The sequence below is a fragment of the Dromiciops gliroides genome, chromosome 1 (genome assembly GCF_019393635.1).
Source record: "Dromiciops gliroides isolate mDroGli1 chromosome 1, mDroGli1.pri, whole genome shotgun sequence".
Lineage (NCBI taxonomy): Eukaryota > Metazoa > Chordata > Mammalia > Microbiotheria > Microbiotheriidae > Dromiciops > Dromiciops gliroides.
The window spans coordinates 361921334-362065512 of NC_057861.1; the positions used below are offsets into that span (position 1 = coordinate 361921334).

The window sequence follows — 144179 nt, forward strand, 5'->3', positions numbered from 1 at the left end:
GGAGTTGTATTTTGAGTATATCTTGGTAGGCCATCTCCCAGACATTTAATTCATTTTGTAGTTATTTGGAATGGAATTCATTCCTTCCCTTCCTTCTTTCCCACTGAAGGCAAATAGGACAAGAAAGAGACTTGGACCCAGGGCAGGGAGTGGGTGGGCAAACTTGCACCTCATCCACTCTTACTTTCTGAGTCCAATTGCCCTAGGCTGGCTTTCAGTTTAAGCCACGTGTATGGAGGAGGGAACTTTAGCTTTCTCCAGGACTGTTTGCCCCAAAAGGTGTATTTTGTTCCAGCCCCGCCCCCCCCCCAAAAAAAAGAGCCTGTCCTCTCTTCTAGTGATAAAATTAGCTCCCTCTTCCTCAAATTCTTTTGCCCCTGGTGAAACAATACTGTTACATATGAAATGCTATTATAAAAACCTTACCAAGTTAGTGTTCATTCCCAAATGTGTACCTTATTCCTGATTGTGTCATGTCTTTAAGTACTCTAGCTTTGCAGACTCAGAAGTCTTGATTTCAAATATTCTTCATGTATCTCGATACAAACTCAACCACCCCATGCTCCCTAGTGGTCCTCTCTGGTTCTAACACCACCCCCTCTCCTCCCTCCCTCCCCCCACCAACATTTAGCTGGCTGATAATTGCTTTCAGAAAGCTCTCAGGGAATCAGGCAAATCTGTTTTCTTAAAAGTTGCAGTGACATTAGCAGGCACTCTGACAGTTTTGTAAGCACAAGACTTTTAATAACACTGAAAAAGAGGGGGTTTTGAAGAGAAAGAAAATCGCTATTTGCCACATTTTGGGGAAAACCTCTCATGCCTTTGTCTTTTCCCAGGAATTGCTAGGATTTTTTCTTCTAGGAAATGGAGAATGCATTCATCCTAGCTTCAGGAGGCAAATCACAACTGATTGTTTGGTAGCATGTGAATTTTGAAGCAAAAAGCGTATTACTCTTTAGTTTTAATTTTAATTAAAAAAAATTTTTTTTTGGTGAGGCAATTGGGGTTAAGTGACTTGCCCAGGGTCACACAGTTAGTGTCAAGTGTCTGAGGTCAGATTTGAACTCAGGTCCTCCTGAATCCAGGGCCATCTAGCTGACCCAAAAAGCTTATTACTCTTGATAGTGTTTGTAGCCTAAAGAATTAGAATTACAGGGGGCAGCTAGGTGTTGCAGTGGTGGATAAAAGCACCAGCCCTGGATTCAGGAAGGAGGACCTGAGTTCAAATGTGACCTCAGACACTTGACACTTACTAGCTGTGTGACCCTGGGCAAGTCACTTAGCCCTCATTGCCCCACAAAAAACAAAACAAAACCAAAAAAATCAATTCAAATTAGGCAGAGTAACTAGATACAATATTACTTTTAAAAAATTCAAGTAACTGTTAGAATTACTGTTGTAATCATAAAGTAGATAGAGTGGCATTTAAAAAGTCAATAAGTCTGTCCAATGAATTGTATGACATCATCAATACATTATACTCCAAACTTGGAGAAACATCTTTGTGTAGCTAAAGGCTTCAGAGTCAGGAGGACCTGGTTTCTCGGCCTCATACCTCTGGCATATTACATAGCTTTGTGACCCTGGGTTAAGGCCACAGCTGCTTCTCAGATGTGCCCCACCCCCCACCCCCAATTCTCTGAGACTCTATGTACCCATGGAGTGGTGGCTCATTTGTAGATTGAGGTTTCTTCAACAGGCATTTATACAAATCAAATCACAGATCGAGTCCCAAATAAAACCACAACAACACCAATTCCACCCTGATAGGAAAACCATTAAAATGTGACTCTAGCCTGAGACTGGCATAGGATTAGCTCTAGAGTACCTGGTTGTAGTCTTTGTTCTTTGCTCTTACTACCCCTACCCACAAGGTCTTAGCCTTCTAGTTACCACAAACAGCTACCAAAACAAACACCCTACGCTGCTCCTTCCCACAGCCAACTAAGCCCAAAAACTAAGGAGAGTCACTATGATGGGGTGGTTTAAAAATTTCAAAGAGATTGAGAAAGTGGGAGGGATATTTGGCCTCAGAACATGGGCCCCAGATCTAATCAATAGCCTCTCACTCACTACCACAGGTTGTATGGACCAAGCCTTAAGACTTTTGCTTTTGTTGGTGTGTCTGAGGAATGGATTTTTCTCTTCTGGCTGAGGAAATTGCTAGAAAAGGTGTTCGTTAGTGTTGTTTTTAAAGAGAAACAACACCCAGGCTTCATTACATCTATACTTAGATTTAAAACTAGAGACTACCAGATTCCTGCAGAGGAAACAATTAGCTTTTCTTTCCATTCCCCACTCCAGGATGTTAGTGAATTATTTAGCTCCCCATTCAGTCTCTGAAAACATCACTAGCCCCCAGGGAAGTCCCATTCATGCCTGTCTTTTGTCCAGCAGCCAGCCAACACCTCCCAACCCCACCCTCTGGCCAATTTTTTATGTGCTGTCTAGTTGTTGGTCTTTCTATTCCATCCTTACAAACTCCATAACAGGGGCAGCTAGGTGGTGCAGTGGGATAAAGCACCGGCCCTGTATTCAGGAGGACCTCAGTTCAAATATGGCCTCAGACTCTGTGACCCTGGGCAAGTCGCTTAACCCCCCATTGCCCCGCCAAAAAAAAACAACCAAAAGAAACGAACAGGCTTCCCGCCCACCCCAGCAATAAGGTTATCAACATAGGTCAAGAATACAGCTTTTTATTATTTTTATTTAAAAAAACAACTAACTTCACTCCCTCCTCCCCCAAGGATTTCACTAAAAGTCATATTTTTGAGGAATAATAGTTAATAGAGTTATTTCTGTATGATCATTCTAGGCTCACATGGTAGAAATATCATTAGGTGATTACATTAAAAAAACCAATTGGCAACCTCACATCTGAGACTTTTGCTTCTGTGTGTTTAGTTTTTCTGGGTTTTCAGGATTTTTTTGTGTGTGTGTGAGGCAATTGGGGTTAAGTGACTTGCCCAGAGTCACACAGTTAGTAAGTGTCAAGGGACTGGGGCTGGATTTGAACTCAGTTCCTCCTGAATCCAGGGCCAGAGCTCCATCCACTGTGCCACCTAGCTGCCCCTAAAGGTTTTTTTTTAATTTGTTTGTTTTTTTGTTTTGTTTTGTTTTGTTTTGTTTTGTTTTGTTTTGTTTTGTTTTGTGGGGCAATGGGGGTTAAGTGACTTGCCCAAGGTCACAAAGCTAGTAAGTGTCAAGTGTTTGAGGGTGGTTTTGAACTCAGGCCCTCCTGAATCTGATGTAGGCTGGAATTTGGGGTCAAATTGATTATGAGTCGTCCCAAAAGAATTACAAGACTCAGTGACTCAGTTTACCAAGTTTTATTGCAATGCTGTGAGTCCAGGGAGAGTACCAGAAAAGTGGAAAGGTATCTCTCAAATAAGGAAAGCAAAGACAATTATATTTATAGTATGGATAAACTGATTATCAGTCTCATTATAATCATCTCCACCTTGGGGAGGTACAGGGGAGGAACTGTCTTCTCATTATAATATTCTCCACCTAGGGGTGTTACAAGGGAGGACTTATCCTAATTTGGAGTTCCTGGGGTCCTAAGCCAACCCCCGAGGCGGGTACCTTTTTCAGTGGAGGTGTGTTTTGGGCGTTTACACATTGTAAGGTGAATCTGGGGATAAATTTGGCCTTTTCTGCGCATGTCTCTTTCTGATTCCCATGGCTAGTTTCAAAATAGAATCAGTTTTCATTAGAATTTCTATAGGTTGTCTTTTTCCTTTTTTGTTATTTTGACCTGACCTGTTCTGGTCCGTTATGGATGTTGATCACTATAGGTATGAGAACCTAACATAAGTTATCCATTAACTGAGGTCTGACTCCCTTTTAGAGCTAATATCTGAATTAAAGCTTGGGTCTTAGGTTTTTCTATTAACCCCTTTTTGCCTCCTACATCAAATCCAGGGCCCATGCTTTATCCACTGCACCCAGGATTTTCTATCAAGGAAAAAAGTTGAGGCCTTTCCACCTGCACAGTTATGAAAAGATCTCTTTGGGCCAGTATGCAGTCCATGGTCATAAGCACTTAATCAGGGTCAAGAATATTCAGAGAGTCTTTCAAAAGCAGCAATCAAAAGTCAGCGTTAGGCTATGAAGATTAGGTTGGAAGCAAAGAATGTGAAGGATCTGAGGCAAAACATATTCAGTAAATGGAATTGAGGTCAAGAATAGCTGCTAAACTTATCGGTGTTTAGGAAAGTGAAATAATGTTACTATAATAAAATTTTGAACACTAGGGGTCAGTGTATGGTGGGATAGGAAAATGGAGCCATGCACCATCACTAACGGGCTCAGAATTGAGTAAGAAGTGGGCAAGCACCTGAAAGGAAAGCTGGAGAACAGTAAAGAGCTAATCACATCTCCTTGTTCATCTTAATTCAGTTCACAAACTAACTCTTACCCAATTAACTTGCTACTCAATCCATAAACTAATTGTTTCAAATTGGGAAAAGATCCGAGGTGGGAGAATAGTACTTAAATAAGAATAGACTGGGTACAGAACTGAAGTTCTACTGAGATGTCCTTCCTTCAGCCTCTTCCCCATGGACCTCACCATTGCCCCACCATCTCCACCCCACCAGAAATTAGAACTTCACTACTACCCTACCTCATTCAGATAGTCAGGAACCATGCCTCCATGCCATTTTCTGCATTCTCCCTGTCTTACCCCACCTTCCTTTCTCTCTTTCCTCCTCCATTTTGGTCTTCCTTTATACGCTGTCTTGTTCCATTAGAATGTAAACTCCTGGGGCAGCTAGGTGGTGTAGTGGATAGAGCACCGGCCCTGGATTCAGGAGGACCTGAGTTCAAATCTGACCTCAGACACTTAACACTTACTAGCTGTGTGACCCTGGGCAAGTCACTTAACCCCAATTGCCTCACTAAAAAAAAAAAAAAAAGACCGTAAACTCCCTGAGAACAGGGACATGGTTGCACATCTGGGTCCTCAGTGCACAAGAGTGCTTGGTACATAATAAGTGTTTAATAAATAATGTATCCATTCATCTACTGGCTATCTCCTTTATCTCTCTCTATCTATCTAGTCTCTGTCCATCTCTAGCATCTGTTTGTTTGACTGTCTGTCTCTGTCCTGCTATCTGTTTTTCTATCTATCTACCTATCATTGATTTATCATCTTCTCTGTCTATTCATCTGTACATCTGTCTATCTATAGAGCTGTCTGTCTTAAACAGACTTGAGAACTGAATGAAAACAAAGAAGAAATTAAGGCTGGAGTTAGAATTCCAGGATATATGTCTGTGAAAATTGGAGTGACAGAGGGGGCAGCTAGGTGGCGCAGTGGGATAGACTACCAGCCCTGGATTCAGGAGGACCTGAGTTCAAATCCACCTCAGGACATTTGACACTCACTAGCTGTGTGACCCTAGGCAAGTCACTTAAAACCCTCATTGACCCGCAAAAAAAAAAAAAAAGAAAAAAAGAAAATTGGGAGTGACTTCCCCTGCTGGAGAGATACTGAGGAAAGCTCTGCCAGGAGGAAAAGGAGTCTGAGGCCAAGCCATGTGGCTTGGAAGGTCAGTTCCTTAGTGTCAGGAAGGTGGAGTTTGCTCTTGGTACTGTAGATCAAAGGCTACAGCAATTAGCTTGGAGCTGTGTGTGCCTGTGGATGGGATATTTCCGGGTTTTCACAGGAGGCTTGTGGGATGAAAAAGGGTCTCTCTCCCTCTCTCTCTCTCGTTCGAAGGGGACCTCACGGGGAGTGGAGCTGGAGATGCTGGCTCCCTGAGATAGACATGAATCTAGGCCTCATTCTCTCTCTTCACCAAATTCTTATGCTCCTTAATAAATGCTTAAAAGTCTAAACTCTTGCTAAAGCTTCTAATTTATTGGCAACCACTCATTAGATTTTTAGATAGCCTAGCTAGAATCTTAGCCACCTCACAGACAGAAACTATTCAGACTCATACTGAGATAATGTTTAAGCATAGGTGATGTGGATATGTGGGAATAAACATGCTATAGTGGAAAGAATGCTCAATCTACAGTCAAAAGAGATGGGTTTAAATTCTAGCAATTCTATTTACTAACTGCACAACCTTGAGCCAATAATTTTCCTTTTCTGATATTCATTTTCTATAAAAAAAAGGAGTTGGACTAGAAAATCTTGAAGGTCCTTTCTATATCTACAGTAATTCTCTAATACTATAGGTTCTATAGTTCAAGCAATGATAATTATTTATAGAATATAATGGAATTAATTTTGCAGTAAGACCATCATTTTAGCATTTTGTGACTAAGGACAGTGGTGATGAATAAAGCCCTAGCTATTTTAAATTATAGGTGTAAATGTGTATATGCATGCATATGTGTGTTTACTATAAACAAGAGCTATTTTATAAATGCTATCTTATACATACCTATTCAGATATTTGTAAACATTAATTTGTGATGAGTCAGAGATAAACAGAGGAAACAGGATAGGAGAAAAATGTAGTGGCTCATGAATAGTAAGTAAGCAGGCATTTATTCAGCACCTTACAAATACTATCATGGGGTAGCTAGGTGGCACAGTTGATAGAGCACTGGCCCTGGATTCAGGAGGACCTGAGTTCAAATCTGGCCTCAGACACTTAACACTAGCTGTGTGACCCTGGGCAAGTCACTTAACCCCAATTGCCTCACCAAAACAAAAACAAACAAATACTATCTCATTTGAAATTCGCAACCATTTTGGGAGGTAAATGCTATTATTATCCTTATTTTACAATTGAAAAAACTGAGTCAGACAGAGGTTAAGTGATTTGTTCAGGGTCAAAAAGCTTGCAAGCATCTGATGCCAAATCTGAACTCAGGCCTTCCTCATCCTAGACCCAGGGTTTGGAATACTTGTGCTACTTAGCTGTATATAGAAAATAAGGAGATAGGAATATGAACAGAAGAAATTGACTAGGGGAAAAAAAGCATAAGAAGATAAATAAAGGAGAGGGCTAAGTTAATCAACACAAAATCTGGAAGACAGCAGAGTAAAAATTATAACTAGGTGAGATTTCTTGGGAAAAGGTCTAAGATCAGGAGGAAATGTAGAGAGCATGATGTTTTAGTAAATCCATAAGTTTTCTTTATGTTGAAACTGAAAAGAGAGGTGAAGAGAGAAGGTCACAATGTTGGAAAGGCTGAAAACACCATGGTAGTACATATGAAAAGAGGAGGAGGGGATTATTGGTAATGGTAGATTAAAAAAAAAGGAAAAAATGACTACCATTGAATATTTTCCTTTCACCAAGTATAAATGTTCCTTTGGTAACACAAAGTCGAGATGCATTTTTCATTTAGTTTCTACGACCTATGTTTGCTCAGGCTTTCTTAGATACTCTTTCCCAGCACATAGGCTTTAGGAACTAGGATTAATCAATTTCCAAAAGTCACATACAGGGTGAAAAAGAGGGATTTGAATTTAGATAGCGCACAATTTTGTGGGCCGTGGCTTTGTCTTCTCAGAAAATACCTAGATATTTAGAGCACATGGTCAAGTTTCAGATACTTGGTCATGTATTAAAAGAACCATGACAGAATGCCAGATCTGTTTTTGGACAACCAAGTCATGAATGGGGAAGAAAAAGTCCCTGGATTTTTGTCCTTGTCCTTTGCTACGGCAAATAGTTGTGTAATGGAGCCACTTAACATTTGGGTGAGGGGATGCCTTTTTTGACTTGGACACCTCAAAATGCATGTAAAAAAAGTTATTTGACTTCATTATGTGAACAGTACACTTTTAATAGTAGTGAGTCCAATTTGAAATGAAACAAATACACCAAGGATAACATTCTATTTGACTTTTTGCAATTCATAAACATCTTGAAGAAAGCATGAAATATGTATGTTTACATGTTATACCAATAATGTATCCTTGAACTATAGAACATATGGCTTATAGTCTAAGTTTTGCTGAATAAACATTTTCATCCAGGCAGTAGTTCCAACTTTATCCTGCCTGTAGCAGGTGGGATGCTCTCCTCCAACTCTCTTAATGGTTCTGCATATATAATTCTTGAGGACAGACTGTTTGGGATCATGCTGTGTCCTAGAAAGAAAGACAGAGACTTTTCAAGAATTCAGGAAAAGTAGCTGGAAGTAGGAGTAATTAAAGGAAAACTATAAAGGTAAATTTGAGCTACTTTGCTATTCCTCTTGTAGGTCTTGACTCTTTTATTTCTAATTCCTTTTCCTCCCTTTTTCAACTTGTGGTGTGTGTGTGTGTGTGTGTGTGTGTGTGTGCGTGTCTGTAGGAATGTTTCAAATGCCTTTCTTTCATTGACAATCCCTGTATTATTCACCACTGAGAGTTAGAGTTAGGTTCACATTGGGTTGCATCTTGAGTTCTTTTTGCTTTCCATAACACATTATTATTCCATTCTCTTCTATGGTTTCTAATGGGTACAGAATAGTCTTGTGTTGTTATTTGAATTTTCACTCCTTTATATTTGAAGATCTTGCTCTCTTGGGCACTTGCAACATTTGTTTCTCATTGGAATTATCACATTTAACCACTACGTGTGTCTTGGAATTTGAAGTAGAGAGGGTTTTAAAAATTTTTATTTTCTGGAGGACATTTATAGATTGTTTCAATTGGCACTTTATTTTTTTGAATTCTGAAGTTCCCAGCCACCTAGCTGCACCTGTTATTGGGTTTTTAACCACTCAGGTTCTTCTGGAAGGCCCATGATTCTTAAGCTATTTTTAAATATCTTGTTTTCTAGACCAATGTATTTTATTTGTATAAACATGTGCTCTTCAACATTATTGCCCTTTGCTTTTCTTCATTTAGATTGTCCTTTACTTTAATGTATTTGTTATCCCCATCAATTGTTCTCTTTTGCATCCTTGGAAACACTTGCCACTGTCAGTCAGTCATTAGGTCAATTAATAAACGTTTATTATGTCCTTATTAAGGCACTGTGCTAAGTGTTGGGAATACAAAGGAAGCCAGGGAAACCAGGAGGCAGAGGTAAGGAGGAAGAGCATTTCAGGTACGGGAGAAAGCCAGTGAAAACATCCAGAATCAGGAGATAGAGTATCTTCTTTTGAGAAACAGCAAAGAGGCCAGCATCATCATTAGATAGAAGAGTAAACAGCAGCAGTAGGGAGTGTGTGTGTGTGTGTGTGTGTGTGTGTGTGTGTGTGTGTGTGTGTGTGTAAGCAGAACAGAAAGGTGAAGCAACTGGAGGAGCAGACTGGGTTATGAAGGGTTTTGAACACCATACAGAGGATTTTAAATTTCATCCCAGAGGTGATAGGAAGCCATTGGAGTTTATTGAGTAGGAGTGTGACATGGACTTCATGAAACTAGACTTCAGGAAAATCACTTTAATAGTTGAGTGGAGGATAGACTGTATTGAGGAAAAACTTGTGGCAGGCAGACCAACCAGCACACTATTTCAATAGTCTGTGTGAGATGAAGGCCTGAACCACAGTGATGCCAGTATCAGAGGAGAGAAGGGGGCATATTCAAAAGATGTTACAAAGGTAAATTGACTGATTTGAATATGGCGGGGGTGATGAAATATAGTGAGGTGTCAAGAACTATTCTTAGATTGGGAGCCTGGGGGACTAGGAGGATAGTGGTACTCTCAACAGTAATAGTGTAGTTTGGAAGGAGGAAGAGTTTAGGGAAAAGATCATGACTTCAGTTTGGGGCATGTTGATTTCAAGAGATCTCAAGGCTATACAGTTTGAGATGGCTAATAGTCAGTTCAAGATATGTTACTGAAGGTAAACAGAGAGGTTAGAACTGGATAAACAAATTTGAGAATCATCAACATAGAAATGATAACTGAATCTATAAGAGCAGATGAGATCATAAAGTTGGTTGGTTGGTTGTCCTTTTTTTTTTTTTCCCCCCAAGAGAATGAGGGTTAAGTGACTTGCCCAGGGTCACATAGCTAGTAAGTGTCAAGTGTCTGAGGCCAGATTTGAACTCAGGTCCTCCTGAATCCAAGGCCGGTGCTTTATCCACTGTGCCATCTAGCTGCCCTGTCCTTTGTTCTTAAAGGAGACCAAAGTGACATCACTGTGTTGGGGTCAAGGTACAGTATGGCTGATCAGACCAACGTGAGCTCAGAATGCTCTACTATAGTTTGGGTACAAATAGACCATGTGAACATTTGGGGTTGATTTCCTAAATTTGCTCATCTCATGTTTCTTTTGAGCTACTTAAATTCTGCTTTGCTCATAGGAGACAGCAACTTCTCTAACAAGGGTGTGCTGTACTGGATGGTCCTGTACCAGTGTCTCCCATGTCATGCAATCAATTCCAAAGATCACAAAGAGAAGAGGCCCCAGAACAGACCCTATAGTACACCGAACATTAGTGGGCATGATCTATATAAAGATTTAGCAAAGGAGACTGTAAAAGAGTGCTGGGGGGGGCAGCTAGGTGGCGCAGTGGATAAAGCACTGGCCTTGGATTCAGGAGTACCCGAGTTCAAATCCAGCCTCAGACACTTGACACTTAACTAGCTGTGTAACCCTAGGCAAGTCACTTAACCCTCATTGCCCTGCAAAAATTAAAAAAAAAAAAAAAAGAAAAAAGAATGGTGAGGGCAGCTAGGTGACACAGTGGATAAAGCACCTGCCCTGGATTCAGGAGGACCTGAGTTCAAATTTGTCCTCAGACACTTAACTAGCTGTCTCACCCTGGGCAAGTCACTTAGCCCCCATTGCCCTGCAAAAAAAAGAAAGAAAGAAAGAAAGAAAGAAAGAAAGAAAGAAAGAAAGAAAGAAAGAAAGAAAGAAAGAAAGAAAGAGAATGGTGAGATAGGTTTAGGAGAACCATGAAAGAGTGGTATTTCAAAATCCTAGAGAGAATAGAATATCAAGAAGACGGCAATAGAGAGGTCAAGGAAAATGGAAACTGAGAAAAGGTCACTAGATTTGGCAATTAAGAGATCACTGGTAACTTTAGAGGGAACAGAGCCAATTGAATGAGGAGGTTGGAAGTGAGATTGGTAGAGAGTGAGAGAAAGTTTTTCAATTTTGCTAATTATTTCTGCTCTGCAGTCCATAAATTCTACCATTTGTTTCTTTATAGCTTTTGCTTTCAAGTTTCTTCTTTTTCTTTTGTCATTTGGGAACATACTTGTGTAGTTCCATGCTCTCTTTTTTTTTTTGGTTTTTAGTGAGGCAATTGGGGTTAAGTGACTTGCCCAGGGTCACACAGCTAGTAAGTGTTAAGTGTCTGAGGCCGGATTTGAACTCAGGTACTCCTGACTCCAGGGCCAGTGCTCTATCCACTGCACCACCTAGTCGTCCCGACTAGTTCCATGCTCTCTTGAGACTTCATATGGTTGTCTGTGTCATCAGGCATTGGTTCAATTTTCTTTATTCTGCAATATTTACATAGAGACCTTTGTTTATGTTTTAGTATCCATTTGCTTTAATCTTTTCCTTTTTGATCACTTGTGGTCTAAGTTTTTAATTGAAGTTTCCTGAAATCTTTGGTGGTTTTGGTACTTCCCCCTCCCCCCCCATTTTATTTCCCTATTACTTACTCTTTGAATTCTTCTCCTATGATGGTGGATTCCCCCAGGGGCTAGGTCTCAAAACTATCTTACCTTCCTTCCATGCCAGGGAATTTACTTTTCACTTAACTCAGTCCCTTCCCCAAGTGACTTCTGGGGGTGGGTGGAGAGAACTGGCTTTAGCTGAACATTAATCCTCTTTACCTTCAGGTATGGTGCAGCCTATCACATACATGCTTGTGTCCTGTCCCACTTCCCTTTGTTTTTTAGTTCTCTGCCTGAGTGCTGATGAAGGGCAGAGCTTGTTCTGCCTTCCTGTATTACTGTAAAAGTTGGTGGGTAGATTTGAGGTCTATTGCTTTTTGTCATAGAAAGGTAGGGTGAGGTTAGGGGCAAAATATGTTGGCAAAGACTGCAGCAGTAAGGAATTTGCTGTGCAATAAGCTAGTGAGCAATAAACTAGTGAGTTGGGTTCTATGCTTTCTCAAAGTGTGGGACTGGTGGGTGGAGGGCTGGTGAGTGAGAGTATTCTCTGCTGTTACTTCACAACGATGTTACTTTGGTAGGATCTTTGGGTCTTGGGTTGTGAAGACTTCATTTGCTTTAACTCTAGTGTATAATTCCTATTTTGGGTAGTTTCTAAGAGTTTGTGAGGACTGGGGGAAAAATGTCTAGGCCTCCATCTGGCTCTTTCTGGACAGTTGTTTTGCCACTAACTCCCACTGCCCTGCAAAATTCTCTCCTCCTTTGCAATTTATTCCATCCAAGTAACTGTTGGAGTGATTTACCAGTCTTTAGGATACCATTCTATCTTCCTCATGTACTTCAACCCATTTTGCAGTGTTCTTTATCAAGAGAAACTATCCTACTTCAAAGGTTCTACCTCAAAGGATTCTGAAACCACTCTTTGAACAGTCTACTTTCCTCCAACCTCTTCCATGGAACTGATTTTTTCACCTTCAGCATGACTTCTGGTCCCTCAATTCCTTTCTGTTCTTCCCTTCTCTGGTTTCACTTCCAATGCATTGTTGAATTGGATCTAGGTGGATGTTAGGATTTTGTATTGGGAATGAGTGTGTCACATGTTTACATCCATACTAATACTGTGAAGTAATTAAGTTGCTAAATAATCCAACAATACTTCAAGGGCTACTACTATGTGCCAAGCAGTGTAAAAATAGGTGTTTAAAAAATAAGTGGGGGGCGGCTAGGTGGTGCAGTGGATAGAGCACCAGCCCTGGATTCAGGAGTGCCTGAGTTCAAATCCGGCCTCAGACAATTAACACTTACTAGCTGTGTGACCCTGGGCAAGTCACCCCAACTGCCTCACTTAAAAAAAAAATGTAATTTCATTTCTTCCCTCAAAGTAGATTTTATTAAATATCTAGCTCAATGGATCTAATTAATGTGGTTATTCCATCCAAAGATGTAGATCCATTCAAGCTTATCAATACTGTTTTTACTCTCCTTTACATCATTCTGGAAAGTTGCCAGTGGAAGTCTGCCCAGTATGCTGGGGGCCTTCTTTGATTTTTCTTGCTATCAAGAGGCTAACAAAAAAAAAGAAAAAGAAAAAGAAGAAAAAGAGGGGGCAGCTAGGTGTTGCACTGGATAAAGCACCGGCCCTGGATTCAGGAGGACCTGAGTTCAAATCCGGCCTCAGACATTTAACACTTGCTTGCTTCATAACCCTGGGAAAGTCACTTAACCCTTATTGCTCCCCCCGCCCCCCCCCTGCCAAAAGAGGCTACCAATGGAGCCTGTTATGGGCCCAGGGCACCCCAGAAGTTCTCTGGGGGCACATCAAAGAACCTTCTCCTTGAGAAACTAAACCAGTGGACAGACATGCCTAGAGACTTAAGTGGAACCAGATCAAAATGAGCTAGCGCCAGGACCCCCACCTTTCGTTCTAGTCTCCAACTCTGGGAAGATAAGTTTGGGTGTGCCTGCTTCCTTTATGTCCTGAGGAGATGGCTTGAAATCTGCAGCCACCCCTCACCCAATTCCTCTAGCCACCACTAGTGGGGGATGGTCCTCCATCACTTAAGGAACTTTCCAGTCAGATGGTCACCCTCATCAGTCCTCTATAAAAGTACCTGCCAGTCTCCTGCTCAAGGAGATTGGTATCTCAGAGTCACGCTCTATGCCATGCCTTCTCCCCATGAGAAGTTCAAGGACTTCTTTCATGGTTTCCCTTCCTTTGCCCCTAAATAAACTACCATCTTACTCTAACTGCTTTTGTGTGCAAGATGGTGTAATTCTTTAAAGAAGAATTCCTAAGGACCCCAAACCCCTACCCCTTACCCCATTTCCCCCATGACAGAGCCCATAGACCTTTGGTCATCCCTTACTTTTACCATGTAACCAGCCAAAAGCTGCAACTTCCTTCTGTATTCTAGTTTTCTTTATTACAAGTATGTCAAAAATGGTATCATTCAAATTTTTTAGTTCTATATCTAATTGGTAATAGCTAACTTATGAAAACCACATAATTTAGTACCTCCTGACATACAGAGCAGAGTGTCATTTCATATATTTTTGTTTATTTCATGGGTTGCCTTGGTCAAAGAATTCATCACCTATTGGGCAGCCTACAGATGACAATCTCAATAAATATGAAGAGGTGATATAATTATTATTTTTTTTTTTTGTGGGGCAATGTGAGTTAAGTAACTTGCCCAGGGTCACACAGCTAGTGTCTAGTGTCTGAGGTCGAATTTGAACTCAGGTCCTCCTGAATCCCAGGCGGGCAAGGTGCTTTATCCACTGCAACACCTAGCTGCCCAGAGAGTTGATATAATTGTAAAAATTGATTGTTAGAATGATTTGCCCTCTCCCCACCATGAGTAAATTTAAAAAATACTCTGGAAAAGCTTTCGATTAAAAAAAAAACCTTGTCATGGAACCTTTAGTATAATTTTTTGGTCATAAATGTATATTTTATGTATATTGGTTATACTTAAAGCAAGGAATACCAATATTTTCAGGGGACAGATTTCAGTGTAGAGGAGTCCAAAGTCCTAGGCTGAGTCATACCTTTTGCCTCTTCCTAACATTGTTATTCTGGGCAAGTCAATTCACTTCAATGAATCTCCCATTTTCTCTATTAGCAAAATGAGGATAATGATACTACAGCTAACACATAGGGTGGTATTGTTTGGCTCAAATGAAACAATGAGAGTAAAGTACTTTATAAAACTAAAAAATTATTGTCATTTTAAATGATAAAGGACTTCCCTTTGAGCCCTACTTTGTCTAGGTTTGGTCAAAGAAAATATTTGAACCATTTGCAAGATAAGAAAAGTTCTCAAGAAGGTAAGTTTGCAAACAAGGTTTGGCTTAAATACTGGCAAAATATTTTCTTAAGTAATCTATTGTACAATTTGTTGTTTGATTTGTAGCAATCAGAGAACCCCGATAAAACATTATTAGCCTTTAGACTTTTCGGGGGTACACATAGGAAATATTCTTGACTATGCAAATTTGCAACTGGGGTGCTGTTTTTCTTGTTTCCTCAGGATGTGTGTGGCAGGAAAGAGAAGGCAGATCTTCATGAAAAATAAAACAAACTTTAATTTTAAAAGAAAAGAAACCAACAATCTTCCTAAATACAGGAGCTTCAAATTCATTCCTAGGGATTCTCTACATCAAACCGTTTCCGCTTTTCCAAGGTTAAATATACACACAAATTTTTAAAGATAACAGGATTCATGTGATTGGAAACTGTACTAAATGAGGATTGTAAAACTATGAAGTTGTTGAATTCAGACAGCTTTTTGTATGGGATTTTATTTTTAGACTACAAATTCATAGAAAAGCTTCCACTTGGGATTAGTTGTTCTGTTAGATCATTACTCCATAAAAATAGAGCCCCCTTTTTAAGCTTCCCTGGAGAAGAGCTGAACAGGGAGATGAATTTCAGTGGACTTGCCATTCTCATTGTTGGTTTAAGGATCGCCCCCCCCTTCAGTTTCTATGGCAACAGAGGATCTGTATTCCAATCACATTGCCGGAAGGGGTTGTTTTCCCCATCAAGAAAAATGAGCCTCTACAAAAGATAGTATTTAATGAGAATTTCGCTATGTTAGACAATTTACATATCTGAAGATTAGGAATAAATCCTAAATGTGAAATCTAACATAATGGGTTGCTTTTGTAGTTATTTTGCCATCCTTTAGTAAATAAAAAACCTCGCACTAACTCAGGCACAGAATTGAAAATATGTGGTGCCCCAAACAAACAAAAATAACTTACCTGCTAATATTAGAAATCAAGAAACCAAGGATTGATGTGGCTAATAAGACTGACACACGTTAAGAAAACGGAAAGCTTTGCAGGGAGATGTTATACACCGCATACAATTTACTTTCCTACACTCCAATAACATTGATTTTTTTCTGTAGTTTCATTTGCAGGAAAATGAAAATTTTATTCCCTTTGCGTACTGGCAGTGGGGATAGTCTGATTTAACTGTAATAAAGTAATCATTGACACAGTAAATAAATGTTAACGCTAAAAGCATCTAATGTATCACACGCAATTGTAAACACTATTTACATAATCACGTATTGACGTAAATTAACTTATTTTGTTTTTAGCTCATTCATAAGTAAAAGAAACAATTCCTTATCTTTTAAATGAAGGAACCCTTTTTACCCCTTCTAATTATTTACCCCTTCTTAGAAACTGTTTTCCATGTCAATGAAAGGACTTACCTTTTCCCAACCTGAATTCGGGTACATTTATAAGCTTCATGTCTACCTAATTTTAATTACATTTATTTGCATGGTGATGGCTACTTCTGATATAAATTTCTGTCTAAAACCCTGCTCCAATTTTGCAATTAATCAATAATCCGGCTCTTCCTAGAATTTGAGGGAAATAAGCTTTCGGTAGTGCAGGAAGAGGGCGCCAAAATGCTGCAAATGGAAGTTCAAGTCCTGGACACTGAAGCCTTTTACCCCAAAGTAAATTTCACTTTAATCAAATTTAACAGCTGTTAATTGAAAGTTTTCCTCCCTTGCCTTTATTTCCTTCTTTCCACAACGGAAGCCAGGTGTGCAGTACTTCCCAACATGCAGTATTTGGGGGATTAATTGGCGTGTCGGTTTTACAATACTCGTGGCAGCTTTTTGCCAACACTAACTTGCCACAATTTGTCGGAGGTTGGAAACGTGCGCTTCTTAGCTGGACAGCTGCTACATGCCTCGAAATAATCCCTTCATTTGAGGCGTGGCTTCCCCGCTCTTTTTCTTTTTATCAGGACAGACCCGCTTCCTTGGCTTTTTTCTTCTTTCCCTTCTGTTTTTCCTAATCCCCTTCGCCTCTAGTCTTTAGGGGCGCGGGGGGCCAGCAGAACCACTCCCTTTCCAAGTCAGAGTCCAGGCACTTGCGCGCATTTAGCCAACGGGTTCCTCGACCTGTCGGTATCTCCCCTGAAGTTGGGAGAGCCACGCTGCCGAGTCTTTAGCCGTCTGGGGTGGTTTGGAGCCGAGATCGTCTCGTCTACCGAAGAGAAGAAAAGGAATGTTTGCGTAGTGTTCACATCGCATGGGCTTCAATCCTTCGGGCTGAGGGAACAATAACCTTCCAGTCGCCCCCCCCCACGCCCCCCAACACCATGTCTTCCCACGCCGAGGATTTCTGGTAATAGCGAGGGGGAAGAAGCCTTATCCCCCGTTAACTGGTAGCACTATTTGAAAAGAAGTTAGGCTGTTGCAAGCAAGGTAACTTATGGGCCCCGCGCCCCAGAGCTCTTAGCACCTCTCCTTAAAACGTTGGGTCTCGACGCCCCCTTTAGACTGGGTGTGAGCTCCTTCCAATAAATAAAGCAATCAGGGCGGGGGGGGGGGTCCCGCAAACACACTACACCCAGAGCTGGCGTGGCTTTAGAACTGCCCACAGACTGTTACCAAGAGGCGAAGGGGGAGGGGAGGCAGGCGGGGAAGAGGGAGGGAGCGAGGGAGGGGGGAGGGAAGGAGGGAGGCAGGCGAGGGGAGGAGGGGAGGGAGAGAGAATGAGAAATGCAGAGGCAGCAGCGGCGGCGGCGGCAGTAGCAGCGGCGGCATTGCTCCAATAGGCTCCCCTCTCTCCAGTCTCCGCTCTCGAGTCCGGGAGAGACATCGCACCACCCAGCCCCAGCCCAGCGGACCCTAGGCTCCCCGAGGCTCTGTTGGTGACACCAGGGCGCACCGCACACACACCGAGGGGGCGGAAAAGAGAAAAAACCCAGGTAAGGAGGAGCATCTCCTTTCTACCATTTACACTTAGCATACATGGGGAAGCATTGCTTGGGAGCCCCTTTGCCTCCTGCCTTCTTTCCTCCTCCCCCTCCCTCCCCGAGCCCCTTCTTTCTTCCTCCCCGAGTGGGAAAGTGGGGTGCTGAATTTGAAGGAGTGGAATGGGGGAAACGCCTCCACATTCAAACAGAGGAGCCGCCTGGCTGGGCGCAGGGCGAGCCTCTGGCTTCTGTTAGGAGAGAGCTATGAATTAATGTGAGGCTTCCAATCGGATCGAAATAATTGCTCAAAGTTTGCCCTATTTGTAAAGATAGGGAGGTAATGATTGGAATGGGAGTGATGGGGGGTCGGCGTAGTGGGTTGGAGAGCATAGCCCAGGAGGGAAGCTATTTAATATTAAAAATACACACACATACAGAGCCTTAACTTGGGTGGAAAGCAGTTTTTTGAAGGTTTAAAAGAAACATGTGTTAGTGGGAGCGAATTACACTACGAAGAAAATGCTTCATGCTAGGGGTATGGCAGAGAGAAAAGATGGAGGGGCTCGAGTGGGGGTGGGGATGGGGATGGGGTGGGGAGGAGGAAGGGAGAAAAAATGGGGGATTCTTTGGTACCTCAACCAGAAGGGAGACGGGAATAGGTGTGCTGCTTTTAGAAATTGGCTATATTTACCTGTGGCAATTTTAAGATCTTTGACTTTGGGGAGCCAGTATATCAAGATGGATTGGCATGAATCTAAAAAACAAATGCTTAGCCACTCATAGCTCTAGCCTTCAACACTAGCCTTCAACATGACAATATTGTCTTTCCACTAACCTATGGTGGTTGTTGGACAATTAATATATCCTCCCTAGTGTTCAGTAAAGGCGCTCCGTGTTTTTAATTCAGTGACTCTGGCCACTGGTGTATATGCTTGAATTGACAGCATGCTAGCTGCACGGAAACGGGGTTTTAATCCCACTGTGGTCAACGCTTTATGCAAATGTTTGAGGTTTAGCGGCTTGTGCCTAAACCCGAGCTAACGCTGCTGCAACCAGACTCCCGGTTCCCGCCCTCCTCTCTTCCTCCCTCCATTCTCCCCCCCCCCCCCCAAACCTCACCAAACCAAATTGGCAGAGCCCGTTGACTCTATAGCATTTCTTAATTGCAAGCAAACTGCTTGGCTCGGAAGCGCAGTTTTTCCATGAATATTCATCGAATGCTTTGCTGGGGTCCTTATCCCTGTGCTACCATAAAGATTTCAGCCTTGAAACTACATGGACTCCGCCGGTCCATGTAATTTTTTTTCTGCACTGAAGCAAACAGCATCTTACACATATTTTGAATAATCTGTATGATTACTATGACCCTATTTCCACTGAATCTTTTCCCCAGATGTTTAGTTTGTTGAGTGAACACTCAAACATCAATGTCTTTCCTGTTTGCCGGGTTGAATCCACCCCAAGATACTCCTGCTCTTGCTAATAGACCAGTACTGCGGTGAAAATGAATGAAACTGGACTGTAATTACCTATTCCTTTGTCTTTGCCTCACGCATGCGCCAGAGAGCAGGGTGTGGAAAGGGACACAGGCAGCTTGATCTCTCCATCACTAACCAACCTCATATCAGAAGCGGTGGAACAAAGGCCTAGATGTTGCATTAGACCCGAGGATGCAATGGCAGGTCTTGGGGGAAGGAGTGGGAATGTTCTTTCCTACAGAATGTCTTCTCTTGCTTTCTTAATGATGAATATGACTAATAATTTTTTAAAATCCAACTATATCTCTAATATATTAAAGGTCAGATTTACTGTGTATCTTTTTTACACTTAATAAATGACAGTTTCCCTATCCCAATACTTTATTACAAGTAATGCTACTAGTTATTAGTATCTCTTCATCCTTTGTCCCCCACACATGATTTTCTATTGGATCGTTTGATTAAATCAAATCTGCTGACCGTGAAGTGATCTGGGTGTTGCCTCTGGCAAGTTTACTACTGGAAATCACGCTAACAAGATGGCCTTCAAAATCTAGTGAAGAGAAAATGGTTTCCTTATGGAACATGTAGCTTAAACCTTTCTGTTATATTTTAATTTCCACATTATTGATGGGCAGTATGCTAAAGACTGGCAAAATGGAGACATTTTTGAGTGAGGGTAATTGTTCCTCTAAGGTTCCATGGTGTCAACAAGCAGTATGGCCCAAATCACATTGGTTGTTGGGCACACACCTTTCACCAGAGTCTTATAATTTATTCTAGTTTTAGGCTTCTAGGTCTTTGTTTTGTAAATAGATGCATCTTGGTGTGCTTGCAAATGAAAGATTAAATTGTCTCAATGTTGGTATCTTGATTATGAAGTTTTTATACATGTAAACCCTAGTAATCTTGCACAGATACAAAATGAGCTTCATGGATTAACAGAGTACTTGCTTATGGTGGTTGATTATATTGTTTCTCTGACCCACAATTTCAGTATTCACCAGAAGTTTCATATATAAGGTCAGGTTGCATGTCATTTAAGTTTTTTGAAGGAGAAAAAAGAAGCCCAATTGCTTCACCACTTTACAGTTAAATATTTGGGAGGGCCATCGAAGATTGGAAGGGTGGGGGTGAGTGTTGTTTTTTCTTGTTACAAAGTCCTAAATTCAGTGAATCTTGGATTTAAAAAAAACCCTTTTTGTTCATTTTAATTGATCAAGTACTTTATTTTTCCCTTTCAATGTCTTTATTGCTTCTCTAAATTTTTATTACTCTGGAAGGAAATAGGTGAGGAAAGGGAGTTGAAATGGAGACTATTGTCAGTATATACTGATAATCAATTATTAATATTTTGCTTATGATATAAGATTGAAAAATATATTCTTGTGCTTTTGCTATGGCGTTTGAAGCAGACAATGATTTTCTAAATACATCTGAATTTCTTTTTTTTTTTTTTGGTGAGGCAATTGGAGTTAAGTGACTTGTCCAGGGACACACAGCTAGTAAGTGTCAAGTGTCTGAGGTCGAATTTGAACTCAGGTCCTCCTGAATCCAGGCCCAGTGCTCTATCCACTGTGCCACCTAGCTGCCCCTACATCTGAATTTGAAAAGTTCAATTTAAGGAAATTGGAACCCTAATGGTTTACTTAGGCAACTTGTGTTCAAATCCAGCCTCTGACACATACTGGCTCTGTGACCCTGGGAAAATCATATAACATCTCAGTGCCCCCTAGCAAGCTCTTTTAAGACCATAAATTCAGAGAAGGTGCTGACTTGCATTGGTGGATAGAGATTCTTTAATCAGCCCTATAACAAATGGTTTTTATGATTGCCCTCAAAGTTGAGGTTTGAGGCTCTGTATCAAAGGCACTTCTTTAATTTGAAAGGTTTGGGGGTGGTGGTGATTATTTTACAGAACAATGTCTAAAAATGATGTCTCTCTAGTTTTTATTTCAGATAAGCCACAATTCATGGTCAAGATAAAGTGTGCAAATACTGGGGACAAGTATGGTTTTTGGGAGGAGGGAATTACCTATCTCTAAACACAATAGATGTTTTTTGTAATGTGTAGTATTTGTGTTTGTATGTAGCTGCATGATCCAATTTGTATCAACTTGAACTTATGATTTAGTAATTACATTTTGTGAAAATAAAATTTATTTTATGACATAAAACCCATCCACCCTAGGATGTTGTGTTGCAGTATTTTCATGCTGCTTTTAGAAATTTATTGTGTTTAAAAATTTTTTTTTCCTTATAGGTTAAAAAAAGGGGGTTTACCCTGTTTGCTAGTATGCCATAACCCTTAAAGAAATGGGACCCATTGAAAATATGAGCCTATTTCCCATTTAAAAAACAAAATGTTACTTTTAGAAACTTAACTGCTATTTAACTAGGTGAATCAATGGGATAAATGTTTGTAAAAGAAAGGATTTTTAAATTGGCCTGTTCTATACTTACACTTTAACGTAGTATGTAGATATAATGTGTTGTAGAAAACCTGTTATACATATTATATACACAAGTTTATATCACATATAAGCTAAAATAAATTGCTTAGGTATATAATGACCAGTAATGTCCCAGACTAACCCTATATCAGAAGGACAACATTGATCTAAGTTCTTTCTGGGACCCTATAATTTGTGGTACAAACTTGAATAATTTACTTCCCTGTCTGACAAGATTACCATTTTCTTGATTGTAGCCTCACCTAGTGAAACTAGAATGCAAATATAAATAATCTTAAACATGTGGATGATCTTGTACTGCCTTTAGGCATGCATAATCTGTCTTTGATCTTGGATGAGAATGGTTGGTAAACCTTTGACTTTAGCAACTATTCTTAAGTGTTGGTAGGTTTTTTTGCGTGTGTCTGTGTCTCCATTAATTTAGGCAAGTTAATATACATTCTCCTTTGGCCCAGTTTTGGCAAACTTCTGGAAAAGTGTGGCTGGGGAGTGGTCTTTTCTCATTCTAATTCTATTTGTTGGAGACTTCCTTGGGTAAGTTTTTTGATACATTTGTTCTGTTACGGTATCAATCTTGAAATTCTATTAGTCTCATCCTTCCAAGCTATGTGTGTATACTTAGGAAGTATTCTATTTTGTGTTCAATTCTCCATACTTGAAGGAAGAAAAAAATTATCTTAAATGGTTTCTCCCTCCCCTTCCCCCAATTATTTATTTTTATTTTTCAATATTTTTTTTCTTTTTTTGTTTTGTTTTGTTTTTTTGCAGGGCAGTGAGGGTTAAGTGACTTGCCCAAGGTCATGCAGCTAGTGTCAAGTGTTTGAGTCCTGATTTGAACTCAGGTCCTCCCAGATCCAGAGCTGGTACTTTATCCACTGTGCCACCTAGCTGCCCCATCAACATTTGTTTTTATAAGATTTCAGTTCCAAACTTTTCTCCCTCCCTTCCCTCCCCAAGAGAGAGAGCAATCAGATATAGATTATAAATGTACAATTACATTAAGCATATTTCTTAAATAGTTTCTCCAAACAACTTGGAGTGCTGGGATGGTGCTTTGATCTATTTTCTAGCATGGTTCTGTGCACACAACAAGATATTTAATAAATAAATGTTCGTCAAGGAATGTGCTGATGTTAGAGAATAAGGGTAGGTAGAATGTTTCAAAGGGGCACAATTCACTCATACATGCAACATTCACTTACATGGAGTATGGCATCTATCTTACTGATTTTTCCTCTCTGGAAGTTTCTTTCTTTAGTGCCTTAAAGATCTGAGTAACTCAACAGTCAGTCTATAGTCTAAAGGTACTACTTTCTTGAACACAGGCTACAGAAACAGAGGAAACTGATTCTGACAAGGCAAAGCAATCAGTGGCAGAGGGATTGGAAGGAAGAGAGAAATCTAGGAATAAATTCCTCAAAGCATTGGAGATTTAGAAATGGAAACCATCTGCAATACAGCAGGGGCTCAGTGAATAAGGAAACACTTTTCAAGATAATATCAGAAAATGGTGTTTAGTGGTGAATGCAAAGCATTTAGGGAGCATATCTCCCATATCATTTTAGAATTTAATAGATTTGCTTTTTGATTGATTTTTGGTCTTTGTGCTAGTAAGGCACTAAAATTAACTGAACTTACTGGATTTCAATGGTTTTATGAGAGTCTACTCTTTTTTTTTTTTTTTTGGCAGGGCAATTGGAGTTAAGTGACTTGTCCAGGGACACACAGCTAGTAAGTGTCAAGTGTCTGAGGTTGGATTTGAGTTCAGGTCCTCCTGAATCCAGGGCTGGTGCTTTATCCACTGTAACACCTAGCTGCCTTCTGAATGTCTGTCTACTCTTTAGAAAATAATGCTGCAGTTTTTTGGATAAAATGATATTGGGATGGAAAGGGGTAAAAGGTCTGTGATTTATGAATGTGGACATCCTCTAACTGAATTCTATTTTTCTAATGTCACATTTTCACTAATCTTGCAAGAGTTGTGCATATTTATTTACCTATAAATAGATAACATAACTCATTTTCCTTTTGGGTATATATAGGCTCACACATCTCTGTGAATGCAATTCTTGCACCTTTGGGGAAATAGAAGTAGATCATTATAAAGAGTGGCAGTATGGTCTGATTGATAGAATACGCTTTTATAAGTCCTTACCTTGCTGTGAAAGTGACTTTGAAAAAGATAGGTGTCTTATCAATAGTTACTTTATCTTTAAATTAGGAGAACCTAATGTAGCTCACAAGATGGGATGGCATGTGGATTTGGGGAAAAGGCTTAGTTGTCTACTTTGCCCAGAACTTAAGAGTATGTGGAGAATTTGTGTGAAATTAGCCTGGAAAACTAGAGTAGAGCTAGATTATTGAGGGATTTCAATGCCAGGTTGAGGGTCTTTTATTTTAGGGAGCCATTGAAGGTTTTGGAGGAGGGGACAAGGTGAACATTGGAATGGAGCAGGAGGACACCAGAGAGGCAAGGAAATTAGGAGGCACTTAGGATAGACATAAACCATCCTACTGTTCTGGATGAAGGGAAACCTATATTAGATTAATAACTTATTTGACTATTTAATTAACTTAGGCTCATGGAATTAATTGGTCAACTTCATTGCTTAGGGAAGTCAGAAGTGCTCTAAGTGAGAAGCACTCTAATAGCAATAAGAGTTGATAAACCAATCTGGATTAAAAACTTCTACTTATATGGACCACATCACTTCTGGCCTTATACATGATTATGAATAATCTTGTGGATGATTTTTTTCCCTAGGGTGTTTTCCTCACCCTCCTCTGAATTTATGCTCCTACTTACATAGATTTTATTCTCTATCACCGTTTGAATTTTTTCTGCTTAGCAGTGGCACAAGAACATCGTGACTGTCACTTTTCAATGCTTTCTAAGTAACAAGAGGGCAGTTCTTTTTCAGTGTCCAGAGGAAAGAGCCTTTGGGTCTTGATATATAAAATGAACTGATTCTTTGTGTATAGTCCTTAAAATAAAGACTCATGTTATTCCTTTGCTTCATACATTTTAATTTGGGTAAGATATTTGAAGGTGGATTGGTGCAGGAGCAGTTCAAGGCTGGTACCCTATAGCAATGATGCCACTTTTGGGCACCTAAGGCTATTGTTACTAGTATTCCAGCATAGTATCCTAACTTACAGTTACTTACAGTAACAATCTCTCATGAGTAATTCTTTTATTTTTAGCTCTTTGTAGGTGCTTAAATATGTTTATTGAGTGACTAACCCTCTCTGGGTGGGGGCACGGCACTCTGGGTAAAACATAAAAATCATATTAAACATATTTCTGCATTAGTCATATTGTGAAAGAAGAATCAGAATACACGGGAAAAACCTTAAAAAAGAAAAAAGCCAAAAAGTATAAACTGTGGTTCCATCTGCATTCAGAGTCCACAGCTCTTTTTTCTGGATGTGGAGAACATTTTCTATCATGAGTACTTTGAAATTGTTTTGGATCATTGCACTGCCGAGAAGAGCCAGTCTACCAAGGTAACTTCTTTTCTTTTCTTTTCTTTTTTTTTAGTGAGGCAATTGGGGTTAAGTGACTTGCCCAGGGTCACACAGCTAGTAAGTGTTAAGTGTCTGAGGCCGGATTTGAACTCAGGTCCTCCTGACTCCAGGGCCGGTGCTCTATCCACTGCGCCACCTAGCTGCCCGGTAACTCTTATTTAGACCAAAACCTATCCAGTCCTGTAAAGCTTTGAGCTTTGGCTCTTCATTGAGTAGATCTTTGTCTACAATTTCTTAGTAACAATTATCACCTCCCCTGCTTTGTAGTTATAAAGGGGAAAAGTTGAGCTTGGGTTTGGGTTTTTTTTTTTTTTTTTGGTATTTCAGGTATTTTGGGTGTGTCTGTTTTTGCAATCAGTCTTCACATTTTTGGCATTTTAGGGCAGGTGATACTTGATTTAGGAGGTTTTTGCCTCCTACATCAATGCTGAGTGTAGGCTGACCCAATAATTCCCCAGTTACTCATTTATCTGATGTGGAACAAAAAGATTTGTCACCCACATGTCTTAGGAATTTAAGTGAATAAGAAAAGGTTTAGATGTTGAAGACTGACTTGTTAAATATTACTAATTTTTACAAACTAGTTTACTTTCCCGTAGAGGATCATTAGCCACATAAAAAGTCTTGAAGGATAGTTGGAGATTTTGGAAGTCTGAAACTCAGTTTTTTACATTTGAAAGGAAAATGGAGTTTTTAGGAGAGGAGCTGTTTAAAGAGTGTAAAGCGAGGCAGCTAGGTGGCGCAGTGGCTAGAGTACTGGCCCTGGAGTCAGGAGTACCTGAGTTCAAATCCAGCCTCAGACACTTAACACTTACTAGCTGTGTGACCCTGGGCACGTCATTAACCCCAATTGCCTCACTAAAAAACAAAAAAACCCACCAAAGAGTGTAAAGTACAACTGCTTTGTCTTATTATATGTGACCTCCAAGTGAGACTACTGATTTTTAGTTACACCGATTTGTAACCTATATCCCTTTACCCATATGATCTCATCTAAGTGAATATTGTTCATCATCAAATTGAAACAGTATTAAATCTCCATATATAAAATCCTGTCTCAAGACAATTAGAGCTACTATTAGTAGCTCTGTGACTCATGGCCAGTTACTTAACTTCTCAGACTCAGTTTCCTCATCTAATAGCACCTACCTCATAGGGTTGTAAAAATCAAATGAGTTGACTTGTAAAGTGACTTGCAGATCTTAAAGCACCATAAAATGTACCTCTAATTATATGTGTGTATATGCATGTATATGTATGTATGTACGTATGTATGTGCATATATAATAGTGTGGATGTTGTATAAATTGGGTAGAAAAAGTTAAATGCATTAATGGGCAACCCCTTAATTTCCAAATTCTCTGCCACCGAAAAGAGAGCAAATAGCAGTTTTGTCCCATTGTCATCCTTTGCACATCTTCCATTTTTCTCCCAGCACAGGAGGTGGAGCTGAATCTGCTTTAAATGCTTGAATTCTTTTTTTCTCCTTAAACTCCTAGTTTACAGTAAGTGCTCTCATGTGCTGGGAATTCTCCAAATAAGCACATGGTAGTAACCCTCAAAAGAATGTCCTGTATGTAATGCTGACTGTTTTTGTGGAATGTCATAAAGACCAGCAGGGGCACTTCTTGCTTTAATGTCAGATATTAGAAGGTCCAGGTATTAAATTACTTGAGGAAATATTGACTTTTTGACTAATCAGCAGGCATTTCTAGAAAAGTAGTATATTTCTCAAGTAATTTAATACATCTTAGCTAAAAACTGAACCCCTTTTGCAGATGAAGTAATTGCAGTCCAAAGAATTTAGGTGACCCACAGCTAGGTTTGGGTGGAGAACCTAGAGTACACTGAATTCCACCTTTTGATACCTTCCTACATAAAATGAAAAGACTAGGAAATCTTAAGTCTGCCCTACTCCTTGTCCCCCATAGACCGTATAGTTTCTGACCATCTATGTTACTGACTTTGTCATTTCACCTTCCCCCTTCTCAGTAACCTTCTTTTCAGTTATTGAAAATCTACAGAACTCAAGATTTAAATCCTGGAATCAACTTCAGCTAATATTTTTTTTATTTTGTAATTTAAAAAAATTTTTTTTAACGGGGCAATGGGGTTAAGTGATTTGCCCAGGGTCACACAGCTAGTAAGTGTCAAGTGTCTGAGGCCGGATTTGAACTCAGGAACTCCTGAATCCAGGGCCGGTGCTTTATCTACTGCTCCACCTAGCTGCCCCAATTTCAGCTAATATTAAGTGTCTGCCACTATGGGCTAGTTTACTGTGAGCTAAGCTAGTATGTATTCTATCTTTCAAATTCCTTTACATTCTTCTGAGTGGTAATAAGCCTCAGGTCTGGAAATTTTATTCTCATATACATAAGGGAGGAAGGGTTAATGGAGTCTAGGCTACCACTAGCACTACAAATGTTATCTCTTTTGTTATTCCCCCAAAACCCTTGGAGGTAGATGTTATTATGATTTCCCTTTTACTGTTAAAAACTGAGGCAGAGATGAAATGACCTGCCCAAGGTCACACAGCTGCTTGTTTGTGCTGTGGGAATATTTGAGGAGGTAGAAAAGATCTTCTGGAAGGCTTTACTAATGAGATACATGTACTGATCCTTAAAGTATGGAGGATTCCGAGAAGCCAAAATGAGGAAGGAGTAGGTGTGGCTCATGCTTTACAGAAACATAGAAGGTGGCATTGAGTTCTGGGAATAGCCTGAGTAGGCAAGGTAAGTGATATGAATTAAGATGGCAAAATTAGGGTGCAGCCAGAATGGAAGGTCTTTAATTCCAATTTATGGAGTTTATTTTAGGAGCCACTGAAGGTTTTTGAACAGGGCAGTGACATTCTGAGACCTTTGCCATAAGATGATATTAACAACTTTTAAAATATTATATTGGAAAAGGGGAAAATTCAAGTGGAGACCAGTTAGGCTATGGAGGCCTTAAGATTTAGGACAAAAACGGATCCTTGAGAATACGGAATCTAATCCCTAAATTTTAAAGATTAGAATATTGAAGGCCTAAGAGATGAAATTAAGCAATTTAAGGATGGTAGAGTTAACTTTTCTAAGGTTCCACATAATTGGATCATACATTTTAGAATTCATCCAAAGTGACCTTTTTTATAAATGTGTAAACTGAGTCTCACAGGTTGTGTCTTAACCTATGGTCACACATACATATTGTCTTTATCACTGGGGCAGCTAGGTTGTACAGTGGATAGAGCACTGTCCCTGAAGTTGGGAGGATGTGAGTTCAAATCTAGCCTTAGACACTTGAGACTAGTGACCATGGGCAAGTCACTTAACCCCAGTTGCCTCAAACATCCAGGGCCATCTCCAGTCATCCTGATATAGATCTTGCCACTGGACCCAGATGGCTCTGGAAGAGAGAGTGAGGCTTGGGACTTTGAACAGTACTTCCTCACCTAAATCCAATTTGTTGAAAGTCATGATGTCTGTGGTGATCGTCTTTGGGAACAGACAAACAACATCTTTATCACTAGTTTGGCATATATCCCTTAATGTCCTGTATTGAAATTATTTTTTTCCCACATCAATGTCCTTAACTAAATGCTTAATATCTAAGTGTGTAATCCTTTATAGTACATATCAACTGTACAGGAGTTGGGGGGAAGGAGGATGCGTGTGTGTGTTTGTATGTTTAAAGTTCTGTCTTTTCCTTTCCTTTCAAAAATAATACAGCAAAGATGAAGAGATTGAGGAATGGAGAAGATGATGGAGTTGGAGCAAGGGGTGTGAACAGTTTCCAAGAATATAGGAGTCACTCATCCTTGTTTGAAAACTTTAGACTGCATTTTCCTTGTGTCTGGTGGAGGAGTGAAACTCCTAGGCTCATGGATTGTTAGGATTGAAAGAACACCTGAGTTCCAGCCTTCTCCAGCATTATGAGACCACCTCTGGTATAGCTTGGGGAAAGATATTGGGTTAACATTGTTGTGGAAATATTTGGTTTAGATGCCCTTTTTCTGCCTAGTGCCTTTTGTTATCAGGGCTTGTTTATATATTCATTTTGACATTCTTAAACCTTATTCCTCTGAGCTTGGAATTGTGACCTATAAAAACCCTTCATTTTAACTTGGATCATGGAATTTAGAGTTAGAGGAAATGTTAAAAGGTCAGCTAACCCAATTCCCTCATTTCCAGATAATGTAACTGAAGTTCAGAGAGGGGAAGTCATATAGGTAATAAATCAGCAGAGTCAGGATTTGAACCCAGATCTCTATATCTTTTTGTAACACTGCTGCAGATGTAGAATCACAGATTTAGATTTGCAAGAGATCGATGGAGGCCATCTCTCATTTTACAGATCACTTGAGACCCACGGACATTAATTAACTTTTCCAAATCCACAGTGGCTCTACCTAGCGCCAGAGAAAAGGCTGAAAGATAAGTCATCTGATTCATTCATTATACTGGGTATAATAGTTTTAAGTTAATTGTAAGGATACTGAAATAATCTTCTGAATGGATCCCTGGATTTTAGACAAATTTTAAAAACCCTTGCGGTATTAAATTTTGAAATACCTTAAAATTTAATAATGATATCTTAACTCCGAATAACCTTTTTAAAAGTTAGGCATTTTTATCTTCATAGTTTGAAGCACATATTTCCTTATTTAACTTTCATGGTAGTAACCATACAACCTCCACACTGGTGCCTCATGGCCTGAAAATGACCTTAGGTTTTCGAAGGCTGTGCTACATGCTGTGCTGCATACTTGCAAACTGGAAACACTTTCAGTTAGCCATCCAACTGAGGGGCTAGTAGGTTGGCAGCTAAGTAGGGAATAATTTGGACCCGGGAGCCCACGATATCTTATGAGCCAAAGGTTTGTTCAAGACAATTGTTTCTAGATAAAGATTCTAGTAAATACCTAAACTTATGTATAGCCATAACAAATTGTTAATTTTATTCTGAAGTTCTGAGATCAGGAGTTGAACAAGATCTTATCCACAGGAATAAGAAAAATGTAGGGGCAGATAATATGAAACAATGTTCTAGAAAATCAAACTTATGCACATACATACAGTAATCTTATTTGGATCATAACTAGGTGGTCATTTTGCTTGGAAAATCAGTACAGGGGGTAGCTAGGTAGTGTAGTGGATAGAGCACCAACCTCCTGGAGTCAGGAGGACCTGACTTCAAATCTGGCCTCAGACACTTGATACTTACTAGCTGTGTGACCCTGGGCAAGTCACTTAACCCTAATTGCCTCACAAAAAAAGAAAGAAAGAAAATCAGTACAGTTCATTGAACAGACTGAGAATCAGCCTTTTTAAGGAACTGAGGGAAAAACAAATCAGCTGTTCATTGGATTAAGAAAACGAATTCTCAAATTTCCGGCAATGCTTCAAGAAAAAAAAGGAAGGTGGGAGGGATGTAACTTGCACTCTGGGGACAGTCTACTGAAATTCCATTCCATTAAACAAGTATAATGCTCTACACAAATTCTAAGAGCCATTTTAGGGGGAAAGTCAGTGAAAAATCAAAAAACTAACCTGTGAAATCTTCCATTAGACAAGGGAACACATTAAATCTAGGGATTTCTTGCCTTTTAATAAAGGCAATTTGTGTGTAGACAACTCTCATTGTATTGTATTTGAACTTTCCTGCCATTAAATTGATCTTGTTTGCATAACTTGGGGTGGGTGGGTGGTGTTTTCATACACATTCACAGACTCTTCAGACAAATGTAAAGAAAATGTCAAGTCCCCAGTTTGCCAACACACCTGATACAAAATGTTTAAAATTTAAATCTACAGCTTCTAAAATGTCTCAAGTGGTTAAAAAGATCAGCCCATGTATGAATCCATCTTTATTCTCAGAAAATATTGCTTTAGCACAGTTTCTTAACTTGGTGCTTGTGAATTTGTTTATTATATGCACTTAAACATTATTATAACATTATTATAAGGGCTTTAGCAGACTTGCCAAAACGCAAGAACCATTGCTTTAGAATATTCTTACTGAAGAACTGGAGTAAGGGAAGTAAGTGAACCAAAGGTTAGGAGATCTTTGACCTTCCTGACTCGGAAGGGTGGGTGACCTTCCTGCTGTTTTACAAGTCCTCAAAACCTGCCTTGATAAGACTTTCTTGAATCTTCCCAGAATGACTCATTTTCTATGGGTCAACAACAACAAAAAATCTTCTTAACAATTAGAGGTAACAATAGGTCCTGGGCTCCTCTTAGTTACCAAACCTCAGTGAATAATGCCCTATTGATGGAGGTTTATTATGGCTCTGCCTTTTCCTCAGTAGCCCTGGAGATCTTTTGTTCAAATCTCTTCCTTTGATATGTTTGTGCTCCTACCACTTGGCTTCAAAAACAAATTTACTTGAGTCAAGAGTACTCATTGCTTGTCTTAAAGAAACATGGTAACTTGTATTTTATACTACTGTAATCTCTTTTGATAAAAGATTAACATGTGAACAGGTGTTTCTTTTTTCAGTGTGACTTAAACCTTAAGGGGAAATTGTTTACTGAAAATAGGCTACCTCACTCAACTGAAATCCCATTGAAATATTTTTTATTTAGTGGGATGATTGGGAAGACACTTGGATGAGGTATTTCTTTAAACTAAGGTAATGGTGTCTTTTGCAATTTTGCCCATTCAGAACTAAAGACAGTGGTCATACAAACAAAAACCCTTTGGACAGACCTTCAAGTTCTGGCAAGGGAGCCATTTGATAGCTGGACTACAGCCACCTCAAGTGAAAATAGAGAAAGGGACTTTATTAAGCATGTTCTGGGGGCAGCTAGGTGGAGCAGTGGATACCAGCCCTGGATTCAGGAGGACCTGAGTTCAAATTTGGCCTCAGACACTTGACTGACACTTACTAGCTGTGTGACCCTGGGCAAGTCACTTAACCCTCATTGCCCCAAACAAACAAACAAACAAAACAAAAGAAAACACACACAAAAAAGACAAGTACTATTAAGCATGTTCTGATAGTGAACCAAAATCTTACCCCTTTGTAGTGCAAAGAAATGTAAATCTCATCAATGTATTGAATAATGAATGGGATCTTAGATTTAGGGTTGGATCATCTAGTCTTTCATTTTGCATAAGAGGAAATTTAACATTTCTAAATCACTACTTTGCCTCCTCTAAAACCAGCTAAAATGTGTTAATTTAACAATGATCTAAATGGGAAAGCCCTTCTTTGCACATAATTTAGTTTTCATCTTTCTAAACAATCAGTTTAGAGCTGGAAGGGGCCTCAGATCATCTAGTTCAATAAATCTCATTTTGCATTCAAGGAATGCGAGGACCAGAAGTGACTCCTGAGGTCACATGATAATAACAGCAATAATAATAGCTAATACAGCACTCTATAATATAGCATTTAATGTGCCAGACACTGTGTTTTATAGTTTTCAATTGGTCTTCACAAAAACCTTGAGGTAGATGTTATTGCCATTTTAAAGATGAGGAAAACGAAGTAAAAAGAGTGACTTGCCCCCAGGGTCAACACACACAGTGTCTTGAAATCAGATTTGAGCTCAGGTTTGTTTTTGGTTTTGTTTTTGTTTATTTCATGTGGTAAGAATAAACACTTGCTTTTATTTGCATATTAATGTCACACTTACTCCTATGCCATAAGCTTTTTTTCACTTTTTTTTTTTTTGGTGAGGCAATTGAGGTTAAGTGACTTGCCCAGGGTGACACAGCTAGTAATTGTTAAGTGTCTGAGATTGGATTTGAACTCAGGACCTCCTGAATCCAGGGCCAGTGCTCTATCCACTGCACCACCTAGTTGCCCCAATACTTTATTCTCCCTTACCCAACACATCTTTTTTTGGTGAGGCAGTTGGGGTTAAGTGACTTGCCCAGGGTCACAAGCTAGTAAGTGTCAAGTGTCTGAGGCTGGATTTGAACTCAGGTCCTCCTGAATCCAGGGCCCATGCTCTATCCACTGCGCCACCTAGCTGCCCCGCCATGATCTTTTGTTTGTTCAGTTTCTTTTGGGATATCTTTTGAGCAACCTCCTCTTCTGGTTTAGGAACAATTTGTTCCTTTTCAGTCAGTATCATCTCAATATGGCAAGGGGAACTCAGGTATGGGTTGATTTGACCATGAACCCTGTAAGTACGCCATTGAATTTTGGGAGCCTTGTTAACTTGGATATGCTCAATGACAAGAGAATCCACATCCAAATCCTTCAGTTCAGTGTAACTTTCTGCATTTTTAAGCACATGCAGCAAGAACTCAGAACTCTTTTTGGGCCAATGACCTTGTGTCCAACCCCACTGCTTAGCCTGGGCACACCTGCCGACTCAACCATTGTATCGACAAAAGGGAACACATTGTTTCTGAATTGTGACATCTTTCAAATACTTGGTAGTTTTTCGGATATGAATGCCCTTGATAGCTTGCGCTTTTTCATGGGTATTCTTGAAGTGGACCGGGAGATTTTAACCCCTTGACTTGCAAGATTTTGTGGGGTTCTCTGGATCAAGAGTACCTCATTTTAAATGATTACCTAGGATGGCTCAAGGGAAGAATGAGCTCAGGTCTTACTGATTTCAGATCTAGCACTGTATCTGCTGTACCACCTAGTGTCAGGAGCAGTTAAATAATAATAGTGAATAGAATATGGGATTTAGGAGTCAGAAAAAATTAAGTTAATTCAGTTGTGTTGTGAACTTATTTGGGGTTTTCTTGGAAAAGATACTGGAGTGGTTTGCCAATTCCTCCTCCAGCTCTACAAGTGAGGAACTTAGGCAATCAGGTTTAAGTGACTTTCCCAGGGTCACATTGCTAGTAAGTGTATGAGGACAGATTTGACCCCCAAGGCTGGCACACTATCCACTCTGCCACCTAGCTGCCCAAGAATTAGGAAAATCTGAGTCTATATTCTGCCTCACTTAGCCATGTGACCCCTGGGTTAAGTCAGTTAACCTTTTTCTGTTTTCCTTATCTATAAAATAGGAATAGTGATAGCATCTACTTCACTTCATTGTTGTGAGGTTCAAATGAGATAACATGCAAATAACTTATTCTTAAAGCATCTCAAAAATGCTAGCTGTTATTAAATTCACTGACTTTACTGTTGTACTATGCTTAATACAACAAAAGGAACAGGTAAATTGACTGCTAATTTTTAAAAAGATTGTGATGTGCATGAAATTAAAAAAAATAACAATAATGTTGGTCTTGGATTACTAATCAAACTTCATTATTGCAAAATATGTTGGTTTCTTTTATAAGAATGACCTAAGGGGTTCAGGATTGGAGTGAAATTACAATTGGTCACTGGTTTCATTTGTTCTCTAGGAGAGCTCCTATAATTTTCTTATTTAGAATTTTCCCCAAGTTACATGTATAAAGAAATTTTCACATCAGTTTTTAAATCTTTGTGTTCCAAAATCTCTTCCACCCTCCCTCCCCACCCCCCCTTAAGAACTCAAGCAATTCAATATAAGTTACACATGTGCAGTTATGCAAAACATTTCCACAAGAGCTGCTATAATTTTGAACTGCTATCTCTGCTCCCCCCACCCCCCAGAAGGTTAGAATACAAGTGAGTATTGACACTGGCTATACAAATGAAGTACCTTCTCACCCATCCTGGGCTGGCCCAAATAAGTTTAAGATAATTTTACAGCAAAATTTTTCCAGAATTGCTGAGAGAAAACAAAGTTAAGGCAGTTTATTGTGTTTAGTGATGAAAGACTGTCACAACTTAAGGGGAGAGGTACATTTTTTCCCCCTCCAATAGGTTGACAGCAAATTACATAGTGATAAACAAGTTGCATGCCCAGACAAGTTAGCCATCTATTTTGCATAGTGTACCTGGTGGAGAAATAACTGGCAAATAGCAAAAATGTTTTGGAATACTTAATCAACTTGGTGATGCTGGCATGTGACTTAATTAGTTGGGGGGAGAGTGAAATTTAAATCTGATTCTGGTATCCTTTAACTGTCTTCCTAGTCAATTAACTTCCTGGAAGGAGGTCTTGGAGTCAAATGACCTGGTTTTGAGTCCCTGATCTAAGATTTTAGTAGCAGTGCAACCTTAGCAAGTCTCTTGTCATTTAACTGTTGGCAGGAACTGAGTTTCCTCTACAAATTCTGTTTCTTTCTGTAAAATGGGGATATTTTTGTTGTGTCCTGTGTGACCCTTTGTTACCTCATTTGGGAATTTCTTGGAAAGGATGCTGGAGTACTTTAGAGATTTCCTTTTCCAGTTCATTTTACAGATGAGGAAACTGAGGCAAACAGGGTTAAGTAAGTGACTTACCCAGGGTCACACGGCTAGTGAGGGGGGTCCAGGGTTGGAATTGAATTTAGGTCCTCCTGACTCCAGGCCCAGCACTCTATCCACTGTGCCACCTATATGCCCTTACAGTGGGGACAATATTTATACTATCTATGTCACAAAGTTGTGAGAAAAGCATTTTTTCCTTGAAACACAATATACATGTGAATACTGTTGGAAAATTCTACTCAGAGGTCCTGAGATCCTTAGGTTAGGGTAATTACTCCCACCTTGGTACTCTTACCTTGGTCCATTTGGCTGGAGATCTGTAAGTCTAGAGGATGGGCAATAAAAAGTTTAATTAGCATTGACTAATTGTTAGTTGCCCCTTGGCTAGCAATCCACTGAACAAAGGGAGACTTATATTGGACTGCCTTAGGGTAGGCAGCTGGAGGAATCTTCCTGCTGAGGCTGCTCTGCCACTTGCTGTATTTGTGTGGTTGAGTAATAGGGACCGAATGTCAGGTGATTGGGGTGGGGGATGCCTCTAGTGTCTAGAGTGGTCAAAAATCCAGTTTATTCTGGTGGGGTTGTTCCTCCAGTAGTTAATCCCATCAGAATATTCAGGTGGGTGTGGATCTCCCTAGGAGGAGACCTCCATCTAGATAAAAGGGGTAGGACTTGTTGAATAAAATTCTTTTCTATTCATTTTCTCTGGCCTCCAAGGTTACTGATAATAGTTCTAGGTCATGTGTACAGGTTTCGTTCTTGGTGGTGGTCTAGCTTCTTAAACTGTGGGCCCCATATGGGGTTGAGTAATTGGATGTTGTGGTCCAGAAAATTTGGCAACAGTAAAAGGTTTTGTATATCTATTTTATAGGAGAATAACCTATATAACCAAGGTCGAGTAAAAGTTTCTTGGGTGAAAAGGGGTTGCTAGTGGGAAAAGGTTAAGTCCTGGGCTATAGAACCACCCACCAGCAAGGCATTTTCAGGGCTAGAGCTGGGGGGGGGGGTGTGAAAAAAGGTAAAAGTGGAGAAGAAAAAGAAAGTGAGGAAGCAGAAGAGTTGAATGGAGTAAAGGTAAGAGGGAAAATGATTGAAGGGTACCATGGCTTCACAATCCTAGGTGAAATGTTAACATATATTAAATTTTTTGGTGGGCTGGGTAGCACTTAAATTTGTTTTTTAAAATAAAAAGATTGTGCTTTTCTTCTTGGACTGTAAAAACAATTCTGATAGTATAGTGGCACTCAAGGGATTCTAGAGCGAGAGACATTTCAATTAGGGAAATTGAAATTATCAGTGACCGGATGTATCTTATTTATTTATTTAGCAACAAACATTTATTTTATGTTTTCCATTTACTGTATCTAATGTAAAATACTTAATTTGGGAGGTTGCTTTTTTTTTTTAAAACTTTTTACAAATTTGTGCCTGTAGTCTCTTTACAAAAAAGATGACATAATAGTATTTTATTTCCAATTCCATGTAAAGATAGTTTTCAACATTTATTTTAAGATTTTGAGTTTCCATTTTTTTTCTCCCCATCTCCTTCCAGAAGATAGCGAGCAATCTGATGTAGGTTAAAATGTACAACCATGTTAAATGTATTTCCACATTAGTTATGTTGTGAAAGAAGAATTAGAACAAGAGAAAACCAAGAAAGAAAAAATAAAAAGACAAGGGAAAAGTATGCCTCAATAAGCCTTCAGATTCCATACTTCTTTCTCTGGATGTGGAGAGCATTTTCCCTCACAAGTCTTTTAAGAGCTAAGTGTATTCTTTTGGGGGGAGGCAGCAATGAGGGTTTAATGACTTGCCCAGAGTCACAGCTAGGCTGGGTTTGAACTCAGGTCCTCCTGAATCCAGGACCAGTGCTTTATCCACTGCACCACCTAGTTGCCCCAACAGTGAGTTTCCTAATAGGAAGTGTCTCTAGAAAGACCTTTATCTCTGAAAGGCTCAAAAGAGGTAAGATCTCTAAACATTTTGTAAATTTTATAGCCATGAAAGAATTCATATGATCATCATATTCTACAGATGCTATGCTCATTTTCCACTTGGAACTGTATTCATTGAGATTCTCCAGGGCTGGTGCTTTATCCACTGCTCCACTTAGCTGCCCCCCTCATGTATTATTATTTTTTTTTTTTAGTGAGGGAATTGGGGTTAAGTGAGTTGCCCAGGGTTACACAGCTAGTAAGTGTTAGGTGTCTGAGGCAGGATTTGAACTCAGGTACTCCTGACTCCAGGGCCAGTGCTCTATCCACTGCGCCACCTAGTTCCCTCCCCCCCCCATGTATTCTTTTTTGTTTTTGTTTTTGTTTTTTGTTTTTTAGTGAGGCAATTGGGGTTAAGTGACTTGCCTAGGGTCACACAGCTAGTAAGTATTAAGTGTCTGAGGCCGGATTTGAACTCAGGTACTCCTGACTCCAGGGCCGGTGCTCTATCCACTGCGCCATCTAGCTGCCCCTATTCTTAAATAATAAAGTAACTCACCTTTATCTCCAGATTTCAGATAGATTAATATTTTACTGATTCCTGTTTACAGTAAGACATCAATCAACCAATGAACACTTATTATGCTTTTGCTATGTGCCAGGCAATGTGCTAAGGGCTGGTGATCTAAAAAGGAGGCAAAAGATAGTCCCTGGCATCAAGTAGCTTAGTCTTAAGTAATGGAAACAACATGCACACAAATACAGGATAAACAGGAAGTAATAGATTGAATACAGTACAAATAAGAGGGAAAGGCTTCCTGCAAAAGACTGCAAAAAGATTTTAAGTGGGACTTTAATGTAACCTGAGGAAGTCAGTGGATAGAATTGAGGAAGGCAGCCATTTGAGGCATGGGGGATAGATAGCCAGGGAAAATGCTGAGAGATGGAGTGTCTTGCTCATGGAAGAGTAAGGGGAGCGGTGTCATTGGATTGAAGAGAGTGGGGAGTAAGATGTTCTTACAGAGCGGCAGGAGTAACTTATAAAGGGCTCTGAGTGCCAGAGCATCTTGTGTCTGGTCTTGGAGGCAAGAGGGAACCATTGGAGTTTATAAAGTTGTGGGGTGACAAGATCAGATTTGAGCTTTAGGAGAATCACTTTGGTGGTCAAATGGTAGATGGATTGGAGTGGGGAGAGACTTGAGGCAGGCCGACTCACCAGTAGGCTAATAGTAATTACACCAGTAATAGTCCAGTGTAAGGTGAAGGCTGAGTGGTGGCACTGTCAGAAGGCATATTTGAGAGATGTTTGCAAGTGTGAAATCATGAGACTTTGGTAACAGATTAGACTTGGGCATGAGAGAGAGATGGACATGTCTAGGAAAACAAGGCTTTGGGTCTATGGGGTAGGAGCATGGTGTTGCCCTGCACAGTAATAATAATGACTTTCCCTTTGGACATACTGAGTTTCAGGGGTCTCTTGGACATCCGATTCCAGATGCCTGAAAGACTGGGAGATTGGAGGTCAGCAGAGAAGTTGCCAGGATAGGTAGATGAGAACTATCAGCATAGAGATGGTAATGAATTAAAGGGGACTGATGAGATTACCAAACAAAGTATTGTAGAGGGTGAAGAGAAGAAGGGCCTAGGACAGAACCCTCATGGACACTGAGAGGAGTGATATGAATGAGGATCCAGCAAAGGAGTTACATTGTGCAGTGGTTAGAGTGCTGGAGTCTGGAATCAGGAACTCATCTTCCTGAATTCAAATCTGGCCTCAGATACTTACTTTAGCTGTGTGACTCTGGGAACTCACTTAATCCTGTTTGACTCAGTTTCCTCATCTGTCAAATGAGCTGGAGAAGGAAATGGCAAACCACTCCAGTATCTTTGCCTAGAAAATCCTAAACGGGGTTAAGGTTAGACATGACTGAAGTGACTGAACAGCAAAGGAGACAGAGTGGGTCAAATAGAAGAAGAATTAGGAAAGGGTGGTGTCCCAAAAACCCAGAAAGAAGAGAGAATGTCAAGGAGGAGAAGGTGATCAACAATGCCAAAGGCTGCAGGGAGGTCAAAGAGAAAAGGGAGGCTGAGAAAAAGGTATTGGATCTGGCAATTAAGAGATCATGGGGTGGGGGGCAGCTAGGTGGCATAGTGGATAGAGCACTGGCCCTGGATTTAGGAGGATCTGACTTCACTTGACACTTACTAGCTGTGTGACCCTGGGTAAATCACTTAACCTTTATTGCCCCGCCAAAAAAAAAAAAAGATCATGAGCAGTTTTGGTGGGATAAGGTCAGAGGCCAGATTTGTAAGATCTTAAGAGAGTAAAAGGGAGAAAGTGGATACACCCATTACAGTCTGCCTTTTCAAAGCAGTTTAGCTAAAGATAGGCTAAGATGCAAGATGATATCAAGGATGGAAGGATCAAGTAAGGGTTTTATAATTTTTTTTTTTCAGCATTGGGGAAGCATAGACATGTTTGTAGGCAGTAGGGAATGAGCCAGTAGACAGGGAGAGATTGAAAATAAGCAATAGAGTAGGGATGAAAGGGCAATTTGTTGGGGAAGACTGGATGGACTTGGATCACTGGAACAGGTAGAGGGGTTAACCTTGGTAAGGAGTAAGGCCATTTCATCATATGAGATGGGGGTGAAGCAGGAGATAGTGGGAGATAGGAGATGAGAAAGAGGAATCTTATGTCATTTGGATTCACTTTTTTTTTCCTTGTAAAATAAGAGGCAAAGTTCTCAGCTGGGGGGGTTTGAGGGACAGGGGAGCCATGAGATACTTGAGGAAGGAGGGGAAGGAAAAGTTTAGAAGAACCTCTTTAGAGAGTGGGGTGGCAAGTTGCTAAGTGAGGTATGGTAGGATTGCCTTGCAACAGATTCAGAATTCATCACAAATGAATTTTGCATATCTTAATTCATATTAAGATAATCACGCAGTTATTCAAAATGAATTTCATTAATTAATAAATTTATGACCTCAACTAAACTACTTTTGTTCTCAGTGAATTTAACCTGTGTTGTAACTGTCTTTAAGATGATTTAAGTTAAAGGGACAACTTGTCACTACTGGAGTAAATATTTAGTGCTATTGGGTACAGAAAGAAAGGAAGGAAGTGATTTGTTGATTCATTGCCACTTGATGACATTGAGACCAAGAGTGCTACATACTCACTCCCTGGGCCTCACTTTCTTCATCTGTAAAATAAAAGCGTTGGATTAGATGATATCTTAAGGTTCTCTTTAGTTCCAAATCTATGATTCTATGATAATGAAAGACACCACTACCCTACCAGCCCCACTCCATCCATCATCGCTACCCTGAAAGGACTGCAAAATTGGCTGCTTTGGAAAGTTTAGTTAGGTATGAAGTAATGTGATAACTAATTGAACTACTAAAAACTTGAGAACGGTTGATTGTAGAAACAAATGTGATTTTAACATCATCTCCTAACATTGATATACACATTCGAGCTCCAGCAAGCACACACAAGGACTAAGCAACATTTTGAATGAAAAGCCTATCATGGATTTCAGTCATCTTGGCTTTTTTTCTTTTCAAATTATTTCTACTTAAGATTTGTCTTGGCAGAATTTCACTTTATTTATTGAAACCTTTATTAAAAGTTTACTGGGGTGGGGCAGCTAGGTGGTACAGTGGATAAAGCACTGGCCCTGGATTCAGGAGGACCTGAGTTCAAATCCAGCCTCAGATGCTTGACACTTAATAGCTGTGTGACCTTGGGCAAGTCACTTAACCCTCATTGCCTTGCCCCCCCCCCAAAGTTATTTACTGGGGTGCTCCATAATGGTTTGACAACATGAGGTCACAAATATGTTTCAAATGTTTGGCTTCCTGTGCTTTAACATTCAGACCCTAACTCAGCATGAGCCTCTGCCCATCTCACAGGAATTTAGAAATGACAAATTAATATTTAGGGAATATAGCTGTGTGACCCTGGGCCAGTTATGTAACCCTCATTGCTCCACCAAAAGAAATAGTACTTTCTCTTTAGGGTCACAGCATGGTTTCTCACTTTATTCATCTTTGGGGGGGGATGTTTTATTTTTTTTTTTTATTCCCATTAAATGAGAGGTCTCAAAAAAATAAAGTTTTCATAATACCTATGTTACCACAGTGACATCATCTGAGAGTACTTGTAACAATATTCCATGAATATCCCATGTCTTCTTGAAATTATCTACCTGCTCATTCTGCATAGCATGTGAGTATTCCTTTGCATTCATGAGCTACAACTTTTTTAGGCATTCCTCATTGATAGGCATCTTCCAAGTTTCTATTTTTTTTGTTTGTTTTTTTTTGCCCCCACAAAAAAAGCTGCTATATTTTTATATATAAAGAACCTTTTTCTTTTGATGTCCTAGTACAGTTGTAAGGCATTACTTTTTTTTTTTTTTGGTGGGGCAATGAGGGTTAAGTGACTTGCCCAGGGTCACACAGCTAGTAAGTGTCAAGTGTCCAAGGCTGGATTTGAACTCAGGTACTCCTGAATCCAGGACCACTGCTTTATCCACTGCACCACCTAGCTGCCCCATAGGCATTACATTTTAAAACTACATAAAGACTTTTGGAACTTGTTGTATATTTTGGAAAGACCTTCCATGATCCTTTCTGTTCTTTGTTTGATCATAAACTTCTCTTATTCAGATCTGACAGCTTAACTTTTTTCTTGTTTCTCTCACTTGTTTATGATTATAACCATTTGCATGTGTCACCTACAGATTTGAAGCATATCTTTGTTTAAAGTATGAGGTGTTGATCTAAATGTAATTTCTATACTGCTATCTAATTTTCCCAGCTGCATTTGTCAAATAATTTATTATTCCAGTAGCTGGGGTCTTTGCTTTTATTACATCTTTTAAAAATTTAAATTATTAAATTTTCAATTATTAAAATTAAACTTGCATTCATTAAATTTTCAACCATCTTGTAGTGAGACTTTATCACACCCATGGGGAAGGCAGGACATGTTTAACTGTTTTCAGTAAAAATAGCCTTAGACAAGATGTCTTTCCGTATATGTCCAAGATTTCCCTCTATTCCAGGGTGCTTACTGGATAGATGAGTATCTGATGAACTTCAATTAGCATAATCTTTCTGTTTCCAGGCAGTAACTCTACTAGTAATTGCTCTCCAGTCCTGAGACATTAACAAGCAATTAGTACTAATGACTCCCATACAGTTCTTCCTTCCCAAGGTTGTAGCACCACAGAAAAATTAAATCCTGTGTTCTGTTGGGAACCAGAACATAGTACATTGTAGACCTCAGTTTCTGCAGTACAATGCTTTGAGTGAGGAGACAGGAATGAATTGTGGGAAAGTTTCTTTCATCTAAAGTCTTCAGATGTAACAAAATTAGAATTGTTTAAAACAAATAAATACTTAAAAAATGCTCACTCTTGTATAACATAGACTTTGTATAGTTAGGCATAATATATTATCATCACTTAAAATGCTCTTCAGTTGACCATATTAGCAAAATGAAAAATCATTTAGTCCCTTCTCTGTGTAGTGATAACATGGTTTGTACTACCTAAACTAGAAAAAAATTCTTAATTTTAAATTAATTCTTAATTTAAAATGGGAACAGTTCTTCCTCATGGATGTGGTGAAATTTTGGCCAAATTCTTATGGATTTGATTTGGCAAAGTAAACTTCTGCAGTGTTGACTGATCGGAAGGGTTGACCTTTCAGCTATTCCCTTGTTTGAAGATTATAGTGGAGAAATATATATATTTTTTTTTGTCGGGGCAATGGGGGTTAAGTGACTTGCCCAGGGTCACACAGCTAGTAATTGTCAAATGTCTGAGGCCAGATTTGAACTCAGGTACTCCTGAATCCAGGGCCGGTGCTTATCCACTGTGCCACCTAGCCGCCCCTGGAGAAATATTTTAATGCAAATACTGAAATTTTCATCAGACCCAAACTTGGTTTTTTTAGGCATTTCTGATGAATTGTACTTTAAAAAAGGTATGTAGTTCTTTAGGAGACCATGATTTTTTTGGGAAAATCCCTATGGGCAAGCTTAATTTGGTCAGTTTAAAAATCTTTTTAAACTGCGATCATTAGGCAGCTTGGGAAAGAGGACTGGGTTTGAAGTCAGAGGACCTCCACAGGATTGAGTGTGAGTGTGTGTGTGTGTATGTGTTTATATGTATAAAATACATTTTGGTGAGGCAATTGGGGTTAAGTGACTTGCCCAAGGTCACACAGCTAGTAATTCTTAAGTATCCGAGGTCAGATTTGAACTCAGGTCCTCCTGAATCCAGGGCCAGTGCTCTATCCACTAAGACACCTAGCTGCCCCTTGAGTATGCAAATATTTGAATATGACTTTTTTTCTTTTTTTTTTTTGCGGGGCATTGGGGGTTAAGTGACTTGCCCAGGGTCACACAGCTAGTAAGTGTCAAGTGTCTGAGGCTGGATTTGAACTCAGGTCCTCCTGAATCCAAGACCAGTGCATTATCCACTTCGCCACCTAGCTGCCCCTGAATATAACTGTTTAAAGATTAATTTTTATGTTTAATAAGTAAAGCTTCATAATGATCTCAGGGGATAGTGCCATGACATTTTCATGCTCTGATTAGTGTTCTTAAATATGTTTTAGCATGGCCATTGCTATACCATAAAGTTAGTTACTGATGAGGAAACTGAAGTCTAGAGAGATGTGGTGATTTGTGTCACAATGGTGGAACTAGGATTAGAACCCAAAGTCATAGGATTAAAATCTGGAAGAATCCTGTGGAGGTCCTCTGACTTCAAACCCAGTCCTCTTTCCCAAGCTGCCTAATGATCGCAGTTTAAAAGATTAAGAACTAAATCCTCTCCTTTTGTGAGTACAGCTTTCTAACTAATGTATGTAGACTTTCTTCACATTTCTACCAACAGGATGATTTTATTAGGTTGGATAATCAGGTGAGTATGTGTATGTATTTTTCCCCCCACTTTTGAAACTTGAATGGAAGAAAGCATGTTATAGGTCAAAAGACAGGGTGTTTGTTTTTGTAGATGAAAAGAATGGATGCATTGTTTTGTTGGTCATAGGAGCACTCAACCATCTTTTGCATGGGCAGCTAGGATAAGGATAGGGCACTGTGCTGCTGGGAGTTTCCCTTGAAAATGCTTTAATTAAGAGTGACAGTGTTGGAAGCAGCCCACCAGTCCTCAAGGGAACCCTGGGTGGTGGAACCTTACTGGTAAAACCCTGATAGCAGGTACTTATGTTAGCTTCACTTCATCTTCACAAAATAGAGGTAGGTGTTTGTGATAGCCTGAAACAGAACGTTGAATAATTCTGGTTAGAGATTTGTTACTAGAAATGTCAGGGAAGTCTCAACATTGCTGAAAGCAGTTAAAGTCTATTTCAAGAAAAGTTACTTCCTATGTGTCATCTCTGTTTTGTTTAAAAAGAACAGCTAATCTTTTGGGAGAAAGGCACAGTTGTGCATAAATAAGTAGCAGTAGATAAGTAGCATTAATATTGACTGCTCTTGGGGCTGCTAGGTGGTGCAGTGGATAGAGCACCAGCCCTGGAGTCAGGAGGACCTGAGTTCTAGCTGTGTGACCCTGGGGCAAGTCACTTAACCACAATTGCCTCACTTAAAAAAAAGTTATATATATATATATGTATGTGTGTGTATATGTATGTATGTATGTATATATTGAGCTCTTCCAAAATTATTATAACATAAGATGAGCAAACTTGACTCAGTTTGCTGGCAAATCATGTTAGGCATGTTCTTGTCCATGTGTGATATTACATTTGTAGGTGAGATATTTTACCTTAATGCAAGATATATTTTTTATTCCATAAATTAAAAAGCATTTTAGGAAAGTGGCAGTTTGAATGTTCTCAGACCCAATGAAATAATGAAATGGATCCTCTTTTAAAACTTTCATTGACTGGGGGGGCAGCTAGGTGGCAGTGGATAGAACACCGGCCCTGGAGTCAGGAGGAACTGAGTTCAAATCTGGCCTCAGACACTTGACACTTACTAGCTGTGTGACCCTGGGCAAGTCCCTTAACACCAATTGCCTCACCAAAAAATGAAACAAAACAAAAAACCTTTCATTGACTATTGAAGAAGACAGCAAGGTTTAGTGGACTAGAAGTTTGGTTCCGGGTTCAGTAGGTTTGGATTCAAGTCCCAGGACTATTCTTGTTAGTATTATAAACTAGGCAAATCACTCAGTCTTTCTTCCCTTAGTTGCCGTTTCTTGTCTTCAAAATACTAATGAGTTTGTACTACTCAGGTTCTTAAAAGGATTGACCAGTAGCTTATGGTAACATCATTGTAACTAAAACACTTTGAAAGGAAACTGCCTACAGCATGGAATCTGTTTTTACTCTGGATGCCTGTGTAAAGGACAATTGATTATGCCCATTACCAGCAAAACTATTATCTTATTCTTTTCAGTTACATAAAATCCTTAATACTTCCTTGGCCAACAGTCTAAACTTTGAGCTTTATTGTGCTTGGTGATACTACTTGCCAAAGTGAAAAACTGCTCCATTATACGTATGAAATCCTGACGCTGTGCCTTTCTTCATGTCATAGTCACATGAGCTTTCCTTTCTGCTATAGGATCATAGGCTTCAAGCGGGAAGGGCTCTTGGAGGTCATTTAATCGAATCCCCTTGTTTTACAGATGAGGAAACTTGAGGCCCCATAAGGTGAGAGAAGAGAGGGTAGGGATTGGAGATTTGGCTATCATTAATAGAGGCAATGAGTAAATTTTAGGTAGGATATGGAAAAGATAGAAAGAGGAGCCGTTGTAAGTTGAATCTAGTTGAAACAGCAAGTTGGAAGAGTTTTTAGACTGGGGACAAGTCATTCTATCTCTTGGTGTCCTAGATACGAGAATAGAGGATATTATTTTTGCACAATGGGGTCTTACTTATCCTCTATAGGTTGGGTTATGAGGGCAAGAGGAATCCGCAGACGCATTCTGACTATGATTATGTTATTGATTGAGGATGGGTAGAGAAAAAAAGGATCCTGGGTTTGAGAGATTTTAGATACTGTTATTGTCCAACTTCCTCATTATAGATGAAGAAACAGGCTTTGAGGTTTTATGGTGTTTAAGACTCATTGTTGGGGCAGCTAGGTGGCGCAGTGGATAGAGCACCGGCCCTGGAGTCAGGAGTACCTGAGTTCAAATCCGGCCTCAGACACTTAACACTTTACTAGCTGTGTGACCCTGGGCAAGTCACTTAACCCCAATTGCCTCACTAAAAAAACAAAAAAAAACAAAAAACAAAACAAGACTCATTGTTAAAGTTATGGTATCAAAATATAGGAAATTAGGCTTGTTAAAGATTCATGACCTATATTTTAGCTAATGGAAAGAAACCTTGATAAACAGTCTAAATGTGGATAAATTTCAAATCCTGCTTAAATAAAGCTGCTAACGCAATTAGGGTTTTTTTTTTTTAAATGAATGATGGAACTTCTTTAGTGACCCTTGAAAACTTGCCAGTGGAATCTTCCAATCCATGCCTCAGTAAATAGCCAGTTTTTTGTGGAGGTATTCTAATGAAGATTGATGTGCCCACCCAATTAGGGATATAAAGAGTTGTCCTTTCAGACTCTTCTATTCATTTAGACTGTTTTCAGTGTTGGGTGTTGTTGTTTTTAGCACCAAAGTATGGCCTCATGTATAATGGAGCAGTTTTTTACTCTGGCAAGTAGTATCACCAAGCACAAATATGTTATTAAAGTCAACAATGTAGATTTTTCATTATTTGTGCATACAGCCCTCCCTAAATACACATGACTACAGTATACTCTTTTGATAAAATATCATGTGTTCCTAGTTATGCTAAATCAGTTAAATGATTTGTTTATAAAACCCATACACTATTGGTATCCATTGACTTTTCAATCAATTGGAGTAGTAAGTACCTGGAATTCTCACGTCACTGTACAACTATTGTTCAAATGTTTACCTGCCTGACCAAGTAATGGAGAGGCAAACTAGTGAAGCCAATCTAGGAAACAGGAGACCTGCTTTCTAGTCCCTGCTGTGTCACTAAGGAACTTAATGATGGAATGATCAAATAAAGAATACATATACATAGCCCTTTCTCTTTGAGGGATATAAGCATGTATAAAGTTATATTCTGAGAATCTGAAACTTAATTCTTTTAGGTGGGATGTAACACATAGATACATAAATACAAGGAAATGTGAGGTAGGAAAGAGCACTAACAAATGGCCTCCTAGAACAGACTTGAGGAAGGTGTATCTTCTAAGAGGTGGGGATGTGGAAGGCTTGCGTTCTGGGATGCTTATATGAACCCCAGTATAGATGAAGGGTATCAATGTGGAATAGAATTTGGAAAGGCAGGTTTCAATCAGATTTTGGAATATGTATTTTATATGCTGGTTGAAGGCATTTGTAATTTTATCCCAGAGGCAATTAGGTGCTATTGGTAGATTTCCAATACAGAAATGATATCAGATCCATTCCCTTATGATTATTTTAGATTCTCTATAGACGGCAGCTGGGTGGCACAGGGGCTAGGGTGCCAGGCCTGAATGAAGTCTGGAAGACCTGAGTTCAAATGAACAACTGTGGAGGACATATTGGAGGGTGGGAGATGGCATATAGGGATATCAGTTGAGAGGCTATTTCAGTTATTTAGGTAAGAGATGTTGAGGACTTGAATCAGGGTAGTGACTATGTAAATTGAGAGACTAGGTGAGATTAAGTGAATGTTCTGGAAACAGAATAAAGAAAATCTGTCAATCAGTTGGGTATGGGAGAGGTTGAGTAAGAAAGTAAGGCAGAGAGTCATGAATTATTTCAAGGTTACAAATGGGGGTGACTCGGAAAGTGGTTATACCTGGAATAGCATTAAGGAAGCTTGAAGGAGAGTTGGGTTTAAGGGATAAAAGGAGTTCTATCTTGGATGTGCTAAATTTCAGACACCCAGGAGAAGATAGATCCAGACAGTTGGGTTTCCTGACTACAATTCTGTTTTTTTGTTTTGTTTTGTTTTGTTTTTGGTGGGGCAATGAGGGTTAAGTGCTCAGGGTCACACAGCTAGTAAGTGTCAATTGTCTGAGGCCAGATTTGAACTCAGGTCCTCCTGAATCCAGGGCCAGTGCTTTATCCACTTCACCACCTAGCTTCCCCTGTGACTACAATTGTGAAAAGAGATGAGGTTGAAACCATTTGAACAGATGAGGGAGAGAAGAGGGTGCCGAACACAGAACCCTGCTTGGTGGACTTAGAAGATGGGTAGTGGTTCAGGCAAAGGGGATGGAGGAAAAGCAGTCAGATGAGGTATGGAGAGAAATGGAAAAGAGTTTGAAGCAAGTAAAACAACAAAAGAAAGTTCAATGAAAGAAAAGCAAGTTCAGGAAAAGCTAACACATCAGCTATGTCCCACAGCATATGCAGTATTTCATACCTGCCTCTTGTGAAGAAGAGAGTGAGATGTGGATTTTCTCAAAGAGGGTCAAGTTTGTCATTATAATTACAAAGCCTTCAGTTATATGATTTTAAAAAACCCTTTACTTTGTTGCCATTATGTATATCATTTCCTGGTTCTGTGTACTTTTACTTTGTATCAGTGATTAAAAATCTTCCCTCATCTCTGAATTAATTAATCATTTGTTGGTTCTTGTTGTGCAGTAATAATTCCTTTGTACCCATGTACTACAATGTTTAACCATTCTGTAATTCATGGGTTCTTGCTTTAATTCCAGAATTTTACTACCATTTTAACTTTTTAGTACCCTAGATAACCCTTTAAAATTCTTAAATTGTAGGGAAGTTGTCCCTCTGCATTGGCAGAGGGACTTTCCTTCTTGGGGAGATCACTGGTACTGTCCCTGTTATACTCTCTGTCTCTCTCTATGCTTATCCCCTACAACCAGTATTAACAGTATTTGTTTTCTTTTTCCTTTTTTTGGCAGGGCAATGAGGGTTATGTGACTTGCCCAGGGTCACACAGCTAGTGAGTGTCAAGTGTCTGAGGCTGGATTTGAACCCGGTTCTTTCTGAATCCAGGGCTGGTGCTTCATCCACTGTGACACCCAGCTGCCCCCAACAAAGAATTTTTAAAGTGGGTGTGGGAGGTTTGCAAGTATAATGTCATCCTCATTTTGCAGATGAGATGAGGAACCCCAAGGCCACATAACTAGTAAGTGTGTAGATAAGGACACATACGAATTGTCCACATCAGATTTTCTTATTAGAGCAAATATTCTTCACACAGTGAATTCAATAAATTCCAGTCAGTCAAGGACATTTATTGATGGCTTACTATATAGTATATGCTGGACTCAAGACTGTTGTACTGATAATTTTTACCTTCTATAAATTTATAATGAAAGATTTCAGTTTTAATCTGGTTTACTTTATAAGAAATGTGAATGGAGATTTCCATGTGGAGATTTTTATGTTTCTGTATGTCTGTCCATAGATTGTTATAACAAAGTACTTTGTAAACTGTATAGATTCTAGCTGAAGGTTCCAAGCCTTAATTTAGTAGGATCTGAGCCTAAAGGGACCTCAGAAGCCTTCAGGTCTCTAGATTAGTAAGGTTACTGTCTTGCCCAAGATCACCCAGGTAGGTAGTGTCAGAGATAATATATGAGCTAACTCTGGAGTTGGCTCTTTCTCTTATTTCATCTTATTTCATCCTCACAACAACCCTGGGAGAGAGTTGCAGTTAATCCCCCTATTTTATAGTTGTCAATGGTTAGATTTGAACCTTGGATCTTCCTGACTATAGGCCCAGTGCTTTATATCCACTGTGTCACCTAGCTGCCTTAACATATATTTTATTTCCTTCAACTTTTTTTCTTTTATGTAAGAAATAGAGCATTCCATTTTTTATGGTGTTGATAAACAGAAATCCTCCTTAAAAATAAACAAAAAACCACCCACATGGAGCCACTAAAACTTGTTTAATTTCATTGTTCATATTTAATTCAACAAGTATTTATTAAACATTTTTTTTCTTTATGACGAGATTCCAAAAGTACATATGATAGCTTCTACCATTTATTCTGGCAAATTTGTGGCAGATTGAATCAGAGGATGGCAAACATAGACTGGTTGAAGTGTGGAGGCTGTATTCCCATCACTGATTGCACAGATGCATTAGATTAAAGAAATGGGTGGCAAAGTTGATCACTGAATTTTCAAGGTAGGAGACTGTTGGACCTTAAGTTAAGAACCCTTGAACCAGATGGTGGAAGATTAGAGCTTGAAGAGGCCTTAAAAGATCACCAGAGGCAGCTTGGTATAATGGGGGTGGGGGAATGCTTAATTTGGAAGCAGTGAGTATGAGTTCCTGTTGTTGTTTTTGGTAAGGCACTTGGGGTCAAGTGACTTGCCCAGGGTCACACAACTAGTAAGTGTCAAGTGTCAAGAGGTCAGATTTGAACTCAGGTCCTGAATCCAGGGCCCTTGCTTTATCCACTTCTGCTACCTAGCTGCTCCTTTGTTGTTTTTAAAATGACTATAGATGGCCCTGGATCATTAAGGCAATTGGGGTTAAGTGAATTGCCCAGGGTTACACAGCTAGTAAGTGTCTGAGGTGAGGTTTGAACTCAGGTCCTCATGACTCCAGGGCCAGTGCTTTATCCACTGTGCCATCTAGCTGACCCAAGTGCTTAGGGTCACATAGCTAGGGAGTGTCTGAAGTTAGGCTCAGGCCTCTCTTATCTACCTAGCTGTCCTAATATGTTTAACTCAGTTTCCTTGAAGGTACTGAAGTGGATTATTTCTAAGGTCATCTAGTCCATTCTGCACATGAGGAAATGAAGTTTTAGGTGAAATGTTTCCAGAGTCATAGGGAAAGTTGTTGAGACGTTTTCAGTCATGTCCTGCTCTTTATGATCCCATTTCGAATTTTCTTGGCAAAGAGACTGGAGTAGTTTGTCATTTCCTTATCCAGCTATTTTCACAGATGAGGAAACCGAGGCAAACAGGGTTAAGTGACTGGCCTAGAGTCACACAGCTAGTGAGTTTCTGAGTCCAGATTTGAACCCAGGTTTTCCTGACTCTAGGCCCAGCACTCTATCCACTGTGCCATCTAGTTTCACATAGGGAAACTAGTTAGTGACAAAAATCTATAATATACACAGTGCCTTCTAAGGACTTTCCCAACTACAAAATTCTATTCTAAATTAAATCTCCAAAACCTGATGAGTCTAGAGACAGCATTATTGTTTTTCCCAGGAACTATAGTCACACATTAAAAATTGCGGCTTTTTCATTATGTTAAAATTCTGAATTAAAGTTGGGAATTATTTTCCATTTCTAGTAGAGACATGCTTCTAATTTTGCCTGGATTAAATGTGACAATGACCTTCCTTCATGTTGAAGGAATGTTAGACTAGGAGGCCATGTTGTACAATGAAAAGGACATAAGACCTGGGATTCTGCTTCTGGGAGCCTCAGAATAATTGGAACCCTTGCCCATCAAGGTAGTGGTAAGGACCAAATGAGAAAGCATAGGCAAAGCACCTTGTAAATCTTAAATCTCTCTCCAAATGTCTGTTCTGAAGACTTGGCCTCCTGTCCCCCTCTGTGCCACTGATTAGCTATATGTCTTTGGCAAGTCACTTACCTAGGCTTTGGATTTTCTTCATCTATTAACTGTTGCATTTGGAATAGATGATCTTTTAGGTTGCCTTTGGTCTAACATGCTATGATTTCTAATCTCAGACCCTCTACTCTGACTTGGTATATTTTAATCTTGTACATTGGCCGTCAGGTCAGTCACCTAATAAACACTGTGCCAAGGTCTCCAATACTATAGCTAAATAACTAAAGGCATCCAAGCAAAGACCCTGGGGCCCTGAGGGCCTGGAACCAGGCTCCCATGTCACTCTAGAGCTATTTCCAAACCAAAACTCTAGATACCTTCTCCTCTTTGTATCCTGCCCCCCACTAGGAGCTTCCTTTATGTGTTGTCTTCCGCTTAGAATGTAAGCTCCCTGTGGGTCAGGACTGTCATGCTTACTTCTGTTTCTTCCTCCTGTGCTTTTGCAGTGCCTGTCACATAGTAAGCCCATAATAAAAACTATATCTATGATTCATTCATTCATCCATGGGCTGGCTTTTTTTTTTTAAAGAGGGTTAGATTGATTTCTTTCCAACTGTCTAATCCATCCCTTCTCCTTGGTCTAATAAACTCTTGTTCTTTGCTAATCTTATAGTAGATAAGTACAGGAAAACAAGGCTGAAGTATAGAAATTTATAATCCAGGAAACTTCCCTTTCCCCAGGTGTTCATGGCTGGACAGTGACAACACATAGAAGCTTTTAAGGCGGAAGAAGAAGAGAACAGAAGTTAAAACATATATCTAAAATGCTTTTGGCTTTCCTATGCTTGGCACATGGGGGGAAAATTGGCCAAAATAGTTTGCATTTATATCTTTGCTATTCATTATGAACAGCCTGGAATTCAGAGGAGATCCAAATTCCACTGCCTTGTGCCTGGTGAGTGATAATCTTAGGGCTAGATGAGTATTTCCCTTGAGGGTAAATTTCCTGGCACTTAGTCTTCAGGCTAGTTATAAAGCAGTACAAAGTAGAGAAAACTAAAGGGGAGGGAAGAATTTTCTTACAATTACTATTAGTTGGGTCCTTACCAAAAAAGTATAGTATGATAAAACTTTGGGGCAGAATTTTATAGACTCTGAACTAAAACAGTCCAAACTTCCTCATTTTGTAGATGAAGCAAGGTCGGGAGGAAGCAGTCAAGTACCTGATGTGTATCCGGCTGTGTGCAAAGGACCAGGGTACAAAGGAAGGCCCAAAATAATCCCTACCCTCAAGGAGTTTACATTCTAAAGGGGATAAGAAAAGTAACTAGGAATAGGCTTGCTATGTTATCAGAGTTAGTGTTAACACTAGCAGTTGAGATGGGTTTGGGAAGGATGATGAGAAAAGGGAGAAGGTGGGATTTGAGTTGAGTCTTGGAGGAAGCTAGGAAAACTAAAAGACACAGGTGATCAAGGAGAGCATTCTAAGCACTAGAGATAGCCAGTGGGAAAATGGGGAGATCAGAGGTGGAGCCTCCTTGTGAGATGAGGAAGTTGGCCATTCTAGCCAGATTGGTAGACGGATTAGAAGGGGGTAAAGTGGAAGGACCAGACAGTTAGGAAAGGGTCAGATAGCACAGAACTTTATTAATTCATTTATCTATCTATCTATCTATCTATCTATCTATCTATCTATCTATCTATCTATCTATCTATCTATCTATCTATCTATCTATCATCTATCTCTATGGTATAGAACTTTAAATGGCAAACAAAAGACTTATTTTAACAGTGAGGTCTTCAAGCTGCTTATTGACAGGGAGGGGATAAAAAGGTGAAAGGTCAAGAAGGATCTTGTCCAAAGCCACATAGCAATTTATTTGCCTGAGCTAAAAGTGCAAAACCCACTCTTTCTGTCTCACAGTTCAGTGCTTGTTTCTCCCCCCCCCCCCTTATGCCACACTCTAGAAATAGTTTGTAATTAGTTTTGAGGCAAATATTGTGAAATGCCCAGACTAGTGATTTCTGACTGTAAGATTATGAAAAGAACCCATAGTGCCATTTCAAGAGCTTGAATTTTGCATAAATAAAAGCGTCCTTATTTCTTCCTCACATTTGTTCTGTTTTTACCCCGACCCTGTAAGCTCATGAATTGCATGGCTTTTGACTGCTTGCCTGGACTTTTTGACCCTCTGCCTTGCTCTGCCTTCTATGAGTGTCTTCCTTTTGGTTTCTGACTCTTCACCTGGTTTCTGATTCATTCTTACTTGTTCTGTCACATACTATTCATGTATATTCTGGTTCTAACTTGCCTGCTTCATTTAAAGTCTGCCCCCTTAAGTCTTTCTCAGTATCCTTGGTTCATAAATGAGCCATCTGAAGCTAAGCATGCCTCAGGATAACTACAAAGCATATTATATGTGCTTCCTTATCTGGGGATATGGGGCATGAGCTAGGAGTCCAGGGACAGAATATATTCCAGATACTCAGTCTAATTCAGATTTCTTCAGTTGTCCTCTCTCATTGATCAGCCCTCAGCCCATGCTCATACATTAGAAGTCTTTTAGTCTGGTCCAGGTTAATTCATTTGTTCTATGTGCTTCTAAGGTTATAGTCATTGTAGGGGCCAAAATTTAATATATGGAGCGTTAATTGGTTGACTTGCTGAAATATTGGGGTCTTGGAAATGATGAGGGACCTCTAGGTACAAAGCTCCCTCCCCTCCAAACTGCTCCCTTTTAGATATTTCTCCCAGGCCAATAAGAAAGGAGCCTTACAGCTTCTTTTCCACAAAAGATCAGATTTTATTACTTGGGAATTAAACAACAAAAGTGAAATTAACAAAAATCAAAGATAGGAATCCCCAGATCGTTTCCAGTTAAGCTAATTTAAAGGAATGCAGGGTTTTAAAAACTCACCACACCTGGGATATCTCCAGCATCACTGAGAAGACCATCACCAAGAAGACCAAGGAGCCAGCAGGCCAGCGCTAGAGCGATCTGGAAGTGGCTCTCCTCCCCTCAGAGAGCCCCTCTGCTAAAAGGGGAGGTCCTTCAAAACTGCCTATGGAGAGTTCTTCTGACCTCAGTAGTATATGTAACTTCAGGGTGGGCCAGGTGTGGCTCCTCCCAAATGAGTTAGCGAAAACTCCAATAATTTTTACCATGTCATTCTAAATTCATTGCTAATTTGTGTGCCTCCCATATACCTAGCCCTCTTTTAGGCATTATAGAGATAGAAATAGTCTTGTTAGTCCCTCAAGAAACTTACATTCCTGCTGGAGAGGGAAAAAAAAATTCAAGATACATGCTTCAGGAAAGCACTTTGCCGTCAAACTGCTCTTTCTAGAAAGATGTTTTCTAGAGGATAATATAATTAGATATGTTCAGAACTGGTTAAATGAGTTAGTCCATAGTTTTATTTCAGCTTGAAAGGTAGGACACCCCAAGGATCTGTTTTTATCACCTGGGTTGATATAATACACGTGCAATTTTTTAAAAGGCAATTTATAAAGAAAAAGGCATTTATCAAATTTCTAAATGACCTATAACTGGAAGGGGGTGGGGTAGCTAACACATTGCAATGGCAGTCATAGTTCAAAAAAGTCTCAATCAAACAGAACTTTGAGGTTGAATTGAAGAAGGTGAAATTGAACAGACAACAAATCTTATACTTGGGTTTAAAGGATCAATTTCTCAGGTATAGGATGGGAAGACCTGTTTAGACAGTAGTTCATCTGAAAAAGATCTGCAGGTTTTGTGAACTCCTAGATTGATATGAAAACCTAGATTAATATAAGAAAATAGTGTGTGGCAAAAACCTTGACTACATCAAGAGAGGCACAGACAGCTTCTAGAATTAAGGAAGTGAGTCTTGCTGCCGTAGTTAGACTACATTTAAAGTATCATGTTCAATTCTGGATGCCACATTTTAGGGAGAATATTGATAAGTTGAAGGGCAACCAGGATGGTAAAGGTACTTGAGTTTCACTCCAGATTAGGTCATATGAAAGAATTGTACAGTAATTTAACCTGCTGAAGGGAAGACTTGGAGGGCCTGGCATTGGTGTGGAGATTATAGCTGTCCTTCAAGTATTTTAGGGATGGTCTCTTAGAAGTAGATTTGACTCATTCTTCTTGGCTTCTCAGGTCAGAACCAGAACAATGTACAGAATTAATTTGCAGAGGTAGGATTCAGATTTGACCTAAAGGGAAAAATTTCTTAATAATTAGAACTATCCAAAAATGGAATGAGTTGCCTCTGGAGGTATCTATTATCTATCTCTCACCAGAAAACCTTTAAGCAAAGGCTTAAAAAGCTACTTGATGTGATGGCAGGGACAACTTGCCTTCTTTCCTGTTTGTATTCCAGGACCCAGGACAATGTTTGGTATATAGTCAATGCTCAATAAATAACTTTTCATTTGTTATGTTTTCCTGCTGCTGCTGAAGACTGCAACTTCTCTATACCTTAATAAATGATATTCATTACTGCTGCTGCTGCTACTACTACTACTACTACTACTATTACTACTGCTACTACTACTACTACTACTACTACTACTACTACTATTATTGCTGATACTGCTGCTTCTTCTGTTCCTACCACCACCCCGATGCTACTGCTACTACTACTGTGCTGTTAGCTAATTAGCTAGCTAGCACTTAAATAGAACTTTAAGGTTTGCTAAGCATTTTACAATATTTTGTTTTATTCTCACAGCAATTCTGGGAGGTAGATGCTATTATTAATCCATTTTAAAGATGAGGAAACAGACAAATACAGGTTAAGTCACTCTGCTAGTGTCTGGTCAATAATAAGATTCACCAGGTAATTTAACAAGACTACTTTTCAGATGACAGACATGGTGGTCAGTTCCAAAATCCGAGTCTTTCCAGTACGTTAGGATCTACTGAGGCTCTTGTTCAATCTCCTCCATGCAACTCTGAACCATTAAAGTAGGATTTCAGTAGATCATTCTTATTAGTAGTCCAGCATCTTAATTAATCTTAATTTTGATCTCTGCTATGAATGCAAGAACTGCTTTGGCACATGCTTAATTTGGCCCATTGCTTTGTCAATAAAGCAATCTCCAGTAATATTCCTTTATACTCATCTATTTCTTGCTTCCTGTGTTTTTCAATCTTCCTCTCCTCCCCCCTCCCCCTTTTGGGGAAAATTACCCATAAGCATGTGGTTTTTTGTGATTATGTAGTAAGTTTTATCTACTTCCTTTGATATGAAAGTACTTTTTTTTCTCTTCAGTTTTTAAAAAAAATTTTTTTTAATTAATGAAGTATTTTATTTTTTTTCCGTTACATGTAAAGATAGTTCTCAACCTTTGTTTATACAAGCTTTACAATTTCAGATTTTTCTCCCTCCCTCCCCTCCCTCCCCCCTCCCCTAGACAGCAGGTAATCTGATATAGGTTATATTTTTATATATATATATGTATGTATGTATGTATGTATGTATGTATGTATGTGTGTGTGTGTATATATATACACACACATAATAACATTAATCCTATTTCTGATGAAAGTAATTTTAATACTTTAAAGGTGTCTCCATCGGGTGCTATAGCTATGGATATAGCTATGGATTAGTACTGTGGGATTTAGAGAGCTAGTAGGGGATGGATTTTAGTTAACCTAATTCAACTCCTTCATTTTATGGATGAGGGAACTGAGGCCCAAAGAGCTTGCCTAAGGCTGAGTAATAGCAGAGATTGGGATTCAAACTCAAGTCTTCTCATTCGAAATCCAGGGGTCTTTCCTCCTCCTCCCCATTTATTGTATGCCTCATGAGCTTTATTGTTAATATGCTAAAGATACTTTATAGAGGACTCATTTCAGGGAACCTAAAGTTTCTTTTCTTTTTCCTTTTGTCTTAGTGGTTCAAGAACCATAAAGGAATTAAACATTTTTTTAAAGAATTTATTATGTACAAAACACTGTTAAGTGTTAGATATAAAGAGATTCAGAGATACAAATACAAAATCATTGTCATAAGTAGTTAGCTTTGATATTCATTGTTGGAATCTCTTATTGTATAACCTTTTCCATACTCATACATTATGGAAAGAATTTCATTCCGGAGCTACTGTGCTCTCTTCTCCACAGTGGAATGGAAGACAATGTGTGTTATTATTTGGTTATAATACATTTAGTGATTACCAGGCCTAGATTTGCTATCTAGCCATTGCAAAGAAGTAGTATCCTGTTGGGAAGTATGCTAACAACTCTCTAAATGTATTTGGGGTGGCAGCAGGGCAATGGGGGTTAAGTGACTTGCCCAGGGTCACACAGCTAGTAAGTGTCAGGTACTCCTGAATACAGGGCCCGTGTTTTATCTACTGTGCCACCTAGCTGCCCCTCTCAATGTGTTTAAAGGAAATCGCATTAGAGGGAAAAGCTGTAGACTCTAGGATGGCAAAATATAATTTCCTGAAAATAGTTTGTCTTAATTTTTGTGGTACTTTACAACTTTCAGAGTCCCTTTTGAGTTTGCCTTACTACTTTCTTGTCTTCTTGATTTGATTTCCTTTTATCTACTCTAACTACCCTGAAATTTCTCAAGTCTTCTCCAGTTGTTTTTGTTGGATCCAGTACCATGTTGTTTTCCTGCTCTTTTTGCTAATCCATGTTGCTTAGGAAAATTTCCAAGTGATACTACTCTATACTCTGTTCTCAGGACAAAATGTAGGCTACCAATAGGAAGCTACCTGTGTTATTAGTTACCATATGAATTTAGGTTCCAGTTATTAAGAGACAAAACTATCATTTAAGTCATTTAACTAGATATTTTCAGGTAAATCCAGTTATAACTTCCCTTTAATATCATTTCATAAAACTCATATACTTAATATTAAGATCATTCTTGTAGCATCTTACCACCTTGACTCTCCCTTAACCCTTGCCATTTAAAGTGCTTTGCCAACCCTAGCTTCCATTTCTGAATTTTTCCTTTTCATATCATACCATAATGTATCCTGCTTACATCCTTGTTTCATTTCCCATTCCTTAATTCACTAATTATTTTCTCTGATTTATCTTCCTTAGCTTCCTACCTAATTAATGTTTTCTAAGATACCCATTTATCCTTAAAGGAAATGCTGGAGAGCATTCTAGCTAATGCTTTAGTAGTGTCTTCTTCATTTAAATTTAAATAACTAGCTGCAGCTGGATTCAGGAGGACCTGAGTTCAGATCCAGAATCAGATTAAGTGTCTGATTCACACTTACTATCTGTGTGACCCTGGGTAAGTCACAACCCCAATTGCTCTGCCAAAAAAAACCCAACAACTTACAGTTTAGTCTAATTTAAGCTTGTGTTATTAGAAAGTTGATTGTTTTATTAGTTCCTATTATCTATTTACATGCATATACTTTTGTTGCTGGAAATATGCACGGGTAAAATCATTAGCCGACCTGGCATAGTATTGTATAAAGAGAATTCACTGGACTGGTAGTATTTTTCCCACTTCTGTGGGAATTAGTATTTTGATTTTATTTTCGTCTTCATTTGAAAAGGCTAGACGAGTGCTTTAACTATCCCCTCAATTTCAATTAGAGCAGTGGATAGTAACCTACTTTTGTTTCTGTGAAATATTTTGTAAGTTAAAAATACCAGAAGAAAAATGATCACTATGATAGTTGATATAGATAGTCTCTTTTAGGATAAGGGAATGAAGTGGTTAATTACTCTTTGTTACATGCTTCCTCCATTTCCTGCACTGTGCAAAAGCAAACAATAAAGGCAAAAAAATTTTCTTACCTTCAAGAAGCTTACTTTCTATTATTTATTCATTCATTTGTTTGCTCATCAACTAACTAATTAATTAATTGATTAATTTGTTCATTCAGGAGTTTACTTTCTTTTTTTGTTTGTTTGTTGTTTTTTTTTAGTGAGGCAATTGGGGTTAAGTGACTTGCCCAGGGTCACACAGCTAGTAAGTGTTAAGTGTCTGAGGTCGGATTTGAACTCAGGTACTCCTGACTCTAGGGCCAGTGCTCTATCCACTGTGCCATCTAGCTGCCTCAGGAGTTTACTTTCTAAAAGGAGGTATTTGAACCAGGTCTCCCTTGATTCCTAGTTCTTTTCTTTCCACTATATCATGGTATAAATTTGATATGAACATGGAGTAATGAAACAAAGCTTTTCTGGAAAGCAGTAACCATAATACTTTATAGTCACTCCTTGTTATAGTTTGCTATTCTTTTTGAATTTAGCCCCTTTTCAGGAATTGTAGAACCAGGGGATTCCAAGCCCAATGATAGATGATGGTAAAGTTCTTGCTCAGCAGGACCTCACATAATACATAATATATAATAATATGCTATAATGTGTTCAGACCAGATTTTTCTGAACTATAAAATAAATATGTAATCATAATTATACTTTATTTATAGTCTTTGGTGAGCTCAAAGTGATTCACATGTTGCCTCATTTTTATTACCAGTAAGTCAAGTAGGGAGAAAATTACAAGTTACAAAACTAAAATATATTTATTCTTAATTGCTTTTGTTTCTTGTATCAGCTAGCCAGATCTGTTCCCCCATGAAGAAGATGGAATGTTCTAGATCAACAGTTCTTAAAGTGTGGTCCAAAGACTGAGGGGGGTGGGAAGGTGGGTGTGTTCCTCAAGACCCTTTTAAGCTGTCTTCAAAGTTAAAACAATTTTTATAATGAGACATTATTTGTATATTAAAATATTCTTCCTTTTTCCAGCTACATATCTGTGTGAGGCTGGATTTTCTTTATGTACTTCAATCAAAACAACATGTTGCAACAGATTGAAACAGATATTAGAATCCAGCTGTCCTCTATTAAACCAGACATTAGGAGTATAAAGTGGGCCTAAGACTACAAAGCTTGAGAACTGCTGGTCTAGATGTTATTGTTTAAACTCAAAATGTTCTGTTATGGTAAGGGTACAAGATGGTATAACATTTCAGAGTTTTATAGCATCTCTGATTATGGTGATAGGAAGTGTGGTGAGGGAGTAGGACACAAGATTTTTCTGGTTATTTTATTTTATTTTTTGTATTTTTGTTTTTTTAGTAAGGCATTTGGGGTTAAGTGACTTGCCCAGGGTCACACAGCTAGTAAGTGTCAAGTGTCTGAGGCCGGATTTGAACTCAGGTACTCCTGAATCCAGGGCCGGTGCTTTATCCACTGCGCCACCTAGCCGCCCCCTTTTCTGGTTATTTTAAAAAGCAAACCCTTAGATAACTGAAAACATATTAGGCTTTCCTTTACATACACAGCAGCTTTTTAAAAAAATGACATTAAGAAATAAGAAAACAATAAATGTAATGGTCTAGAATTCTAAAGGGAAGAAAATGGAAGTGGTAAAAAGTAGTGGACAAAGTGCTGTTTCTGGTTTCCTTTGTTTTCCTGCTTGTAGTTAATAGGCGTGCCCACAGGGGCAGAGTATCTGCTTGTCTGGAAGGTCCCTGAGAAAGTAGTATTGGGAAAGGTTAGAATTGCATCATAGATACTGACCAGAAATAGTCTACATCATCTTGCCCTAGGAACTTCTGGTAAACTTGGTCAAAATGATATGGTTCTAGTTTTCTTTGAACCTCTAACGTGACACACTTTTTCATTATACTATTTTAATTGGTGAATTTCTTATCTACATCTAGATTGTAGGTTTCCTCACTGAATGTTACTCATATTTGTATTCCCCATAGGACACTGTGCCTCAGTCCTGCTTTTGACAGTCATTGTCCCTAGGTAACTCCCTAAATATTGTTTCTTTGCATCTGTAGGTATTTTTTAAAAATGCAGAGAATTCCTTATCACCCCTACCCCTGTACTTACTAAATTACAGATTCAGACTTCTCCTTCCTGCCTCCCCTCGCCCTCTCTCCCCCCCAAAAAAGTCAGAGAAAAGAACTAAGTCCTGAAAATCCATGAAAGGAGATTTCTGTACATATGTCATATACTTGGGCAAATTCTTCTTTTCCCCTCCAAAAAGGCTTGTTTCATAATCTTTAAACATTCTTACATGTATTTCTGTTTAGTAGCCATGCTATAAACCAGAAAGTGACCCTGACTAATCCTTGTAGCATCCTTTTGTCATGAATAATGTTCTTGTTTTTGATGGTTTGAACTGAGTCACTGGTTAAGAAAGCTTGTGTATGGCCATAGAACAAAGCTGGAATTAAATTAAAGGGTTTCTAGCTTCCACTATTATCTTGTGACCATGTAAAAAAGAGAAACTGACTGTGTAGTATCTTTATTTAACAAAAGGGTGATACATGCTTGATTTTTCCCTTTCTTTTTCTTTTAATCATTTAGAATATATGTGCATAGAAGCCATAATACTTTTATAATGTCATTTGACACATAAATGGATCGTTCCATTATGTTAATTGTGAAAGAAACAGTAATTGTGATTGCTAATTTGGCATCTGATATTTTTATGCCCCTCCCCCTTCCCCCAGCCTTGGCTAGTCCTTTACTTGGCTAAGTTATTGCCGTATTTGTAACTGACTCAGAAACAAAATCTCTGCTTTTAACTGGGTAAATATTTAATAAGTGAATCTTTATTGATTAAAATTACTGAGTGAATATTAACAAGAACTGTGGCTAAAGTATTTACATTTAAAACCCCCTGACCAGATGATCAAAGCACTAAGCAGTGTAGAAAAGCAGAAAAAAACGTGAAACAAGAAATTGGGACTTTGTTCTACAATCTTTTATTTTTCCTTCTTTTTTTTTTGGCTGGGCACTGAGGGCTAAGTGAATTGCCCTGGGTCACACAGCTAGTAAGTGTCAAGTGTTTGAGGTCAAATTTGAACGCAGGCCCTCCTGAATCCAGGGACACTGTTTTATCTGCTGAGCTACCTAGCTGCTCCTGTTCTGCCACAATCTAAACTGTGACTTTGAGTTTAACTTGTCTAGATTTCAGTTTCCTCACTTTAATCTAAACCTTTAGTCCCTTTCAGGCCTAAAATTCTATAAATACTACAGCTGTCTGTAATAGCTAATATTAATATAGTTTTGTCTAATTGCTCCACAGCCCTCCCCTTCCCCCTTTGTAAAAAGCCCCAAGGCCCTGTTCTAGCCTGGATACCTTTTCTTTTTTAACCTCTCTTACTTGGTCACCTCATTAGCTTCCATAGGTTTAATTATCATCTCTATGCAGCTATCTTTTGTATGTATCCAGCCTTAGTCTTTCTCCTGAACACCAGTCTTCTACCGTTGGATGTCTATTGGACAGGGGGCAGCTAGGTGGCAGTGGATAGGGCACCGGCCCTGGATTCAGGAGGACCTGAGTTCCAATCCGGCCTCAGACACTTAACACTTACTAGCTGTGTGACCCTGGGCAAGTCACTTAACCCCCTTTGCCCCATAAAATAAAATAAAATAAACCAAAAAACAAACGGATGTTTATTGGACAAATGCTTCTGAAACAGAATGAATTATCTTTCCTTCCAAAAATCATCCCTTTGCTGCTGTTGAAGATACCACTATTATTCCAGTCAACCAAGTTTACATTCTGAATGTTTGCCATTTAATGCTATTCACAAATTGGCTTCAGCCTATCAACCAGGGAATACATATTACTCCCCTCCTTGAATACTGTGTTTTGGTCAAACATTTTCTTCTATTCCTTATACGTGGTTCTCATTACCTCTGCCTTTGCACTGGCTGCCCATGTCTGGAATACACTCTTTTCACCTGCCTCTTGAAATCCCTGTTTCTTTTATGATTTAGGTAAAACCTCCATTCTACAGGAGGCATATCCTTATCCCTCTAGCTTCTGGTGCCCTCGTATTTATATTTTAAATACTTCTATATTCTCCCCCTGGTTAGATGTAAGGTCCTGTGGGTCAAGGGCCATTTCACTTTAATTTTTGCATCCCAAAGTGCCTAACACACAATAGGCACTTAATAAATATTTGTTCCATCTTATTAAAACCATCAGTTATTTGGGTTTTTGAATCTTTAAGTAATAACCAGTGAGAGATATTATTGATGAGAAATAGTAGACTGTGTATATCCATAATTTAATTTTTTTTTTTTAGTGTGGCAATAGGGGTTAAGTGACTTGCCCAGGGTCACACAGCTAGTAAGTGTTAAGTGTCTGAGGTTGGATTTGAACTCAGGTACTCCTGACTCCAGGGCCAGTACTCTATCCACTGTGCCATCTAGCTGCCCCATAATTTGATTTTAGGTAAAGACATTTTAAGGCTCAGCAATATAGAAACCTCCCCACCCCCCACAACCAGACACTTTTGCATTTTTTTATTTCAGTATTAAGTAATCAGTGAAAATAAATTTGTTTCTGCTAAAGATTGTAACTCTTATCTGGGTTTAGATGATTTAAGCAGTATAATATTGTGGGGAGAGTATGGAAGATTGTGTGCTATATTAACTTTTCAGTGCATAGAATCTGGTTTAGCTTACTCTAGAACAATCCAGTTCTATTTCTGCCCATAGTCATCATGTTTTAGTAGGAAGAGCACTACAATATGGAGACCTAAATAAACTAGTTCATACAAGCTGTTAGCAGATGTGATTTATGGGAACATCACTTAAACTTTTAAGCCCCTTCAGTAAAATATTTGCACTATTTGTGCTGTTCATCTCATAGGGCTGTGAAGAACATGCTTCATAAAACATAAATCTGTATTCTATTTTACCATTCTCTTGTGATGCTTTTAATAAAACATTTGCCATTTTAACAGGTAATTTTCAAAGAACTCTCACAGTCCACATCTCCACTGTGAATGTTTGCTTTCAAGGTCCAAAAATTAAATAAGGCCCTAGGGTTATGAAGACATGCAGACATAGAGCCCAAACCCTGATGGATCTTGGCCTCAATCCTTAACATTTAAGGGCTGGAATCTGCTGAGCATCTGAGAGCAAGTATCTCTGGTTTCAGGCCCTTGAAAATTTGAACTTTTGGAGCTTCTGTATTAGGTAGCAGAGTTATTATCTTTACTGCCATTTTTTGAGTACATTATATACTATTCACTATAGAATTAGACACATAATATCTTTAGGATTTTGGGGTAGAATTTGTGGGAGAATTTGGACTAACCAAAATTCTTTCCATGATTATAGTGAAAAGCACACTGCATATTTAACCAAGAACTAAAGCAATTTGACACCTATTGAGCCATGATTATGTTCGTGGTCCAAATACTCCTCCTCAAAACCCTTCTCTTTCCTTTCCCCTCCCCCACAATCCTGTGTGAATTGAGAATAATCTTGGGCTGGCTTAGTTCAGAGAGATGAAAACGTAGCTGAGTTTTGGCATGTTCAGGTTTGTAATGAAAGGATAGTGATATCATGGGATGTATTGGGGGGAGGGGGAAATATAATCTTTGCCAGATGTATGAGCTTAAACTCAGGGCAGTAATTCTTGAGGAGGGGTGACATGGAAGAATAAAGAGAAACTTGTGAGTTTCTACCAACTGGGTAGGGGGGAAAAGTTATTTAGAGTTGGAAGTGATCAGAACATCCATTTTAAATGCCCTCATCTCATGGGGTAGGAAAGTGCACATAGTGATGGCAAAGCAAGTTGTTTTCTTATTCTCTGTCTCAGTGTTCTCTTTACTATATAACACAAAAAATGTATAGAGTGAACAATTTACAAGTGTCTAACATAGTTTCACAAAACCTACTCCTATCTTAAGGCATCATGGCCAGGAATGGCTACCTCTGAGTATGGGGGAGGTATGCCAAGCATCCCAGGTTGAAATTTGGAGTGTTTAAAAAATGTTTATATTGATATTTTCTTCCTTCCCTCTCCTCCATCTCCTCTCCCCTCCCCTCCTGTTTCCTTCCCTCCACTTCTCATCACCATAGTTATCCCATGTATTCCTCTCCTTCCCACAGGGCCATTCCATGACAAGTATTGGAATATTGTCAAGGAAAGACTTCTGGGCAAATCACTCTCGGGGCCTTGATTTTTCTTTTTTCTTTTTCTTTTCTTTTTTTTTTTAGTGAGGCAATTGGGGTTAAGTGACTTGCCCAGGGTCACAGAGCTAGTAAGTGTTAAGTGTCTGAGGCCGGATTTGAACTCAGGTACTCCTGACTCCAGGGCTGGTTGCTCTATCTACTGTGCCAACTAGCTGCCCTGGCCTTGATTTTTCTTACCCCCAAAATGGGAGGATGGTATAATATGCATAGTTCTCAGATGAAATAAGGTAAGTAAAATACTTTGCAAAACTTAAAGTGCTATATAAATGTTACTTCAGAAGTAATCATCTTGATGAATGACTATTTTGTTCTAAGTTGAAACTTAGTATTCCCTGCAATTCCGTGGTTACTTAAGGTGAAGTGTTGTCAAGGAGAGGTATCTATCCTGCTTATGTGAAAGTTTGGATAGTAGCACAACGGTGCTACTGAATATAATTGAATATTTATTTGATAAATTAGAAGCCTTTTTTGGCGGGGGGATTTGGATCTTGCATCAGTCATTATTTGGAACATCAATACTGAGTACAGTAGCTTGTGATAATGTTGGTTGTTGACATGTCAGAAATAACACCTTCCATTGGGTTTTGTTATCATTCATTTGAAGCCTTTCACAACTTGGATCCTTCCTACAATCTTCTCCATCGACACCTGCCCTCACATTGGACATTTCATCTCCCAACTCTTCTTTCTCAGGCTCTCCCTTCTCACCCTTAGTCCTCAAATCTCACCTTCTGCCAAAAGCTCTCTCTTTGTCTTGAATAATTGCCATTGTTTGCATGTTATCAGGTTTTCTCTCTTATTACAGTGTGAGCTTCTTGAAGGCAGAGACCATATTTTTGAAAACCCAATAATTTTGGCAGCTGAGTGGGAAAAGACTTTAGGAAAAGAGAAGGCTACCAGTCTAGGTGTGAGATGATGAGAGCCTGCAACAGGGTGACTATGAGTGGAGAGAAGGGAACTCATGAGAACTTTGGGTAAGGTAGAAATGATTAAGATTTGGCAACAGATTAGATTCGTGGAGTGAGTTTGAGAGACAAATTGAGGATGACACTGAAGTTTTGAGTCTGAGTGAGAGGATAGTAGTAGTTTTGATAGTAAAGTTGAAAGAGGGGAGGGCTTTAGGGAAAATATAATGAGAACATAAAGATTTGAGATGTTCAATAGACAGTTGCAAAGGTGAAGATCAGACTTCAGAAGAAAGGTTAGCACAAAAATAAATAAATTAAAGTTTTTCTCTCCCTCAAAAAAAAAAAGAAAGTTTAGGTTTGGCTATATACATATATGTAGGTTAAGCATTATTATTGGGCAGTTTCTTTTATTCTCTGATCATTTTAGGTCTCTTCACTGACTTCTTCCAGTTTCTTTCTTTTTTTTCCCTTCCAGTTTCTAAAGTAATAATTATCTATTTTCCTTTTAACCAAAAAGTTTCCTTTTTTATTCTTTGGAGGACCACTCTCACCTGAGGTATGGAGAACACATATTAGTAGTTAACAAAGTATCTTAAAACACAGTGATTCAAGCAAAGAATACTTGTTATCCTATTTGACTCTCCCTATGAGACCTATTAATTTCAGTCAGTCATCTAGACTCTGATCATTCTCTATCCTTTCCAGGGCTACTATCCACTTATCACAGCACATTGTCCCTGTCATAAATTCAGCTTGAATTCCCATATCTTATTTACTTTGCATTAGAATTATTGTCAAATCTTCATTTGATGAGCCAAATCCCTCTGACATGTTTTTGTTATTGGGGGATTATTGCTAAAATGGCATTCTTGTAGCATTCTTCCATAGATTTCTGACCAGGTTAATTTGATATGGTACCAGTATTTTTTTAGGTTTAGAAACTGAATTATCATATAGGGCTAAAAAAAAAAATTAAGGTCATGACATGCAATTTTCCCTACAGTTGTAGTCATTTACTAAACCATCTAAACCTGGCCTGCCATTTTCAAATTGCATGTCATGAGTAACTATGGAATTCTGGGTAGGAGACTGTATGAACCCATACAAATTAATCCCTACTGGATCAATCACTTTACTTTTTTTTTTTGGTCAGGGCAATGAGGGTTAAGTGACTTGCCCAGGGTCACACAGGCAGTAAGTGTTAAGTGTCTGAGGCTGGATTTGAACTCAGGTCCTCCTGAATCCAGGGCCAGTGCTTTATCCACTGCGCCACCTAGCTGCCCCAATCACTTTACTTCTGATAGATCAAGAGGGTATAAATTTTGTTGTTGTTAATTGTTATTTTTGGAGATAACATTAGTGATGGGTCGTGGCTGGAAACTAAAAATTATAGTGAAGTTCCAGATAATATTGATAATATCTCAATGAACTAGGTTCTTCAGACTGAAAATTTTGTTTCTCAATTTTTTAGTTTATACAATCTTCAGACTTCTTGAGAAATGAGACTTCTCTTGCACTGAAGATTAAAGAATAAATAGAACAGCATAGTCAGATAAACTAACACATTGCCTTTGATAGCATTTACAATATTCTATGTTATAGTCTGCCATCTTTGCAATGAAGGAAGGATGGTACATTTTTCTTCTTGTTCTCAGGGTATAGGGTTGGTCATTAAAATCTGGTAGCAGGGCAGCTAGGTGGTGCAGTGAATAAAGCACCAGCCTTAGATTCAGGAGGACCTGAGTTCAAATCCGGCCCCAGTCACTTGACACTTACTAGCTGTGTGACCCTGGGCAAGTCACTTAACCCTCATTGCTCCCCCACTCCCTCAAAAAACCTGTTAGTGGGGCAGCTAGGTGGCGCAGTGGATAGAGCACTGGCCCTGGATTCAGGAGGACCTGAGTTCAAATCCAGCCTCAGACACTTAACACTTACTAGCTGTGTGACCCTGGGCAAGTCACTTAACCCCAATTGCCTCACCAAAAAAAAAAAAACTGTTAGCATTTGGTTTCATGTCATTGTTCTTTTTTTTTTTTTACATTGTAGTAATGATTTTGATAGTTTTCATATTTCTGCTTGCTTTGCTCTTCATCAAGTGCTATTTAGTTTTCTCACATTTCTATGAATTTCTAATTCATCATTTCTACATTAATTCTTGAGTACATTCACATATCATAATTTGTTTATAGTCATTCCCTAATCGATGGACATCTACTTTGTCTCCAGTTCTTTGCTCAGAAAAAATTGCTGTGGTTAGTATTTTGGTATGTTGTGATCATGGTCAAGTCACTTAACAGAATAAAACAAAATGGAGAGTTGGAAGGAAGGAACCTCAGCATCCATTTGGTCCAATCCATACATGTAAGAGAACCATACTATAATATACGTGACAAGTAATCATCCACTCTGCCTGAAGACTGCCTTATTAAATAACTTCACCCATTTACCTTTTTATGCTCGGCAAAATAGTATTCTATTACATTTATATACTACAATTCATTCAGCCATTCCCCAATTGATGGGCATCCCCTTGATTTCCAATTCTTTGCTGCCACAAAGAGAGCTTCTATAAATACTTTTGTACATGTGAGTCCTTTTTTCTTTTTTTATGATTTCTTTGAGATACAGACTTAGTAGTGGTATTACTGGATCAAAGGGTACGCACAGTCTCAAAAACCTTTGGGTATAGTTTCAAATTGCTGTCCAGAATGGTTGGATCAGTTCACAACTCCACTACCAGTGAATTTGTGTTCCAATTTTTCCACAGATACCCCAACATGTATTTTTTTTTTTTGTCATTATTAGCCAATCTGTGCTTGAAGACTTCCAATAAGGTGGAATCTAGCATCCCTTGGGGCGAGTATTCTACTTTTGTATGACTGTAATCATTAGGAAGTTTCCCCAAGCATCAATTGAAATCTTTTTAGTAGAGGTTGCTTTTTCTGGAGGGAGTTCCAAGGCATCCAGTTTGACAGTGATCTTTCTATATTCACCCTATTCTTTACATACTAGATTAGGAAAGTAAGTTTATATATTTATAGTGAATGCTGAAATAGAGTAAAATTTCATTAATTTAGGCTCATCAGGAGATGACAATAATTGGGTTGTATTCAAGTGATAGCTGAATTCAAATCATGTCTGTGATACATACCAGATCAAAGACATTGGGCAAGTTACTTTAACATTCTCACCCTCAGTTTTCTCATCTCTGAAATGAAGATAAGACAGTGTTGTAAGGCTCAAATTATATAATTTATTCAAGCACTATATAAATAAATGGCAGTTTTCTTTTTCAACCAACAGAGGCAATCTGAAACACTGAAAAGTCTGAATTGTAGATAATTTCTTAATTCTTGTTTTTTTTTTTTAATTAGTGAGGCGATCGGGGTTAAATGACTTGCCCAGGGTCACAGAGCTAGTAAGTGTTAAGTGTCTGAGGCCAGATTTGAACTCAGGTACTCCTGACTCCAGGGCCAGTGCTCTATCCACTGCGCCACCTAGCTGCCCCTTAATTCTTGTTAATAGAGTTGAAGTGAATTCCCCAGGGTCACACAGCTAGCAAATATCAGAGGCTGGGTTTGAACTCAGGTCTTCCTGACTCCACCTCCAATCAGTGCTCCATCCACTAAAGTGCTTGAGGATACTTAAATGCCTTTACTTCCCTTATGCATACATAAATATATATACACATACCTACACACATGGCAAATATAATATATAATAGAAATATAAGTAGGGCTACCAGCAGTTAGAGGGGATTAGGAAAGGCTTCATGTAGGAGGAGGCAAATCCTGAGTTGAACTTTGAAGGAAATTCCTGGATTGTAAGAGATGATCATGAGGAGGGAGGGCATCTCAGGGAAATAGCCTTGGTAAAGGCACAGGAATGAGAGGTAGCGGGCTCCATCTGAAGAAAAGTGGGCAATACTCTGTCAATAAGCATTTATTACCGATATATGATAATAAACAGATTACATAAGAGATGAATAATTTGGCTGCACTAGAGTATGTATATGAGGAGTTAATAAAAGAATGTCCCCAGGGGCAGCTAGGTGGCAGAGGATAGAGCACTGGCCCTGGAGTCAGGAGGACCTGAGTTCAAATCCAGCCTCAGACACTTAACACTTACTAGCTCTGTGACCCTCGGCAAGCCACTTAACTCCAATTGCCTCACTAAAAAAAAAAAAAAAAAGAATGTCCCAGAAGCCTTAGAACCTTTTAAAGTTATACTTTAATAGCTTAAAAATGCAGTAAAACTTTTGGGATAACAAATAATAAGTCTGGAAAGGTAGATAAGAGTTAGATTGTTAAATGCTTTAAATATTAGGCAGAGAGGTTTTTATTTTGTCCTTGAGGCAATAGAAAATCATTGGAAATTTTGGTCAGAGGAATGACATTCATACTTGTTCTTTGGAGACAACACTTTGGCAGCTTTGGGGATATGGAGAGGAAAAGTAAAACAATTAAGCATAACTAATAATAGGGAATAATGGGGTGACTGTCTGAAAGTGCATTCAGCATTCCACATATTTAGCACCCCATCTCTGTTTTTTAAACAATTCTATTTTCACTCCCCATCATACCCTATTCAAGACAGACAGACAGATGTGCGTGTGCGCACGGGCACATGCACACACACACAGGGGAGAGGGAGAGGGAGAGAGAAATTTCTTGCAGTTGAGAAACATTCTTTAAAGATGAGTCTTTAGTTATTTAACGAAAGACTGTCAGAGGCAGGATTTGGATTCTGGTTTCCAATGACTGCAAGTCTAGCAATCTATCTACTCGACAGCATTGACTCTTTAGTGATTATGATGTTTAACACATACTGAAAATATTAGTTCAAAATTGACTGCAGTTCAGGTCAAGTGTTTTCTCAGTAAAATACATATGCAGAATGAATTTCTGCTGGATTATTTTTTTGTAGTTAAGGTAGAATGCACACTGTTTCTGTAACCCAATGCCACCAACAGTTCTGGGATTCCATTTAGAGCCTTTGCTTCTCTTGGCAAAACACCTTCCAGTGTCCAGGTGTGTCGTCAAATCATGTTTAATATGCTTGAGAGCTGGAATAAAGTTGTATTAAAAAAGTGAGCCAGAATTTCCCTTTTAACTACATATAAAAGTGACCGCTGTGGCAAAAGGAGACACAAGAAGGGAGAAAAATACAGCTTGCTCATTAGCTTCTTTACTGTAATTAATTTTGCTAGACATTGACCGTAAGAACTTTCTGGGTTTTTTTTTTTTTTTCAATTAAACCACCTGAGAACATTGGATGTGTGCTGCCTGAATAAGCTAATTACCAGATACTTAGTTTACTTTCACTAAAGTCCTATTCAGTCTCTTGTCTTGTCATGAAGGTGGTCCCTGGGTTTCTGAAGGTTTTGTACCAACAGTAAATCTGGTAGTTCTTACTATGAAAGAAAGGCTTTGGGCTTGTGCTCACAGATGGCTTGTTTCTCTATCACCTTGACCAGCCTAGCTGAGCTTAGAAATTTGTCCACTAAGTGATTTCTGGGAGGCTGGAGCACCTCATAAACTGTCTACTAGATACAGAATGAGCTGTATCTTTAGTGGAGTACAAATTATAGCTCCTTGTATTGAAATAAGTTATTTTCATTAATTTAGATTCTGCCCATTTTATAATGAAATAAATCTTTCATTAATTTAGTTTCTGTTTTATTTGATGATAACTCAAGAGAACGAACTACTTTGATGGATCTGGGATTTCTTGGCATTTCCCCCCTTTATGTAGGTTATTTCTTCTAGGAAGGCAAATCACTAACCTGCCTACATCTTATTATTCTCTGTGACACTTATTCATATCTTCTCATAAATTCTTCACATGGGGTCCAGGCAATGGGGCGTAGGGTGCTGTTTTGAGGACATTCTCTTAGCTCTCTAATCCTTACTGAATGAAAGTGAGAAATAAGCAGCAGGACTTTGGATTACTGTGCTATATTATCATATAATGAAAGCCTTCTATAAACTGTCATTTTCTAAGTAATCTCATTTATTACTATCACTTAATGGCTTAGTGTCCAATAGGCTAAATATTGAATAAGGATTCACAAAGGTTTGCAAAGTGGTTTCTTCACAACACTAAGACATAAGTGATGCAGGTGCTTTCTTAAGTCTTCTAAAATTTGGATTTTTAATAAGACAGAGGCAGAAATTCTATTTCCTTGGAAACATCCAGATCCTTCCCAATTACTACACAAATGTGTGAGTTTTACCAGACCACTCTCAGCATTTCTTCGTCCTCATGAGGAGTCTTGCATAATTGGAGAAATTTTACTCATCTAAGTTGCAGTTGGAGGAGATTTTTGAGTCCAGAAGGTTCAAGATCCTGCCTCTGACTTAGTAGCTTTGTAACCATTGGCAAGCTACTTAACTTACCTCTCGGTCTTAGTTTCTAAATCTATAGAATGGAAATAATAATAGCTACTTCCCAGGGTTGGCATAAAGGTCAAATGAGGTAGCAGGAAGAGCTTTTTGCAAAAACCTTAAGACTATACAAGTAGTAGCTGTTATGATTACTCCATATGGTTTACACCCCCAGGAAAGCTTTCTTTTGAAGTTACATAAATGGGCATGTGAATGTGGCTAGGATGCAGCCAGGTGGCACAGTAGATAAGAATTTTGGGCCTGGAGTCAGGAAGACCTGAACTGAGTTCAAATCCAGCCTCAGACACATTAGCTGTGTGACCCTAGGCAATTTACTTACCCTTATTTGCCTCAGTTTTCTCAAGTGTAAAATGAGCTGGAGAAGGAAATGACAGACCACTCCAGTATCTTTATAATGGGGTCACAAAGAATCAGACATGACTGAAATGACTGAAAACCAAAGATGGGTAGAAAAACTAAAATAGCTTACCCTCATAGTTGTATATAGATCTCTTTCAGGAAAGGGTCTCAGTGAATGCTTGCTTTCACTGCCTTTTTTTAAAATTTCTTACCCATTTATAGTCTATTGTTCTGGGCTTTGACAGAATATTGCTGTGAGTCTTTTCTCCAGTAAAGTTCTATTCTGCAAATATAGAATTACTAGTCACATGAAAGTCAATAAAACATTTTATTTGCACATATTCTACTTAGAAAGAAATTATTTTTGTTATAGAATTCTTTATTTTTATTTATTTGTGAGGGTAAAGTGACTTGCCCAAGGTCACATAGCTAGTTGGTGTTAAGTGTCTGAGGCTGGGTTTGAACTCCTGTCCTCCTGAAACCAGGGCCAGTACTTTGTCCACTGATCCACCTAGCTGCCCCATATAGAATTCTTTATTGCAAGATTAATTTTCAGCATGATAGATTTTTTGTTTCAACAGATAAGGGAAGTTGTGCCCTGTCCAAGGCCAAACATTGATTACTGTTAATCCTTAGGACCAATGTTCTGGCACCCCAACTCAAAGTCTAGTATGTTTTTAAAGCTTATTTGTCTTACTCTTACAGTCATAGATTTAGAACTGGGAAGGACTTGGGCTGGCCATCTAGTGCAAACTGTTCACAGATATAGGAACAAACTCCACAGAGCTTGTGATTTGTCTAAGATCATAACATAGTGGTGGAGGTAGAATTTGAATCCAGGTCCTCTGACTCCAGAGACAGTATAATTTCCTGTGTAGCACAGTTTCACATAAAAAGCCTTGGATAATTCGTTTAGCCTCTTAGCTTTAACTGCCCTATGATTCTAAGCTTAGTTTAATTGATAATGGAATAAGGAAATGATGACTGTTTTTTCCCTCCTCATGGTTCAGTTTAGTAGTTATTTTTTTGTCTGGTCCTAATGCTAATCATGGTTTAGAAGGATCCCATCCATTTCTAAGTTTAAGCCCTTTCCCCCTCCTGTGAAAGAATTTAACAAGAGATAGCCTTTCAGGCTTTTACTATGGGCTATATTTTAACATCAAAAACTTCTTGTAAGGAAACTTCTCTTTCCTCCTACATAAATACCAATTTGAAGGTGCTGGCATTACGAAATCTCTTGCCACACATTGAATGTCTAGCATTATCCGGAAGTGTTGTAACACATGCACACACGTATGCCCTCTGTTTTTTGACACTATTGCCAGGCAGGAAGGTGGGAGTGAGTGACTGGATGGCTATAAATAGTGGATTGCTTTTATCACAGGAAGTAGCTTCATCAGTGGATAACTTTTGCCAACATGCCAGGTAAAAGTTCTCCTATTAAGCAAATCTCATCTTTATGATTCTTTCTACATTTTCTTAATTGAAGACGTTTTCTTGGGACTCATGAAAACATGACTTCCAACATATTTAGAACACAACAGCAAGCTTGATTTATATAGTCCCTGCTCTTATTTTCACAAAAGCCAATATAAAGTTTTGTTTGATGACATACAACCAACTGGGGTACTCAGCAATGTCCAGAGTAGCCCACTCTACTTTCAGACAAGGGCACTGAATGATGTACAGAGATAACCCACTCTCCTTTTTGGACAGTGGAACTTAGTAATATCCAGAGATAGCCCACATTCCTTTTGGACATTTCTAAATGTTAGGAGGTTTCTTTCCCTTTTCATCAAGGCTCTTTGCTGGTTTCACTCACTGCTCCTAGTTCTGCCCAGTGGGACCAACCAGAATAGACCCAATTTCTCTTCCATATGGCAGCCCCCATGAAGACAATTATCATGTCCCCTTGAAGTCTTCTCTTAAGGTTAAACAACTCCAGTTTCTTCAGCCTCTTTATATAGTAGGACCATGAGGGCTTTTACTTTCTTCTAGATGTTTTTGAGTTTATCAGTGTCTTTCCTAAAATGTAGTTGCAAAGACTAAACCCAATCCTCCCAGCAGTTGTATGGCCAGAGCAATAAAACTTTTGCCTCCCTATCCCTGGACATTTTGCTTTTCCTAATGGGAGCTAAACTTGGATTATTAGATTTTTTTTTTTTTTTTTTTTTTTTTGCTGTTTATCGCACACTATTGACTAAAAGGGCTTTTTGGTGACTAAAATTTCGAGAAATTAGGTGGCATCTTGCCATCTTTTACTTCTAAAGTTGTATAAGATTTTAAATTTAGAGATAAATATGGTTTTATTAGTCAGAAATATTCAAAGTGTAATTGGGGGGGAGGGCAGGGCAATGAGGGTTAAGTGACTTGCCCAGGGTCACACAACTATTAAGTGTCAAGTGTCTGAGGCCAGATTTGAACTCAGGTACTCCTGAATCCAGGGCCAGTGCTCTATCCACCGTGCCACCTAGCTGCCCCCAAAGTGTAATTTTAAAAAACAGTCTGAACCTATCAGATTATATGCTTTGTGCCATCTGCTGATAAGTTAATTTTTACCTAGCAATTCCTTTGTCATCTAGAGTATGCTCATAGATGTGCAGTTCAAGAAACTAACAGGAATTATTTTGCATTATGAATTCACTGAAATAAAACGTCTTGGATTTTGAAAATAGTTTAATATATATGGTACAATGCAATCAGTGAACAGGAAGAATTCTGGGAATCATGGGAAGACTTAATATGACCTAAAGCATAACCAGATTCTTCAATAAAATAAATGGAAAGAACATTGCCAATCACAAACCCTGAAACTGAACATTGTTTGATTTTAGTAACTGAGCTTGTCCCTGTGGAAGAGGTGAAAAATGTATTTCCCTCCCTTAATTTGAGAGGAATGGATGTGGAACATTGCCTATGCTGTCTGATTCAGCAAATGAATTGATTAATTTTGCTAAATTACTTTACAAAAATTTTGTTGTTATAATAGATTGCTGTCTAAGAAGTGAAGATGGGAGGGATATATTTGTAAATATAAATTTGTATAAATCAGAATGTATGCGTAGGAAGGAAAATATTTTTATATTTTATTTTGCTCTGTTCCTTGATTCTGCTTTTTTGTTTTATACCAGTATGTCCCCTGGTTGACCTAGTAAAAACAAGCATAATGGTAGGACTTCATGAGCTATGGTTTTGAGTACAGACTTCCCCAAATATCCTGACCCTGGGGTAACTTTCTGGGGAACTACAAGTGTGGATGGCCCATGGCAATAAATATTGTTCCATAACTTCCTTGAGTTATCTTTGTTATGATGAAAGGGTATAAATATACCACTGAGCTACTTATGATTTATATGTATGTATATATGCACATATATTAATCATGCAACTCATACTGAATAGACGCTAGTGGCACATAGAAACATCAAGCCATCATGTGATGGAGTAGTGATTATCATGTGGTTGCCTGAGGCTTTAATTTTTTTTTTTTTTTAGTGAGGCAATTGGGGTTAAGTGACTTGCCATGGGTCACACAGCTAGTAAGTGTTAAGTGTCTGAGGCCGAATTTGAACTCAGGTACTCTTGACTCCAGGGCCAGTGTTCTATCCACTCTGCCACCTAGCTGCCCCCTTGCCTGAGGCTTTAAAGGTTTTATCGAGTTCCTTGCCCAGAGATCACACAGATCATCTGAATCAGAGGTTTCATTTGAACCCCAGGTCTTCCTGGTTCCAATTTCAGCATTCTATCCATTCCACCAGGATGGCTCTATAACATACATGTAGGTATCCATCCAAGTTCAGGGTGAATTTGGGAGAATAGTGGTATACTTTTTTGGGGGGTGAGGCAATCGGGGTTAAGTGACTTGCCGAGGGTCACACAGCTAGTAAGTGTCTGAGGCCAGCTTTGAACTCAGGTCCTCCTGACTCCAGGGCCAGTGCTCTATCCACTGTGCCACCTAGCTGCCCCAGCGGTATACTTTTGAGGACCCCTTTGTAGCTGAATGTCCTTACCTGACCTTTTGCTGAACATTTTGTTAATTTCACCTCTAGAGAATAGTTCAACTCTGGACCAGATCTGAGTTGTATGTGTTATTAGGTTTTAAGAGGAGGAAGGAGGCTGTGAGAATTTTTTTTTAAACTGATGAGTTTAATTGCTGCCTAAAAGCAGGCATGAAATCTTTGAGCTGGCATTCCAATGCCTTACTTATTAGAGGTTCTCTGCGGCTGGGTTATGTCTCTTAATGCTGGTTTAAAATTATATATTAATTGTCTAGAGCTGCATTGGAAACAACAACTATTTTCTAGAGGCTGGGGAACAAGTCCACATATACACACACACACACAAGCCCATACACACACACACACACACACACACACACACACGTTTTCTCACAATTATTACCTGAAAAGTTCATATACATGCTTGCATACATACACATGTATGTATATATGGAACTTAGCAGACAGATACTATGTTATAGAATTCTTCATTATGAGGGAGCTAAAATATTATTTGATTCAAGTTAATATTCTTACAGAAATTATAGTTGTGTATTAGCTCCTTATTCTAAAGATATATACATGTATAAACATGTTTTGTGTGTGTGTGTGTGTGTGTGTGTGTTAGCTAGTAGATGAATGATAGGACCAGACCAGAAGAGTGTCCATAGATAAGCACTGGATTAGGTATTTCTGGTGCCAAGTTGTAAGTTTCATGTACAAAGATGTTAAAAACTTTCAGATTAGGAGATTTCCAATAGTTTAGTGAAGTCCTATTAGTGACTTGAAGGAGAAATATAAATTCATCTGTGGGGATAGTCTCTTTACCAATGCATGATGCCATTCCTAAGACTTAAAAGGCCTATTAGGTAATTGCTATGGCCAACATTCTGGTATTGAGTATCTCTGCTTTTATGTAGTCCCAATCTTTGTTAGAAAACTAAGACAAACACTAGGAAAAAGAGGAAAACCCTTATCCCCACTATACGTATTCACATGTGAATAAGTCTTTTGATTATTATTTTTCATTTTACAGAGCTTCTTTGCTTTAGAACATATTGCAATAACATTCACTTTCTGAGTCATCTTTGTGTTCTGCATCCTTGGCACTTACCCTTTCCAATTTGATGCTTCTGTTCATATTTTTATGAATTTTTTAACAAGACAGATTTTACCCCCTTGGGAACACCTGCTTCCTTTAAAAGGCAACTTATGCCACATGGATGACTTTCTAATGGGTTGTGCCACACTAGTAACACTAATTTCTGGCAACCTGAGCCCCTTCAAACACAGTTTAGATTGTGGTGGTGAAGGCTCTGAACACTGGACCCCTAGCAATAGCTATTACAAAACCCCTTCACACACAGATATTCATTGACTTTTCACTTGGTATAAATAAGCTTACTCAGAATTTATCTACAAAGATCTGGAAACAAGGTAGGTACCCATTTGTTAGTGAATGGCTAAAAGTATAGTATATGAATGTAAGAGGATTTTTTTTGGAGTAATAGATAACTATGAGGAATTTAGAGTTATGGAAAGAGTTATGAACTGATTCAGAGTGACATGACAATCAGAAGAACCATATGCTTAGTAACTACAGTAATATAAAGTACACTAAAATTTGTATTAATCTGAGCTCTAGTAAACATAATTAAAGAAACATCTCATTGGCAGAAATGAAGGAGTACTGCTGGGACAGAATTAGATATATTGACAGATATGGTCACTGTATTGGTTATTTATGCATAACTCTTACAAAGGAGGATTCAGTTTCTTGGGGGCAAGTGAACATATTATATTCTGAAGGAACTATGATGTAAAAGCCAAAGACTTTGAAATCCATGGTTATCATTAGAAAAAAAAACCATCCAAGCTTGAAGTCACTACATTAAAAAGCAAAAACCAAAAATTCATAAGGTTTCTCACTGATTCACAGATGCTTAGGAAAACAGCATACTTAAAGGATAGAAAATTGAGTTCTGGTACAAGAGTAGGAAAAGTGACAATCCAACATTGGGGGGGGGGCAGAATATTTAAAAGGAAATGTAGAAACTGTATTACAACACAGTATAATGATGACCCTAAAACATTATCAAAAGGTTAAATCATGTTTGGTGTCTTCTGTTTAAAATGGCAGAAAGTGTATATAATGCATCATAGTCATGGGGATTTCAAAAATGGTTAACATTTTTAAAGAGTTGGTGGTTAAAAAGATAAGTTAAATGAGAGGGAGCAGTTCATTCCTTATGAAGGTCTAGTTGTTTTGTTTCTTTGATGAGGCAATTGGGGTTAAGTGACTTGCCTAGGGTCACATAGCTAGTGTGTTAAGTGTCTGAGGCTGGATTTGAACTCAGGTCCTCCTGACTCCAGGGCCAGTATTCTATCCACTGCACCACCTAGCTGCCCCCATTCCTTATGAATGTCAAAGGAATGAGAATGTATTAATTCGAATAGTTATAAACAATCTTGCCTTTATATGGAGGTAAGACTTGTGAAGAATTTTTACCTCTCTTAGTTACCAAGTATGATCTTAGAAGGTTTGAGCATCTGTTTCTTTCCTGTTTCCCCTATTTGAATCAAATAACTGTTTATTATAGGTGTGGGCTGCTTTCTTTAGTTGCCCTTCTTCCTCTCCCCTCCCTTCAAAAAATTTTAGTTGCTATTCTCTTTGCCAAGTTCTCATGGCTATTCACTTTGCTTGAATTTCCTAATCAGATAGCAGCCTTATCATTTCTTATTTGTGAGTTGCTACAGAAAAGAAAAGAAAAAAAAAAAGCAAAACCCCTGGTCCTTCCAGTAATGAATTCTCCAAAGTTAACTAGGCTTGACTTCATATGCATACACTGAGCTGTAGTGGAAAGGTTTCCAGCTTGGGAGACTAGGCAGGACTACTCTCTTCTATTAGCATAGCTTTTGAAAACCTAGAGTCACTTCTATGTCACAATGAAAAATTAGATTAGGACTTTATTGGGGTGGGAATTGACATATATATGCACACATACACACATAACAGCAATGAGATTTATTTTAAAATTTTAATCACTTTAGAGATTTTTAGTTGTTTGAGAATGATAGGTTGTGCTATGAGGTCTGTTGGAGGAAAGATGAGGAGAAAAGTCCTTAGACAGTTTCCCTTTCCTGAGCACTAGGTGTGGTTCAATTATAGTGATTGACTAAAATGGCAGGTGGAACACCCTTCCTCTTCTCTCCCACCTATTCACCTATTCAGGGCTGAATGAAAAGTGCAGAACTATGACTCTAAAAGAACATCAAGGTATTGATAATGAATAATGCCTGTGTTCTGATAGGATGATTTTTTTTTTTTTAGTGAGGCAATTGGGGTTAAGTGATTTGCCCAGGGTCACACAGCTAGTAAGTGTTAAGTGTCTGAGTCCGGATTTGAACTCAGGTACTCCTGACTCCAGGGCTGGTGCTCTATCCACTGCGCCATCTAGCTGCCCCCTAGGATGATTTTTGAAAAATAAAAAGAGCCCTACCAAATGCCTACCATACAAATAACCTTTAATATAGAGAAACACACTTAAGTATTTTATCCTAACCTATGAAGTTTATTCATAACTCTGTGTTGAAAAGAAATCTGTTTAAATTCAGAAATAACACCTTACATAACTTTTCTATACTAGGAATAAGTGATTTCTTAAAGCCAAATTTGTATCAAGATTGCTGTGATTTTCTTATTCTTGATTAAATATGTAGGATCAAAATGGTGGAGGGAGAGGTTTTTTTAAAAAATCTATAGGTATGCCAAAGGCTTGGCATTCTCAGGAAATGAAAGATGATTGAGTTATTTGACCCATTTTATTTTAGCTCCAATGTTAAGTGGAAAACCTTAATGCATGAGTTTTATATTTAAATTTTTTCAAAATAGCTTTCACAAAAGCCAGTTCAGTCTTCAAAGCATGTTTGAGCTAGAAGGCCGCATTGTTTCAATACTATTTGTGGGTATATTGACTAACTCTGTACTGGGGATTAAAACCCATGCTGTTCTTTCCTTGAAGCATTTTGGGTAAACTGAGGCCTTCAAGAGGATAAGTGACTTGTCCTAGGTCATATAGTCAGGGAGTTACACAGCTGGATCTCATTTGTTGCAGCCCATTAGAAGTTGGAAGACAAATTGTAGAGTCTGTGTTCTGGTTATCCATCATTCACCCTGAAAAGATATAAAGAGGTTTGTGAACAATATGGAAAACAGTGAAACAGTACATAGATAGGTGCTCAGGTGAGAGAGAGGCTTCTCTATAGAGAAGAGGAGTGGCCAAATTCTTTAGTAAATGGAGAACATCAACAAGGAAACTACTAATATTGTCCAGAATAGAAAGGAAGTGAGACTTTTCTTTCCAAATGTTTTTTTTTTCTCTTTCAAAAGGAAATTATCCAAATCTGGACCATAAATGTATAACTTGAAAGGACCTTAGGGGTCAGCAAGTCCAACCTTCGTATTTTATAGATGAAGAAGAAGAGACACGAGAGCTTAAGTGATTTACCCAGCATCACAGGGGTAGTAAGTATCTGAGTCAGGATTGAATTTAGATCTTCCAGACTACAAATCTACTTTCTCTACTTTGCCATATAGCTACCTCCATAAGGTCTGGGACATTTTTCCTTGGATATAAAGATGCCTAGAATAGAAATAATTTAGAAGTATATTTATATAAATATTAAAATATATATTATAAACATAAATAAAATATGAAGAATCTTAGTGGAGCAGAGCCAGATGACTTCACTTTTATTCTGAAGCATCATTAAGAAATACTCTACAACAAAATTACTTTGTGTTTGCTTACTTGTGTGTATAACCCCTGCCCTCTCCCGAAGTGGAATATAAACATATAAAGGACTATTTACTTTTTTTGGTCTATTATATTTACAGTGCCTTGCACCTAGTAAGGACTTCCTAAGTGTTTGTCAGATTATATAGAATGGTGGTTCTCCCCCCCCCAAAAAAAACAAACAAAATAAAAGCCTTTCTTAAAATTATTAGCACTTTGAATAAATTAAGAAATGTTTTCAAGTGCATACTTTGTACTGGGTACTTTACTAAGTTCTGCCTATGCAAATTATCTCTGTCTCTCAAAATTTGTAATCCCTACCTGAAGGGGTTTACATTCTTCTAGAAAAGAACACAGGAGTGGTAGTCTGGGAAGGAATTTTCGGTGTGGGAAGTAAAGTCACCAGGATGATAAGTTAATACATAGAACCCAGTAGAGCAACTCACCATGTCTCTGGCACCTGCTGGCTGGGACCCCCAAGACAAGGCACCTAACCTCTCACTGCTCTAAGACTACATGTGGGTGTCTATGTCTATCTATCTCTCTTCTCTATATTGCTCCCTACTCCAATTTAAATAATACATTTTCCTGTCTGTTTTACCTTTTTGCAGTAAGCTCTTTTACAAGAGGTCATATCCAGGTTTAGAATTCTAGTATCTTTTTTTTTTGTTTTAGTGAGGCAATTGGGGTTAAGTGACTTGCCTAGGGTCACATAGCTAGTAAGCGTGTGTTAAGTGTCTGAGGCTGGCTTTGAACTCGGGTACTCCTGACTCCAGGGCCGGTGCTCTATCCACTGTGCCACCTAGCTGCCCCTAGAATTCTAGTATCTTTTTTTTTTTTTTGGGGTGAGGCAATTGGGGTTAAGTGACTTGCCCCAGGTCACACAGCTAGTAAGTGTTAAGTGTCTGAGGCCAGATTTGAACTCAGGTCCTCCTGACTCCATGGTCGGTGCTCTGTCCACTGCGTCACCTAGCTGCCCTGAATTCTAGTATCTTAACCTCAAAAATGGGTAAAAAAATCAATCCCTTGCTCTCGGAACAACAGCTCCCTCCCCTTTTCACTCATTAAAAAAAGGGAAAGAATTGTGATGTGTATAGTTAAACTGAGGCGTATAGCAAGTTAAACAGTCGGTTTAGCAAGACCTAAGCCTATGTTAGGAGAGCTAAAGCTAACTTCCGATTTCTGTGCAGTAGGATAAATCAGATTGGCCTGGTTTCATGTAAGAAGAGTGAGGACAGGACCCAAAGTAGGAAGGTATATTGAGAAAAAGAGTAAACATGATGGTTGAGCCTTTTCAGGGGTGTGGGATAATGTACTGGTGTAGTACCTATAGTGAACCAACACCACAATGATTTATTTTTCTGAACTTAAATGGGTTTTTCTGTTATGTGTCAACAAGATTGGGATGTGTAAGCCTTTAGAGTAGATAAAGATGAGAACATATGAGCCAAACATTCAAAGCCAAACTTAGATGACCTGTTTTTGAGGAAAATCTAGATGATGTAGTCTTTTATCATAAAAGTATTTTATTATTTTCCAGTTACATGTAAAGATAGTTTTCAACATTTGTTTTCATAGGATTTTTAGTTCCAAATTTTTCTCCCCGCTTCCCTTCTCTTCCCCCTCCCCAAGACAGAAAGCAATCTGATATATGTTATATATGTACAATCACATTAAACATTTTTGCAGATACAGTCCTTCTGGGGAAATCACTAGTTAGGTCTACATGGACTCTCATGGGAGTGATGAGTCCTGGAGCTGCCCCAGCCAACCTAGAGAGCAGCCAGTTTATCTAGCCATTTGTCTTAGGGGAAGCCATTGATTTTTATCTTTAGAACAGCCCCTTTGCCAATCTAAAGTGTCAAGGAAGCCATGGGGCAGGATGCATTGAAGAAGCATCATGGGGGAATTTTCCTGGCTCTTTTCTCTCTGCCCAGTTCTTGAGCTCTGCTGGGACACCTTTCTCCTTCCTTAGGACCAAAGCTAAACTGCTTTGAGGTTTATAGCTAGAAATAAGAATATCTCACAACAACCCTGGGAGGTATTGCTGTTACCATCATCATCATCATCATTTAGGGAATGGTAATAGGGAAACTGGAGGCAATAGGGATCACATGATTTTTTAAGTGTCTGAGTCTGGATTAGAATTTAGAACTTTCTGACTTTAATTCTAGAGCTCTTTGCAATGAGCCACCTTACAGGCCCGTTTATGTGATGTTTTAGGATTTGCAAAGCATCTTCCTCATAACAAGCATGTGACATAGGTAGGTTAAGCATTATTATCTTCATTTATCAAATGAGGAAACTGCTGCTTAGGTTAAATGACTATACATGGTTATACAGTCATTGTCAGAACCAAGTCCAGTGCCCTTTTTTGGTTATGCCATGTTGTCTCTTGGTGCCAGCAGGGATTAGTGGATAGTCCTAGAACTTGTAGATACAAAACAAATACAAGTGTATTCAGCTGTTCATTAAAAATGTTTAGTCATCTAAATAATGCCATCTAAAATAATGCTTGGTCATTAAAAATGCTTGGCCATCTAGAACAATCAGCCCAATAATTTTCTCTCAAATACAAATGAGATGTAATTGAATTACAACTACTCACAAATGGCTGTTGTCCTAGATGTGTCATCACTGAAAAGCCAGAATGTTCATCTAAAATATTTAATCATTTGTTTTAGAAATTGATGTCTGTTTTTCCTTCCTCGGGACTCCCTCACCCCTGCCCCCAGATGTTGGCAATACTTCTGAATTGTTAAATAAAAGCTTTGACTGAGTCAGTCTCTGAGAACAAAAACTCTACCAACGGAAGTTCTCACAATGCACTGATGAAATTTGACAGCTAAGCGTAGAAAACATTGTGTCAGAGCATGAAGGGGAGGGGATATTACAAAACCATCAAAACGCATACTGCAGGCTTTTCCCTTATACCTTTATTTCCCTTTCCCTTAAGGGGGGGAGGTGGAATCTTTTTAGATAGTTGGACTTTTGGAGTAGAGTTTGACTATAGTAAGTCCATCGAAAAAAATCTCTCTGTCTCTGTCTCTGTCTTTCTTTCTCACCACCACCCCCCCTCCCCGCTATCTTTGCTAGAGTTAACTGAGTTTCTTCACCCTCAGGAACTCAGTTAGACTTGCTCTTTCTTCATTCTTTAAAATAAGTGATGTTATTTCCCTTCCAAAGCCTTATTATTTCCATATGGGACTAAAACTTTTGATGTCTTTCTGAGTAAATAATAAACTGGTGTTGGCTTTCTTTGGGTAGTTTCTGTAAGAAATATTTAGTTCAACTAATGAATTTTGATTTTACTTGGAAACTGAACAATAGATTGTCTTGGTAAAGGTGAATTATGTGTTTTTGGTAGTAGTGAACTGTTTATATTTAGTCCTGTAAAATAAAAAGGCTTATTTGTAGATTTGGAATCATTTTGTGTTTACAATTGTATAAGCAAGAGTTGATTGGGGGGTTGTTCTACTAGTTGTCATAGCAATAATAGCTGCTATATAGATTTCCAAAATTTGTAAAGTGCTTTGATAAAATAATCTCATTTTAGCTGGACAACAATCTTAGCATATGGATACTGCTGGTACTATTGTTCCTATTTTATAGATAAAGAAACTAAGGTTCAGAGATTAGCTGCTTGACCTCATTTATTTGAAGGAGGATTTGAACAGAGGTTTTTATTAGTTAACTCAAATTTGTCACTCTACCTCCTAATTAAACAGCTTCTATATAAAGTGGGTGCCATTTTAATTGACTGTTGACTAATTTCCCTTATCAGTGACATAAGACATTAGCTTAACTAGTTAGTTATTAGGAATCCATTTTACTTGACCTGAGATAACTAATGGATTTTGATTGGTACAGGTATTATGCTATATTGTTTTCCAATTATTCCTCATGGTTTAACAATAGGAATTAAATCTTAAGACTTTCAAGTTATCTAGTCCAGCCCCAAAACTTTTGTATCTCCTTGTGTCTAGCACCACACTGGGCATACATTAAGTATTCAGTAAATCCTGGTTGGTTTGGAGTGGAAATGGGATTGGGTTGAGACTTGGAAATTAGAGGCCTGGGGTAATTGGGAAGGTTCTTGGTTAGTCAGGGAAATAGAGGTATAGGTTGGGACCTAAATGAGCATAACTAACACAGAGCAAAACATTAGGTAGGTATTTCTTTGGGGAAGACCTTGGTTAGGGTGGGGCCGGAGAAGAAGCAACAAAAAGGTAATGGGGAACTCCTTATCATAAGCTGCAAAAATCTTTCATCTCTGACTGGCCTCTTAGGATCATTGTTGAACCTGGCATGACTGTGTTTTTCTAGTCAGATTTCTAATTAGGTACATTGGAGTCTGCTAAAAACAAGGTTTTGATATACTCTTCCCACCTGCCTCCCTCAGACACATGCTCTTCTCCATCTAGGTACAGCCCTTACTACTCCTATCAAAGCTGATCCACATGGCTCTATCTGTATTTAAATTTTGGGGGGAGTGGGGCAATGAGGGTAAAGTGACTTGCCCAGGGTCACACAGCTAGTGTCAAGTGTCTGCGGTCGGATTTGAACTCAGGTCCTCCTGAATCCAGGGACAGTACTTTATCCACTGCACCACCTAGCTGCCTCCTGTATTTAAATTCTTTAAACAAATTTCCTCCAGTAGCCAGAGTCTCTTTTAAAATGGTAATGTTTTACTTATAAAGGTCACCAGGCTTGCATACTTCCTGATTTCTACTTTTTTAATTTCCTTGGTGTGAGTTCTCTGCACTGACACTAATCACTGTCCCTCTGTAACTTCAGAGATGGTCTTTGAGAATGGCTATTGTGGAAAATTTCATCTGTCCAATAGCCAACCCATTGGTGAGCTGCTTTGAGTTGAGTTAGACTGATCCTTAGCCAATAAGTGAACACTTCATCAACCTAGTGCCATATGTAGAACATCTCTAGCATAATAGAACCTTCCAGAGCTTCTGTTCCACTGTCATAAAATAATACAAACATCAGTTTAGTGTTCTTGTCATTGGAATTACTGTTACCCAGAAAATCTAAGCTCTTGATGCAGTAAGGACATTTGTGCAAAAAGCACAGGAATTCCCATTGATGATTTTGTAGACAGAAATAGAGCTTTGATCAGATTAAAGTAGTATTCTTAAATTGAGAAGAAAATTAGAATTAGGACTGAACATTATTAGATTTCTCAGGGACAAGAGTTAAGATCTAGTCAAGATTTTAAAGAAAAGAGGTAGCCTGTAATACCATAGAAAGGAAATAGATGAGCTTTTCTTTGTTATGCTTCCTTAAATTTAATAACAATAATAATAGCTAACATTTATATAACTTACTATGTGCCAGCTACTGTGATAAGTGCTTTGCAATTAGAGACTAGATTTGAACTCAGGTTTTCCTGACTTATATCTACTGTTCCACCTAGCTGTTTATCATTAATTGGATCACTAGCACCATCTCAGGAGAGGAATATATATAATATATATTCCTATACATACATATATGTATATATGTATTTCCAGAAAAAAAAAAAGATGTGGGCTGGTCCCATAGTAAAAATAGGTATATGATCAGTGGCTAGTCTCTTGTTTGCCATTGATATCTACATGATACTAAGAGAGCAGAATGGAAGAGCCTGGCCAGCACATTGAGTAATGAATTAATGGGAGAGCATTAACTAACTATCTTCTACCATTATATTGCTGAAAAGAGTCAAGTCTATCACAGTCATAACATTCTTGAGCTCACTCATAATTGTCCATCTCATGCTTTGCAGTGGCATACAGGGACATACAACACCAATGCCCTGGAGAAGTCTCCAATTATTACAGTAGGTTCTCTGTTGACCCCATTTGGGGTTTTGTTGGTAGAGTGGTTTGCCATTTCCTTCTCCAGCTCCTTTTATGGATGAAAAATATTTCCCTCTTTTGGTGGGTCATTGAGGGTTAAGTGACTTGCCCAGGGTCACACAGCTAGTAAGTGTCAAGTGCCTGAGGCCTGATTTGAACTCAGGTGCTCCTGAATCCAGAGCTGGTGCCTTATCCACTGTGCCACCTAGCTGCTCGCTGTTTATCTGTTTTAAACTCCTGCAGAACTACCTTTCCAACCTAATGAAACATACTTTTTCTTCTCATATTCTATAGGCCACCCATACTGGCCTTTTTGCTACTCCTCACTTGTGAAACTATCTCTATTTTTGTGTTTTTGCACTCCTGTCTTCCCTTTGCCTCTTAGAATTCCTTATTTCCTTTGGATCTTCTCTCAAGTGGCAGTTTCTACATGGAATCTTTCCTGATTCCCCACACAACTTCTGGTGCCTTCACTGACAGCTTACACCACAAATAGCACCACAAATTTATAGGTGATCTTTGTTTATCATGGTTCAAAAATACATCGCCCTGTGGCCAACTTTCTGGTGATGGACCTTTCTGAACTTTAACCTATTTTGTCTTCAAAGAAATTCAGTCTTTGCCAGAACTTTCTGGTTTGGTGTAATTTTCCAAAGCTTGGAGCTTTGCTAGTAAACTGTTTTTTAGTTGGTTTACATTTAATGATCAATTGGTTCAGCCATTCTGTAAAGCAGTTTTAGAATTAGGTCCCAAAAGTTATTAAATTGTGCATACTTTTGGACTCAGTGATACCACTAGTAGAACTGTGCCCCTTAGAGATCAAAGAAAGAGGAAGAGGTCCTATGTATACAAAGATGTTCATAGCAGCTCTTTTTTGTGGTGGTAAAGAACTGCAAACCAATTGGGAATGGCTGGACAGATTATGGAAAAAAATGTTATTAGATACTATCCTGAAGAAAGGGATAGTTTGAATGAAATCTTGGGAAGACTTGTATGGCCTGATGCAGAATAAAGTGAATAGCATTGGGTTGGACGGGGAACAGGATTAAGTGACTTGCCCAGGGTCTCAGAGCTAGTAAGTGTTAAGTGTCTGAGGCTGGATTTGAACTCAGGTCCTCCTGAGTCCAGGGCCAGCACTTTATCCACTGTGCCACCTAGCTGCCCCCAAAGTATCGACAAAAATATGGTCCTGTGAATTTTAGATCTTTGCCAAACTTAAATGGCAAAGATCTAGGATTAGGAATTTGAGAGAATTTTGATAAATGTTTTGGCAGACATTAATCTAGCATAGTTTTTAACTGATTTGACTCAGCAGCAGAGTAGAAAATTGTGGGGTTGGGGTGTGGTTTTTTTCCCCCTTTTTTTGCCGAAAGGGTATAATCTGTAAGGAGGACACACATGGCCAGGCAGGCTTTCAGTGTTCTCAACCTGTGGAACTGCACATGAATTTTTTACTCTAAAAAAAGGCCTACATTTGCATGTCCCAGAAAATTCTTTATGTGTGAGCATATGCTCCAACAGGATTTGCAAATTCATTTAAAAATGCCATCTAAACTTGGACAAAACGGTCTGAATGGTAGGGGAAGAGTTTTCTTTTATGAGGACAACTAAACTAGCCTTTGTTAAGTGGCTAGAAACTGTTGAGGTATCTGTAGGGAAAGCTAAATATATCTCTTGACCTCTGAGTATTGTGGGGGTGGCTCATAAATAATGATACAAGAAGGAAATTCAAAATAGTTTTGCATTTCTGTATCTTTATTTTTTGAGGTTGGCATTTTAAAAGGAAGGGGTTTTTGGTGTTGGAAATTATCCCCTAGGTATCCCTTCCCTTTTTAATGTCTTCTTATTCAGCCTTTGTATGGTGCAATAACAAAACTGAAATGTCCTCAGTGTCTCAATAACTTATATAGTCTTTCATGTCCTAAGTCTTAAACATATAAATTCAGGATTTGTTAGTATCAAATAATTATTAAATATTGGAATGCCAAAATATATGTAAAAAGGGGACGGAGAAAGATATAATCTTTTCTTCTTGGTAACTTTGTTTCTTGCATTATGTGATTAGAACTCATTCAGTGTTCTTTGCACAGCTGTGGAGCTATCAACAGTAGATAAAGAGATGATATCCTAACAACCTGTATAACTTCCACACAGCTTTATCTAAGTGTTAGTGTAGAACTAAAATCATTTAGCCTACTTTTGCTTACTTTTTTTTTAAGAGGCAGTATAACATAGTGGATAGGGCACTGGACTGAGAGTCTGAAATACCCGAGTAATGGACAGGCCACTGGACTGTCTCAGACACTTACTTGCTTACAGGAATGACCCTGTAACAAGTCATTTAAACTCTGTATTTCAGTTTTCTCATATGTAAAATGAGAGGGTTGAACTCATTGACTGCTAAAATTCCTTACAGTTCTAAATTCTTTGTAGGGTTACCTGCAATGGGGACAATAAGATCTGTTGTTAATATGTTTGGGGGAAGGTAGAATCCAACAATTTATAGGCATTATCAAGCAAGACTGATAACTGGCAAAAATTTATAGATACCGTTCAAGAACCTAAAAAAGACCGAACAGATTTTATGATAGATTATGTAAGAGTGCCAAATAATATACTAAATTAGACCCATTAGATTCTAGAGATGTATATTTTATTTCTAACCATTTTGTTCACCAATCCTTGCCAGAAATATGGAAATATTTTGAAAGGCAGTGTCCGGGTTGGAATGCCCGGAGTACTGACAGAATTAAAGAAATAGCAACATATTTATGAAGTAAATGAGAGGCAAGAAAGGAAGCCAGAGCATTTTAGCTCCATTATAGGAAACCACAAGGCAGAGAGATCAGGCAGTTGAGAATCACTATCAACCCCCTAGATTTTGCTATTACTGCAATAGACAGGGACATGATGTGGTACTGTAGGATTTGGCAAAGGGAACTTAGACAGATCATGACTGGTGAATTTTAGAAACCCCTTCAGGGGTCAGAATCAAAACAGTTATAGACCCTCTCAGAGAGGTACAAAGAGGCAGAATCAAAACATTTACAGATCCACTCAGAGAGGTACAGAGGGGGCATAACCAAAATAGTTATAGATCCTTTCAGAGAGATACAGGACTGATGGTGTAGGGGAGGGGAAAGGACAGTGGCATGTGAAGACTTTACCTTTCCAGACCCTGAGATTGGTTTTTTTTTTTCCATAAAAGTTACTTGTAGAGATAGTTTTCAACATTTGTTTTTATAAGATTTCTAGTTTCAAAGTTTTCTCCCTCCCTCCTCCCCAAGACAGCAAGCAATCTGATAGGTTATATATGTACAATCACATTAAACCTATTTCTGCATTAGTAATGCTGTGAAAGAAGAATCAGAGCAAAAAGGAAAAACAAACAAAAAATAGAAACTGTATGGTTCAATCTGCATCTAGATTCCATGGTTCTTTTTTTTCTGGATTTGGGAGAGCATTTTTCATCATGAGTCCTTTGGAATTATCTTGGATCACTGCACTGCTAAGAAGAGTCAAGTCTATCACACTTAATCAACATACAATGTTGATACCGTGTACAATGTCTGAGATTGTTTCATAATGAAGCATAGCGGGGAGTATGAGAATTGCCACTGAGTGACCCCCCCCCCACACACACACACACACACTCAGAGAGCCTGGCTGACCTTTGATTTAAGGTTAACCTAGTGTCAGGAGGTTACCTCACAAATCCTTGTTCCTGCCAGAGGATTACCAGACAATTAGCTTGAAGCTGTGTGTAGGGACTGCCTGTCTTCTGGACCCACAGGGACCTTCTTCTCTAACAGGCATAGAAACTTCTTGGTGGTCTGGGACTGGTGGGTGAAGGCAGCTTTTTTCTCCTCTCTCTCCTGTAGATTCTAGGTAGGCTTTCATATCTTTCTGAACTCCATGTTTTCTCTTTTTAATAAATGCTTAAATGCCTAAAAATAGGTGCTAAAGCTTTTAATTTATAAGTAAACTCTAGCTAGCTTTTCCCTACACTGGGGACAGAGATAGATCATCATCTACAAAATATGTACCAAAGTGTCAAAGTAATTATAGATATTGGGCAGCTAGGTGGCTCAGTTGATAGAGTGCTGCCCCTAGAGTCAGGAAGACCTGAGTTCAAATGTGGCCTCACACACTTACTAGCTATGTGACCATCGGCAAGTCATTTAACCTTGTTTGTTTGCTTCAGTTTCTTCATCTGTAAAATGAGCTGGAGAAGAAAATGGCAAACCACTCCAATATCTTTGCCAAGAAAACCCCAAATGGAATCCAGAAGAGTTGTACATGACTAAAAAATTTACAACTACAAGTATCAGTAAACCAATCGTTGAATCTTTAAAAAGTCTAGCATTGCTTTTTTAGCAAAAATAGCTGATTAGCACATGGCTGATAAAGAAAGATAATGCCTACATACTTCCTCTTACACTAAGCAATCTGAATTGGAATTTACTTAGTAGGCCATTGCTGATGGGTTGAAGTTGGAGTTAAGGTAAAAATAATGCACTTACTTATTGCCAGCTGAAAGTTCTAAATAGCTTCATGAAGTTTATACATGTAAAATGTCTAAGAAGTCCACATCTGTTCCATTTGTGCACTTCGTGTGTGTGTGTGTGTGTGTGTGTGTGTGTGTGTGTGCGTGCACACGCATGCGTGCGCGTGCTTCTTAATATTTTCTTGCTACTGGTCTGAAGAAGAGGTAGATGTGAAAAGTCCCAATCATCATCTTCAGGTATGATGGTTATTAGTAGCATTTGTCCCTGGGCAAGGACCTGATAAGGGAATTACTTAATTTTTGCCTGTGCCCCACTCTGTCTGTCATTTCTGTTTCTTACTTTCATTACCAGCCAAGTACAGTTTTTCAGAAACATGCTGATACTTGTTCCACCCCTTAATTTTATACGTGACTTTTCTAATTATAGTTTCTTTAGTCTTTTGCTAGGCTACTACTGAATAAAAGATTTATTGCAGATTAAGAATTAAAAGTGACTAGGCAATGTGTGTATTTTTGAAATAAGATTGCAAAAGAATTCTAATGACATTGTTTCAGAAAGTAGAATAAGTGCCATCTCGATTATACTAGACTGAGGTGTTAGAACAATTAAAATGAAACAGTCCCTTCCTTTAAAGAGCTTGTATCCTTTTTGGGGAAATAGCACGTACACATATAAATAAGAGTGCCCCCTGGAAGATGAAAATAAAATGTGCTTTGCAACATAAAATTTATGTTTGTAGAATTGAATAGACCAAGAACTATTTTTGCCTCCCATTGAATTCACCCCCACTATTCTCCTTTCCTTCTTCCTTTGGTCCCAACTTAAAAAATGGCAGGACATATTCATTTCTTGGTTTACTATCAAGCTCTGATGTAATTTCTGATAAAATATTTCTTTAAAATGAAGAACAATTCACTGATCAAGTGTTTGACTCCATAATGAAGATGCCCTAATATTGGTCACAACTCATTTTGTAGCATGAAATAAAATGGCCTTCTCAGTATGTTACAAATTGAAATGTGTCAACTAACTTCTTGGTGATCCAGGTAATTATCTTAAGACCTCGTTTAAAAAGAAGTCTAAAAACACAAGAAAAAGAAATGTGTCTTTGAGTTTAGTCATTGGAACATAAGTCAGTTCTGACTTCTAAAATAGTACTTCCTCTAATATACTTACAGATAGCTAATTTGTTAAGAGAAGTGATACAACTGACATGTATATACATATAACATAGTATACAAAGTACTTTTCCTTTCAGTAACCCTGTGAAATTGTACAAATATTGCTGCTGCCATTTCACAGATGAATAAAACTGAGGCTCACAGTCATCTAGCTAGTAAATGTCATAGCGAAGATTGGAATTCAGATGTCCTTATTCCAAATTCAGCAACCTTGATTTTCTTCATACTCACTCGCAGGTATAATCAGACAGATACATTGTTCATTGTTTTCCAATTTACAGATTCCTGCTAGTAAGCAAACCTTACCAAAGAGATTGGTACGAGCTGTGTATTGGGTTTTTTTTAAATTTATTTTTTATTTTTTGCCCAGGGTCACACAGCTAGTGAGTGTCAAGTGTCTGAGACCAGATTTGAACTCAAGTACTCCTGACTCTAAGGCCGGTGATCGATCGATCGATCGATCTATATCTATCTATCTATCTATCTATCTATCTATCTATCTATCTATCTATCTATCTATCTATCTATCTATCTATCTATCTATCTATCTGCACCACCTGAGCTGTGTATTGTTTAGCAGATTGTTCTGCTTTAGTTAGAGGAGTAAAGAGAACTTAAGGTATCATGAAAGTTCAGTGAAAGGGGAAGTGATTTATATTGTTTCCTTTGTTGTCACTCAAACAATATCTCAGCTAAGGAAGCAGCTCATATGATGTCTGGCCCAGACTTTTAAACTCTGTCTGGAAGATTATTTTGGGCTATAATGTGGGTTTGGTGAATGTGTATAAGTGCCCATCAGTGTTATAATATTGAGAGGATTTTTCTTACTAATTAAAAATAAATTGAAGTATCTTTGTGGTTCTCTAATTTGTCTGCTTGATTACCTTGAATACACATGTAATTTCCCCCCCTCTCCCTCTTTAGAGTGGAAGAAAAAAATTAGTTTTATTCCAAGACTGGGGCAAGGATATGGAATAGGTGGGATACTCATTAAGGCAGAAATAATTTTTTTTTGAGAGTCTTTGAATTCCTTGTTTGTTTTGTTTTGTTTTATTGTTACTTTGGAACTTATGAGCATAGTTTAGGCCGGCTTGGCTTTCCCCTAAGTATACTTACTTCCTAGTAACCTAGTAAACCACTTGAAGTCTGACCCTTAGCTTCCTCCTGTAGGAGGTAGTATAAGATGTTTTTTTGAAAGTACATTGTAACTGTGAAGTGCTGTAGTCATGCAAAGTACTATTTATTATAATGGTGGTAGAGCTCACAGAAAGGCTTAACTGACTGAACAACAACAAGATGGAGAGTTGTGGAAGAGATCATAATATAATTAGATGGATGATACTAAAGGAATAACCCAATTCAAAGAAGAGCTGTTAATATTATGATGTGAACTTGGCAGACAATTTCCAGGGATCCGTGCTTAGTCCTGTACTGTTCAACACTTTAAAAAAAATCAGTAATTTTTCTAAAAGCATTTATGATGTTCTCATCAAATTTGCAAATGACAGAAAAGTTGGGAAGGGATGGCTTAACACTGGATTACACTCAAGATCCAAAAGATTTTTACAGGCATTCAGCACTGGGTTATTTCTGAACTCAGATGATTCTGAACTCAGATGAAATGCAATAGGAATGAATGCAAGTTTTTCACTTGAGTTCAAAAACTAAGCAAGTATTAGATGGGGGAGTCATGGTTATTCAGTAGTTTGAACCAGATCTCGGGGTTTTACTGGGTTATGAGCTCAACATTTTAGTGTGATGTGGCAGCTGAAAAAGCAAGTGTAATATTATGCTACATTAACACAAAGATATCTTATAGGAATTAAAGAGAGTGATACAGTTTAAAGACAGATAAGTTGGAGAATATCTAGAAAAGATAACCAAGATTCTAAGGGTCCTTTAGAACATGGTATCTGGGGGCAGCTAGGTTGCACAGTGGATAAAGCACTGGCCTTGGATTCAGGAGGACCTGAGTTCAAATTAGACCTTAGGCACTTGACACTTACTAGGTGTGTGACCCTGGGGGCAAGTCACTTAACCCCAATCTGTTTGGCAGGACCAGGAGCAAGGGGTGTAAATTTAGACTAGTTAAGAAAAAACTTCCCCAGGTATAGTGGGATGGGTTGCATTAGGACATGAAGTCCCTCTCCTGGGAAGTCTTCAAGCAGAGGCTGGTTGATCACTTACTTATGGCATGTGTTGAAGTAGGGATCCTTTTAAATACATTAGTTGTACTATATGGTTTCTGAGATCTTTTCTGATTCTTCAGTACAGTGGTTCTTTGATATAGGGCTGAGTTTCATTGGTCACTTGCATTTCTTGAGCATTACCTATAACCTAGTGCTTTGTTAAATAAATGGACACCAAGTGATGCTCTTGGTCCTTTACTAACCATTAAAGTGTTTTGCTTCCTGCTGTTTTTATAATAAGTGTAGCCTTTGCTGCCAAATCACTTTCTAGTCTGAGTAGCTTTTGTCCAAATAGGTGATAATGACCTAGTCCTAGGAAATAAGAGAAACAAATGCTAAGTATTAGTATTGTTCATCAGTTCCCTTCTTTCCTCTCCTCCCCTTTCCTTTGTCCTAGTAGCAAATAAAAATCTGCTGAAGTTTCTTGATCAGGGAAATAACATGGTCAAATATGCTCTAGAAATACCAGTTTGCTCTTTATTTGGTGGCAAAGAATTGGAAATTGAGGGGATGCCCATCAATTGGAGAATGGCTAAACATGTTATGGTATATGATTATAATGGAATAATATTGTGCTATAAGAAATAACAAGCAGGATGATTTCAGAAAAACCTGGAAAGACTTACATGAACTGATGTATAGTAAAGTGAACAGAATCAGGAGAACATTGTACATATTAATAGCAATATTGTTTCATGAAAAACTGTGAATGACTTAGCTATTCTCAGCAATTCCATGATCCAAGACAATCCGAAAGGACTAATGATGAAGCATACTATCCACTTCCAGAGAACTGATATTGACTGAACACAGACTGAAACATGCTATTTTTTATTTTATTTTATTTGAGTCTTCTTACACAAATTGACTAATATGGTAATGTTTTATATAATTGCACATGCCTCAGAAAGGTGGGGGAAGAGAGGGAAGGCTAGAATAAAACAAATAAAAAAGTTGGATCAGAAAGACAAAAATTCTTGATTTAAGCAGATCATTTAGGAGGTTGCTGCAAAAGAGATAACTTGGGCCTGAATTTAGGACAGTTTTGGTGTAAGTTGAACAGATGTGAAGAAATCTTGGAGGTAAAATCTTTTTTGCCTAATCTGTAAATGCCCTCATCATACCCTTAAATTTCTCACCAAGGTTTCTATACATTTTTTCCCTCTACTTTTTATGAGATGCTGATTAGTGTTAATTATGTCTAATTCAAAAAACATTTATTGGGGCAGCTAGGTGGCGCAGTGGATAAGGCACCAGCCTTGGATTCAGGAGGACCTGAGTTCAAACCCAGCCTCAGACACTTACTAGCTGTGTGACCCTGGGCAAGTCACTTAACCCCCATTGCCCTGCAAAACAAACAAAAACAAAAACAAACAAACAAAAAACATTTATTAAGCTCCTACTATGTGTATCTACTGAATGTACTACCATGCTGGGAATACAAATAAGAAGAAAGATAGCCCCTGCCCTTAAGGAGTTTACAACCTAATGGAGAAATACAATACACAAAAGCAATTTGAAGCTGGGTTTGGGTGGGATCCAAGCACAGCCACTGCTTAGACTTTGAGGGGCAGCTAGGTGGCGCAGTGGATAGAGCACTGTCCCTGGGGTCAGGAGTACCTCTGTTCAAATCCGGCCTCTGACACTTAACACTTAGCTTTGTGACCCTGGGCAAGTCACTTAACCCCAATTGCCTCACTAAAAACAATAACAACAACAACAACAAAGAAAGACTTTGGGAGGAGTTTATTACTCCTTCCTCCAACCCTTCAGTTAGAGGGTTGAGTCAGCTGAGGGAGTAGAAAAGACATTTACTAGCTGTGTGACCCTGGGCATGTCACTTAACCCTCATTGCCCTGCGGGCGCCCCCCCCCCAAAAAAAGGGGGGAGATCAGGAAAGGCTTCTTGCAGAAGGTAAAAGTTTGACAGTTATGGTTCCTCCTCTTTTGGTGGAACTATAAATTGGTCTAACCATTCTGGATAGCAATTCGGAGCTATGCTAACATTAAAAAAAAAAAAAACTAAACTGCCCGTACCCTTTGACCCAATTAATCAGCAAACATTTATCAAGTCCCTGCTATTTGCCAGGCACTGTGCTAACAAACTATTTTTAGGGAAACAAACAGATGTCCATTGACAGGGGGCCAAGCAAATGATGGTAATCAGTATGAGGGAATATGACTACCCTATAAAATAATGAATAGAATGAGTATAAAGAAGCATGAGAAGACATAAGAACTGATGAAAAGTGAAACAGAAGGGGAAACAAGAACAAAGTAATCAAAACAAACCCAATCTAAACCCAATCCTGCAAAACAATAATGATCAAACTTGACCTCAAAGAATTGTAATGCACCTCTTTCTCTCACTCAAAGATAGGGGGGTTATAGGTATGGATTCCTTCATATTATGTCGACATGTTGATTGGTTTTGCTAAACTGTTCTCCCTCTCTCCTTTTTATTCTTTGATATGCAGGATATTCTTTATTATCAGGTATTGGAAATTTAGGTCACAAAAAACCAAAAGATGGCTTTAAATATTTTAAGTGCGGTTAAAAATTTAGTTGGAAGATGGCATTCAAGACATACAGAATAATATGAGTATAGGTGCTGACGCATGAAAGGAGAGAGGAGGGGAGAGAAAGAACATGGCAACTAGTGAGATTTGGCTGGAACGTAGGGTATATATGGGGAATGTTGTACAAAATGAGGCTAGAAAGATAGGACAACCTTTAATGCTAGGCTAAGACATTTGAGTAGGCAACTCCATATGCAACAGGGAGCACCAGTGTTGGGTTTGTATTAGCAAAGGGAATGGTCAGAGCTCTTCTTAAAATTTAGTTTGGTAGATATATCAATTTAGGAATCATCCATGTAGATTTGAAAGTCAAAGTCATGGGGTAGATGAAGTTGTCAGGGGAAAGAACATAGGAAAGGCCTGAATATACATCTCAGGGGAGCACCAATGTTAAGGGTTTGGGAAGATGAAGAGCCCCTGAGCAAGACTGAGGAGTAGTTAGGAGAGATTGGAGAAGGACCAAGAAAGAGTGTATTCTAGAAAGCTAAAGAATGAGTATTGAGCTACCACAGCTTCAGTCCAGTGGGATATTCCATTGATTTGCTACAGTATATTTCGTTTTCTTGTAGACATTTTGCCAAATGGACCCATACATCTCCTTCTTTTGTTTTGTTTTGTTTTGGTTTTTGGTTTTTGCAAGGCATTGGGGGTTAAGTGACTTGCCCAGGGTCACACAGCTCAGGTGTCAAGTGTCTGAGGCCAGATTTGAACTCAGGTACTCCTGAATCCAGGGCCACTTTATCCACTGTGTCACCTAGCTGCCCCCTCATTTCTTTCTTTAAGGCATGTAGTTTATGAACAAAGAACAGCTCATACAAAGAACCAAATGCCTGGCAAGTGAAGGTATCATGTTGTTTTTAGCACTTGAGACTCTATAGTGTAACTTAGAACTTAAGCCTACCCTATCTTCCATCTTTCCCCTCCCCCTTTTAGTTTTAGGGTGAATTATTAAAAAACAAGAATGTTCACTTCTGGCCTTTGTGTCTTAAAATGTGGTTTTCCTAAAAAGAATTAAATGAGGAGAGCTGGATTTGATCAATATATTTAATGCTTCTAGCAGATAGAAAAGAATAGAGTGTGGCCTTAATAATGTGTCTTATATAATTCATATTTTAAGTTAACTAGAATCTCATTTTAGTACCCCAATCCTGTATCTCCTGAGGCTAGAGAAATATATACACCCTTGTAATTTGTGTGTGTATATTAATATGTATTTATTTATTTATCATCAGAGTATGCACAGGTACTATTTTCTAGTTATAGTTAAGTCACTGCAAGTCAATGTCACTTTATTAACTGAAGTTTCCAAATTGGCATATTGAGTTCTAGTGGGGCCAATGAGAAGTAGTGTGAACACATAACTTGTCAGTTTTTCCATTTCTTTGTTCAGTGTGCTGGGCCCAAGTGTCATGTCTCCAGGAATCAGAGCTAGAGTCATATTTGCTGACTCGACATGCACTCAGGCCAGTTAAAAATTAAATCATTTTGTTATAGACCCATATCTATTTCAAGGCATATTATTTGTTTAAGTAATGACTTCTGCCTTAATTATAGCTCTTTACAAAATGAAAGTATATTTGTGTTTCACACCAGGAAGCCAAATTGAGCAGACACTTTCCAATGCTAAGGCTCTAATCAAGGCCAAGCAGTTACTTGGGGGAAAAAAAGAAGGATAAATTGATACACAGTTCATTCACTTGCTATTTCATTTCCATTCAGTGGTGAAATATCTTTGGATGCATTTGTCTTTTTTCTGTCACTAATAAAATGTAAGAAGTACTGGATCTGGGTTCTAATCTAAGTTTGACCCCTTACTAGCCCTGTGGTTATAGTAATTTACAAGAGCATAATAAACAAGTTACTCCATCTCTTTTAGTTTTCTTCATATGTAAAATGAGATCATTTGACTAGATGACCACATAAAATTCTTCTCATTTTAAATTTGCACTATCCTATTCTTTCAATTGTTGGTAATATTTTATCTATATTCTGTAATCCCTATAGTACCAAGAATGATGCACATAATAAATCTTTGTTAGCATTATTGTTGACAGTATATAGCTAACTAATGTAGCTAGAGATGTGACAACCTAGCATGCATGCACGTGCGTGTACACACATACACCTTCAGGGAGAGGAAGATTTCCATAGGCTTTCACTGAAGGATATCCAATAAGACCACTTTTTAAAAAAAAATGGTACCTCTTACTTAGGCAGCTGATCTAGATTGATTGGGACCCATGTCCTTAATTTTATAGGGAAAGTGCATTATGCAACTTTGAATCAAATCAATACACCTATGATTCCTGTCAGTTCAGATTCTTGGATTAATTTTACTTAAGAGTGGAGTAAAAGGATTTGAATTTTTACGCCCCGAAATCTCATTGGTATGTGCTTCCTTTTACTGTTTTTTTTTTTTTGAAAAACCCCTATCTAGAACTGAAGTACTTTTTAAAAGCAGTGAACCAAAATCTGCACTAGTTGACAAACTAAGTATAGTGGGAGTAGACACTCTATTTTTAATGACCTAAACTATTGTTTGACTTTAACAGGTCCTTTGTTAATTATGGAGTAGGTTGAATCTCTTCTGTTCTATTTTAGCCTAGGTATTTAAATACATGAAAGAGTGTGTGTGTGTGTGTGTGTGTGTGTGTGTGTGTGTGTGTGTGTGTGTGTGTAAGAAAAAGAGAACTTCTAAAGAATCCAAGCCTTCTGGGATTGATTTTTAAAAGGAAATTATGAACTACGGTATATAATGGTTTGAGGTTTTCATACAGAGGCCTATTTTTAAAGCATGAAGCAGTTTTTTGATTAGCTATACGCTAAATCTAAGATGGCTGCTGTTGCCATTTTAGGGCTTCTGGATTCAATACTTGGTGTTTGCTTTAACTGGAAGAGACGGCACAGTGCTCACTGCTAACTTGAAAATCAAATATTTGTTCCATTTTCCTTTAAGATTGACAGCTTAGCTTCTAATCATTGGCACTTAGAACTCAGCTTATTTACCAAGTTGATTGGTCAGTAGCTGTGTAACTGAGCTGTTTACCTTTGAAACTAAAGCCTCCTTTGCTTTTCTTACTCTAAAAGGAAATCTCTTTTTATTTTTCTGTTGCAGAACTCCAAAGATGGGAGGCAAGCTTAGCAAGAAGAAGAAGGGATACAATGTAAATGATGAGAAAGCCAAGGATAAAGACAAGAAGGCGGAAGGAGCTGGTGCAGAAGAAGAAGAAACTCCCAAGGAGAATGATGAGACCCAGACAGTGGCAGAGACCACAGATGTCAAGGAGAGCAACAAAGAGGAGAAGACCGATAAAGATTCCCAGGTGACTGCTAACAAGACTGAAGATAAAGAAGCGGAGAAAGATGCAGCAGCCAGCAAAGAAGAGGCTCCGAAATCAGAGTCTGAGAAAGCAGAGGCTGTCCCTGATGGAAAGGTGGACCAGCAGAAGGATGCTGAGCTGGAGCAGGCCCCTGCCTCTGCTCCAGCGGCCAGCAGCGATGCTTCTAAGACTTCAGCGCCTGGCACTGAGGCAAAGGTCTCCCAGTCTTCAGAAGCCACAGCGACTAGTAAAGTAGATGACAAGAGCAAAGAGGAAGGGGAAGCCAAAAAGACTGAGGCTTCCGCAGCTCCCGTCGCTCAAGAAACTAAAAGTGAAGTGGCGCCAGCTTCAGACTCAAAACCTAGCAGCAGCGAAGCTGCGTCTTCTTCCAAGGAGAACCCAGCAGCAACGGAAGCCCCTAGCTCAACCCCTAAGGCCCAGGAACCTGCAGCCCCAGCAGATGAGGGTAAACCTTCTGAGGCTCCAACCGCTAATTCGGATCAAACCATAGCCGTGAAAGAGTAACATGGACAGCCTGTTGAAAAAATAATAATAATGATGATGATGATAATAATAATAATAATAATCACTTAAAAACAACCTGTGTCTCTCTCTCTCTCTTTTTTCCCCCCCAGCTATACTAACTTGTTTCAAATCTGAAATAACGATATGTATTGCCCCCAAAAGAGGATGTCCCATCGAGGGAGGGAGGGAGAGGGTGGGGGAGAGAATCCAAATAGTATTTTTGTGGGGAAATATCTAATAGACCTTCAGTCAACTTTACAAATAAGTCCTGGATTTTAAAGATGGATGTCTGAAAGTACAGTACATCTTTTGTACCTGAACTGCTGTAAGATGCACTCCACCAATATATCAAAATCTCTTTTCTTCTGTAATAGGGTTTGGGAGTGATGTGTTTGATTCTGCCCACAGGGCCTGTGCCAAGGCAATCAGATCTTTATGAAAGCAGTATTTTCTGTGTGTTTTTTTTTTTTTAATTTACAGCCTTTCTTATTTTGATATTTTTTTAATGCTGTGGATGAATGCCAACTTTCAGACAGTACCCACTTAGCTGTCCACATTTTTTCTCAAAGCCAATCCTCCATTCTTCCTCTCCAGATATTTTTGGGAGTAACAAACATTCTCATCCTACTTAGCCTACCTAGATTTCTCATGACGAGTTAATGCATGTCCGTGGTTGGGTGCACCTGTAGTTCTGTTTATTGGTCAGTGGAAATGAAAAAAAAAACCTGCGTTCATTGCAGTTCCAGTTTCTCTTCCATTCTGTGTCACAGACACCAACACACCACTCATTGGAAAATGAAAAAAAAAATACACAAAAAACCAAGAAAAAAAACAAAATGTACAATGGATGCATTGAAATTATATGTAATTGTATAAATGGTGCAACAGTAATAAAGTTAAATAATTAAAAATTGTACAGGCTGTTAGTTTTGTTTAGGGTTTTTTCTTTCTCTTAAGATATTTTTGAAGTAGAAGTGGGATGAAAACAATATTGCATCATAAAATATTGCCTGGAGACTTAGGAGGAAAAAATCAGTCATCCTGAATGTCGTGTGAAAAATCAGTGTGCCTTAATGAATGCTGAAGCCAATTTGATGGCTTGAAACAAAGGAATTCTAGGATCTAGGTGAAGTAGTTTTTATATTAGGGTGCCGTTTACTTACCATAAGCAGGAAGGGAGCAGGGGGGGGGGGAGACATTAAGTTTTACGGGCTATGATAACATGTTCTCCATGTGCTTGGGCTCCTGTTGATATATAGTAGCATTCTGCTTGTGTGGTATAGTTCATATAACATATCACCATTCCCAGTAAAACAAAACCAAAAAAATCCAAAAAACACCTTGAGCTCCACCATTTTCCACTTAGCTTTGGAATGGGGTGGAACATGAACATCTGGTGCTCTACCTTTGCTTGGTGGCCACAGCATCTAATTAGAAGAAGCACAAGTAGTCAGGTACATAATAAGAGGCACTAATTTTAACTATGAAACAATATGAAGGACATTCCATTTTTATTTAGGATAATCATTCTCAGAATGCTAGCTTAGGCTGACATCAAATGAAAATAAAAACAATAGTTTTCAACTTAAAAAGACACCTTTACGTCCATGCATATTTCTGTTTCTTCTACCTAGAGAAAGCAAACTGAAGTTGACAATCCTTTTTTTTTACCACTGAACTTGCCAAAAGCCCACATACCTAAATCTGCAAGCTTGCATTTAAAAGTAGATTGTACTTCAATAACAAGTCTTCTAGTTTTACGGGTCGTGGTCTGTGTGATGAAATTACCTGAGTCTATAAAAAAATTAAATACTTGACTTGCTTTACTACTTAAAAGCTGATTTCAAATCAGTGTTTCTAGCAAATAAGTGAATTCCTCAAGGAGGAATAGACAAGTCTTAGGACTATTTCTTGTCTGACTCTGCCTTTCAGTAGATGCTATTAGTATAAGAAAAAGTGTTGCCACTTAATAGCAAGCCAAGAATGGTTCATGTTAGGCCTTTGAATATACCCTTCAAAACACAGGAGCTCACCGTGTGCATGTAAGTACAGCAAACAAGAAGTACTTAAACAAATCAGGCCTCCAAACAGCCCTGTTTAGAAAGGGGAATGCCCAGATTGCTACCTCACAACATTTTAGGCCAGCTCCCTTGTTTTGCACATGCAACTGAGGTCTTGAGCAGTTGATTGAGTCAGCCAGAGTCAATGTTAGTGGCAGAGTGGGGCCAGGAACCTAAGTTGCCTTGTTTACAGTGTATGTCCTTTCCTTTTAGCCACATGCTTGTGCCGTGAATCCCTGTTTCTTAGGGAAGGAAAGCATACCAGTAAAATCTTGCTAATTGTATTATACAATGACCCATTAAGAAAAGGTCTCCACATCAGTCTTCACAAGAAGCTGTATATTGCTTCATGTGCTTGAATAAGTTCGGTTTACTTTGTTTTAAGATTTTTGCTTTTATAATGTGAGCAAATTCACCCAAAACTTACAGGCATTGCAATTACCCAAATTGCTGGCCCCTATTTGTCAATGTTAAGTATTCCTTGAGCCAAAACACAAACAGAAGGATCAAAGAATCAAAGGGGAAAGATTTCTTTAAAAGTCAGACTCTTCATGCTTTGGCAAATTGGGGATGTGTAGCAGAAACTTAAAAAAAAATTTCTTAAGCTTCTTGTTAATGAATGATTTTTGTCCTTGAATTTTGACTAAAACATAGGATCTATTTCTGGAAAGGGATTTTTTATGAGGCCCGGGTTTCTTTTTCAGGTAGAGCCAATTTCTTCTTGGCCTCTGTTAGCTCATGTAAGTGGGGGAATGATACACTGTCTTTGAATGACAATGAGAACTATGGCTACAGTCTGGGAAACATCACCAGTCCCAGCTGACAAACTATGCAAAAACCCATGAGTACGACTCCCTACTTAGGGTTAGGGTAGAACAGGCTTCTCTGTCCCTACCGACACTAGACTGTTTATTCAGGTATCAACCCACTGTTGGTCTCAGCCACCATTTATTATGTAAGATTGACTTTATTTGAGACTTTTGATCCATCCCTGTTTTTTTTTTCAGTATTAATAAGATTAAACTTTCAATATGTTGTTCTCTCATCTGCCTTTCTACACATTCGATCTGAAATTCTGAAGCCATTTGCCAAATACTTTTTAATAAGAGAAATATTACACCCAACACTTAGTAAAATGATCACTGTACCACCAGTTTTTGTGGAGTGGTATTGTCTTATTCTTGTGGTGTTGGATGAGTCATAACTACTGTCTAATCTCACTTTAGTTGTATCTGCATAGAAAATTGATTTAAATTTGCTTGATTTAGATATTGACAAGACAGCAAAGAAGAAATCTTACAAAGTTCTTTCTAAGTATTTAAAAGAACAATTGTTACACTAAAGGTGTTATATTTTTAAAATTCACAATCCATTTAAGTTATTTTTCAAGTCTAGGCTCATTTATAGTCTGTCCCCCTTTCTTCTCCCCCCCCCCAACCCGGCTTTGCTCCTTTTAATTTTTGATATGTTAAGTTGTTAAAATTATTCTTTTAAGAAAAACATTTAGTGAAATCAATCTATAGGTTTTTTGTGGCTAATACCTCTCATACTTTGAAACTGCACAGGAAAAGGAATATAATATAGAGGAAATAGTTCCCCCCACCCCCCATCAAAATATGCTTTATTAGCAGATAAAAGGTAATGTGGATGTGACATTTCTTTACTGAAGCCTAAATAACACGTTTCTCATCCTGCTTCATTTTGAAAGTGCTTCTCCACATATATATTTCTTTTAGGTGTAGCTTTTGTGTCCAGAGCAAGTTCACTTTTTTTTTTTCATTTTTAAACCTATTTCTCCTTTCCTCCCCTTTCTTTCAGATAAGAGGATTGACTGGCAAAACTGACAAATGAAAATGTGATGAAGCAATGTGGATCAATTTTGCTGCATTCAGACAAAACACGATGTGACCTTGCTAAAGGTTTTTTTTTTAGCTTTAAAGGAAAGTTAGAGGTGCTCAATAAATGAATAAAAGCAGTAATCTCTTAATACTGAAGCACTTTGTATACAAAAGAGGGTGGTAAGGTATCTTAATAAGATAGGAGATTTCATTTACAAATCTGCTTCCTATAATGATGCACAGGTAATGAATGACACTTTGTCAGGTTCCAGGCATTGGATACCCTCATGGTTCACTATATTCCACTTAAAAAAACCACAACAGTAACAAACAAGTTACTGGTGACAGGAAACTGTCTCCCCCAAATTTTCCAATTTTTTTTTCATAATATGTGAAATATACTTGAAACATTTTCCAATTTTCAATAAGAATGCTAATCAGGCTACAAGTAGATCTTCTAATCTAGTCAAATGAACAAATATTTATTGCATGCACTACAGAAAGGGAAAAACAGTTCCTGTCCTCAAAGAGCTCCTATTCTAATTAGAAGAAGAGTTTTTCCTGGTGGAAAGTTTGTGAGGATTGTAATTATAAAAACAAAAGTCTACAGGTTAATATTTTAATTTTTAAATGTCCAATTTTTGGTGGTGAGAAATACAACTGAAGAATGACATGGAGGGGAAAAGAATGTGAAGTTTTGTTGAAAGAATCCTATGTACTAGATTGGCTGAATTAATGCCTTAAGATACATCTTAGGAAAAAAACAAAGCAAACCCCCCCCCCCCAAAAAAAAAAAAAACTTGGAAAGTCCCTATGCTATACCTAGCAGTGAAAAATTGCCAAATTGCAGTGGTATGTTAGTGCTGTTAGTGTTGGTCTCTGAAAAAGAAAAAACAAACACGTGACTAGAGCTAACATTGAGCCAGAACCACCCACACCAGCACACTAAAGTCTGAATATTATGTAAATTTTTTTAAAACTTGAGGGATATGGAGAATATAAACTGCTGGCTACCAATTCTGCTGTCCTTTCAGGGGCCAAAAGGGTCCTGAAATTTTGAACAAATTGTTCTTTCCAGACAAGGAAACACAAAATTACATAAAGTCAATAGGTTACAATGATAAGCTATAGATTTCAAGTTGACATGTATATAGTACAGGCTGGTTTTCTTTGTGATGGGAGTCTGAACTCCATTTTATCATACTTCCCTTTTCCCATTCACTCTCTTTCATTTTCTCCTTTTGTCTTTAATCCCTTTATTGGAATGTCCTACTAGCAACCTAATTTCTATAGGGGCACATGGTCCTTTAAATTCTTTCCTCTTTCTCAGAGAGGTGGAAGTAGCTAAGGTGGAAAAATGCATCAACCCATGACCAGCTTGTTTTGGTGAGCCTTTGGGAAATGAAAAAGGTCTTCAGATGAAATAACCATTCTTTCCCTACCTCCCCCTACACCGGCATTTAATTTCTTAAAATTCTATAAACCCAAGAAATAGAACAAAGCAAATTTCATCTTTCCCAAACTCTTAGTCCTGGTAAGCTTAGAAAGGTATGTACATACCTCTCTTTCATTTCCTTGGATTTTATACCAAACAAATACATATTTCTCCATCCATTTTTTAAAAAGTATTTTTTGAAATTAAGATTGTAAAATCTAGTTTACCTCCCTGATTTCAGAAGTTATAATCAATAAAAATGAATATATTAATTTTCCTCTTTTACTTGTAAAAGCAAATTTCTGTTTCTCTCTTTTTTTTTGTTACATTTAAAAGTTCTGAATTGTCTCCTTCTATACCCCACATGAGAGAAGACCACAATTTAATGCACATTCATAAATATCTGTAAAACCATACTGTGTGTACTTCTATTTATTAGTTCTTTCTCTGGAGGCAAATAACATCTTCATAGGTGCTTTATAATTTATCTAAGTATAGTAGTCAGAATAACTTGGTTGTTCACAATTATTCCTGGAGCAATATTGCTGTCATAACCATATATAACATTCTCTTGGTTCTGCTCATTTCACTTTTCATTATTTCATACAGGTCTTTCCATGTTTTTCTAAAAACAACTAGCTCATCATTCTTACAGCTTAGTAGTATTCCATCACAATCATATATTACAACTTGTTTAGCCATTCCCCAGTTGATGGGCATCTCATCAATTTCTAATTCTTTGGCTCCACAGAGCTGCTATGAATATTTTAGTACATATAAGTTATTTTCCTTTTTCTCTGATCAAAAATATTAATTTTTCACTTTTGTTAGCAAAAGTGAATTTATATATTGCTAGCACTCATTACTAAGGCCTCAGTATAAGTTTGAAGGAGAATATCCAACACATTTTAGAATCTGAAGACTTTTTGCTTGTTTCAAAATCTAAATGGGTTGTTGGACACATACATGAGGCTTTGGAAGTAATGGTGTGAAATTAAAACCTACCTCACAGGGTTGTTGTGAGGAAAACATTTTGTAAACCATTAATTGCTAAAGAATTATGAGCCGTTAACAAAAGGGGCAGAGAAATTAACCTCCACAGGATTATGTTCTTAAAATGAGTTTCTTTAATGAGAAATCTACTTTAAAGGCTGAAATCCTTTCACTTCCTTTTTCTCTTTTGGTACTGGCTTTTATAAACTATTTTTGCCTTTAAAGAAAATTCTCATTTGAAGGAATGACCTTGGCTTCAATTCATTCTATATGAGTCCCTCTTTAGCCATTTCTGCATTTGTCCTTATAGAGTTAATGTTCTATGGTTAATGCTACCCTGACACTTAGGAAAGAGAAATGTGGATTAAAAACGTGACTTAACAGAACCTTAGTTGGAAAGGACTCTAAAGACTTTCTCCTTCCATCCATCCATATCTGAAGAGGTACAGAATGAGAATGTGATCTACAGCATACCTGACAAGGAGTTATTCAGGCTTTTTGCCTCTTCCAGCTGATATTCACTCCTTTCAATATTTGAAGATAGTCATTGGGTGTCTCCCCAAGTTCCCTGTAGGCGAAATGATTCCAGTTCCTTTCAATAGATCTCCCTTGTCCTTGAACCCAAAGCTCTTCACTGTGCCAGTTGCTCTCTGCTAGATACTCTTAACTCATTAGTATCTTTTCATATTGACTCATTCTCTCTATAAGACTTGGATACAAGCAATGTAGCTAGCACTCTCTCTCTCTTTCTCTCTCTCTGTATATATACATATATATGTATACGTACATGTATATACGCACACATATAAATGTATATGTGTATACACATACATACACATACATGTACACATGTGTGTGTATACATATATTCCCCCCCCCCCGAGCAATGAGGGTTAAGTGACTTGTCCAGGGTCACACAGGTAGTAAGTGTCAAGTGTCTGAGGCCAGATTTGAACTCAGGTCCTCCTGAATCCTGGGCCAGTGCTTTATCCACTGTGCCACCTAGCTGCCCCCTCAAATTTTTTTTTTTTGTGTGAGGCAATTGGGATTAAGTGACTTGCCCAGGGTTACACAGCTAGTAAGTGTCAAGTGTCTGAGGCTGAATTTGAACTCAGGTCCTCCTGAATCCAGGGCCGGTGCTCTTTCCACTCCGCCTCCTAGCTGCCCCTCATTATATTCTTAATGTGGCAGACCAGTGGCCCCAGATATCCCTGATAGCTGGATATTTTAATTTCTGGAGTTCTACCACTACAAATTCATTCCTAGATGAATCTCCTTTGAAATGCAAATATTTCTAGGAAAGTAATTCAGCAAAGGTGTTAGTGATTCATATAATTCCTTTTCCAAGGGTTCTCAGCCACATGAAATCATAGGCATTTATTGAAGAGTGGTAAGGGATGAAAGGAAGGAGCCAGATATCAGAAGGGCCCCTAAGAGGAACTTGTTTACATTTTTATCAAGGGTCACTCTTCTCCCCACCAATCAGTGGAATGGACCAGGTGCCATTTTACCTTCTTTCATTTACCTAATGACCCTATCCTAATTCCAGGTCAGCCTAGAGCTATTGTGATTCCCCACTTTTAGTCCCTAAAATAGAATTTTCCTTGGGAATAGGGTTTTTCTTAGACATTCTCATTAGAGTAATGTCTGCCTGAGCATTTCAGAATGGGATCATGTACTTGGGGGGCTAAGGGACTTTATTACATATACCAGTAGGTAATAAAATTAAAATAAAATAAAGTTTAAAAGAAACTCACAAATATATGTAGAACTTTTCTTGTTTTAAAAGGAAAAAAAAGTGATTTTTCTAGGACCATTCCTAGTGTAAACTGTGGTAAAATTAATCTTTGGTATTTCCAACCTTCTCTTCCTACATCCTTTCTCCACCCTGTTTTCTCCTTCTTAGGGAAGTATCACCCCCTACCCTCCTACTCCTACTCCTACTTCTACTGCTGCTGCTGCTGCTACTGCTGCTACTCCTCCTACTCCTCCTACTACTATTACTGGAGGGGGAGGGAAAGAGAATAAGCATTTTAATATACCTACCATGTGCTAGGGACTGTGCAAAACACTTATAAATATTTCATTTAATTCCTACACCCACCTTGGAAGGTAGGTGCTTTTATTATCCTCATTTTACAGTAGAGGAAACTGAGGTAGACAGAGGTTAAATGACTTCCTCTGGATCACAGAGCTAGTAAAGTGTCTGAGGTCATATTTGAACTCAGTCTTCCTGCTTCCAGGTCTGCTGAATCAGCCAGCAGCTACTGCTACTACAGCTACTACTGCTGCTAGCTAGTTAGCTAGCTAGCACTTATATAGTGATTTAAGTTTGTTGGCAATGCACTTTAACATGATATCTCATTTTGTCCTCACAACAACCTTGTGAAGTAGATGATATTATTATCTTCACTTTATAGATGAGGAAAGTAAGGTTGAGAAGTGAAAGGACATGCCCAGAATCACATAGCCAGGAAGAATATGAGGCAGGATTTGAATGCAAATCTCCCTGAGCTCACCACCCTATCCATTGCACCATTAGAATCACAGAACAAGATGATCACATTGGGTCACTCATTACATGTGATGAATGGGCCATGGATTTATGAATGAATTCATGTTTCTCTTGGGTACCACTCTAGTGCTTCCATGTTCTCTATGTGACTACTTAAAACCTGCTTTCTGGAAAGAACCCAAGGGACCTACTTATAAATCTTGACATGTTATCTTTCTCAAAAGTATTTTTATTTAAACAACTGTAAATTGTCTCCCCTTATGGTGCTTACAATCTCTTAGGGGGATTAGATTAATATAGATAAGTATAATATATATACAACACAACAGTGCAAAACTATGTGGTATACTAAGAGAAGTGTTATAGTGGAGGTGACATTTGGGTTGGACAGTAAAGAATAGGTAAAAATTGCACAGCAATGAGAGAGAGAGAGAGAGAGAGAGAGAGAGAGAGAGAGAGAGAGAGAGAGAGAGAGAGAGAGATGTGTGTCAGGTATTGAGCTAAGCACTGAGGATACAAAGAAAGGTAAGACAGTCCATGCTGTCAAGGAGCTCACAGACTAAGGAGGGAGACAAGAGGCATGGCTAAGTACAAACAATAAGATGAAAAGATAAATTGGAAAGAACATATAGGATGTGTTTGGGAAACTTATTTAATAGTCACACAAGTCTTCATAGTACTGGAGCATAGAGTGTAGGGAGGGAGAATAAAATGAAGTAACACTTGTCAGGCAAGAATTTATTTTTATTTGGTAGATAATAAGGAACAACTGAATAATTTTGAGCAGAAGTGGATTGTGATCATAAATTTTCTTTTTTTTAGAAATAAAGATATATTAACTTTAATGTACAAGTATTTGATTTTCTATTAGCCTGGGTTTTGTCCATAACTAAGAGATTCAGTTCTACAGAAGGGAAGTAGAAAGGTAATGAAAATACAAGATTTTTCAAATACAATCTTCCTTTTGGCAGCAGTGAGGTAGCCACTTAGGAATGGAGTGGAGAGGAAAGAGACAGTATCTCTTATTTTCCAACTTCATCCTACCCACAGGCATTGTGTAACCCAGGCTACTTTTTTTTTTTGCATATAAAAATAAAATAGGTCAATTTTAATATAATATGTGATTATTTACTAAATATTCCCCTTACCCCCTGAATAAGCTTCTTTTACCCCCTGAAAGCATAATGTAACTCAGGTTGCCCTAACCTTGTAACAGGTACATGATTTGGTTCTATTCTTTTTTTTTTCTCCATAAAAGCATTTTATTATTTTCCAGTTACATGTAGAGATAGTTTACAACATTTGTTTTTTAATTAATTAATTTTTTTTTAAATTTTAGTGAGGCAATTGGGTTAAGTGACTTGCCCAAGGTCACACAGCTAGTAAGTGTTAAGTGTCTGAGGCCGGATTTGAACTCAGGTCCTCCTGACTCCAGGGCCGGTGCTCTATCCACTGCGCCACCTAGCTGCCCCACAACATTTGTTTTTATAAGATTTCTAGTTTCAATTTTTTCTCCCTCCCTCCCCTCCCTCCCCTCTCCCCAAGACAGCTAGCAATCCAATATAGGTTATATATGTACAATCACATTAAACATATTTCTGCATTAATCATATTGTGCAAGAAGAATCAGAGCAAAAAGGAAAAACCTCAAAAAAGAAAAACAAAAAAAATTATAGAGATAGTATGGTTCAATCTGCATCTAGATTCCATAGTTCTTTTTTTCTTCTGGATTTGGAGAGCATTTTCCATCATGAGTCCTTTGGAACTATCTTGGACCATTGTATTGCTGAGAAGAGTCAAGTCCATCATAATGTTGTTGATACTGTGTACAATATTCTCCTGGTTCTACTCACTTCACTCAGCATCAGTTCATATGTAAGTCCTTCCAGTTTTCTCTGAAATCTGCCTGCTCATCATTTCTTTTTTTTTTCTTTTTCTTTTTGTGAGGCAATCAGGGTTAAGTGACTTGCCCAGGGTCACACAGCTAGTAAGTGTTAAGTGTCTGAGGTCGGATTTGAACTCAGGTCCTCCTGAATCCAGGCCCAGTGCTCTATCCACTCCGCCACCTAGCTGCCCCTGCTCATCATCTCTTATAGCACAATAGTATTCTATTACATTCATATACCACAACTTCTTCATCCATTCCTCAATTGATGGGCATCCCCTCAGTTCCCAATTCCTTGCCACCACAAAAAGAGCAGCTATAGATATTTTTGTACAAGTGGGTCCTTTTCCTTTTTTTATGATCTGTTTGGGAAAAATTCCTAGTAGTGGTATTGCTGGGTCAAAGGGTATGCAAAGCTTTATAGCTCTTTTGGCATAGTTCCAAATTGTTCTCCAGAATGGTTGGATCAGTTCATAGCTGATCATAAATATTCTTTTTTTTTTTTTTTAGTGAGGCAATTGGAGTTAAGTGACTTGCCCAGGGTCACACAGGTAGTAAGTATTAAGTGTCTGAGGCCGGATTTGAACTCAGGCACTCCTGACTCCAGGGCTGGTGCTCTATCCACTGCACCACCTAGCTGCCCCAATCATAAATATTCTTAAGGGAGATGATTATGGAAGGTAGATCTGAGCAGAAAGAGAGTGGAGGTGGGAAAATCTGTTTGAAGGCTACTGAACTAAATCCAGGTGGATGTTAATAAAGGGTTCTATTACCTTTTTTTGTGTGTGAGGCATTTGGGGTTAAGTGACTTGCCCAGGGTCACACAGATAGTAAGTATCAGGTGTCTGAGGCTGGATTTGAAACTCAGGTCCTCCTGACTCCAGGCCCAGTGCTCTATCCACTGCGCCACCTGGCTTCCCCTCTATTACCTTATTGATGTCGGAAAGAGAGAGAAGTGCATGGAAGTGAGATGATTCAGGCAAAATAAGGGTCCAGATGATATAGTATAGCATCAGTTTGTAGTAGGTGACATTAGATTGACTTCATGATTTTCTACAGCAGTGTTTAGCAGTTGGAAAACAAAAAATGAGATTGGGCATTGCCAAGATAAAGATTACTCATTTAGGAATGGCAGAAGGTCAAGATAGGGTGCAGGTGATTTTATGGCACTAATTAAATATTAAAGTGGAGCTCAGAGGTCAAGGCTGTGTATCAAAATCAGTGAAAACTGAGAAGGGGAGATCAACTGGGGGGAAAAAAAGCTGAGTCTAGGGACCAGGGGTCATTGTAAGGACAAAGAGTAAGTTTAGTGTAAGTGAGAATGGGAGAAGTGAACAGGTAGGGGGAGTATCTAATCAGAGTTCAACTTCAAATTCCCAGGGACAGAATTCCCTGGGAAGGTATGAGGTGGACAAGGGGGAGGATATTGGAGGAGGGGCTGTTGAAGAATTGTGTAGTGAAGTTGTTAGAGGGGTTCATCAACATGATTATGAAGTCCTCAATAATTTATTTCTGACTTCTGTGTGGAATCCATTTCAAAAGGGAAAAAAAAGGAAGGAATTGATGGTGATAGAGGAATGGTCTGAACGGGGCAATGGAGAGTAAAGATAATGGCAAAGCTTCCTTAGTGTCCTATGAGTTACGGGGAATGAGAGTGGGTCACATTGAGAGGAATCTTGTTGATTTCACCTTTTCAACAGGTGATTATCACTTCAAGCCTTGATTATTGCAATAGCCTGCTGGTGGGTCAGTCTGCCTCAAGTCTCTCCACACTCTAAGCTATCCTCCATTCAGCCAGTAATGTGACTTTCCTAAAAGGCAGGTCTAATTATGTCACCTTCCTCCCCCTCCCCACCTCCCCCAAGTCAATAAACTCCAGTAGTTTCCTTTTGTCTCCAGCAGCAAAAAATTCTCAGTTTGACCTTCAAAGCCCTTCATAAGTTACCATCCTTCTACCTTTCCAGTCTACCTTCAATTTTCTCCCCAACATGTACTCTTTGATCCAGTGACACTGGCCTCCTGGCTGTTCCATAAACATGACACTTCATCTCTTGTTTCAGAGCATTCTCTCTGCCTGGAACACTGGAACCCTCTCCCTTCTTCTTTCCAACTACTGACCTCCCTGGCTTTCATTAAGTTACAAGTAAAATCACACCTTTTACAGGAAACCTTCCCCAATCCCTCTTAATTCTAGTGCCTCCCCTCTGTTAATTATTTCCTATTTATTCTGTATATATCTAGTTTTGTATATGTTTGTTTGCATGTTGTCTTCCTAGTTAGATTGTATGCTGCTTGAAGGAAAAGACTTTTTGTCTCTTTTTGTATCTCTTTATTCCATTAGAGAGGGTAAAGTACTCATGTGACCCAAGGCATCAAGGCTAAGCCTTGATACATATAGTCATGGTTAAACAAAGAGCCAGGCTGTGAGGTGTACCCATTGCAATGAGGGGTAATAGTAACAATGAAATGTTTGCCTAGTGGAAAAAGTCTACTCATAGCAGGGCTTCATGACTGGAACATGCTTCCTGAAGGTGCTTGCCTAAGCTCAGGATTGTTGTCATATCAGTCTCAGGGCACCATCAGCTTGCTGGGCCCTAGCTTTGGAAAACAGGGTGTAAAAAGAGAGGAGTGAAAAGAGAGGGGTGGTCTTGGCACGGGGATCCTGACAAACCTAAGTGGATTGGGTCTAGTCTACATTTATGTTAATCTAATTTCAATTAGGCCCCCAATGAAGCTAAAAAATTCTTTTCCCTTCCTAATTGAGTTTCTGCATGACTGTGTAGTAGATCCTTTTCTAAATCCTAGCTTCTTAAACTGTGGGTCTTGATTCCATAAAGGGTCGAATAACTGAATGTGGGGTTGGTGAAAAATTTGGCAACAGTAAAAGGTTATGTATACCTATTTTATGTACCTATATACCTGGGGGGGGGGTCACATAAAAATTCCTAGGGTCAAAAGTGCAAGTGGAAAAAGTTTAAGAAACACTAGTTCTTAAACACTAGTTCTAGGGGCAGCTAGATGGCACAGTGGATAGAGCGCTGGCCTTGGAGTCAGGAGTACCTGAGTTCAAATTCGGCCTCAGACACTTAACACTTGCTAGCTGTGTGACCCTGGGCAAGTCACTTAACCCCAATTGCCTCACTAAAAAAAAAAAAACAAACAAACAAACAAAAAGAAACACTAGTTCTAAACCTTTTCTTCTCTCCTCAGGTTCCTCATACCATCCTCTCCTTCCTCCCTCTTAGCAAGGGATCCCACCTTATATTTTACTGAGAAAAGAGACATTCACATGAGTACTCTGCTCTCTTCTCTTCTCCATTTCAAAACTCTTTGATTTTATTCTTCATTTTCTCTCCTACTCCCATCTCTGATAAGACTTCTTTTCAAGACAATACAAGCCTTAGTCCCATTTTCTCATCTTCTCCAGAGATAATCTCCATATTCATCTCTCCCTCCCTCATTACCACTCCTTATCTTCAGTCTTTCCCTATTTCCTGCTTCTTTACCAGTAGTTTATAAATGTCCTTAAGGCTCCACAATTACAAAAAAACAAACAACCCTCTCTATATTCTTCCATTCCCTTAATCTATTATCCCATATTCTTCCTTTCATAGGCAAATTGCTAGAAAAAGTGGTCTATACCCATTGTCTCCACTTCTTCCTTCAGTCACTTTTTTTTTTTTTTTTTTTTTTTTAGACAATGGAGGTTAAGTGACTTGCCCAGAGTCACACAGCTAGTAAGTGTCAAGTGTCTGAGGCCGGATTTGAACTCAGGTACTCCTGAATCCAGGGCTGGTGCTTTAACCACTGCGCCATCTAGCTGCCCCCTTTCAGTCACTTTTCAATCTTTAAATGAGGTTTCCTACCTCATCATTGAATCATACTTTCTCTTTCTAAAGTTGACAAAAATCAATCACTAAATCTGAAGGCAGTGGATAGAGCCTTAGGATTGGAGTCAGGAAGACCAAAGTTCAAATCTGGACTCAGACACTCAGTAACTGTATAACTGCAAGTCACTTAACCTCTGTTTGCCTCAATTTCCTTAACTATACTCAATTTCCTCATAAGACTGTTGTGAAGAAGTGAGATATTTGTAAAATGCTTTGTTCTTTGCCTAGTCCATTATAGGTATGACATAAGCACTTTTCCCTCCTCCTTTTCCTCCTTTTCTCAGTCCTTATCCTTCCTTTTTTTTTTTTTGTGGGGCAATGGGGGTTAAGTGACTTGCCCAGGGTCATACAGCTAGTAAGTGTCTAGTGTCTGAGGTCGAATTTGAACTCAGGTCCTCCTGAATCCAAGGCCTGTGCTTTATCCACTGCGCCACCTAGCTGCCCCATCCTTCCTTTTTTACAACAGCATTTGATACAGTTGATTCCTCCAGTGTTCTCTCTTTCGTGGTTTTCATGACAGTGCTCTTCTTTCTCCTCCTAGCTGTCTGACCACTTTTCCTCGGGTTTCTTGGGCAGTTTACCACTCCTATCCAACTCCCTAACTGTAAGTGTGCCCCAAGGCTCTGCGCTTTTCCTCTGACTTCTCTTTTCTTTATATAATCTCTCATGTGGCAACATTATCAGCTCCCATGAATATAATTGACTCCCAAATTTCTAAACCAAGAACTACAATCTCTCTTGAATTCCAGTTTTATATCTCTAATTGCCTGGTGGATATTTCAAGTGGATGTTTTACAGACATCTTATGAACATGTCCAAATCTTGTTTTCCCCCTCAAACCCATTCATCTTCTGAACCTTCTGATTTCTGTTGAGGGTTTTGGCATCTTTTAAGTCACCCAGGTTTTCAAGCTTGGCTTGTCTTTATACCAGACTTTTCACTCTCTCTTATTCCACATATACAACTTGTTGTCAAATCTTGTTTCTACCCCACAGCATCTCTCCCATTCATTTCATTCTTTTGATTCACCTGGTTACCGAACTAGTTTAATTTCTAATCAGCCTGAACTGTTGCTGTAGCCTCTAATTGATCTCATTGACTCGACTCTCTCCTGCCCAAGCAATCCTCCATTCAGATATCAAAATGATTTTCCTGAGGTACAGGCCTGACCATGTCACTTTTCTACTCAATAAACTCTAGTGGCATCCAATTATTTCTAGGATCAAATATAAGCTCTTCTATTTGACTTTTAAAGTCCTTCACAACCTGGTTCCAAACCTTATTATGCATTTCTCTTCTTCCACTCTATGGTCCACATAAAATGTCCTTTTTGCTGTGGTATACACACAGTACTCCTCCCATTTCTATTTCTTTGAAGTGGCTATCCCTCATGCTTAGAATGCACACCATCTCACCTTTGCTTGTTAGAATCCTTTATTTATTTATTTATTCTTTTTTTTTTTTTTTTGTGAGGCAAGTGCGGTTAAGTGACTTGCCCAGGGTCACACAGCTAGTAAGTGTCAAGTGTCTGAGGCCTGATTTGAACTTAGGTCCTCCTGACTCCAGGGCCAGTGCTTTATCCACTGCGCCACCTAGCTGCCCTGAAATCCTTTATTTCTTCAAGATTCTGCTCTGACTCTGGAGGAGAGAGTGAGGCTTATGACTTTGCACAACTCTGTTTTTTTTAAACCCAATTCTCTGGAAATTCAAGACATCATGCTCATGATGTCATTGGTTCTCTTCAAGAACAAAGGACCACCACCACCACCAACAATCAATACTACTTCCTCCACGAAGTCTTTCTTGGTCCCACCCTTGAAAGTTAGTGCTCTCCAGCCCTTAAATGTATCTCATATTTATTTTATATGTATTAATTCACACACACACACACACACACACACACACACACACACACACACACAGAGTCTTCTTGGATAGAAAGGAAGCTCCTTAAAAGCAGCCAAGGGCTGTTTCTTTTTTGCCTTCATATTCCCAACACTTAGCATAGTGTTTGGAACAAGGGCTTATTAGTTGCTTTATATTTGGAATCATGCTATACATTGGTTAGAAAAGCTATCTCCCTTCCCCCTTTACTTCTGACCCATAGGTGGAAACTGCAGTATTTATAAGAATCTCCCAAAGCGCCTAATAGTTATTAAATTGCTTTATTTTTGTCAAACAGGGAAAGAAGAATTTAGGTACTAAGTTTGTAGTCAGATCTGTCAGGAAGTTACTGAATAATCAAAGAATAAGATTATTCTGGCAGTGCCCTAGTAACAAGCTTTTTTTCCCCCCCCTGGGCAATGAGGGTTAAGTGACTTGTGCAGGGTCACACAGCTAGTAAGTATCAAGTTTCTGAGGCCAGATTTGAACTCAGGTCCTGAATACAGGGCTGGTGCCAGTAACAAACTTTAACATAAATGTCATCTTTTTCTTCTGTTATAAGTGTAATGAAAGCATCCATGACTCTTTCTTGGGTTCTGTTTTCATTAGCCATGATGTTTTCCTTTTCCTAGGAAAAAAATCAGAATAATATTATATTTTTATGCTTACTCATTTTCATTTGGAGCTAAAACAGTTCTATATCCATTCCATTTTCAGTATTTATCAGTAGGAAAAAACTCATTTTTCTTCATTTGTGTGAAATTGGTGTTTTAAATTAAACAAAAAACTACAATGTTCATTAGGAAAGCAGTCAACATTTTTTTTCTTTGCTTTAGTATATGATATTTTGCCAGTCATAATAATCAATAATATTCTCTTTCAAATCACCTTCACATTGGTCAAGGGTCTACTCATTTGGTCCAATTTTTGAGGGAAAACCTTGCTACTGTCATGATAATTACCCAACCAACTTAAACCTGCAGTTTTAGAAACAGTTTCTGGTAGTTATCAATGTCCCAGATAATTTGTTTGTCAAGTTAAGTCTTGAATCCAGTTACCTTCAAGCCTTTTATGACGGCAACTATCTTGTTTAATTTTCATGCCTGTCTAAGCTCCCCTATCACATTCATGTCCACCTCAGACCTGACATCATTTCTAAGGATTCCCCAGTAGATCTCTTTCCTCCTTTGCATCTTAGCCTTATGAAGTATGTATAAGACTTAAGTAAACCTGCCTTTCAGGTGAATCACATTTGTGAGAGTTAGTTATTAGCTTGTTGTTCCATAATGTTCTTTCTAGTTTTCCAAATATATTATAGTTTATAATTTCATTCAGAAGGAGGAATGGTTGAAGGCTATTGATAGGGGGAATAAATGGTCCTTATTTTATTATTGTAATTAGCACCATTAGCGAAGAAAATGGTAAACCACTCCAGTATCTTTGAAAAAAAAATCCCCAAATGGTGTCACAAAGAGTAGAACATGATTAAAATGACTGAACAATCATTAGCACTGTTATAGCCACATTCTTATCATTCGGTTAAAAACTGTATAACTTTTTGTTTGCTAAAGAAAATCGAAACATCTTCCCTAAATTTAACAATATAATAAAAAATATATTTAATCCCCTATGAATTAAAAGCTGAATAATAGAACTACCTAGTTCAGCCAATTTTGGTTTGGGTCTGATGTAGAAAGCAGGATCAAGAAGCAGGACTCTATCCTAGGAATCCAGATCACATGCAAAACATTTAACAGAAACCCAGTAAGGTTAAAACAGAACAAAACATAAAGGGAAAAGCAATGTTTGACAGTGGTGAAATTGGACATCGGTCAATCCTCACCCCCTCCCATGCCCAAATTCTATTTCTCAGGAGAGGGTGGGTGCTGATCAATGATTATGATTTCTCCATGCCCAATGAAGATGGAACAATAAAAGAATGGACTTAAATTTAAGCAAGAGAGATTGGGTTTGATGTAAGGAAAATAAAACTTTTTAGAGTCATGACACACTAGTATGGGCTGCTGAATACCATGAAGAGCATTCCTGGAGAGCTTTAGGACTAGAATAACTGGGTTGCATAATGGACAGTGACTCAGGTCAGGAAGAGCTGCTGCAGGTGCTTGGTAGCTGTGTGACTTTGGGCAAGTTCCTTAGTTTGTTTTATCTCCTGTTTCCTTATCTAGAAAATGGGAAAAATAATGACAATGTCAATTTTGAAGAGTTAGTGTGAAAATAAAATTAGATATCATGTAAAGCACTTTGCAAATCTTAAAGTGCTATATAAATACTAGCTGTAAGTATTATCAGAATAGCCAGACATATTTACCCTGGATCATTTCTACGTCTAGTTGGTTGAATCAGCAGATCTTTTATGGTCCCTTTCAGCTCATGGATTCCATTCCCCAATAATTCTAATCAGCTCTTTCAGATGCTTTCTTGACTTCCTTTTAAGTAGCAAGGGAAATTAAAAAAATTACTGCAGCATTGCATGATTTCAATTGAGGAAGAGATGGGCTGAAATCCCCTCTCCTATCCATACTAGTTCTTTGACCCTGGCCAAATGACTCAATCTCTTTTTGACCTCAGCTTCCTCTTCAGTAAAATGGGGCTAAGAAGTGTATCTTCTCTAAAAGCAGAATCTAATGAGGTAATGGAAGTGAAATGATTTGTAAACTTCAAAATACTCTAGAAATAATTATCAATCATTTCAGAATAGTTCTGCTGTTTTGTGTGTGATCATATGCAGCTATTGGTATCAGGTTAATTTATGAGATTAGTAGTGTAATCAGAAAAATAAGGGGAGTATAGATTGCTTATACCTCAATTCTGGACTTGGTTGAAATCAGAGATACTTGGTTTTGAATCCAGCCTCAGACACTGTTATCTGTGACACCAAGTGTTATCATGTATAAAAAGTTTTGTAGCTGTTAAAGTGCTACATAGTGGCAGCTACTGTTTTAGGGCTCTTCATTTTTTATACTGTCTAAATGGTGAATGGATGAGTGTAATTCATGGGAAGGTAGAACTAGCATTTTATAGAGCACTTGATCTTCAAAGTGCTCTGCATCTGTTTACTCATTTGATCCTCACAACAACCTTGTAGAGTAAGTGCTATTATTATCCCTATTTTGCATATGAAGAAATGGAGACATGGATACATTTTGTGACTTCAGCAGGTCTCAGGCAGGATTTCAGCTTAGGCCTTCCTGACTCTAGGTCTGGCACTCTGGCCACTGTGCTACCTTGGCTGCCTTGAAGAATTATCAGAGAGCTAGAAGGGAGCTTAGAGGCCATTTACTTCAATCCCCTCATTTAATAGATGAGGAAACTGAGGTTTTAAAAGGGGAAGATACTTGCTCAAGGTCATAACATATATTTTATGTGAATTGCCAGAGGATATGAACAATTTGTCAGACAATATGACCTAGATTAGATGAATATAATCCAGTTGATACTAGCTTATTTTAGCTAAATGTTAAATTGATGTGATCATGTATCAATATATAAAAAGTGATTTATAAACCTTAAAGCTCTATGTTCATTCTATTATTATCATCATCATTATTGCTATTATTATTATTAATGTGTGGCACATTGGGAAGAGTGTTGGATTTGAATTGTGAATCCTGACTTTATTACTCCAATGTGACCTTGGCAAGTTACTCCTCCCCACTCTTAACTTTTGGTCTTAATTTTCTCATTTACAAAATGAGAGGATTGATAAGTTCACCTCTAAGTGTCCTTCTAGCTCTAAATCTTTGTATATAGGATATAAACAATCTGTACTATGGTTCATAGCAATTCACTAAGAACTATTTCTTTTCTTCATCCAAGGTCTTATGGGATGGGATCTAAGGAAAATACCTCCCTCCTCCCCCCTATCCCCATCCCTTGTTGGACCTTAGATTGGTACTAGGGGGTTAGAACTTTGCCACTGCTATATGAAGGCAGGAATGAAGAAAACCTTTCTCTGGAACAATAGTATCTCTATCCACATACCCTACCCTGTATTTCATACTGTTGACCCCTGTAAACAGTCATGTTGTAAATATTACCTCTAGGCTTCTTTATTTTTTAGCTTCTTTCTCCAACTGAAGCAATTCTCTTTGACTTAATATCTCAATAACACAGAATCATAGCATTTAGGGGCCAGGAGTGATGAGGCATTATTTAGTCTAACCTTATTTCAAACGGGGAAATTCGGACCCACAAGAAGTCAAGAGGCACTCCCAATGTCACACAGGTAGAGTTGGAACCACAATGGATGGCTGCTGGCTCCCTGTTTAACCATCTTTATACCACACCTTTCCATTAGACAAGCACTTCCTCCCTTGTTCTGTATTTTGGTAAAACCATGATTTGAAAGTACCTGATGACAGATCCAGTAAGATGCAACCCAAGTTAAGACTTGTTTTTAAGAATCTTTTGCAAAACCAGAGTTGGTTTTTGGATTATAGATCTTGCCATTTGGAAAGCATTCCTACACAAACACCTGGTAGTCTGGGAGTGCTGCCAGGTGAACTGATGCAGGCCTCCTTTTTGGAGGAGGAAAAGCCTACATTTCAGTACTCTGGACAGGAAAATGACACCTGTAGGAAGAGTCCAGGAAGCCGAGGCTTAAGGAAAATGCTTACCATTCTTGGATGAGTGAATTGCATTGTGCTTCTGATTATATGATTGATAAGGTGGGAGGCCTTAGTCAGAAGAAATAGTAGGAAATTGAAATAATACCTTCAGAGAAAAAGAAGGCATGATTGAGGCATTTATTTAACTTCAGACCCTTTACTTTTTCAGGGAAAATAAAAGGTTTCGTATTCATGAGAAGTTACTTTCAATTCTCTCAGTTTCAAAGGAGATGGATCATTGGTCAGAAGAATATGTACATTTGATAGATAAGTGTTTCCTGAGAAACTCTCTCAGACTACTTAATGATATGCTTAACTGAAGTCATCTGTTAGTGAATGTTCCAGCATGGCTTCCAGCTCTCAGAGATTCAGGTTATGTCTACACAGCATCAGAGCAAGCATTTAAAAGAGGAAACATCCTTTCTTCCCTACACACTGCCACATAAATGGGTTACCTAGCCTTTTCACGATATTGACTTCTCCATCATGTTGGTGGAAGCTTAGAGAGGAGAGGACAGGACTTGTTGGAATATTTTCACAAGACTTTGCAAATTCTCCTTCCTCAGCAGCATCCTAATATGTCCAGAAGAGTTCCCTGTGCCTGGGGACTTCTATGCATTACAGGGAGTACCATATTACAAACCTGCCACTTGTTTGGAAACCATACCTATGCATGTATGGGGTGATTTGAGAGGATTGTCAAACAGGCAAAGTCTGTCTTTGGCTTCTCTCTCTGCAGTTGTTTGTGGGCCCTCATCTCCCCAACTTCCAGGCAACCATTGGGGCACCCTTTCAGGCTTATGTTCTTACATTAAAACTCACATTTATGTATCATTTGGTGGTTTTCAAATCAACTTTGTTCATAATAACCCTCCCCATTCAGTATTCCATGCTACAAAATATTCCTTCTATCTTTTCCTGATCCAAATCATATTCTCTCAAGGCTTTCGAAGATATTCAGGTGGAAATCAATCTGATTGATTCACTCAAGCTTAGGTTTGAATGTTTGACTACTTCCAGTGATATTTGTAATTTAAAAAGAGAATGCTTATTAGCCAAAAGCAATAGCCAGAAATTTAGGGGTGAAAGAACACTTAGAGAACATTTCCTATTGGGATTTTTAACTCTTTTTGTGTCATGGACCCTTTTGGCAGACTGGTGAAGCTTCTTGAAATTTAAAATAAATTGACTTTTTTTTTTTGCAGGGCAATGAGGGTTAAGTGACTTGCCCAGCATCACACAGCTAGTAAGTGTCAAACGTCTGAGGCTGGATTTGAACTCAGGTCCTCCTGAATCCAGGGCCGGCACTTTATCCACTGTGCCACCTAGATGCCCCCAATAAATTGACTTTTAAAAGAAACTAATGATATTGAAATATAGTTATCAAAATATTAAAAAAAAACCAAGTTCATGGACTGACTACAAGTTAAAAGCCCTTGATCTGGTGTAAATCCCTAATTTTACAGAGGATGCTCTCAACAAGCATTTGTTAAGGGCTCACTCTAGGTCAGGCACTGAAACAAGACTGAGCACACAAAAAAAGTAAAAACAACCTTTGATCGCAAGGATCTTACAGTCCAATAGGTGATACACTGTATAAATAACTAAGTATATAAAAGATATATACTGAGTCGATGGAATAAAATAGGGAGGAATTAGCCTTTGGGAGTGAGGGTGGGAGGGAAATTGAGAAAGGCCTTCTTGCAGAAGGTAGGATTTGAACTAAGCCTTGAAGGAAACCAGGGCAACTAAGAGGAAGAGGTCAGGGGGCAGGGCATTCCAAACATCAGGCAATATGGAAGTCATAGAGACCCACTGGAGCTCATTGAGCATGAGGGTGACATGGTTAGGCTTATACTTCAAAGTCATACTGATAACAAGTAGCAGAAGCAAGACTTAATCCATAAACTAATGGGGGAGACTATATGTGGTGCTCTTTCTACTACATCGAGCTTTCACTAAAGGTGAAATTCCAATCAGTGTTAGTCAATAAGCACTTATTAAGCACCTACTATGTGTCATGCACTGTGCTAAACTATACGGATACAAAGAAAAGTAAAAGACAGTTTTCACTTTCATGGAGCTCACAGTCTAATGGGAGAGACAACATGAAAACAACCATGTACAAATGAACTATATCCAAGATAAAATGGAGATAATTTTAGAGGGAAGACGCTAGAATCAAGAAAGACTTGGAAAGACTTCCTGTGGAAGATGGTGTTTAGCTGTGACCTGAAGGACACCAGAGAAGCCTGGGGGGCAAGATAAGGAGGGATATCATTTCAGGCAGGGGGACATCCAGGAAAATGCCTGGAGCTGAGAGGTGGTGTCTGGTTCAAGTGACAGCAAGGAGCCTGGTGTCTCTGAATGTCAGAGTATGGGGGCGGTGCATAAAGGTATAGCAAGATGATCGCCTTGGAATCACAGAATCATAGGATATGAGAACTGAAAGGGGCTTTAGAGATCATCTCTTCCCTCTCTCTCACTGTATGTCCCCCAAGTTACTCTATAGAGGCAACAGTCTGCCCTTCCTGCAAGGGTGAACTTACTACAGTATTTTAAGAAATTATGTAGCTAACAAGGAAACCTTTCCTGCCTATACAATCAATAGATAAGATTTGATTAACTAGTAATAATTTGTATTTACCAAATCTTTGAAAATGATATCTCTTAAGATCTCCCACAGCTCTAAGTATAATGCTAGACACTGTAGTGGGGGTTCAGTAAAGGTTTCCTGAATGAAGAACCTGGGTTGTGGGTGGCAGTGGAAAGAGTGTCAGGTCTGGAGTCATCTTCCTGAGTTCAAATCTGGTCTTAGACACTTACTAGTTGTATGACCCTGGGCTCACTTAACCCTGTTTGCCCCAGTTTCCTCATCTGTAAAATGAGCCGAAGGAGGAAATGACAAGCTACTCTAGTATCTCTGCCAAGAAAACACCAAATGGGGGCATGAGGAGTTGGACATGACTGAAACAACTCAACAGAAAAAGAAGTAGGCAAATTATCTGGTTCATTCAGAGAGAAACCCTCCATTTGACTCAAGTACTCAATCCCTGAAGATGATGTTGCTAAGTCTATATTACACAAAGGGAAACCAGGGTCTGGAATAATAAATACTTGAATGGATTTGGAAATTGTTCTATGAAGCTGTTTTTCCAGGAGGTCAAAATGATCAGTTAAAAAGTGAAATGCTGGCTGGGATCAGCTTGATTGGATCTTCCACGTCTGAGAAGTTTAGTGACTGGAAGATATCTCAGCTGACTCTGACTGGCCAGATTCTCCTGGAACCACCATTTAAAGAAATTGGCCATGCTGGTCACATTTTCCTTCCTGACTGTGTGGGTACCTTCCCTGCTCCCCTCACTTCCTTATGGTCCTTTTGAGGAATTCTCTTCTCCCATTGGAATTTAAGGAATTTGAGGACTAGGACTTTCTTTTTGCTTGTATTTATAATCCCTGGTCTAGAGTAGCTAGCACTTAAGAAATGCTTGTTGACTTGACCATCGAACAAATTGGCAAGGCCTTCACAGACTCATGTTTACTTCCTTGCTACCATGAGGAAATGAATCAGGATGAAAATGAAGCTTTTTTTTTTTTTTTTTTAGTGAGGCAATGGGGGTTAAGTGACTTGCCCAGGGTCACACAGCTAGTAAGTGTGAAGTGTCTGAGGCTGAATTTGAACTCAGGTACTCCTGACTCCAGGGCCGGTGCTCTATCCACTGTGCCATCTAGCTGCCCCTGAAAATGAAGTTTTTAAGGCGTCACACAAACTAAAACAAATTCCCCAAAGTTGTCTGAATGAAGTGGAATAGGCTGCCTAGGCACATGGTGCATTTCCTTTCTTTGGAGGTCTTCAGGTAGAAACAGAATGACCCCTTGTCAAGTATTGTATAATGGGGGGGGGTGTAGTCCTTTCAGGTATGGTTAATGAGGTCTCTTCCAACCCCTAATTTTGTCCTTCTGTAACTATACCCAGTCAAAATGTGGTTAGTAAAGTTGGGTGATCTGTATAAATGAGACCTTCAGGCCTCTAGGTTTTGGGATTCCTAGATAATTATACCTCCTAAAACCTGGCCTAGATATTTTTTTGTATGCTGAATATCTGATTGTTCATGGCAGATATATAAAGTATTAAGCATTTTCCCCTACACAATAACTTGTGGAGTTTCTCTTTGTTGCTGAGATTGTATAGCATACCTTGTTTGCCAACTTAATCAGTATATTATGAAAGGGCAACATTCCTGGAGGAGCATTGCTATTACCTGTGGATAATGGGTTTAGGTAGAAATCTGTAGATATTTTCCTGTTTGTTAGAGATAGGCATTGGAAGCAGTAATTAGATTGAGAAATTATGGTGTCAGTTTCCAATCTTTAGGTCACTTCAGCTACATTCCTAGGCAAACTGGTAAGAAGTACAATTTGTATTTATAGAGAAAGAAATAGAGAACTCTACCTGGATCTGGGTGTGGGTGGGAAGAGGAGGGCGGGGAAAGAGAGGAGAGAAATGGAAATGAAGGAAGGGTCAGGCAGTCAACTAGCATTTATTAAATTCCTACCATGTGTCAGGCACTGTGCTAAGTGCTGGAGATACTAAGAAAGATAGAAGACAGTCCCTGCGCTCACCAAGCTCATGGCCTAATGGGGGAGACAACATGTAAACAACTATGTGAATATAGGATAATTTGGGGGGAGGGGTAATTTCAGAGAGATACTAGCTGAGATTTAAAGGAAATCAGGGGAGCAGCTAGGTGGTGCAGTGGATAAAGCACCAGCCCTGTATTCAGGAGGACCTGAGTTCAAATCCATCCTCAGACACTTGACACTTACTAGCTGTGTGACCCTGGGCAAGTCACTTAACCCTCATTGTCTCCCCCCCCCCAATAAAGGAAATCAGGGAAGCTAGGTGGCAGAGATGAGAAGGGAGAGAAGGCAGAAAATACTGGGAGTCAGAGATGGAATGTTAAATATGAGAGACAGTAACAAGGCCAGTGTCACTGGATTGAAGACTAAGTGGGGGTATGAGGGGAGAAAGTATGAGAAAACTGGAAAGGGAGGAAGGGGATGGATCTAAGGAGGTTGAACGCCAAACAAAGGATTTCATGTTTGATCCTGGAAGATGATAGGTAGCCATTAGGGTTTATTGAATGTATGTGTGTGAGCATGTTGGTGTGGGTATGATATGGTCAGACCTGGAAGGTTATGGCATTAATTAATTACAGGGAAATATTGCTAGCTGGCCAGGAAAACAAAAGGAAGACCTACATTTTCAGAGACTCCTTCTCAACATTGATTTTTAGAGTTTGCATGGATATTGCAAGTAATGTCAATACAAGCATGGTAATTTATGGGAAAATCTGTTCACTCCTATCCACAAACACAATAGCATGGCCAAGGAGGAAAACAGGAGTGTGTCTGTTCCTTATTTGGGCTCCACAATAGCTTTACTATGTGATTTTGGGAAATGTGTCTGATCTCTTAGTTTATAGCCCTGAGGGCATCATTGTACAGTATTACATTGATCTTCATAATGATGATAGCCCCAAGTTGTCAAGAAAAGTCATTGATATTTTGTTCAATGTGCTGTTTTAGGCAACAGAAAGGCAGGGGAGTACATAAGGCCTCCTTGAGTTGTTTTCATCTAAAAGGTTAAGGAGAAAGTGTATGAATGCTTAATGCAGTGAGCTACACTTATCTGGGAACGTCACATGTTCATTCTGTAGTAATGGGGGAATAAATGAGATTTTACTTAATTGTCTTGAGCTTCTTGATTACCTTTGTAGCCTCTCTCAGTACTTTGAGTGTTTGGTAGCAAAAATAGTTGTTTAATTAAAGGCTCATTAAATTAACTATCATGTATTTCCCCAATTTTTCTAGTTGTAAAGGACATGTTTGAGTTAAATAACTAGTAGAGTCAGTTTTGCTCTAACTTGACAGATAGGCATTTTGAGAAAGCACAGCCCAGTGCAAAAATCACAAGATAAAAACCATAGATCTTATGGAAAAATTGAGAATAGGGTCCCCATGCTTAAATACTCTTTCAGTCACACATAAAATAGATAGGAGCCTAAGAAAAATGATAGCACACTTTTATACATATTAACTGGTTAAAAACACATTAAAAACTACAATAAGTCATGGCAGCAATTTGGGCCTGCAACCTGGTTCCCGCTGAGCCTGGGTTGACAGCTGGGCAGGCTGCAACTAGGTGGTGGACTGGGGGTGGTATGGACCAACCTTCCTCCTCCTACAGCTTGTACCTTGCCAGAACATATACAAAAAAAAGGGCACTTCAACTTGATAAGGACCTTAAGTTTGCTTGTGGAAGTGGGTGTCTGAAGGGTTGCTACTTATGAGGTAAAAGTAGTGCAGTTAGTTCTGCATTGGCAGTTTCTCTTGGAAGAAACATGCATGAGTAAACTCAAATTCTCACCATGTTCAAAATGTTTTCCAAATCTATCAGTCACCTTGGAACACATTTGTTCTTTCCCTCCCAACTTAATAATATTTTATTTTTTCCAATTACATGTGAGGATAGTTTTCAACATTCAGTTTTATAAGATTTTGAGTTCCAAAATTTTCTTCCTCCTTCCCTTCCTTCCTCCTCCCCAAGATAGCAAGCAATCTGATATAGTTTATACAGTACAGTCATGTTAAACATATTTCCACATCAGTCATGTTGTGAAAGAAAAATCAGAACAAAAGGAAAAACCTTGAGAAAGAAAAAACAAACAAAAAAAACCAACAAAAAAGTGAAAATAGTATGCCACGATCTGCATTTAGACTCTATATTTCTTTTTCTGGATGTGAATTGCATTTTCCATCATGAGTCCTTTTGAATTGTTTTGGATCATTGTATTGCTGAGAAGAGCTAAGTCTATTATAGTTGATCATGGCACAATGTTGCCGTTACTGTGTAGAATGTTCTCCTGGTTCTGCTCACTTCACTCAACATCATTTCATATAAGTCTTTCTAGGTTTTTCTAAAATTTGCCTGCTCATTCTTTCTTTCTTTTTTTTTTTTTTTGGTGAGGCAATTGGGATTAAGTGACTTGCCCAGGGTCACACAGCTAGTAAGTGTTAAGTGTCTGAGGTCGAATTTGAACTCAGGTACTCCTGAATCCAGGGCCGGTGCTCTATCTACTGTGCCACCTAGCTGCCCTGCTTAATATTTCTTATGGAACAGTTGTTGGGTACTGGCTAGGGTATATAACACATCCCCCATATCCTTGATTTGTAAATTGGATACTGAAGAAAAATATTGGCAGCTCCAGGGTGAAAGAGATAGAATTTATTTTATTTTTTATTTTTAATTTTTTTTTGCAGGGCAATAAGGGTTAAGTGACTTGCTCAGAGTCACACTGCTAGTTAAGTGTCAAGTGTATGAGGCCGGATTTGAATTCAGGTCCTCCTGAATCCAGGGCCAGTGCTTTATCCACTGAGCCACCTAGTTGCCCCCAGACAGAATTTATTTAAAGGAGACTTACAGGAGGGTTAGTGTCCAGGAAGCCTGGCAAAAGTTATTCCCATCTAGCTCCCCTGATATTTATACGTATATTCATACTTGGCAGAAAGCCTTCTTTGCGCAAGTGCGAATCAGAGGTAAAGGGGTATGTGTGCAGGAAGTTGATTGATCAAAAAGTTGTGTGATTTCCCTGTGCTTGGCTACAATACAATGAATGTACTTTAAGTGCAATACATAGGGCACTTCCTTATTTGGACATTATGTCTGCAATGTCTTGGATCACACACTGTACCTATACTTCCCTGGGAAACTATTGATAAGAAAGTCTCCAAGACTGTCAAGGACAGGCTAATGATATAACAGTGTGCCTGAGAGATGCACAAGCACACATAATTTCCTTAGGTAATGGGGTGAATGGGAGGTCAGATTTTTCTTTGTGATACCGGCCATACAACTAAAGTCATGGTAACTACAACAATAGTATTCCATTACATTCATATACCACAACTTGTTCAGTCATTCCCCAAATGATGGGAACTGGAACATATTTGTGTTTTCAAAAAGAGCATATAGAACTGGCTGTATTTTTCTTCTTTTTCTTTCTTTCTTTCTTTCTTTCTTTTTTTTTTTAGTGAGGCAATTGGGGTTAAGTGACTTGCCCAGGGTCACACAGCTAGTAAGTGTTAAGTGTCTGAGGCCGGATTTGAACTCAGGTACTCCTGAATCCAGGGTCGGTGCTTTATCCACTGTGCCACCTCGCTGCCCCCTACTGGCTGTATTTTTCTACATCATCAATCTCCAATGGCAGGAGAGAGGAGAGGAAAATTGGGGGCTAGAAGGGAGCAGAGGATGGAAGGAAGTTATAATAATATAAAATTGTTGCACTCTAGAAACAAATATCAAGGTATATAGCAATTATCTTTTCAGAAGGATTACAACTGTCAAAAATAAATACTTTTAGAATGAGTTTTGTAATAGAAAAAATGTGAGCAAATAAATTCTCCGCAAATGATAAAAGCACCTAATAGGTTTCATGGGTATAGTGCATTCTTTTTTTTTTTTTTACATATAAGGTATTTTATTTTTTCTGTTACATGTAAAGATAGTTATAGTGCATTCTTTATGAAAACTGAGACAAACTTGTAAAGTAGGAGTAGAATTGAGATTTGAGCTGAACAGAGTTGACTGTCTGTGCTGCCAGAGGTCATGCTCTTTGAAACTAATTTCTGGTGCTGACACCTCTCTGATGCTGCTGGATTTGGTGCTTCCTTTTGGTCAGCTAGGTGGCACAGGGGAAAGAACACTGGACCTGGAGTCAGGAAGACCTGAGTTCAATTTCAGCCTCAGACACTTACTAGCTGTGTGATACTGTGCAAGTCATTTAATTTGTCTCAGTTTCCTCAACTGTAAAATGAGTCCAATAATACCTACCTCCCAGGGTTGTTGTGATGATCCAATGAGATAATGTTTGTAACCACTTAGCACAGTAGCTGGCACATAGTAGGTGCAATATAAGTGCTTACTGGAGAAGGAAATGGCAAACCACTCCAGTATTGCAAGGAAACCCTACACAGGGTCAGAAAGAGCTAGACATGACTAAACGACTGAACCACAACACTGGGCCGGTAGCTCTCTTAGAAAATGACATGACTAGGGGCGGCTAGGTAGTGCAGTGGATAAAGCACCAGCCCAGGATTCATGAGGACCTGAGTTCAAATGCGGCCTCAGACACTTGACACTTACCAGCTGTGTGACTCTGAGCAAATCACTTAACCCTCATTGCCCCACCAAAAAACAAAATAAAACAACAACAAAAAAAGAAAAACACATGGCTAAAGAAAGATGCTTTCTGCATCCAGAGAAGGAACTGACAAGTAGATGTGTGGAATAATTTTACATATATATGTCTATATGTGTATATACACATATAGACATATATGTAAAATTATAACATATATGTAAAATTATATATATATATATATATACACTTATTTGTGTCTATTGGTAGCCATCTCTAGGGCAGGGTTGGGGGGAGGGAAGAAAAAAAAGAAAAAAAGACATGTGATAACTTTATTACATATTTAAAAGGAATAGCAAATTGTTCATAATAGATTTAAGTTTCATGTGAAATTATCTTTTTTAATTATTCTGTTATGGAACTGTTTGTTTTATTCCATAAATTTAAAAAATATATATAATATCGGGGGCAGCTAGGTGGCACAGTGGATAAAGCACTAGGCTTGGATTCAGGAGGATCTGAGTTCAAATTTGGCCTCAGACACTTGACACTTGCTAGCTGTGTGATCCTGGGCAAATCACTTAATCCCCATTGCCCCGAGGAAAAAAAAATATATATGTATGAAATCAATAAATTAAAAATAAAATAAATTTTATTTAAAAACTGCCACAGACAATGATGGAGGTTGAAGAGAAAATATTCCCCTTTCCCACAATCTTCTCCTACCAGAAATATTTTATTCTCCCGGAGGCTGACAGGATAGGCTTGACTTTTTAAAAGCCAGTGGGGGGGCAGCTAGATGGCGCAGTGGTTAAAGCACTGGCCCTGGATTCAGGAGTACCTGAGTTCAAATCTGGCCTCAGACACTTGACACTTACTAGTTGTGTGACTGTGGGCAAGTAACTTAACCCCCATTGCCTAAAAAAAAAAAAACAAAAAACCCCCAAAAAGCCAGTGGGGCTAGGGTCAGTCACCATCCCTTGGCCAGGTGCCCTTTTAATTACATCAGGAAGAACTGCTTCACACTTTAATATATGAATAACAAGGGAGTAGAGGCCTCTTTGCACTTAAAAAAACCATATTAATAACTTATTACCACTGTTATCTGACCCTTAAGTTCTATGATTTATATCACCTGAGCTTGAGGGTGAGGAATCAAGTCCCTCCCCCTCACTTCATACCACCTAGGAAAAGTACTTTGTCAACTTGGAAACACTAGGTAAAGGTGATTCACTATTGCTGTGAGGAAACCTGAGAGATAAGCTGGGAGCAGAACCTAGCTCTCCTGTTCCCTAGTTCCCTGTACTTTCCTTTACATCGAAATACCTCCTTGTTCTATCTACACTACAAAAGATAAGTTAGCTATGAAGCCATGACATCACCTCAGTGGCTGAATGAGATTTATCAGGGAAAACCCACTATCAGATGGTTTTCATTGGGTTGGAAATGTTTCCACTGGTTTCCAAGTTTTCTATGGGCCAAGCTTACTATTTAGAGAGGAAGTTGAAGAGGTAGAATGTCATCTTAGATCATTTCTGCAGCACTCTTAACCTAATATAAAAGGAGTACCTACATCTTTATACCTGAAAATAGTTCCTTCTTAACATCTCATTCTTATACAGTAAAAGTTTGCATTAAGATTTCTTAAAATCATGGAATAATATGATTATGCCATGTTAGGGCTGGAAAGAATTATTTAGGGATAAGTTTAATCCAAGTTCTCTGGGCTTTGGTTTCATTAGCTTTAAAATGAATCAGGTTGGGGTAAATGATCTCTAGGCTCTTTCCCTGTTCTGTAGTGAGGTGGCCTAGTAACTGGAGTCAAGAAGATATGAGTTCAAATCCTACCTCAGACATTTTCTATCTGGCAGACCTTGGGCTAGTTACTCAAACTCTTTCAGTTTTCATCTGTAAAATGGGGATAATGAGAGTGTGTGAGGTTATTGTGAAGGTAAGATGAGATATTTGCAAAGCATTTTGCAAACCTTAAAGGGCTATATAAAATGTTGTTGTTATGATTATTACGGCTATAATACTACGAATGTTCTTATTTTTGTAAAGTATTTTATTATTTTCCAGTTAGATGTAAGGATAGTTTTCAACATTTGTTTTCATAGGATTTTTATTTCCAATTTTTTTCTCCCACCTTCCCTTCTTTCCCTCCTCCCCAAGACAGAAAGCAGTCTGATATAGGTTGCATATGTACAATCACATTAAACATATTTCTACATTAGTCATCTTGTGAAAGAAGAATCAGAGCACAAGGGAAAAACCTCAAAAAAGAGGGGAAAAAAAAACAGTCCAAAAGTAGAAACAGTATGGTTCAATCTGCATTCATAATTCACAGTTCTTTTTTTCTGGATGTTGAGAACATTTTCTATCATGAGTTCTTTGAAACTGTTTTGGATTGTTGCACTGCTGAGAAGACCATTGTTCATCAAACAATGTTGCTGTTACTGTGTACAATGTTCTCCTGGTTCTGCTCCTGAGTCAGCATCAGTTCATGTAAGTGCTTCCAGGTTTCTCTGAACTCCTCCTGCTCATTGTTTCTTACAGCATAATAGTATTCCATTATATTCATATACCACAACTTGTTTAGCCATTCCCTTATTGATGGACATTCACTTGATTTCCAATTCTTTGCCATCACAAAGAGCTGCTATAAATATTTTTGGACATGTAGGTCTTTTCCCCTTTTCAATGGTCTCTTTGGGATACAGACCTAGCAGTGGTACCACTGGGTCAAAGGGTATGAACAGTCCCATAGCCCTTTGGGCATAGTTCCAAAGTGCTCTCCAGAATGGTTGGATCAGTTCACAGCTCTACCAACGATGCATTCATGTTCCAATTTTTCCACAGTTTCTCCAACAGTTATTATTTTCCTTTTTTTACCATATTAGCCAATCTGATAGGGGTGAGGTGGTACCTCAGAGTTGTTTTAATTTGCATTTCTCTGATCAAAAGTGACATAGAGCATTTTTTCATATGGCAATAGATAGCTTTGACTTCTTCATCAGAAAACTGCCTGTTCATATCTTTTGACCAATTCTCAATTGCTGAATGACTTGGTTTCTTGTAAATTTGATTTAGTTCCTGATATATTTTGGAAATGAGGCCTTTATTAGAAATGCTGGCTGTAAAAATTGTTTCCCAGTTTCCTGCCTCCCTTCTAATTTTGTCTGCAATCCTTCTGTTTGTACAAAACCTTTTTAATTTAACATAATCAAAGTCTTCCATCTTGCATTTCATAATATTCTCTATCTCTTGTTTTGACATAAATTGTTTTCCTCTCCATAGATCTGAAGGTCAACTATTCCTTCCTCTCCTAATTTATCTATGGTATCACCCTTTATGTCTAAATCTTGAACCCATTTTGACCTTATTTTTGTATAAGGTGTAAGATGTTGGTAGAATGTCCTTATTTTAAACTGAAGCCAAGAGGTAATGGAACTTTCCTGAGATCTCACAGATAATCAATTGAACTGAGACTGATACTAAACCCAGGTTTCCTGACTCCCAGGTCTATACTCTTCATAATGAATTAATATCATACAAGCCTTTTTAATTTTTAGTTTGTATGTTGGGAGTGGGGAGGCAGATAGTAAGTGTCAAGTGTCTGAGGCTGGATTTGAACTCAGGTCCTCCTGAATCCAGGGCTGGTGCTTTATTAACTGCACCACCTAGCTGCCCCCCATTTGTTATATTTTCAGCATGAGCATTTATACCCCATTTATCTGCAAATGCTACAAGCTGGGCCTTGATTTTTTGTTTTGTTGATTGTCTACACTTAAGAAGAGTTATGGATAAAGTATTACTTTTCTCCCCTAGAGAGCCAGTTAAACATTGACCAGCTCATCCTCCCATGGGTCTCTATAGAAATAGAGGCCTCTAGAATCTTCCTATCTAACCTCTTTCAGATGGAAATGAGCACCTAATGGTGTTTGATCATCAACAACCACATACTCTTCTTGCAATTGTCTCCCTCCCTTTTTCTCCCCTTGTGATATGCAGGGATCCACAGTGAGAAGGAGAAGGCAATCTTTACTGTGTTGACTTCACTCTAAGCTACTTTATCACTTCTTTTTGTCCTTCCCTGCCCCTACCTACTTGTACATACCTTTTTCTCAAAATTTCAGAGAAATTCAAAAGCAGAATCGATTAAGCACCCCTTTTCTAATTGACGTAGAACCAATAGTCTAATTGTAACTGCATATGAAGAGTTAATAGACTTCTGCCAGTATTGACCATCCATAACACTGTTTGTTCCTTTTGCTTATTCTAGACCTAAGGGAGGAAAAGCATTTGTTGTTCTGTGTTCTCGATTATTTGTAAAGGTCACTGTATCAGCTAGGCAGCCAGAGTCGGGAAATATTTCCATCATAGACAACACTGGTTATTGTAGTGTTTTGATTGGAATTTGAGCTACATATTAAAGAGAAAATGCTTTGGTGCTTTGGGTACCCCTTGAGTTGATAGCAATCTTTTTTTTTTTTGAAGTTGTCTGTGGAACAAGTTCTCAAAACTCTACCTTTGCAGAAAATGTATCTGTTTGGGATCATGTATGTTCTGAAGCTGTATCAATGTTATGGCTAAAGACCAGATTTAGAATAAATCAAAGAAATAGACGAAAGATGTATATGTACAAAAATATTTATAGTAGCTCTCTTTTGTGTTAGGCCAAAATTGAAAATTAATGGAGTGTCCTATTAGGGGATGGTTAAATAAATTGTCATATAGAAATGGTCTGGGATATTATGATATTATTCATCATAAGAAATGATGAAATGGACAATTAAACAGGGAAAACCTGTAAAGCAGAGAAAAGTGAAAAGAACTAGGAGAACATTTCAAACAATAATAACGGCATTGTAGAGAAAAACAACTCAGAAATACTTTAACACTGATCCATGCATTGATGAACTACAGGTCCAAAAGAATGAAGAATAACTTAATATGCCAGAGACATACATTTTCAGACATGATTAATATGGGAATTTGTTTTTCTGGACTATGTGTTTGTGTATTGAGAACTTTGTTTTTTGTTGTTTTCATTTTCATTTTTACTTTGCTTGGTGATAGTGGGAGGGACAGATTGATTAACCTGTTACATGAAAAATAAAAATTATAAAACATTTTTTTTTTAAAGACAAGACAGACCAGTGGTCATGAAGAACAACTATTAACATATTCATTAATTCTAAACTTTTTTTTTTCGAACTCTATTGGGAGAAATAATGAAGTTCCCAGAGGAGAGATAATGGCATAGGGATAGGGGACTCCTAGGACAGAGTACTGTACACCTTGTCTAACTTGGTTTCTGTATAAGAGGAGTAGGGAAACAAACATTTATTAAGCACCTATTATGTGCTGGGCTCTGTGCTGAATGCTTTACAAATATAATCTCATTTGATTCTTGCAACATTCTAGTGAGGTGGCTGCTATGATTATTTTCATTTTATAGTTGGGATAACTAAGAGAGGGCTAGGTTAAGTGACTTGCCCAAGTTCATAAACTTAGTAAGTGTCAGAAGACAGATTTAAACTGGGGTCTTTCTTTCTTTCTTTTTAATAATAAACATTTTTATTTATAGTTTTGAGTTCCAAATTTTATCCCTCCTACCCTCCCTTCCTTGTCCCCTTCCTGAGGTATTAAGCAATAAGATATAGGTTATACATACACAATTATGTAAAACATTACCATATTAATCATTTGTACAAGAAAACTTGAATAAAAGAAAAAAAATGGAAGAAAGTGAAAAATAGCATGCTTCAGTCTGTGTTCAATCAATATCAGTTCTTTCTTTGGAGGTGGATGGTATGCTTCATCATGAGTCCTTTATGATTGTCTTGGATCATTGTATCATTGAGAATAGTTAAGTCATTCACAGTTCTTAATCAAACAATATTGCTGTCTCTGTGTACAAATGATTTCTTGGTTCTATTCACTTCACTATACATCAGTTCATACAAGTTTTTCCAGGCCTTTTTGAAATCATCCTGCTTGTCATTTCTTATAGCACAATAACATTCCATCACCATCATATACCACAGCTTGTTTAGCCATTCCCCAAATGATGGGTATTTCTTTGATTTCCAATTCTTAGCCACCACAAAAAGAGCTGCTATAAATATTTTTTGTACAAATAGGTCTTTTTCTCTTTTTGGGGATATTGTTGGGATATAAACCTAGCAGTGGTATTGCTGGATCAAAAGTTATGCACAATTTTATAGCCCTTTGGACATAATTCCAACTTACTTTCCAGATTGGTTGGATCAGTTCGCAATTCTATCAACAGTGGATTAGCATCCCAGTTTCCCCATGTTGGTTGTCAATTGGGGTCTTTCTGACTCCAGACTCATTACTCTATCTACAATATCTGACAGCTACCTGATACCAGAGTCAGATGATTGTGTTTATATTGTTTTTCTCTCTCACAAAAGAGGACTCAATTTGGAGATTATCATAGAGCATGGCTGTGATGTAAAGCCAAAAAAGCATTAAAAATTATTCTACTATTAGTAGGGGGGTGGAGCCAAGATGGCGGAGGAGAGGCTGTGACTCCCACAAGCTCCAGATAAACCCGTCCATTCATGCCCAAATAATGCGGTAAAAATCAAAACCCAGAACAGCCTAATGCACATAAGAACAGAGTGAGACTGTTTCTCCGCAAAAGAGGGCAATTCTGACCACCTACTGATTAGGCTGAACAAAATTATTCTACTGGGAAAGATAAAGATTTTTAAAGACCTCTGTGCTTGTCTTTGTTGGTATAGGAGAATTTTGCTGAGTGGCTCCCTAGGAGAACAGATTTATCATTTATTTGTGAGTGTTTTTTAAAAATTCTTCAGTGTTTGGGGCAATGAAAAGGATGGGAAATTTGTTTTTTTTCCTCTAATTGAAAATAATATCATAAAAAAGAAAATTCCCATAAGAAATGATCATTTACTTTAATGATAACAAGAAAAGAAAAATACCTGAAGAAAGGAAGAAGACCTGGCTATAGTTTACATTTGAAGTATAAATAGGTTCTGGAGGAGAGAGTGAGGTTGGTGACTTTGCACAGCCCTCCCTCACTTAAATCCATTTAGGTGCAAGTTTTCTTCAAGAATTAAGGCAAACAACAACAACAAAATATCCCAAATAAATGAGTTTGCTGCTATTTATATCCTGTTTAAGGATATTACCTTCAATTCTATTTTTGAAGATAATGACCCACATCCACTCAACTATTTTTGCTAAACTGCCCAGGTGAGTGATGAATGGGGTATATAACAAAGTCTTGATCTCCCATCTCTCTGTGAGGCAGGGAGGTTGGGTAGCATCAGTCTTATGTACTAGAGTGGAGACAAGAGCACTTTGAGATTACAGTGCAAATGAAGGGCAAGACCAGGACTATCCTTGGGGTTTCTAAGTGATTACGGTTCGCTAAAGAATTATGTGTCCAAGACCCTGATGTCTGTTATTATTTTGCCAAATGATTATTTGGCCAGGCATTTACCTGCAGATAGTAGAGGAATTTTTATTGCCACAATTCATTTAAATGGTGTTGACTCTTGGTAGCAAATCAAGCCAGGATTATGCTTTGTCTGATGTCCCTTAAAGCAGTGATGTCAGGGATTACTGGTACTAGTAAAATAAATACGTCCTTGGATTCACTTAATGCCAAGTTACACAATTGGAAACCTTGGCCACCATTTCCATTTGCTTGGTTGTTATTGTTTTTCAACATCAGGAAAAATCCCCTGTCAATTCTGGAGTGAACGAGCATTTTAAGGAATGATAGTTCACCAATGTGAGACCTGGGAAATGAGCTTTAATTCTCATAATTTTGAGATGAGCATGGCAACTAATTGGAGAGGGCAGACCTAGGAAAATGCCACTGCTCTCTTTCCTGGGAATGGAACAACACTTTAGTCACATTGACTTGGTGTCTGGGTGCTGTCCTGAATGAATGAACACTTCTCCTTGGAATACTGAGTCAGTCTATGAGCATTGTTTGCCCATTTTTCTGGGTCACTCTTTTATTCTTTTTTAAGTTTAAATAGTATTATTTTTCCCAATAACATGTAAGGACAATTTTTAACATTCATTTAAAAATTTTTTTGTTCCAAATTTTTTCTTCCTTCTATGCCCTCCCCCCTCCCTAAAACAGTAAGTAGTTTGATATAGGTTTTTTATTTGCAAACATGTAAAACATATAACCACATTAGACATATTGTGAAAGAAGAAACAAACCAAGAGAAAAAAAGCACACAAAAAAAGTGAAAATAGTATGCTTCCATCTGTATTCAGACTCCATTAATTCTTTTGTGTGTGTGTGTGTGGCAATTGGGGTTAAGTGACTTGCCCACTTGACACAGCTAGTAAGTGTCAAGTGTCTGAGGTCAGATTTGAACTCAGGTCCTCCTGACTCCAGGGCAGGTGCTCTATCCACTGTGCCACCTAGCTGCCCCTCATCAATTCTTTCTGTGGATGTGGTTAACATTTCCATCATGAGTCCTTTGGAATTGTCTTGGATGATTGTATTGCTGAGAAAAGCTAAATCATTCATAGTTGATCACCACACAATGTTGCTGTTACTGTGTAGATATTCTGTTTCTGTTTACTTCACTTTGTATGTAAGTCTTTCCAGGTTTTTATGAAATCCACTTGCTTATCTCTTTCTTTCTTTCTTTCTTTTCCACGGCAATGAGGGTTAAGTGACTTGCCCAGGGTCACACAGCTGCTAAGTGTCAAGTGTCTGAGGCCAGATTTGAACTCAGGCCCTCCTGAATACAGGGCTGGTGCTTTATCCATTTGCTCATCATTTCTTATAACACAATAGTATTACATTCATATCCCACAATTTGCTCAGCCATTCCCCAATTCACCCTCACTTTCCAGTTTCCAATTCTTTGCCAACACAAAAAGAGCTGTTATAAATATTTTTGTACATATAAGTACTATTCTCTTTATGAATGATCTCTTTGGGATACTGAACTAGTAATGGTGTTGCTGGGTCAAAGGGCATTCATCGTTTGGTTGCCCTTTGGGCATAGATTCAAATTGTTCTCCTGAATGTCTGGGTCAGTTTACAACTCCACCAACAATGTTTTAGTGTTCCAATTTTCCCACATCTTCTCCAATATTTATAATTATCTTTTTCTGTCATATCTGATAGTAGTGAGGTAGTACCTCAGAGTTGTTTTAATTTGCATTCCTCTAATCAATAGTGATTTAGAACATTTTTTCATAAGACTAGAAATAGCTTTAATTTCTTCAACTGAAAACTGCCTGTTTATATCCTTTCACCATTTATCAGTTAGGAATGACTTTTATTCTTAAAAATTGGACTCCGTTCTCTATATATTTGAGAAATGTGGATCAGAGACAGTTGTAAAATTGTTTCTCAGTTTTTTGTTTTCCTTTTAATCTTGGTTCTACTTATTTTATTTATATAAAACCTTGTTTTTTGCATATTATTTTTTTCTTTTTTTTAATAAAGTATTTTTTTCCAGTTACATGTAAAGATATTTCTCAAGTTTTGTTTATAAAAGCTTTCCAATTTCAGATTTTTCTCCCTCCCTCCCTTTCCTCCCCCTTCCCCTAGACAGCAGGGAATCTGATATAGGTTTTATATATATATATATATATATATATATATATATATATATATATATATATATATATATATATATATATAATAGCATTAAACATATTTCTGCATTAGTCATATTATAAGAGAAAATCAGAGGAATGAGGATAAACCTCAAAATAGAAAAACAACAGCACCAAAAACAAAAGAAATAGTGTGGTTCAATCAGCATCTATACTCCACAGTTCTTTTTTTTTCTTTTTTTCCTGGATTTGGAGCTCCTCTTCCATCATGAGTCCCCTGGAACTCTTCTGTACCATTGTATTGGTGAGAAGAATATAGTCCATCACAGTAGATCAACACACAATGTTGGTTCTGCTCATCTCACTCATCATCAGCCCACGCAAGACTCTCCAGGTTTCTCTGAACTCCTCCTGCTCATCGTTTCTTACAGCACAATAGTATTCCATTACATTCATATACCACAACTTGTCTAGCCATTCCCCAATTGATGGGCATCCCCTCAACTTCCACTTCCTTGCCACCACATAAAGAGCAGCTATAAATATTTTTTGTACAAAAACTTTTAATTTAATATAATCAAAATTATCCATTTTATATCTTATAATGCTTTCTTTCTCTTTTTTGTTTCTGAGTCACTCTTTTTAAAATTAAAAGTATTTTATTATTCTCCAGTTACATGTAGAGATAGTTTTCAACATTTGTTTTTATAGGATTTCCAATTTCACATTTTTCTCCCTCCCTCCCCTCCTTCCCCCCCTCCCTAGTCAGCAGGTAATTTGATATAGGTTATATATATAATAACATTAAACATATTTCTGCATTAGTCATGTTTTTTATTAAAAGTATTTTATTATTTACCAGTTACATGTAGAGATAGTTTTCAACATTTGTTTTTATAAGATTTCCAATTTCAAATTTTTCTCAGTCATTCTTTTTTTTTTTTCTTCTTGCTGGGCAATGAGGGTTAAGTGACTTGCCTAGGGTCACACAGCTAGTAAGTGCTAAGTGTCTGAGGCCAGATTTGAACTCAGGTCCTCCTGACTCCAGGGCCGGTGCTCTATCCACTGCGCCATCTAGCTGCCCCCCCCCTCAGTCATTCTTAAAGCAGCTTAGTAAAGTTTTAGAGATAGCAGTCTTTCTCATCTTTTTCTTCTGAAAAAATTTTTTTGTGGGGTATCAGACCAACTTTAATGGTGTAGATTCTGGCATACCTCACTGGGGAAACTCCCTCTACTAGAGCAAGTTGGTCCCTACTTTGGAAATGATTATTCTTGAGAGTTGCTTGACAAGAGATTAAGAGTAACTTGCCTAGGGTCACACAACCAATTTGTGACAGGATCTAGATCTGAACCCAGGTCTTTACCTGACTCTGAGTCTGCCTCTTTATGATAATATGTTGCTTCTCAATAAATGACTATTGAATTAAAATATTTGTGTGATGCCTTGGGAATTAGAAGAGGAGAATCAGGCAAAACAACCTTAGAGTTTATTGTGAATTTTTTTTTTTTGGTGAGGCAATTGGGGTTAAGTGATTTGCCCAGGGTCACACAGCTACTAAATGTTAAGTGTCTGACATTGATTTGAACTCAGGTCCTCCTGACTCCAGGGCCAGTGTTCTATCCACTTCGCCACCTAGCTGCCCCCACAACCTTAGAGTTTAAACAAAAACCAAAACCCTAATCTTGAATTACCTTGAAGTTCACAATTATCAGTGCCAGTCTCTAATAGTATTGATCAGCCCAGTGAAAGCAATAATAATTGAACACTGAATGCTTATTGAACACCTAAAATGT

General features: G+C 38.5%; 1 protein-coding gene across 1 annotated transcript; it reads left to right on the forward strand.

The window, feature by feature from the left end:
* Window positions 1-17496: 17496 nt before the first annotated feature.
* On the forward strand, window positions 17497-103374 carry BASP1 (brain abundant membrane attached signal protein 1). Its single transcript, XM_043979130.1, has 2 exons — window positions 17497-17730; window positions 101731-103374. Exon 2 carries the CDS (start codon window positions 101741-101743, stop codon window positions 102458-102460), a length of 720 nt encoding a protein of 239 aa, XP_043835065.1. The 5' UTR covers window positions 17497-17730; window positions 101731-101740; the 3' UTR covers window positions 102461-103374.
* The last annotated feature ends 40805 nt before the right edge of the window (window positions 103375-144179 follow it).

Coding starts and splice junctions, on each gene's coding strand:
- BASP1 (XM_043979130.1), top strand. CDS start 101,741: ATGGGAGGCAAGCTTAGCAAGAAGAAGAAGGGATACAATGTAAATGAT.